General features: G+C 35.6%; 1 long non-coding RNA gene across 5 annotated transcripts; it reads right to left on the reverse strand.

Annotated features, from left to right (window-relative positions):
* Window positions 1-19730: 19730 nt before the first annotated feature.
* LOC127809681 (uncharacterized) lies at window positions 19731-95801 on the reverse strand. Of its 5 annotated transcripts, none has more exons than XR_008025195.1 (7): window positions 95339-95801; window positions 87246-87346; window positions 79704-84528; window positions 66342-79579; window positions 64610-65487; window positions 63890-64001; window positions 19731-20009 (listed from the first exon to the last, which is right to left on the reverse strand). It is a non-coding gene; the product is annotated as an uncharacterized LOC127809681 (long non-coding RNA). The 5 variants fall into 5 exon arrangements; XR_008025193.1 differs by having other exon boundaries at window positions 66342-72000; window positions 74185-84528; XR_008025194.1 differs by having other exon boundaries at window positions 74185-84528.
* Window positions 95802-144179: the final 48378 nt, after the last annotated feature.

Raw genomic sequence — 144179 nt, forward strand, 5'->3', positions numbered from 1 at the left:
CTTGTGGTTATTTCCGATTTCAAATCTAGTTGATGTTCCAGAAACTAGACTCATTAGGCTTTGATTTGGTATATCGTTTGTGGTATTTGACCAAATATTGAGCCCAGATTGGATTTTTGAAAATATGCTTGAAATCTGGAAATTTCTGAAATATGTTGTTATTCAACTCTTCCTATGTAGTCTATCCTTCCTACGTTTAAAATTATGATTTTTGTATAGTTCTTCCATTGTTTCTTTGAATTATTCTTGATAACCCTCATTGTTGGATAAAAGGGTTTTATTTTCCTTATTTCGTTAAAGCTTGCAATATTAATTCGTTTTCTTGTTGAACATTGCAAAAATCTAAATAGGGTTTGTGTCACCCTACATTTCTTAAGGAATGACATTTATTCATTAGGGTCTAGTGTCATGCAAGATTTAGTGTTTCTTGCATGTATAAATTTTGATTCCTTGCGATTATTATTGGGGTAAAAATATACCGTAAATATTGGTTTGGGCATTTCTATAAGTATGAGTCAATAAATGTATTAAAATTTACCCTGTGATCATAAGATAGTGCACACTTTAATTTATGTAATTGTGCATGTTAAGCATGATTTGAGATTTTTCTTAATCATTGAGGATTGACATGAAATGGGGATATGCATATGTGATGCATGATTATACTGATTTGCGCACATATTATTTTGCGCGACGGCTAAGTCCGTGGATGAGAAAGGATATCCTATGAGCGCTTGATGCGGGTGAGGTGGCCATCAACCCAGAAGGCGTGGCTCAAATTGTTATCATTTGTTGATGTATTTTCATGATGCATATATATTCATGAATGGATATATATATATATATAGGCCGTGAGAGCCTTGAGAATTATGCAGAAAAATTCCCTACTATTGGTGCATATGCATGAGCATGGGAACGAGTGCATAATATATGTAATAATCACGGCATGGGAAATTAATGTAAACCGAGAACTTATGAGTCGCGTTATACTAATATCTCCTCATAGAGTTGTTTATTCTATCTTGATTATCCCTGCCTTTGATTCTATATCTCCATGCTTTATAAATACACTTGCTGAGCCTTGTGGCTCACCTTGTTTACTCTCATGTCATTCCAGGTACAAGTAGAGCAGTGGTTGAGGGCGAGCCCAGTGGGGCTAAAGCCCAGGGTTAGAAGTGTACAGAGACCTTCCAAATTAGATGGTCTATGTTAGCATTTGTGATGAGGGCAAGTGTGAGGAAATTTTATGTTGTAAAATTTGTTAGTGCCCTTGTATTTCATTTTGTTTAGACTATGGTCTAAGATGTTGTAAACCTTTATGTTAGCTTCCGCTGAGTTTATCTAAGGATAGTATTATGGTGTTGTATGTTATTGTTCTATATCACACTTGTGATGACCTCCTTTCGGATATCCTATGCTAGCGGGACTATCCGATAGTGGGCCACTACAGTTTCAATGTATCATCTCGATCACACCACACTAGATCTTGGCATAGATACCAAGTTCTATGAGTTTAATCAATCCACGGCTCTCACTCGATTGGGATGTTAGTTAGTGAAATGATTATAATACACAGCAATTGAAAAGGCCAAATAAGTTTACAAGAAGTATCGACTTCATTGCCATTAGGATTGTCCTGAATCTATGCTAGAGGTTACTCAAGATCTTTCGGGGTGCTTTCGGGAAATGGAGAGATCCTCATAGTAGATTGAAGTGCTAGATCGACATCAAAGAGTTTGACGTGTCCTGATGCAAGAAACTGAAATTTGCAATAGAAGACATGAAAGACTTGATCGTTTCTTTCATGTAGTTAACCATTTTGCTTAAGTGGGCCAAAAAAGGTTTACCAGTTCCTGTAATGGTCAAAAACCTTGTGAGTGACATTTCACCCTCATGCTTCTTTCTTCTATCACTTTCGATAATAGAGCATTTTGTTGAGAATTTTGGAGTTTTGATTTAATGAGAAAGAAAATTAGTAAATTTGGTTCGATGACAATGACTAAAACAATTGGAAAAATTCTTAAGTTTGATAAAATTTAGTCAAGTAATCTAGTCAAGATAATTGAGTAATGAGCTTTGAAGAATCAAGTATGTAAATGATTTTATAGGCTTAAGAAATATTTCTATTAATCGAGTAACGCTCAATTTATTCTAAAAATAATCGATTACAAATGTAGGAATAATCGAATAAAGATAGGAAGTACTCGACTAACTTAACCCTTCTACTCAAGTATGTAATGCAATTCTCTATTAATGAAGTCATAAGTTTATCTTTTTATTTTCTTAACATTTAGTCTATTTAGCATGTTTTATGTCTTATAGTACTTGTTTGCAATAATATTTTATATATAAGACATTAGTGGCAAAGTTTAATAAATTAAGTTTAAAAAAATAAAAATAAATAAATTTCACACATTTTTATTTATTATTATTTTTCTATGTGCTTATATGAATTTTATATATTAATTTTGTAGGAAAGATAATGAAGAACTGGAGCAAAAGTGAAGGAGTGAGTCATGCCTAGAATTGGAATTGGAATTGAACTTGAAGACCAAATATAATATTTCAATCAAGGGCTTACATCTACAATTGAAGTTGGAATTGAAGCCCAAGAAGCTATGACATCCATAATTGCAAGTGTAATTGAAAGTGGCCCCCAGGGTACAGCTCAAGTGGTTAGGCCATGATAAGTTGGCATTCGCAACAGTAGGTCGTGGGTTCGATTCCTTACCCTGCGTAGTAAGACAAAGTCTCGACCTACGATTTATCTCATCTACCAAAATCGAGAGCACGAGCGAGGGGGGACTACGCAAGAGTAGTAATCCAAAGTGCAATTAGAAGTATGCATATTATAATATTATTTTTCAATTGGAGGCCCAATGGATATACATGGACACACTTATTTATTGGATAACCCATGGATATGAGGGATGGTCGTGCACTGCATATATATAATATATGAGATTGGATGGAGGAAAAAAAACATGAGGAGTAGAAGAAGCAGTGCACGCAGGACAAACATCTCTCTTCTCCTCTCTTTCTTAGGTGTTTTCTTTTGCTTTTGATGGATTGCTAAACTCTTATTCCAATACAAGGATAATTGAAGTTTTGATTCTGCAAGAATTGTGAGATCGGATTGATTTTCATTGTTCTTCTATTCTTTCTCTATTTATATATCTTCTATGTTTGTTGAAATTATTGTTTTGATTGATTAATACAAAGGGCCCATTGTATGATTGTCAGAACAATATATCGCCAATTAGAAATATAAATCCGTAATTGTTTAGAGGTTATAATATTAATGGCAAATAACATAATTGATTACAGATAGGTTTCAATTTTTGTTATGGAGATATATAATCTAACTTAAATGAATCGAGCTTGTGTGTTCATTGGTTAGAATTGGTCGTCTTTCTAGTAATTAACGTTGTTGATAAATTAAACCTTAAAAGCTTGTTTAGGGTTGTTTATTAACAAGGGAAATAATCAATGATTTTGTCTTGATTATCAACAAAGTAAGGAGAAATAGGTTATTAGAGTATGTTAATAACCATAACCAATTTAATGAAAAAATAGAGGGTTTTAGTTTTTGCATTGATAATCAATTTCCAGAATTAATTCTAAGATTATACCTTGGACTGGATACTTGCTTAAATTGATTCTCCGTTTATATATATTCTTGCAATTGCTTATTTCTAAATTGTTTAAATTCCAAAATTCAAAACCTTCCAATTGTTTCTTCTATTTATTTTAATTTTTGAAACGAATAGATTTAACCAATTCCTGTAGATATGATCTTGCTCATCACTATCACAATTTACATTTTTAGGAGCAAGAATTTACTATTTGTTGGATTCGACACCCATCAAATTTTTCTTAAAATTAATCAAGTGAGGCGTTTTTGTAATCAAGTGATAATCAATTGATACTGGAGTGAACCCTCTTTGTAATCGAATAAGCATCAATTAAAAATTTTGGCCATCTTTTTACTCGAGTGTATGATTCTTATAATCGACTAATGTTCTCTTTGTACTCTAGTAGATATCCTTTGTAATCGAGCAAACATAGGGAGAAAATAGGCCAAGTCTTCAGACTTAACGTTTAATTGAGTAATAATCTTTGTACTCGAGTAAAGATCATAATTAATCAAGTAAACATTACTTTGTAATCAAGTAGATAATGCATTTTTTTGTGGCTTAAAAATAATTGAGTAATGGTATCTCTGTACTCGAGTAAGCATAGAAAATAATCGATTACATAATTTAAATAGTTGAGTAAAGATCTTACTTAGTCAAGTAATGCTAGTTTATACTCGAGTAATGCGTGTTAGATTTTGAAAAATATAGTTGTTACATTGTATTCAATAAAACATGTCTTTACTTTTCATTGCATTAAATGCTTTTCAAACAACTTGTACATATTTTATGAATTATAAACAATTTATTTGAGTTTTGTAGAGATAAAAAGTGGTAATTGTGAGACAAACAAATATTAGTTTATTGACTTGTCAGCAGCATTCAATACAGAAAATCTATAAATAAGAGATGAAGCATGCTAAAGAAGGTTACCAATTTACAAGAGCTAGAACACAACTTGTAATATACAAGAGCTTTCTGATACTCCATTCTCAAGTCTATTCTTTGTGAGATTTTAAAAGAGATAGTGTATTAAATTTTTGTATTATCTCTCTTTCATTCAAGACAAAATTATGCAATTTAGTATTATTCTTGTTTTTCTCTTGATAAATCATTTTCATATTATTTGTGAAACTTGTAAAGATTAAGTCTAAACCTGTAAAAAACATTGGTTGTGACTAAGCCAAATGTTAAAAAGCCATCTTGTAAATGTTAGTAGTTGAGACTGCTAAAAAGCTACAAAGGTAAAATTGTGTTAGCTAAAATCCTTGGTGAGTAAACAAAGTAGTGGATTAGGCTTTTAAAGTTAAACCACTTTAAATCATTTGTGCTACGTTTTTACTTTACTTCTATTTTTTTTTAAGTTTTTAAAAAAGGGTGAAAAAAAGCTTAATTAACCCCTCTTAAGCTAACTATTTGAACACATTTAATGCTATGTTGCTTTTTTAATTATGCTTTTTGCAAAGCATTAAATGAGGTTAGATGGGTGTGAGATTAAAGTGGAAGAAAATAGAGGATTGTTCTCTCAAGCAAGTAATTGGCTGAAGCTTCTTCTTCTTCTTGCTCTAGAAGCCATCCATATTCTCTTCCCTGCTTCCTCATTCTTCTTGTTGGTCCTTGGTCGTTAGATGACCAGGTTCCATGTACAAGAATAAACCCACAGCCTTGGTCTACCTTCATTGAGATAGACTAGAACACATCCATCAAAGGGTTTTGATGCGGCTTAGGCATGGATTGACTTGGTCCCTTGCACTTGTGAAGGAGGACTAGTCATCCAAGCTAGCAAGTTTTGAGAGTTGTTCATGGAAGTTCATGGAATTGGTCTGTGGCTTAGGAGTGAACTGGCTTAGTCCCTTGCACATGAGGTTCCTTGTAAGACCCCCACCTAAGTCCCCAAAGAACCAGAGCAGGTGCCCTACTAAGATAAAGATAATCTGATCAAGAAAAATCTATCGTGCATGCCACAGATAAATACCAGGAGAAAATGGATAAAGGAAACTTGCCATACCGGCATGAATATAAAAATCTCAAATCACTATACATCAACTAATCTCTAGGCTCACATAACCCAGTCATGCACAACATACATCTTTGGCACACCGGCCACAAAATAAACATAAATCCATATAGACCCAAAGGAAACTAAGGATAGTACACGCTAGAAGCGACAAAATACAAAAGAACTCCCAGGCTGATGATACTAGGTTTGCATGGCCTTATACACCACCTACCCTAGATGTTGGGAACCGCTAGACTCGCCCATAATTGGATCCTTACTTTTACCTGGAATGAAGAGAAAAAAAGGTGAGTCTAAGTGATTCAGCAAGCCCATAATGAAAGAAAAGGACAGATAGAGGGGGCTCTAAGAGTAAACTTGCACCTTAAGTGCATAATAAAACGAACTCATGCATAACATGCCATGTAATCACATAAATCGCTACAGGTACCAACAACATAAATAACAATGCACATATACAGGATCTTGGGGCCCAAATAAGAGAATGCACTAGCACCCAAGTCCTTATAACAAACCTGTTACTGCCTTAAAGGCAGACTGTACCTGTACTACGAGCCGAACCTCGCCTAGGTGGGAGCGACCACACCCTCTAGCCTGCATAAGCGACCAAAATAAAAAGTTAGGCGCGCCGAGGCGTCCTTAAGTTACTCGATTCGAGAAAGCCCGACACCATACATCTATATCTCAACACTGGCGCCATAACTCGTGCAGATGCAACATATAAGGGTGGCGTAATAGACCAGACAATATACAAGGCCCCCATAAGCCAAGCATCCTGCCAAGGCCGGCCCAAGTAGTAAAACACACGCCAAATGCAAATGCTCGTGTCTACCAACTACAGATAAATATAACATGATCGTGTAACAAGCACTCAAGTGTAAATGAGCCACAGAAAATGCATAAACCCGACTTAGTGAACGTTTAGCACTTGGTTGTGTAGTATGAATTTAACTGGTTGGGACAGGGGAAACGGTATTATAAGACATACACCCCTTCCCTATGGACACTAGCTAACGTTAAACCCGAATATACCTATCTTCATTCCTTTTAGGAGGTAGAGAGTGAACAAGCTCTCTAAAAATGCAGTCAAGACACGCTGGGTACATTTACAACCTCTATGGTTTTATTAAATTATACATTTATTTTATAATAACTCAATGAGTTATTACATATAATATATAACTATTAAAAACATATTATAATATTTATATAATTTAATGAATTATGTCACACAATACTTATTATTTACTAACATTATTTCTATTATTATTTTTAAGAAAGAAAGATAATAATAAAAATAATCTTTACTAATATTGTTTATTACTATTACTATTTATTTAGTTACCTCAAATTGTATTTATAGTCTTTAAGCAACATTTACATAAATGTATATATATATATATATATACACTTACGCATGGTGATACACACACACACGGACACAGTAAGCTCCTCAACCAAAGGCCATTTCTTTAATTGGAGCGCGCACACACACACACACACACAATACTTTCTTTAGCTTTAATCACACACTCACAGCACTCAAAGCACTCACTGCCCCGATACATATATTCACTTACACGCAGCGATGAAGCTATACACACCCGCATAATGAGCTTCTCGGCCAACACAGCTCACCCATGCACACAACAACTCTTGGCCCAAATGCCCAATACACACACTCACAGACACTCACTGTGCTCAATATATATATATATATATATACGTATATGCGATAACAGAATTTACATGGAATGCACAGCTTGCAACTCGCACATTCACTGGAAAATAACAGTGACCCAAGGAGAAGAAAAAGAGGAGGGAAGCTTGCAAATACTCGGCCGACGCTGCTCACACACATTTATACATATATATCTGTTTGCAGCGAAACTACACGGTTGCACAGGGACACCCACACGGGCCACACACTACTAGATTGATTACGATGAATCAAGGAGAAGAGAGGGGAAGGGAGGCTTGCCTGATTCATGAAGAAGAAGATGTTGTAAACTTTGAATCTTTTGTGAAAACTATCACCCAAACCCAAGAGTAATCATGTCAAATCATCAAGAATAAATAAACAATAAAAATAGCGTACCTGAATCCATAACGATTATATCTCTTTTGATCCGTGCGACGAGCCTTCCAGATCAATATGAATTTTTGAGAGAATCCTTTAAGTTTCTCTCTACAACTTATTTATGATGATGGGATACAGAAATAGAAATAATTCGTTCGTATGACCTGGGGATCATAACCGCTGTATTTATAGAGATAACAGCTTGTTACCCTATTGATAATCATGTTTCAGCCCATCAAGAAAACATAATTATCCTTTAAGTATCTACACATTAAAGGCCCATACCTTATTAGATACATTAAACCCCAAAACTTAATAGGTCACTTTTAATTGGGCTTAGATTATTTGACAGCCCACAATGCATAATTATTCACATATGAGCCCAATGTTGGATTAAGGATCCAACAATCTCCCACTTGGGCCATATCTATAACCTCATAATTATGCTTTGCAAAACAAATAATCGAATGAGCTCAACTTTGCTGTCATTACTGAAATGTATCTATAACCAATCCTGTCCATCAATTATACCAACATAGGATCAAAGCGGCCTTTGTTACAACTATCGTAACTCAACCCATCAATGGTCACATATGCCGATACAATTAAATGACATGGAACATGATGTGGATGTGTAGCATGAAAATTTCATGTAATGTGATCTTAACATGCCTATTTCCAATTGGTCCACCCTTAAACCTTAGTGAGATCAAACCATAACAAAAACAGAGTGTAAATAAACTGAAATTTCATTTCTGCAGAAAATAACCTAACATATCCATTAACTGAAATAACTGAAAAATGTCTATTTCATAAAAGCATCTAAAATTACAAACTCCCATTAAATCTTAATATCCTCAATTCAAATGACACCCATATGAGCAGTGTGCTCATGAAACACTTTGGGTGGCAATCCCTTAGTAAGCGGATCCGCAACCATGGAGTTTGTTCTGATGTGCTCTATAGACAACTGTCCACTCTGAACTCTTTCTTTAACAACTAGGAACTTGATGTCTATATGCTTTGACTTCGTCGAGCTCCTATTGTTGTTGGAATACATAACTGCTGACTTATTGTCACAAAATAATTTGAGTGGTCTTTCAACGCCATCCACTATACGCAGCCTCATGATAAAATTCTGCAGCCATATTCCATGATTGGATGCCTCATAACATGCTATAAATTCTGCTGCCATAGTAGAAGAGGCTATAATTGACTGTTTAGCACTCTTCCAGGAGATAGCACCTCCAGCAAGCAGGTAAACATAGCCCGACGTAGATTTCATACTATCTTGGCATCCAGCAAAATCGGAGTTAGTATACCCAATGATCTCAAGCTAATCTGACCTCCGATACGTGAGCATGTAGTCTTTTGTTCTCTGTAAGTACCGCAGGACCCGTTTAGCTGCTTTCCATTGGTCTGCTCCTAGATTGCTTAAATATTTGCCCAGCATCCCAGTGACATACGCAATATCCGGACGCGTACAAACTTGAGCATACATTAGACTCCCTACTGCTGAGGCGTAGGGAATCTTCTACATTTCCTTTTCCTCAAAATCATTCTTAGGGCACTGATTGAAACTAAATTTGTCTCCCTTAGCCACAGGGGTATCACCTGGTTTGCAATTCTGCATGCCATACTTTTTGAGAACCTTTTCGATATAGCCCTTTTGTGACAATCCAAGAACACCTCGAGAGCAATCTCGGTATATCTGAATACCCAATACAAAAGAGGCGTCACCAAGATCTTTCATCTCAAAATTCTTAGATAGAAATCTCTTGGTTTCGTGTAATAAGCCTATATCGTTGCTGGCAAGCAAAATGTCATCGACATATAAAACCAGAAAAATATGTTTGCTCCCACAAAACTTATGGTATATATAATCATCGACCAAATTCATCTCAAAACCAAACGAGATGATCACTTGATGAAACTTGAAATACCATTGTCGAGATGCCTGTTTGAGTCCATAGATGGATTTCTTAAGTTTGCAAACCATATTCTTTGGGTCTCCTGACACAAAGTTTTCTGGTTGCACCATATAGATTGTTTCATCAATGTTACCATTGAGAAATGCTATCTTTACATCCATCTGTTGTAACTCAAGATTAAAATGCGCCACTAATGCCATTATAATCTTGAAAGAGTCTTTCGAAGATACTGGAGAGAAAGTCTCTTTATTGTCAATGCCTTCTTTCTGTGTAAAGCCTTTTGCAACAAGACGAGCCTTGTACCTTTCCACATTGCCTTTCGAATCCCTTTTGGTCTTAAATATCCATTTGCAACCAATAGGTTTCGCACCTTCTGGCAATGGGACAAGATCCCACACGTCATTGTCTTTAATGGACTTAATCTCCTCATTCATGGCATCAATCCACTTTTGAGAGTTAGAACTTTCCATGGCTTAATGAAAGTTGATCGGATCATCTTCCATCACTCCAATGTCCACCTCATGTTCTTGAAGAAATACAATGTAATCATCTGGCACTGCACGTCTCATTTCTCTAGTGGGTCTTCTTAATGGCATAGGTTCTTGAGGAGCTGGAGTTTGTTCTTTTGGAACAATTTCTAGAATGGGAGGTTCTCCGACATTGTTTTGATTTGATGTGTCTTGAATAAGGTCAGGAATGAAATCCTGATCAATACTCATAACACCTGTGGGAATATCAACATATTCCTCTTCAAAAACAATGTCCTTACCTGTATCTCCCCCCAAAACTCGGCATCCTCAAAGAATCGTGCATTTCCAGACTCGAAAATCGACTTAGTCGTGGGATCATAAAACTTGTACCCCCTGGATCTTTCAGAGTATCCAATAAAATAGCAACTCACCGTCCTTGAGCCCAGTTTCTTTTCATTCGGCCTATAAGGCCTAGCCTTAGCTGGACATCCCCAAATGTGCAAGTGGTTTAGACTAGACTTCTTGCCCGTCCAAAGCTCATAAGGGGTTTTGGCAGTCGCTTTAGTTGGAACTCTGTTAAGGATATATGCTGCAGTCTTAAGTGCTTCTCCCCAGAGTGATTCCGGTAAGGTAGAATGACTAATCATACTCCTTACCATGTCCTTAAGTGTCCTGTTTCGTCTTTCAGCAACACCATTCATAGTGGGCGAACCCGGCATGGTGTACTGTGGGACAATACCACATTCCTCTAGGAACTTAGCAAATGGCCCTGGACGTTGTTCACCTGAATCGTCATATCTGCCATAGTATTCACCACCACGATCAGATCTGATGGTTTTAATCCTTTTGTTGAGTTGGTTATCAACTTCAGCCTTATAATTTTTGAACACGTCCAGTGATTGTGACTTTTCATGAATGAGATATATGTAGCCATATCTAGAAAAATCGTCTATGAACGTTATAAAGTATTGTTGACCATTCCAAGCAACCATAAGGAAAGGCTTTCCCCACAAATATCCGTATGTATAAGTTCTAAGACGTCTATAGTCCTGTTGGCTTCAAATCTCCTTTTATTGGTTTGTTTTCCCTTTATACAGTTAACACAAAACTCAAAATTTGTGAAATCCAAGGGATCTAGAATTTCGTCTGACACAAGTCTCTCAATTCTCCGCCTGGAGATATGACCTAATCTCTTGTGCCATAACAAAGCTGAATTCTCAATGGTTAATTTTCTCTTTACACCTCGTGTATTTAACTGCAGGGATTCATTATATGAAGCAATTGTATCAATTGAATCAACCAATTTTGAATCATGAAACAAACTAAATTTTCCATTTCCAAACGAACAAGAATAACCAAATTTGTCCAAAGTACAAATAGAAATCAAATTCCGTCTAGAAGACGGTACAATAAATGTTTCATCAAGATCCAAATAAAATCCAGTCTTTAACAATAATCTAAATTTTCCTATTGCCTCAACTTGAACTGTCTTGCCATCGCCCACATAGATGTATCTTTCAGCATCATTTGGCTTTCGGCAACTCAGGCAACCCCGCATAGACACAATGATGTGAGTTGTTACACCAGAATCTATCCACCACGTGTGTCTAGGTACCGAAATTAAATTAACCTCAAAACAAACCAGATTAAGAAGCATATCTTTCTTAACATGCCATGCGTGATAGTTGGTGCACTGCTTCTTTTGATGCCCTTCATCCCCACAGAAGAAACAACCCTTAGCAACTGAGTCAGTCGGTTTCTTTTGTTGTTTCTTATGAGGTGCTGTACCTGCAACTTCCGTATCCTTCTTCCTTTTCCTTGCTTTGTCCTTAAAGGTTGAAGCCAAGTAAGCACTCTTTGTCTTATCTTGCTTCAGTCTTTCCTCTTCCTGAACACAGTGTGAGATAAGCTCATTCAGAGACCAAGTCTCTTTCTGACAGTTGTAGCTCACCTTAAACTGGTTAAACTGTGTCGGAAGTGAAATCAAAACCAGATGCACTAGCAATCCCTCCGAGAGTTCAAGCTTAAGTGCTTTTAACTTAGAAGCAAGATGAGACATTTCCATGATGTACTCCCTGATGTTGCCTTTACCCTTATACCTCATTAAAATTAGGCTTGCCAAGAGTGTACCAATTTCAGCCTTTTCATTCTTGGCAAACCTCTTTTCAATATCAGCAAGGAAATCCTTAGTCGTAGTAATCTTTTCAGATATTGTACCCCTGAATGCTTCCGGAATGGCTTTCTTCATGATCATCATGCACATGCGATTTGATCTCTCCCACTTTTCCATCTCCCTCCTTTGATCATAGGTACTCGAATCCGTAAGAGGTGCTGGAGAATTAACCCTTATCGCAAGGTCAAGATCCATGACTCCGAGAACTATCATGAGATTCTCTTGCCATGACTTGAAGTTAGAGCCATTTAACATAGGAATAGAATTGATAGTGGCAATAATATTAGTAGGAGCGAGTACTGAACAGAGAACAACAAACAAACAAACAAAGCTCATATAAGTCTTAAAACAAAATTAAATTCAAATAAAGGCAAATTCCATCTCAAGATACCGGACACTCCATTAATAGTTTCATCTTTGGACAAAATATTAACTTGTAAGTGATATCTTGGTGTAGTAATCAAATACTGATAATGATAACATAACAAACAATAAATCTTCCTTTGGGCCGATTTATTGGTCATATGTAAACCAAATAATTATCACGTAATTATTACCACAGGTGCACATGCAATTCTGTTAAAAATATTTACCTTCCTTTGGGCCGATATATATTCATACAAGTTACATGCACACAACCATTTATATTTCAAAACAAATTAATTTCCACAAGAGAGGTCACTTTGGCGACATGTTGTTTTAATGCAACGGCTATTTGGCCGCTGCCATTCCTGATGTCGCAGCCAGAAGGCCGCGGCTATTATCTTCATGCCGCAGCCAGAAGGCTACGGCTTTCTTAATGCCTTGGCCAAAAGGCCACGGCTTTTCCTTAATGCCGCGGCCATTGGCCACGGCTTTCTTTTCTTAATGCCGCGGCCAGTGGCCGCGGCTTTTCTTAATTGACGTGATCAGAAGCTTATGCTATTATTTAATCCATAAAATTTTGGTTTAAAAACACTGCTATATCCAAATAAATTACGGATCAAAGTAATATGATTCTCAATGACTTAACATGAAAAAGGCTCTGATACCACTTGTTGTAAACTTTGAATCTTTTGTGAAAACTATCACCCAAACCCAAGAGTAATCATGTCAAATCATCAAGAATAAATAAACAATAAACAGAAGCGTACTTGAATCCATAACGATTATATCTCTTTTGATCCGTGCGACGAGCCTTCCAAATCAATACGAATTTCTGAGAGAATCCTTTAAGTTTCTCTTTACAACTTATTTCTGATGATGGGATACAGAAATAAAACTAATTCGTTCGTATGACCTGGGGACCATAACCGCTATATTTATAGAGGTAACAGCCCGTTACCCTATTGATAATCATGTTTCAGCCTATCAAGAAAACATAATTATCTTTTAAGTATCTACACATTAAAGGCCCACACCCTATTAGATACATTAAAGCCCAAAACTTAACAGGTCACTTTTAATTGGGCTTAGATTATTTGACAGCCCACAATGCATAATTATTCACATATAAGCCCAATGTTGGATTAAGGATCCAACAGAAGACCCAAAAGCTGCCAAACTCATCTCCTTCTTCCTCCCAGCTCTCAACAACTCTCTGAAAATTCTCTGCCAATTCCTCACATTCTCTCTACTACTCTCTCTCAATATATATTGGCAAAGCAAGAGACAACGATTAATGGCCCAGACGCATGCCCTGACCACATCAAAATCAAGATAATGGTCTCTGAACTTGCTCCCAGAAATGCGTTCTATCGAATCTAAGTGATGTTCTACCCTTGTGTTTAGTTTTGATGATGAAAAATAATACCTTGTTTTATCCCTAAGTCATGAGTCAAGTATATGGTTTTTAACAAAAATCAATTTCAAATGCTTTGTTAAAATGAAAACCAAAAAGATTTATCATTTTCTATATTAGTTGGAGATTTGCAAAGTCAAGTATTTAGTCTTAAAAGAATATCCTAAAATGATTTTCAAATTAGTTTTGAAGTTGTTGGTCAACATAGGGCTAAAATTGTTCTAAGGCAAAATACCATGTTTAACATATATGTGTTTGATGAAAATCCAATCTTAAGTATGAAAAATCATTTATGTTAATCTCATACTTCAAAATAAGCTTTCATATTTTGAAACGTGCATAAAAGGTTTTGGCTTGAAACTTAATCATATGAAAAATCCTTTAGTTCATGCATCATATCTTGAAACTCATTTTGATAACGTTTCAATATTTTTTCTAAGTCTGGAAGACTGGCACCTTATAAGGAGACATATATGAAAATGTTTCCTTTTTAGAAAACTAACTCCTGGTAATTCAATAGCTAACATTCATTAGTGATAAAATGATTTTTAACGAATTTTTCAAGAAATAGAAAGTGTATATCTTGGAGGTGGTAAAATCGCAAAATCCTAAGTTCCTACTAAAATCCAAATTCTACTTTTTTTATTCTTATGGATTTTGATTTTTTTGATATTTTTATTGAATCCAAATGGGGGGTACTTTCTTATTTACATTTATGTATTAAAGTAAATGGAAGGTAAAATATAAATTAAACAAAATGAGGACATTTACTTTATGTATTAAAGTAAATGTAAATATATTGTAATATTTTCAAAATTCATTATGTTGAAAATCTTCCTCATCTGTCGACTGTGTGCTTCAATCTGTCGACTATGCATAAGGATAGTCGACTATGCTTATTCATTTTGTCGACTATTTTTGCGTCTGTCGACTATTGTGTAAGGATAGTCGACTATGCTATTTCATCTGTCGACTATACATTTGTATCTGTCGACTATGGGATTTTTGTGTTATAAGATAGTCGACTATGCTTTTCTATCTGTCGACTATGGCTAGTTTTATTTGATAAAATAGTCGATTAATCTATTTTCTCTGTCGACTATGTGTTTTGCAGAAAGCTTCCAACGGCTATTTTTTCAAATCCTAACCGCTCCAAACGACTATATTTCTCTTCAACTTTGTGGGACACTTATATATACATGTCATGGATGATCAAGAGAAGGAAAGTGGACAGAAACGAGATGATCTAAATATTACAAATCATTTTATTCGTGCTTACAGTGTTCTCTGTGCTTTCATTGTTATATTTTTCTATGCAAGGCTTTGTTCTATCATTGTATATCTATTCTTAAGCCTAGTTTTCATTGTGAGAGAACTTGTAACTAAGAGTGTTAACTCTTAGTTTCTCTCTTTCATTTGTATTGTTGTTATTTTCCTAACTTGTGTAGCTAGAGGGCCCATTTGAGTGGGAGGTTGTAATTCCTAGTCTCGGACTAGAGGACCTACTCGGGTTGAGTAGGGGGTTGATAGTGGATGGTTTGAAAAATCCTTGGTGAGGAGTTAAGGTAGTGGATTAGGCTTGGCTTATGCCGAACCACTATAAATCTTTGTGTTCTCTCTTGCTTATGTTTCTTTTTATTTGTTTATCACTGCTAGCATTTCATTATCCTCACGTGCATTGAGTTTTTTATTTTCAATCAAAAGGATTTCAAAGTTCTATCAATTAAGTTTTTTTAAAATAATCAATTCACCCCCCTCTTGGTGTGTGCCATAGAACCTACCTGTTCTAACAATAAGAAAATACCCGAATGGCCCAACCCAGATTCAGATTTGAGAGGGTTTAATGAAAAATGGATGTTTCTGGACAGATTCGACATGCTTTTGAATTTCGGGCATATCTCACTCATCCAAGATTCGATATTAAAAATGGTATGGAAAGACAAGATACAGATCTACAACTTTTATGATTTAAGTTTTGAGAGAATCGGGTTTAATCACAGTCAAAATTTAGATTGAATCAGGAGACAAAATGCTAGAACGCATGGCTTACGAAATTCTGGAGGACATATCATACTAATTTGGCCATAACTCTCTCATATGAGCTCCAATTTGAGTGATTCAAGATGATATGAAAATCTAAGAGAAATGGCTACAACTTTCATGCTTTACGTTTTAAGAGATTCGGGTTGAGTCAGGGTCAAGGTCGGGTTGCAATACAAACATTGCACACTGGAAAAATAGGCCATTCGAATCACACACTATCTTATTCAATTACCAATTAAATTCATTCTGATACTCCAAACATATACGCAACACTTAATTATCTAAATTTGGGTCATTACATTCCTTCTCAACCCATTCGGGATATCATTCCTAAGAAAAAATATGCTGGTGCTTGCCCAACCATAACCCAATAGATGGTTTGAATTGGTCGGTTTCTTCATCCTTTGCAAGGAACAAGGCGTAAAGTCGACAATGGAATTGTTTAATTGCTTCTTCCACTTTAGGGCCATGAAGGTGCAAAGAGGGTTCTTTGGGCTGCAAAAGGCGTGAAGTAATACTACCCTGTTCACTGAATCTTTGAAGAAGGTGAACCACTTCGAATCATGGTGGATAATGGTGAGCTATTCGTTCTTGGTACACCAAGGAGGCGAGAAAAGATGTGCCTAAGTCGCTAGAGGTCCAACTGGTGATGGAGGTCAACCAAGTTGATGTGGATTAGTTCCTGACTGGTAGACCGATTGTCCTCCTAGATCTCCTTACTGATGACCGCCTAAGGAACATCAATTGGTATATCATAGAGGAAGGCGGGTTGTCAAGGCTAATAGTACTCTGAGGCGTCCTTTCTCAAGAGGAGAGGAGAGAGGACGACGATGACGACAATGATGATGAAGCTTTCATTCTTGGACATTGACTAGAGAAATTGGAACAAAAATAGGGACAACAACAACCTCATATGTGACAGCAACAACAACAACAATAGCAGTAACAGTGGCAACCAGAGCAAGAGGTTGTTGATGCTAAAAGCCAATGAGAGGTTGAAGTCCCATTGATAAGAAGAAGCAAGAAGGTGCAGGACGATGCTTGAGACAATGTTGGCCCTTCGAATTGGCTACCACTCGTCAGCCTTCCTCCAAGAATCAATTCATAATCAAAACAAAACTTGGAATTATTGAAATTCGAAGCCTAAGTAAGAAATCAAGTGAACTAAAGGCTATGTAAGTAAGCTTAATATCTACTCAAGTTAAGCTAAAGAATACTTGAATATGGTCTTTAGCATGTGAAGTATAGGAATGATAATTAAATCGAGTAGAAGAAAAATGTAACTGAGTGTATAAAAAATCAATCAAATGAAAAAAATCAAATACTCGAGTACTGCAGGAAACAAGGAAAGTGTATAATTCAAATATTTTCCACTCGTCTGTTGCCATAAAATCACGCGAGTGAGTACGAACACCCACTCGACTATTAAAAGGTACCAATAGATTGAATATTTCAAAACCAAGAAGGGATAGAAAACCCTCTAAATATCACTCGATTATCATTCAGCCCATGCGAAAGGCTAGGGATTTAAATCGAGTGATTAGGGTTCTCATATAAATAGAATCCAATAGTTTTCAAAACATCACTTTGGCCATTTCTAGTTCTCTCAACTCTTTATCTACAAATCATCCCTCAAGCATCTAGGGTTTCAAATCCAAATCTTTCAAGGTAATCCTTACGTTTTCTACTTCTTTCAATTTCCCAAATCTAGTATATGAACTCATCATCATCTGATTACATTCTTGAGAAACAATTAGAATCCAGTGCACTTTGTATTTTTTCTAAAAATTCTAAAATGGCTTCAACAAGAAAGGAACCCTCTACTTCCTCCAAACATTCATAGTTGAAACCCTTAAAACAACACAAAGCTAGAACAAAACGAGCACAAAACCAAGCCTCACCATCTTTTCCACCTGAGTCGAGACATGAAAGATTTAGAAATGATAGGCAAAGGTTCTTATACTTTGAAGTTCTATCCAGGGATTCTTACCCATAAGAAACATCAATTGGTCAGAATTTCAAACCATTAATTTTGAACAAAATCTTAGAACATGGATAACCAACATTGGGTGGCTTACCTTCCCAAAGCTAAATTTTCCCTACTATCTAGAAGCCATAGAAGAATTCTATTCGTCATCTTGATTTGACATATTACATAGTCCTTGAATTGCACCAAACAAATGTCATGAAAATTAACCAATGTTAGACAGATACCCAAGAAATCCTAAATCTACACCAAACAAGAGGATCGAAGAGAATCAAAACACCACCTTGATCTCACGATTACTTAAAGAAACATCATCCAGGGACCACTCCTTCAAGTCCCATTACAGATTCTCAGTGGAAGTTGTGCTGACATAGTTAAAACATCTTCTTATTCCTATGATCCTTCCATGTCCACCCATAATGGGGTTTCCCTTGTTGAAGCCTTTCCATGTCCTCGCACCCCAATTATCCTATCGATGTGACTCCCATTCTTACTCTTCTTCCTCAACCTTGTGAAGAAGAGAAGTTGGTTCGTCTTATCCCCATCCTTGTCTTCTTCCTCTTTGAGTCATCTCGCTTCTGCAAACACCCCATTCAACGTCACCTCGTTGTAGATGTCACACTCTCTGATTAAACCATTAACCAACAATGGCTTTGTCACTCATTTTCCATAATAGATAATCCTCTATCATCATCTATTTAGTAGGGAGAAACTTGTGTCCATTAGAAAGCTTGAACAACTCCTTCTATTCATATCAATTTGTTTGGGATTAGAAGAATGAAAGATCAGAAACAAACGAGAAAAGAATTAATGAAATGGGCGGAAAGAAAATTGAATTTCAATCCAAACACACAAACAGAAGGGAGTGAGAAATATGGAAAATAAAAGCAATTACTATTCGAACAATAATATTTTCAAAAATTCTGCATATTTTAAAGATATATATATATATATATATTGGCATTAAGAACACTATCCTTAAACTATTGTTAGTGTCTTAGCCTCTCTTGAACAGATTTTGTTTTTGAGAGAATATGTTTAATTACACAATATATTTATTTCATGTCAAATATTACGTATAAAAGATTATTCTAGAGGAAATATTGCCCACTTTTGTTTAAAAGTTAATTTTTTTTTATCTTTTTGTTATCCATAACTATGAGTTTTAAAAGAGAATACAAACTATCCAAATCAACGAGTCCTATTCGTTTGATTTGATAATTGTCATATAATTCATTTGAAAATAATTCGAATTATATTCTTGGATTGCTATCTACAAGGAGGTGAGTTTTGATATCTTCTCTCTCACAATATATTTAGGTTTGGTATCTCATCTTTATCCAAATTTTTTATTATCTTAATCTTAATTCAAATTGTTTGTTATAACCTGAAAATATATTCTAGATCATAAATGCCAAAAACTTCCTAGCTAATTAATTATGAGAAAATAGCAAATGAATTTGCACGAAACCCGTGCAAGGCCAAAGCAAACATCTTCCTGGCGCCAACAACTTGTCCACGATTTTCAGGATATGTAACCATGTCTTAGTTAATAACCAATAACACTTGCATAAACTTCTAACAACACTGAACTCAACATCAAAGTAGAAGGAAAGTAAATATCCAAGGATTTCATTAAACAAAGAAGAACATTATTCAGTACTCTCGACATGAAACTAGAGGCAGAGTAGCCTACCCTAGAGTTCTTGACCACTTCCTTAAAAAGGAACACAAAATCTCTCATTTTTCTTTTTCTTCTTCGACTTGTCTCTAATCTCACTGAGAATTGGCAGCCCTAGTGTAGATCTGTTGGCTAGCATGTGCAGACACCATTCTCATCGAACCTCTTGCCATCAGATCCTTGATTGCCTTGCGAGCTAGTGATCCATTGATCTGGTCGTTGGGGCACAAAATACAAATAGTAGAAAACAATCAAACACTACTTTCATAGAATTCAATCATCATAGCAAAACTAATTTGACAATGCCTAAAGAAAACTAATGACAACTGGGCATAACAGAGATGAAGTTGTTTAAATAGATATGCAGCAATAAAAGAAAAGATAAAATGAAAAATAAAGTTACTTGTAATAAGGTTGATGCAACTCATACTAAAAATATGGTTTTGACAAGACTAATAAAGGCCCCTTTGAGTGGAGTGAATGGAAAGAAAAAATTATCCAGCAAAAAATGTAAAGAAGAACCAAGAAAAAACTTCGTAAGAGGCACAAAGGTATGATACGATGACTTATAAGAACCAAGGAAAACTTTTTGTCCCCCACAACAATGCTATATACTCAATTCAACTAATCACATGAATAATAGGCATACTTTACATGTGGAAAAATCAAGTAAACAAAAGAGGAGAATTAACTGACCAACAGTTAGCAAGGAAAGTACCAAAACAATTACCCACACTTGAGAATTAATTAACCTAACAATATTGCAGTCCCTCACTGCTTACATCTCTTGAACTATACCATTCTCGTGAATGATCTTTTGAATGATCAACACCTCCGTGCCCTCCAACACCATATCTTGGTTCTATTCAATCTCAAGAAACTAATCTAGCAGAATAATTCTGAAGATGCAAACCAACAACGATAAAGTGAGAAAAAATGTTATTAAAGGTGCGCTTAGGCGCAAGGCGCACCTTGGGCACCTAGAATGCTTCCAGGCAGACATGCACCAGCAGAGTGACCGCCTAGGTCCAAGGCGTCTTGGGCTTAGGCGTGCTTGGATGTCTGTAACTACTTTTTAGGATTTTATTTTTTTCTTTATTACTTTATTTATTTTTTATTATTTAGAGTTTATATTTATTGTTTAAACTACAAATTTGACAATGAATAAAAAACAATTATTTCAAATGCTCAAATTGAATTTGAACTTGATGAAGATGGAGAGTGAGATGATGTGGAAGAAGAGGATATTAGAGATGATGCTTTTAATATTGAAAATATGAAAAATTAGATCATAATGATGAGGATAATTTTTAGATTATTTAAAATGCATAATTAGTTGATCTTAATTAAGATTTAAGATGGTTGAGAAATTTGTATTTTGATTTATGGAGAAAATAATTATTAAAAAATATATTTTTAGTAAATTTAGTTTTTTGATGATTTCCAAAACATCTTATAATTCTCTTATGATTGATAAAACTTCATACTTAGAAATACTTTCAAAACAATTGAGTATGGTTTTGAATTAGTTGAGTATGATGTAAAGTTTGTGAGAAAATCTCATTGAAAATCAGCTAAGTATGAAAAAGCCTCTTGATAAAATCAATCAAGTATATTTTTGTATTAGTCGAGTATGATGTAAAGCTTGTGAGAAAAACCTTTATGAAAAATTGGCTAAGTATGAAAAAGCTTTTGATTTAATCAATCGAGTATTGAAGTAATTCAATCAACTATCATAAGCTCCTACTCAAGTATGTTATATCAAGTTTTGTTTCTTAAAACTAAATCAAGTATGGTGCTTTTATAATCGAGTGATGATCTTTCGTCACTCAAGTAAGCCTTTTTTGAAAATCAAGTATTTCTATAGCTATGAAATCTAAGCATATTTTCAATCGAGCAAAGTTTATTTTCAATCAACTAGTGTGCTTAGAAAATCGAGTAAATATATGTGTTAGTCGAGTGAAGTTTGGTTTGTCTTTGGCTAAGTCTCTGAACCTAAAAGCAGTTGAGTAACCAATGTTGGTATTCGAGTAAACACTGTATATTAGTTGAGTAATCTTAACCTAATAATCGAGTGAGTAATGCAAAGTTTCTATGGCTTCTGAGTTAATCGAGCAATGAATTAATCATACTCGAGTAAGCCCTCTTGATAATCAATTACTTGTAAAATACAATCGAGAAAGCACTATATTAGTCGAGCATCCTTTATCAGATTTTGAAAAATATAGACATTACTTAGAGAAGAAAAAAGGGATAGTTTTGACCATTAGAACTTTATTTCATTATTTTATGAAGTTTAACTATATTCTCTTATAAAAGAATAATAAATATGTTTATGCATTATGTGCAAAATATTTTATCTTTATAATATGCATATTTATCTTGACAAATTTGACTGTTATCAGTCAAATCAATAGAAGCTATAAGTATGCATAGGTAACAAGGCAAAATCTAAGTCTAAAAGCTTTTATAAAAGGTCAAGTGTTGTAAAGAGATTGTGTGGCTGCTATTAAGTAAGCCTGAACTATTGTCCGAGAGATGTCAAGCCATCCTAAACCTAGACACAGTCAACCTGAATTCGATTTTAGGCCAAAGTCATTGCTTGACTGATAAGTTCTTCAAACTCATATTCTTTCACTTCAAGCCATTATTTGATCGAGTTTCATGCAGATCCTCTTAAACCAGAAATTAGAGAGTTGAGTGTTCTATACATTCATATTTTTATAACTCTTTTGTTCAATAGAATGTTTGAAAACATTGTATTATTTTATATTTTTCTCTTGATAAATCCTTTACAAAAATTATGAAACTTTTAAAAGGTTAAGCTTGATCCCTCGAAAGGCTACGTATTGGTTATGGTTGAACCTAGTTTGAAAAACCCACATGTAAAGGTTACTACTAAATCTTACAATTGTACTCTCATTGTTTGTTATGACATGTTAGTTTTTAGGTGGTTGTATAGTTAGTTAGAGCAACGATTATCCCATGTATTTGTTTATGTATTTAAACTCTTGTTGCAAGGCAGCTTATTCATAATAAGCAAATATCCAGGTATTCTTTTTCCTCTCTCTCTTGATATGGTATCAGAGCTTAATAGCTCGCTTTCATTGTCTCCGATACATTGCGTCGCCTTCGTTTCTCTCTTGTTGTCTTTTCCCTGATAATCTCATCATTTGGACGGATCAGGTTTTTTGGTATTCGTCCAAACTTGTATTGTTTCTTGATTCTTTCTTATGGTGGCAATTGCTCCTGACTCATCTTCTTCATTGATGAGAAATTCCACGATTGATGACAGATCTTGTAATACCCGAGAAATTTTAAATGACTCAAGGGTAATTTATCTTGGGGGCAAAAATGTAATTTAAGGATAAATTGAGGGTATAACAATAATTTATTACCGTACGGATGATTGAATCGACTGCCGGGAGTGCCCTAGAGCCGAGATGCCAAAAGAAAATGATATGGCATTAACAAGCACACCGAGATAGGATTTATGGTACAGAAAGAAATAAGATCGGGAACAATTTTTGGTACAGCAAAATAACAGCTGCCAATTAGGCTGCAATACCGAATTGTTATAGACGACTTCTCAGAAGTCAACGGAAGCTTGAGGGAGCTTCGGTTTTTCATGAGGAACAACACTTCAGAAGTTTCAGGAAGAAACGAGAGGGTTTGTGGCCAAAACGAAGATTCAGGCCTAAGTGCAAATTTTAGAAATTGCTAGAGGGGGGCTGAAACTAGGTTGTTTTGAAATCTTCGGGGGTCAAAATGATGTTTTAGGACTTGAGGGTCCTAAATGCAATATTAGAAAGTGGAGGGGTTAAGTGAAATGGGCTAAAGTGATAAGAACCAAAACTTGGAGGGGCCAAAGTGCAAAAACGCAAAAATGGCAACATGGGAAAATATGACTAGCACATGGCTGATTTCAGCCACAGGGATGGCATAAGGGAAGGCTAGGGAGCATCTTTTGTTAAAGCATGGGCCGACAACGGCCATTGGGTAGGCCGAAAAAGCAAGAAAAGCGACTGAAAGTTCGATCGTTTTTATCAAAACCTGCAAATGGCTATTTTGGTCGGTTAAAGCCGCTTGAAGGTCGATCTAGGATAGGTAAACCCTCCTAAGATAATGGGCTAGCCGATCTCAAGCATTTGGAGCATCGATTTCGCCTATAAATAGGCATTCGAAGTGGCCGAAAATGGGAGAGAAAAAAGCTTCAAATCGGCCATTTTATCGAACGAATTGAGAGTCAAGACCATGGGGCTTTTGTTTCCCATGGCTTGAAGAAGAATTTTGGAAAATTTGGAGCATTTTGGTGCTCGTTTGATAGGCATTCAATGGTAGCAAAAAATAGTGAGATTTTGAGTTTCAAATTGGCCACGATTTTGAACGAATTGAGGCTCAAGTATAAGGGGCTTTTGAAGCTCATGAGAGGTAGAAGCTTTCTGGAGAATTAAAGCCATTTTCATGGCCATTTGAGGGCGATTCAAAGCACGCCGGAAAAATGAGGAGGGTGGTCTGGCCGAACATTCGAGGCCCCGATGGGAGGTCTTCCGGTGCTCTTTTGAGGCTCAAACTTGACCACGAGGATCGACTGGAAGAGGAGAAGAAGATGGCATCGGAAACCAGCATCGCCGGCATGGCTGGCGCCGGAGAAGATGACCGGCGTGTAGGCCACACGTGCTGGTCAACACACGCAGCCCACACGCCAGCGTGTGTGGGTGCGTGGGTGGCTGGAAAAATCTGGAAAAAATGCCTAAAAATCTAGAAAAATGTTTTATGAAGGTCCGTGCAAAAAGTTTTGAAGTTGGGATTCCCGATGTCTCGATTTTAGCATCAAAGAACCTAATTTTGCGTGAAAACGCAACATTCGGGTAAGTTCAATATTTTTCCCTTGAAGTTCATAGCCTATAATGAATTGTTGTGAAATTAGATTTGAGAAAATAGTCCTAAGGTATTTATTGGAGTTTTTGGAAAAAAAAATGAAAGAAAATAAAGAAAAAATGAAATAAATGGAATATTGAGGATATTTAGTAATTAAATATTATTTTATGATTGAGGTGATCGAGATGATGTGATTGGTGCAATTTTTTAGAGTTGGCACGAGAATCGAGGCAGGGTATGTTTATCGAGGTGATGCACGATTTTCGAAAAAATGCAAGTTTATCTCAAAAGTGAGTTATCCTATCTTATATGATATTTATGAGATGATTGTTTATATGCATGCTATTTATGAATGTAATATTAATTTTGTCATATTGTATGGAAAGTCGTGATATTTGTATGGCACGATATTATTGTCATATTGATATTTGTGCATGGGAATGGGATGTCGCCCCCAGAGTGTAGCCATAATTCCCCAAGGGCGTTGAGGAAATAACGTTAGGCTTATCCTGCAGAGGTTCGGGATTTGCCTAGGATTCCTAGCCAGGCGTGCGGGCCAAGGAAGTTACACTAAGGGCAAATGTTGTTCATATTATTACATCATGCATTCGTATATATGTTTTGGACTCTCACTAGAAGTTTCATCTTCTAATGGGTTATGCTACTGGAACATTCAATGTTCTAGTTTAGACTTGCAACTTAGGCAAGGAGCGAATTGAGATAAGACGACACGTGATGGCATGGCCAATGGATTTAGCGAGCTGACTTGGATATGTTTTAGCTGATGTTTTATTGATGATTAGCCTTGTTAAAATATTATGGAATTTCCATGTATTTATGTATTTCAATATTGAGGATATGATGTTAACTATGGTACGGATTCTTATGTTATAAATAAAGTGAATTGATTATGTACCATATTAGGTTTCGATTATCGCTTTTGCATTTTTAATGATTTGCTTGGGGTTTTGTTTGGGACTCGGTACTTAAGGTTTAAGTTATGTACCGAGAAAGAAAGAAAAAAAATAATTTACGTATATTTTGGGCCCCAGCATAGTGACACGCTTGGTAAGAGAAAAGCGGGGTGTTACAGATCTAGTCCTTATTTCCTTCATCATTCAGACAACCTTGAGCTTATTCTTGTCTCTCAATCATTAATTAGAGACAACTATGCGTCACAGAGCCGTACAATGGCGATCCCTTTGTCTGTGAAGAACAAGCTAGGGTTTATCAACGGCTCAATTTCGCGACCTACAGGTTGTATCTCTCTTATTAAAGCTTGGATCAGGAATAACAACATTATTATATCTTGGATCCTTAATTCTATCTCTAAGGATATTTCTGCAAGCATTATATACTCAGAATCTACATATGATATATGGATTGACCTTAAAGAAAGGTATCAACGAAGTAATGGACCTCGGATTTTTCAATTGAGGGGTGAACTAATGAACCTAAATCAGGGATAATTGTATATCAGTGCTTATTTTACAAATCTTAAGATTATTTGGGATGAATTAAGCAATTTTAGACTTGTATATACATGTGCATCATGTTCTTGTGGGGGTACCAAAGCACTTGTAGATCACTACCAAATGGAACATGTCATGTCACTTTTAATGGGATTAAATGATTCATTTTCTCAAGTTTGAGGTCAATTACTTCTTATAGATCCTATACCTCCAATAGATAAGGTTTTTGCACTAATTTCATAGGAGGAAAATCAAAAGAATGTGGTGAATTTTTCTAACATAAGTGATTCAATCTTATTTTAAATTAAGCATGATGTGAGTAGGGTTAGTCATGGAAAATCTCAAAGGAAAGATCGGTATATGTGTACTCATTGTGGTTATAGGGGGCATACTATTGAAAAATGTTATAAGCTTCATGGTTATCCTCCGAGATACAAGCCTAGGTAAATGATTAATCCTATTAATCAGGTCAATTCTACAATTGTTAATCAGGTGAATGATAGTAGCCGTAACCAACTCAAGAAACATGACATAAGAGATTTTATGCAATCTTTCAACCCCACACAATACCGACATCTCCTAACTTTGTTAGGCTCTCACTTATTTGTTGTTAAGAGCAGAGGTAGATACATCACCTGATCAAGCATCAAGTACATGCCATTCAATTTTAGTTAGTTTAAAATTAAGTTGTTCTAGATTTTGGATAGTAGACTTAGGGGCTACAAGTCATATACGCTATGATAAGTCATCTTTTATTCAGTTGAGACCTATTCAACATGCATATGTGACACTACCTGATCATAGTCAGATTTATGTGTCCTTGATTGGAACTATGAAGTTATCTCCTCATATAGTACTAGAGAATGTGCTCTATGTGCCTCAATTCAAATTTAATTTGCTATTTGTGAGTGCATTAGTAGAGAAATCCTCTTTATGCCTCAGTTTCTTATCTCATACTTGTGTTATACAGGATGTGTGTCATTCGAGGATGATTGGAAAGGGAGATCTCATTAACAGCTTGTATGTCATTGATGCTGGTTTATGTACATCTGGTACTCTAACCTGTTACTAGATTGTGTAATGGTACTACTACAGTAGCTAATGTAGTTAGTAGACATACCTGATACAGTAAACTAGGTCATCTTTCTTTTGAAAAATTGGATAAGTTGAACAATTTGTTGAAATTCCCTATCGTTAATAAAAATGCCACACATGTGCCATGTTCAGTGTGCCCTTTAGCTAAACAGAGGAGGTTTGTCTTTTTTGTCAAAATAATCCCTTGTCTCAACATGCATTTAACTTGATTCATTGTGATACTTGCTTTTGACCTTATTCATTATTATACCTGGGGACCATATCATGTTCCAACTCATGCTAGACATAGATACTTTCTTACTTTGGTTGATGATTGCACACGATTTACTTGAGTGTTTCTTATGAGGTAAAAATCTAAGGCTGAGGTTATCGTTCATAATTTTTTCACTATGATTGAAACTCAATTTAACACGGTGATCAAGAACTTTAGGTCAAATAATGCTCCTCGAGTTATTATTCACTGAATTCTTTGCATCTAAAAGGGTTCTTTGTAATGACTCGTTAAAGGGCCTAGGATTTTATCAAGATTTATTTAATTGTGTTTTGAAATTTTTGAGTTCAAAAGGATTTTTCCAAGTAAATATTTAATGTAAAAAATATATAACGATAGAATGGTTAATTCAAGAAGTAGAATAGGAAGGGCATGTAGGAAATAATAATTTGAGGATAATTAGAAAAACATAGGGGATTTGAAGATAATTGATTTTGCGTGAGGATTAGGTAAGGAGTTTGAAAATTTTCAAGTTATTAAAGGAGTAGGACTTGTGGACGTCTAAGGTTTCTCCTCTATATATACCTATATAACCCATATTTTTCCTCACGCCACAAGAAGAAGAGAGTTCAAGAAGTTGTAGTCACTATGAGGATCTCCACATGAGAGTTTGTGTTACATTTGTTGAGTCCAATCAAGAAATATTAGGCTAGTTTCTCTCCCTGTAATCCTCTTCTTTACAGGATTCATCTCTGTATACAACAAGTTCTTCGTTCTAAGATTTTTCAAGTTTTTCGTTCTCATATTTCAACACAGTCAGTATATATGTGTATATATGTCCAGTGAGATATCTTTCTCGTTTGATTGGGCAAGTCCTATATTTTTCCTTCAGTGATTTCTTTCAATGCGATCTATGTATCATTCCAGATATTAATTCATATCAGTTGGGTTTTGATTGCCCAAGTTTATTTCGGAATGGTGTAGTATTGGTAGGTTTGTATCAGAACATGAATACGGGTATCATATGTTTTATTTTCATATGTTGATTCAGGTATCCGGATGAAATCCCCCATATCCGAATGGTTTTGTTTGATGTTTGAGTTTGGTATCCGAATGACTAGTTGATATCCAAATAGCTTCCATATGTTATTGTGAGAGACATTTGGATGCCTTAATCATATCCAAATGTGTCGATTTTAGACATCCGAATGAGTACCCTATATCCGAATGCTCTCTCTTTCCATCCGAATGTAAATATGCATATATGCGAGTGATATCCGAATAGCCATTAGACACATGCGGATGAGTCCAAATGACATCCGAATGGGAAGGGCCCTCACATTCTTTAAGCCTTCACATCCGAATAGCTCCATTGACATCTGAATGCTTCACTATCATATCTGAATGTTTTTTATCTACATTTGAATATGTCATTGATGATATCCGAATATGGTTATGACATCCGAATAGCTCTCACATATATAGCATTCCCACATCTAAATAACCAGAATTATATCCAAATGTGTGAGGCATGCTTCTGAATGCTAGCATATGGTACTTGAGTACCCTTGTATCTAAAATCCTCATATCTGAATGCTCCACATGATATTCGAATGTGGTCCTAGGTATATTCGAATACAAGTTATTATTTGAATGCAAGGTTAAATATTCATGAATATTGAAATCTCATATAAGAATATGATAAAACTAACATGCTTATGCCATCAACTGAGAGTCCTATGAGCTACACAATTTAGTAACTTGATGAAAGTTATTTCCTGTGCCTAGTATCATTATGTATTATGTAACGATATTATGTGCATACATTCTGATATGAGCATGGAGCATAACTTTATGTGGAGCACTTCATATTGTGTGCGAGCATGTATATATGCATTGCACTACAGTATGCACGCGAGGTGGCTTAGTCCGCGAGGATCATGTATGTTTAGTTACAGTTCAGGGGCGCAAGACCCACAGTTCAGTCTCAGTTTCATTAGCTTGGTGATGACCAGAGAACTAGGGGCACAAGGCCCACAATATGTGCTTACAGTTTTTATGGTTGCAGGTTTCAGGTCAGGCAAGTATATTTTTCAGATTATGTGAGTTTAAGGGCCAAAGTTGCTTACCTGCATTATATAGTTTATGTGCATTGATACCTATCATATATGTGCAACCATAAAGTTGATTAACAATCCCTCAAATGTAAGAACATTTAATACTTCATGAGTATCGATGTTCCTTGACCTAACTACTATTTTGTTTCATGTTATTACTTGTAGAGCCTTGTGGCTCACCTTATATTCTCCACCATTCTAGATCCTAGCGAAGGAGTTCTGGGTGTTGGGCCTAGCAGTGTCAGGCAGTAGAGTGTGTACACAGAGCCGCTCAAAATCAAAAGATTTTTGGGAGTTTTTTTATGTCTTAAGACTTTTAGAGTATTATATTTTCATTTGAGGGATTTCCTTAGTAATATCTATTAGATGTATGTCTTTTAAGGACTAGTGATTATTGTTTCAATTTATGTTAAACCTTCTCACAGTTCAAAATTTTAATGTAGTACAGTTTGAAGTGTTTTTCAGTTATGATATGATCAGTTTAACAAATTTTTTATCACTATAGATTTTTCAGAATTGTTATGAGCATTTATTTTATCTCTTTTCCAGTAGCACCTCTTCCCTGACTACTCTAAGAGAGGGGGTGTTACATTCTTCAGCAATTCTCATGTTGAAAGGCCAGAACAAAACTCGATTATAGAGCGTAAACACTAGCATCTTCTTAATATGGATAGGGCCTTATTCTTTCAATCTCGAGTTCCCATTAAGTTCTGGGGAGAGTGTGTTCTTACTGCAACTTTTCTGATCAATAGAACTCCAGGTCCTATTCTACATTATCAATCTCCCTATCAGCTATTGTATAACACTCTTGTGGATTATACTTCTTTTAGGGTATTTGGTTGCTTGTCTTTTGCATCCACATTACCTTCTCACAAGAATAAATTTCATCCTTGAGCCACAACTAGTGTTTTAGTAGGTATCCTCCAAGTGTGAAAGGTTACAAACTATATGATATTGGGACTAAGAGTGTGGTCATTTCTCAGGATGTTTTTCACGAATATGTATTTTCTTTCCATTCTGTTACCACTTTTGATGAGTTGCTAGATCCATTTCTTGATTTGGTCTTACCTAGGCTAACATTTGATCTGCCATGTTCTTCTTTATAGCTTAGTGACCTGCTTGGTATGCATAACGTTCCATCTAACAATCCTGATTCTATGCCTCATTTTAATCTACTTGAAGGTCCATCTACACTTGACCCTTATCGCGTGCCTTCTAATCTTATCCGCTGGTCAACTAGAGTCCATAAAATTCCTTACCTTCAAGATTTTCATTGTAACCTTTTAGCTAGCATGCCATCACTTCCTGCTAGTACACCTTATCCTTTGGATCATTATCTTTCTTATAATAAAATTTCTGCCTCCCACAGTTCCTTTCTTCTCACAGTATCCTATACATTTGAACCCCAACACTATAATTAGGTTGTCCAATATTCTCATTAGAAGGTTGTTATGGATGTTGAACTAGAGGCCATGTAGCAAAATCAGACTTGGTTCGTCGCCACCCTTCCTCCTACCAAACATTCTATCAGTTGTAAGTGGGTATACAAGGTTAAATACAAAGCTGATGGGACTATAGAACATTACAAAGCTCGTTTAGTGGCTAAATGATACACTCAACAAGAGGGTTTGAATTTCTTTAATACTTTTTCCTCAGTTGCAAAGTTGGTTACAATAAAGGTCTTACTTTCCCTAGTTGCTATTCACAAATGGTCCTTTGTTCAACTAGATGTCAATAACACATTCCTTAACGGTGATCTATTTGAGAAGATGTACATGGATCTTCCACTTGGATATCAACCCCAAGGATGTGTTTTATCCAAGGGGAAGAGGTTAGTATGTAAATTGCACAAGTCAATCTATGGTTTAAAATAGGCTTCTAGGCAATGGTTCTCAAAATTTTTTAATGTTCTTGGCTGCACTCTCACCCTGTAATTAAACACACAAAAAAAAAATTATATTTTTTTCTTTATTTTGGTGAGAGGTTTATACTCATCAGTGTACGAGTGCAGTTGTAGTTCAAATTTAAATTTGTATTTTCTGGATGAGTTCAGGTCGTCCATTGAGAGATTTATTTATGGCAAAAGAAAAAAGATTGTCACACACGTACACGCATTTGGACGAATTGGCAACAAGATTTTTTATGGATTTTTAGATAATAGATACTAAGAAATAAAGCAAGACAAAAGTTGAAATAAACGCTGAATGTGAGAATATAAAATTGGATAGTACTTGGATTAAGACAATTTCAGCACCAACCCATTGATTCTCAAATTTTAGCAAAAAAGATTGGCAACATTAATTTAATTTTAGATATGAGGATTTGTTATTAAATGCAATTAGAGATGATGATAGTTCTAGTTTAAGCAATCCCCATACATGATATGCGGGATTCTAATTTAAGCAACTACCATAAATTCAATTGTAATTAATATACAAAACAACTAAATTAATCATCCGAGTTTGGGTATAATAGCGTTTCCAGTTCCAGTAACTCTCATGCGTGACATGAAAGCTCTAAGTTAGGCTTACGCTCCAATCCAAACCTAGTGATTTCTCAATAATTAATACACACTCATACTGAAATTTAAATTAATGTTATTCATTTAAAGCGCAGCTTTCTTTGGGAATCATTGGCGTTGGACACTGTCCTTGCCTTAAACCAAGATTGGATTTAGCTACTCATCTCCATTTGAAAGTTAATTGACATGAATTTAAATGCCCTAATTTAAATAACAGAATTTAAATGACAGAAATTAAAATAGCAGAGATTAACCGGCCATTTAGGCCGTGGATAATAAAGACGTGAATTAAAATTGCAGAAATTAACCAGCCATTTAGGCGGTGGATAATAAAGTAACAATAAATGATATAAGAATTCAAGAGAATAAAAAAAGAAAGTAAAATCACAAGAGAAAACAATAGAGAAAAGAATAGAGAACAAGAGCAATTCTCAAAGAGAAAATTCTAAGAAAACAACTAAATTTGATTCAAGAATTATAATCACCCTTACAAGTGTAACCAAGTGAGCTATTTATAGCTCACAAGATGTAATACAAATCACACAATTTTAATTATTCAACAAAACATAATTATATCTAATGGGCACTCAGACACTTAAAGTTAAATAGATTTTAGCTAAAATACACACCTAAAGTTAAATGAATTTTAGCTAAAGACACACCTAATAAAGTACTTATAAAACAAATATTAAAAAAAATAAAAATAGATTTTTACAATTGGGTTTTGGTCTTCATTAGGATTAAAAATACTTGGGCCTTCTCCAAATGATGTCTTCCATGGGTTGCTCAAGTTGGGCCTTAAACATGCGTTGGGCCTTGGGCCTTCAATTTAATGGGCATGCGCTAGGCCATTTCTTCATTCCAACTTGCAATTAAATGTGGGCCTTCCTTGAACTTTAATGATTTGGGCTTTTAATTTAATGGTTCATGCATGCCTGTAATTCAAATGTTATTATATATTATATATATATGTTATATGTTACATATATATGCTTCACGCATGGCATTCAATTTATATATTATACATTATATATTATAGATATATATTATATATATTGTAAATAACTATTCAATTAACCCAATTTAAAATCAAAACAGGGGTTATAATTATAACAAAATTTTACAAAATTAACCATTAATCAATTCTTGTTCAACATGGCTTTCATCAGTCTTGATCAAATTATTATCTTTTCACTAAAGGCACTGATAGTTCTTTTGTGGCCCTCCTTATCTATGTTGATTATATCATTATTGCCGGTCCTATTGTTGCAGCCATAAACAATCTTAAGGGGTTTCTTCATAATCAATTTAAATTGAAAGATCTTGGCCGATTGAAGTATTTTCTTAGATTGGAGATTGCTCAGTGTTCTAAAGGTATACTTCTATCTCAGAGGCATTATACTTTCAAACTTCTTGAGGATACAGGTTTTCTAGCTTGCAAACCAGCCTCTTTACCTATGATACCTAATTCCAAGTTGTGTTACTTTAATGGCGATATATTGGCAAATCATCTGTATATAGGTGACTCATTGGTAGGTTGCTCTATCTTACTGTATCTAGGCCTGATATTACGATTGTTGTACATAAGCTCAGCCTTATTAGCCTTATCTAGATGCTGCTCATCATATTTTATAGTATCTTAAGGTAGCTCTAGGTCAAGGTTTGGTTTTCTTAACTTCGTCTCTTTAGCTTTGAGCTTTTTCTAATGCTGACTAGGGGGTCACATGTTTAGACTCTATGAAGTCTACTATTGGTTTATGTATTTTCCTTAGTGATTCTTTGGTTTCTTGGAAAGTTAAGAAGCAAAACATTGTTTCTCGTTCCTCAACTGAAGTTGAATACCGGGCTCTTGCAACTACTGCTAGTGAACTTCCATGGCTCACTCAATTATTATTGGAGTTCTAGGTTATTTCTATAGGCATGCTCTACTATTCTGTGACAATCAAACACTAGTTCATATTACAACTAATATGGCGTTTCATAAGCGCACGAAGCACATTGAGTTGGACTGCGACTTTGATCGCGAGAAGATTGTTGCTAGTCTTATTGTAACGACCAGAAATAAATTCTTTTATTCTTTACATAATAGACTGATACCAGTCTCATTTCACAACAGTGGAAGCGTAAATAACCGTTAATACATATCTCGGGGTGGCACTATACTAAAACATATCGATAACCATAATAAAAGATGAAACCGGCATCCCTATCTCCGACACACCCTCGGGATTAAAAATACACCAACATAGGGCTCGTACATACATGCCATAGCATAAACTAAACAAACCTAACAAAACCTCTATCTGAGCCCCTGTTCACGCTCACCTGCAAGGATCTTTTAAGTCAGGAGAGCCCCGGACACACGACGATATCGAAAATGATCTGATACCACTAAACTTGATCTCGAACTTTGCCTTTCTTAACTTGGAATGATACAAAAAAATAACGTGAGCCACAAGGCTCAACAAGCATATCTAAACAAATGGGAATCATAGGAAATTGTATTCTAAAGGAATCATCGCGACTAGTATTAACAAGGCTTCCCTTATTCGATCTCACGTTATGTCACCAGTTATTTCATATATTCGTTATACTTTATGTCACAAGTTCTACAGGTTTGTATGACACATATTCATGATTATGGGAATGGCCAATCAGGCCCAGTTCATATTGTGTGTCGCGCACCGCTATGCTCCTCCATGTTCACATTGCCTTTTATATCATGCACATGCTTAATAAAATACAAATAACCCTTAGGCTCACACTTGCCAATATACTTAACAATATCATGTATAACATCAAAGCCTATAATATTCATCAACCATACGTCATCCTCTTTGGCATGGCATCACATGCCTAACATGCCCGGACGATACTGGTAGAGCGATAGCAGTGGCCTCGCTCAGAGACTAAGGAGACAAATACCTATCGTAAACTTCACTTGATAAACATATATAAAATATCATGCATGATCATACGCAACTCACACCACCATGTATATGCAAAGGTCTTTACACAGTGGTTATGGAAATATTTATTCTAGTAATTCCAGGCAAAAGCTCATATTTTCCACGTTATGAAAATTACGTCATTGAAACCATATTGATACGTTCCCAACCCATTTATAGCATAAGGTATTAGCCCCAATATTTGCAAACTGACATATTGATATCTCATACGATTCTAGGGTCAAGGTATGAACCTCTATACGACGCAAGTATTTGTACCACTTTACTTTTGAGATTACGGGTGACGCACTTCGTTACTCACAATTATTGGCTGATCTAACATCTTTGATAGTATTAAATATTAGACGGAGGCTGGTCAGTTGACCACCACAATCACATCAAGTCTTCCCGACTCTCTAAGAACCTAGCCCACAACAGTTCGGCATCATTCCCAAAGAAGTAAAGCCAATACAAACCCCATGGCAGTTAGAAATAAATATCTTCAGGGGTCACATATTTAGTTTAAACCCATCGTCTACAGATTCAACAACAACTCACATATTATACAATGGTTACCACGCATATTTACATAATTAATATGTGGAACCGAATCATGGTAAGGGAGAGAATAAATTATGAAAAACAATTGAGATTTGCATAGGTATTACAGAACATAAGAAAAGGGTAACGAGCATGCATATTAATAAGAAGACTGAGATCTTGCCTTTTAAATGAAACACAGAGGAAGAAGAACTTGCATAGTAAAGAACATAAGGAGATGATTAAGAACTTGCTTTCAAATGACCAATTCTTGTCCTCTTTGCCTTCCCACTACGAAGTAAAACTTTTCATAGCGATTAGTAAAATTGCGACTTAAATTAATTAAATCTAACCGTTTAAGATACGTATTTTAGCCAGGAAAAAACTTATAATCTAAACATACAATACTTATACTAATTTTATTCTCATACCTAACTATTCTAACCGCAAATTAACTCCAAAATCCCCTACCTTACCTTTTCTTCGAAGCTAGTCGTGCCCTCTTCTCCCTTAATTTCACTATGCTGGCTCATGCTTCACTCCAAATTGCCTTTAATTTACATATTCTAAATCCCTGCTTGCTGCCCAAGATTTCTCCCTTTTATAGCTAATTCAAGTGGCATTAAGATCACAAAAAGAAAGGGCCAAGAACCGGCCACGTCGCAGCAAAGCTGTTGCTTCCAATTTCCTCTATGTTTATATATAAATATAACTTGGGCACTAGCCCATTGTTTCCCACTTATCTCAAGTCACCATTTGCCCACAGATTCCTTAGTTCACACCCACATAATGCATACACACATATATATGTGTATTATATCTATATAAATTATATTATGTTTGCTTTCCACTCTCATTTTCATGTGTTTCAATGTGCTTGAAATTTCAATGTGCACCCACATACTTCACGCCCATGCCCACAACTTATATACACGTATATATATATATATTTAAACTTATAATTTATTATATAATTGGAATTATGAAAATTATATATATAAATTTATAAATTATATTCTTAATCTTACTTCATCCTTTCTACTTTACAATTACACTTTCAAATAAAAATTTTATTTGGATTAAACTATCAAAAACCCAAAATTAATAATCTAAAGTTACTCGATAAGGTCGATTTTGTCCCTGTAGCCTCGCGAGACCCTTGCTTCATCCCGAAACCATCTCAGGGTTGATCGTCACGAAAAACTGGAGCCTCCTCAAGGTTCTGTTGACTTCCCGAGAGTCCCTTACGATGATTCAATTTTTCGGCATAAGTCGAAACTATACCGAAAATTGTCTTGATTTCAATTTCTTTTAATATCATAAATTCTAACTCAGTACGCTCATCACTACTAAATCATTTTCCTTAGACATCTAGGCTCCAGAGCACTCCCTACAGTCGATTCAATACTAAAAACTATAAGGAAATTATATAACCTCAATTTATTAATTTCATAAATATTCCAAAGTAAGATAATTAATTACCTATTTCTCCAAAGCAAAATAACTTATTATTTTCATCTAAATTCTCAAATATAAATTAATCACCTCAAATACTAGAATTAATAATTGTTATTTATTCCAAAATTCTGAGATGTTACAATTCTCCCCCCCTTAATTGAATTTCGTTCTCGAAATTCGCACTTGGTCCATTTCCTTGAAATACATTCACAGCTCCTATGAAATTACCCAACATCTCCTTTAGGACACTCCATATCATCATTTTTTAGTATCTCACCCTACGTCTCGCGCCATAGGGTCACTCCCTAGGTTTTGCCTATACTACCAACTCAACCTTCTTACCTTACCCATGGCTTTACAACCGAAACTTGTCACCTGTCATTCCCCTTTGATTTTAGGGTCCTTAGCCCAACTAGCATCCAATCGCTAGACATACCTCAATCACTACCCGACACGTCTACGTGTACAGGAACTTATCCCAACCTCCGCTCTAATACCAACTTTGTAACAATCGAAAATAAATTCTTTTATTCCTTACACAATAGACTGATACCAGTCTCCTTTCAAAACATCAAAAGCATAAATCACCGTTAATACATAACTTGGGGTGACGCTATACTAAAACATATCGATAACCATAATAAAACATGAAACTGACACCCCTATCTCCAACACACCCTCGGGATTAAAAATACACCAACACAGGGCTCGTACATGGATTTATGCAAGGTATTGTAACATCTTGCAAATGGATTGGTTACAAGTCTGTTATCTTGCTCTATGTTTTCTGATCCTTGTACGAGTCTCATGCATATTATGTGTGATTATAATCTTATTTGTGGCATCATGCATGCTAAGCATAAGAGTTAGATGCATTGAGAATTGGGTTCATTGTGCATATGCACACTCAGGAAATGTTTTTTCAAAAGAATATGGTACTTGATGCACACAGCGGACAAATCCGCAAGATATATCTGCAGAGAAAGTTTCGGCTTAGAGATAGACTTCGGTCCCTGATTTATGATATAGACTTCGGTCCCAAGTTTATGACATGGACTTCAGTCCCAGAGTTTCAGACTTCGGTCCCAGAGTTTTGGACTTTAGTCCCATGATTATGGTTTTAAAAAGATTGCATATGAGCATGATTGCATTTTACACCACGTTATTCATGATCTTTATTGTTTCTCATTATCTACAAGTCTCACGCTTCCTTTATTTCAATTATACTTGTTGGGCCTTGTGGCTCATTTGCTTGCATCATTCCAGGTTAAGGAATGGAAAGTTCGAGTCAAGTTTAGTGATATCAAATCCTTGCCGATAGCGACGTGTACGGGGCTCTCCCGACCTTAAAGATCCTTGGAGGTGAGCGTGGATAGGGGCTCAGATGGAGTGTTTTGTTAGATTTGTTTAACTGATGCTATGGTATGTATGTACGAGCCCCTGTGTTGGTGTATTTTTAATCAGTTTGCTTCTACTGTTGTAGATAACGAGAAACAATAAAGATCATGAATAACGTGGTGTAAAATGCAATCATGCTCATATGCAATCTTTTTAAAACCATAATCATGGGACCAAAGTCCATATCGTAAACTTGGGACCAAAGTCTAACTCTTAGCCGAAACTCTCTCTGCGGATATATCTTGTGGACTCGTCCGCTGCACGCATCATAAGACCTTTACACATTTTAAAAATATATATATTTTCATGCACATACTTCATGCATTATCATAACATGCATATTCGTAATAACTTCTCATATATAACTGACATGCGATTAACGAAGCAATAAGCATAACAGAGCAACATTTATGCAAGACAACATCAAACCCTTAGATGTTCTCAATAAAACATCATTCCCAAAGAAAGATAGAGTGATACGAAACCCTATTTGAGACTCAAAAGGCATAACTAAGAACCATAAAATAGTTTACTAGAAAATGAGAGTAACTTGCAAAATGACTTGCTAAAATAGAAGCTTAAACTTGCAATAACAAGAATAAAAGTAGGGAACTGGCATAAAGAGGAATTGAGCTTGCAATTAAGGGATATGACTTGCAATCATAGGAATAGAACTTGACAAAATAGTAATAAGAACTTGCAAAATAGTAATAAGAACTTGCATAGGGTTTAAGGAACATAAAGAGAGGGTTAAGAACTTGTAATTTAAAATATAAACTTGAGAAAAGAGAAACTAAACTTGTAAAATAGGAGAAGAACTTGCCTTAAATATCTTCTTAATTCTTGTATCGTACCCGGGTTGCTTATGCCACAGCCCAAACTCACACGGCTAGAATTTCCCTTAATTCCTCCAAAGTTCCCCCCCCCCCCCCCCAAAGTCTCCCATTTCACTCAATGTCATGGCCTATTTATAGGCCAACAGAAGGCAATAACATAGGGTTAATGGGTATAAAAAATATGGAGGAAAAACCTTTTTTGTTTTTTTTAGACACTTGGCATGGGTTGGGCGCCACTTGGCAGTGGTTGGCACGCAGCAATGCCACGTAGGGCCCTACGTGGGGCGCATGGGCGCGCGTATGCCATCCGTGTGCCACTTAACGTTGCCTTATATTCAATTCCTTCTGAGCTTTTGAGGTTGGGCCAGTTGGGCATGCAACCGGGGCTTTGATACCAACTTGTAACGACCCAGATTTTCACTTCAATCTTTATTTACAACAATGGAAGTGTTATAGGTATTTCCCGTTTTACTCTTTACGAGTTGGGCTCAAAGCAGCAGGCCGACCCAATCGCATAAGGTCCAAAAGACCTTGAGCTGACTTCGCCCAAGCGAGCTCACACATTGTTGGAACCTGAGCTCGGATCACACGGCCAAGCGAGCTCCCAAGAATGCCTCTAGCTCGCCAGCTTATTAGAGCGAGCCCCCAACTGCACTTTGAGCAAGTTCCTAGCCAACTCTTGTAGTTCGCCGGCCTAGCCGATCAACTCGCATAACGAGAGGGTCATATGCACGAGGATATTTATGGGCTATGGGTCGTCCCTACTGGGCCATTCAGGCCTAACCTGGCCCTACCCTTTAAGCCCATTTGATCGGCCCGAGCTAGTCCCATCCTGGCCTCTTGCAACAAACATCATTACAACCGCATCTGAATTTCCGCGCGTTCATCTTGGATCCCATCCACATTAATGAGGATCCCGTCGGCACCTTGAGGCTACATGGGCATATCCACTGGCGCTAGATATTCTGTCCCACCACTTACAGACGTACAACATAGATTGAAGGACATCTCATCCCCTCCTATATATCAGCCAAATCTTTTCAAAGCTATGGCATGTTTTTCCTGCCAACTTGCTGAAACTCTGCATTCCCTTACTAGATTACTTACTTGGGTGTTAAGAGTATTATTGTAGGGATCGGACGACGAATAAAAAACCGAACCAGATAACCCATTTCTTCTCCCTTTCGGATTCATCGCACCAGTGCGGGCTAACGAATCACCGTCGATCAATTTCGAACGTCGACAGGAAGCAAACTGATTAAAAATACAACACAGGAGCTCTTACACACATGCCATAGTATCAGCTAAACAAATCTAATAAAACACCCCATTTGAGCCCCTACTCACACTCGCTTCCGAGGATCTTCTAAGTCGGGAGAGCCCCGTACACATGGCTATCGACAAGAATTTGATACCACTAAACTTGACCTCGAACTTTTTCTTCCTTAACCTAGAATGATGCATGTAAATGAGCCACAAGACCCACCAAGTATAACTTGAAATAAAGGGAGCATGAGACTTGTAGGCAATGAGAAACAATAAGGATCATGAATAACATTTATGGCACTCATACTCTAGGACTGAAGTCCATATCACAAACTTGGGACCGAAGTCCATATCATAAACTTGGGACTGAAGTTCGAAACTCTAGGACCAAAGTTCATATCATAAACCTAGGACTGAAGTTCGAAACTCTGGGACCAAAGTCCATATCATAAACTTGGGACCGAAGTTCGAAACTCTAAGACCAAAGTCCATATCATAAACTTGGGACCGAAGTCCAAAACCTAGACCAAAGTCCATATCATAAACTTGGGATCGAAGTCCATATCATAAACTTGGGACTGAAGTCCGAAACTCTTAGCTGAAACTCTCTCTACGGATATATCCTATGGACTCGTCTGCTGCGTGTATCATGAGGCCTTTGCATATTTTTAAAAACTATTTTTATGCACATGCTTCATGCATCCTCATAACATGCATATTTGTAATAATTTCACATATATAACTGACATGTAATTAACGAAGCAATATGCACAATAAAGCAACATTCATGCAAGACAACATTAAACCCTTGCATGTCCACAATAAAGCATCATTCTCCAAAAAAATAGGGGGATTCAAAGCCCTATTTGAGACTCAAAAGGCATAATTGAGAACCATAAAATAATTTACTAAAAAAGAAGAGTAATTTGCAAAGTGACCTGCTAAGATAGAAATTTAAACTTGCAATAACAGGAATAAGAGTATGGAACTAACATGAAGATGAATTGAACTTGCAATTTAAAAACATAAACTTCAGAAAAAATGAACTGAACTTGCCAAAATAAGAATAAGAACTTGCTTATCAATAAAAATATTGAGATCTTGCCTCTTAAATGAAACAAATAGGAAGAAAAACTTGTCTTAATTATTTTCCTTAATTCTCGAGCGTACAGGGTCGCTTTTACCAAGCCCAAACTCAAATGGCAGAATTTTTCCTAATTTCTCCAAAATTTTGCCTAATTTTTCCCCAAAACATTGCCCCCAAAATCTCCCATTTCACTCAATTCCATGGCCTATTTATAGGCCAAGAGAAGGCAATAATGTAGGGCTAATGGGTGTAAAAAATCTGGAGGAAAAACAATTTTTTTTTTTTGGACACTTGGCATGGGCTGGAAGCCACTTGGCAGTGGCTGGCGCACAACAGGGCCAACTTGTAACGGACATAAATTAAATGCTTGTACCTAATAAATTTCTTTTATTTTCCTACACAGGTATACAATAATCTGATATCGAACTCCTTTCACAACAGTAGAAGCGCAAATTACTGTTAATACATACCTTGGGATGGGTGGCACTATACTAAAACATATCGATAATCATAATAAAACATGAAACGAACACCCTTATCTCCAAGACACCCTCAGGATCTTTTTGGTTGGGAGAGCCTCATACACATGGCTATCGGCAAGGATCTGATACCACTAAACCTAATCTCGAACTTTCCCATCCTTAACCTCGAATTATGCAAGCAAATGAGCCACGAGCCCCAGCAAATATAATTTGAAATAAAGGGAACATGAGACTTATAGGCAACGAGAAACAATAAGGATCATGAATAATATTTATGCCACTCATACCACACCTCTTTACCACTCTTCCTGATAACATGATGTAAAATGCAATCTTTTTAAAACCATAATCATGGGACCAAAATCCAAAACTCTGGGATTGAAGTCCATATCATAAACTTCGGACCGAAATTCGAAATTATGGGACCAAAACATATATCATAAAGTTGGGATCGAAGTTCGTATCATAAACCTGGGACTGAAGTCCGAAACTTTGGGATCAAAGTTCATATCATAAACTTGGGACCGAAGTCCATATCATAAACCTGGGACCGAAGTCCATCTCTGAGCCGAAGCTTTCTCTGCAGATATATCTTGCGGACTCATCCGCTGCGCGCATTAAGTACCATATTCTTTTGAAAAACCATTTCATGAGTGTGCATATGCATAATGAACCCAATTCTCAATGCATCTAACTCTCATGCTTAGCATGCATCATGCCACAAATAAGATTATAACCACACATGATATGCATGGGACTCATACAAGGATCACAAAACATAGAGCAAGATGGCAGACTTGTAACCAATCCATTTGTAAGATGTTACAATACCTTGCATAATCTGACCCTAGACAATAAGCATCATTCCCAAGGAAGCGGAACAATACAAAGCCTTGTAACTGACGAAATCAACAACTTCAAGTGATCATTTACTTAACTTATTTCATCAGCAATAGACCCATCAATAGCACATAAATCATAGAATGGTTGCCACGCGAATTTGCATTATTAGTACGTGGAATCGAGTCATGGTAAGGGAAGGTATAAAATATGATAAACTATGAAGACTTGCATAGGGACTAAATAACATAAGGAGATGATTAGGAACTTGCCTTCAAATAACCGTTTCTTGTCTTTCCCACACTCCCGAAGGTCACCTGAAGCACCAAATAATCCCAAAATTCCTTCACTTTTCTCTTAATTCTTCCCTTTGCTGCTGACTGCATCTCCCTCTTCTTCCTCTTATTTTCCTCTGTTCCATACCCACCTATATATAATCACTGAGGCTTGGGCACAAAACTATTATATAATTCTTCTATGTGATCCCACATCCATGCCCACAAGCACACGCCCAAAGAGTGCATACAAGCATAAACATATTTACGCACATATATTATTTATTTCTTCTTCCACTTTTCACCCACAGATTCTCATCCCTTGATTACGCCCACTGATTTCATCCAATTTGGAGCTCATTATTTTGCTTTGTAATCATTACGTGCACAAACTTTTTCTTACTTTAACCCTTGCATTCCTTGATTTCTTTCCCCCATTTACTTAGCAAAAATTTCTTTCAAATTGGAGAGGCTTGTGCATGAAGTTTTACCTTTAATTGAATTAAAATTGAAATCCGCACCACTTTTAATCCACGTTGTTGCTTCCCATTTTTCCCATATAATAATATAATATTAACCCTTTTCAATATATATAATATAACCTATTTTCCCTTATTATATAATATATATTTATACACCATATTATATATATATATGTACGTGTAGCCCCTTGGTTTCCCAAATACCTTCACTTCACTTGGCTTATTATTTTATTTTATATATAAACATATTAATATTTTTAATAATCTAAGTTCTAAAAATTCCACAAACTTTCAACTACTTCCCCACTCGAGAATACAATAAATTTAATATCCTCCTTTAAATTTCTCTAGGTCACAAATATTCCATAAATACTACAAATAAAATAATTAATTACCTTAGTTTTCCATTTTCCTCAAAACACCATAAATAAATATTTTCTCTGAAATTTTCAACTATTCAATAACAAGCTCAAATACCAGAATTAATAATTGCTAATTATCTCAAAATTTTATAATGTTACAATTCTCTCTCCTTTAACTGAATTTCATCCTCGAAATTCGCACTTGATCCATTTCCTCGAAATACATTGACTGCTCCTTCAACATTACCTTCAATACATTCCATATCATCATTTTTCGGTATTCCACCGGGTGTTTTATACCACAGGGTCACTCCCTAGATCTTACCTATACCGGTTCATTTTACACTTACCAAGCTACTACCAAGCTCAATCTTCTTGTACCACTCATGGCTTACACCCGAAGCTTGTCACCTGATCAACATATTTTGCACTATTATTTAGTGGTTCAAGCTTAGCATTTAATTATTCAATGAACATGATTGCTACTCATTTTGGGCTTAATTTTGTCAATATAGGTAAACATTATATGCAAAGCGGACATGGAGCAAAAAAAGTGATTTTGGTGCATGAAGGGAGTGAAATAAAGCTTGGAGGCATGGTCGGGTATCGAATTAAAAGAAAGAAAAAGAGTATCGAGTGCAAGAAGTTGAAGATGATAAAACAAGAGGTTAAAGAAGAAGGCTAGCGGGCTTATAGCAGAATGCATACCGCTGTAGGACCGCTATAAGACTTAATTTCTAGAGCTCACAGTCTTACAACGGAATGCATACCGCTGTAGGACCGCTCTAGGAATTAGTTTTTGGAGCTCATGGGTCTACAGCAATAAGCATACCGCGGTAGGGTTCAAAGCTTCGCTTTAAGCCCGTTTCAATCCAAATAAAAGGGAGATAGACTCATTCAAGGTGGATGACTTTGATAACCTAAAGAGAACTATATAAAGTCTTATTTTTGGAAGATTAAGGGAGCTTTTTGGAGGAGGAGAAGACGGCAAGTCGAGGCAAAATGAGGAGATTTTCTTAAAGATCATCGGTTTTGGTTTTATTTTTCTGTTCTTTCTTCTCTACAATATCATGAACTCCGTTTTTATTACTCTTTCGTTAGTTGAAACTATGTTAGGCTAAGTACTTTGTGGCTAGGGTGATTGATGAAACCTAGTTCAATGATGGTTTAATTAAAAGCATTTGAGTTTTATTTTATTCTTGTCTTTTGAGTTAATCGTTTATTATGCATTAACTCCGTTTTGATGATTGGCCGCCATTAGAACGTGTTTGTGATTTATATTGCTTTTGAGATATTCAATATAGATTAGCACTTGATAATAAATGACATAAGGTTCGATAATAGGCAGAGATACTGTTATGCCTTATGAAATCTTATTTTGATGATCACTATGGATAAATGCATGTTTGTATATTTGTAAATTAATTACAGATAATTAATCTCATATGTAAGCATAGATTCGATTGACCATCGAGAGAGGCTTTTGATTAACTTAGGATCATCAATTTTCAGCTCAAAGCAAGAATTATAAAACTCAATCACTGAAAGATTAAACTAATTATAGAATTACGGTGGATTCATAAACCCTAATGCATTAGATTTCTATATTTAAAAGCTAAAGAATTGTTTTGTGTTTTCCTTTTGGTGAGTTAGTTTTAACTAATATAAAACTTCCATTGACTATTCTTTTAATTGTGTGTGGCTTATTAAAGTTAATAGTGGTTAAAATAGGGATCAAAAGCTAATCCTCGTGGGAACGATACTTTATTCATCATTATATTACTTGTTACGATTCCGTTCATTTGCGAGAAAAAATACGCGAACATCACCTATCGTTACCCCTTGACTATAGGATTCTTAGCCTAACTATCATCAAATTGCTAGACATTCCTGAGTCACTACCCGACACGTCTACGTGTACAAGAACTTGTCCCAACCTCCGCCCTGATACCAACTTGTAATGATCGAAAATTAAATGCTCGTACCAAATAAATTTCTTTTATTTTCCTACACAGGTATATACAATAATCTGATACCGAACTCCTTTCACAATAGCGAAAGCGAAAATTACTGTTAATACATACCTCAGGGTGGGTGGCACTATACTAAAACATATCGATAATCATAATAAAACATGAAACCAGCACCCCTATCTCTAACACACCCTCAAGATCTTTTCGGTTGAAAGAGCCCCGTACACATGGCTATCGGTAAAGATCTGATACCACTAAACCTGAATGCCATTTACTTAACTTGGGAGGATATTAAATTTATTTTATTCTCGAATGGGGAAGTAGTCGGAAGTTTGTGGAATTTTTAGAACTTAGATTATTAAAAATATTAATATGTTTATATATAAAATAAAATAATAAAATTATAAGCCAAGTGAAGTGAAGATATTTGGGAAACCAAGGGGCTGCACGTACATATATAATATGGTGTACAAATATATATTATACAATAAGCGAAAATATGTTATATTATATATATTGAAAAGGGTTAATATTATATTATTATATGGTAAAAATGAGAAGCAACAACGTGGATTAAAAGTGGTGCGGAATTCAGCTTTCAATTCAATTAAAGGTAAAATTTCATGCATGAGCCTATCCAATTTTAAAGAAATTTTTGCTAAGTAAATGGGGGAAAGAAATCAAGGAATGCGTGGGTTAAAATAAGAAAAGGTTGGTGCACGTAATGATTACAAAACAAAATAATGAGCTCTAAATTGGATGAAATCACTGGGCGTAATCAAGGGATGAGAATCTATGGGTGAAAAGTGGAAAAAGAATTAAATAATGTGTGTGTAAGTATGCTTATGCTTGTATGCACTATGTGGGCGTGTGCTTGTGGGCGTGGAGGTGGGATCACATAGAAGAATTATTTAATAGTTTTGTGCCCAAGCCACAGTAAGTATATATAGGTGGGTATGGAACAAAAGAAGATAAGAGGAAGAAGTGAGAGATGCGGTGTAATATCCCACATCGAGCGATAAGAAGGATCGGAACAACTTATTCTGATAGAGCTACACGAACTTCCCATGGGGTGACCCATCCCTAAGCTTCCCTAACTCAAGCACGCTTAACCCAAGAGTTCTTTGTCTACATTCAGCCCAAAAAGTATCCAGATGGTGTTGTTTCTTTCCTTACTTATCCTCAATATATATTATCATTTTCTAGGCTCTTGGGGTATTACATTCTTCCCCTCTTAAGTACATGACATCCTTGTCATGGGACCTTATAACTGGTCCCAGATCTTCTCCCCTTTGGGGGCTACCATCCTAGAAGCCTGCCAGAAATCGCTCCTTGTACAGGCCCTAGAGCCCCGGCGCCACTCCTTGCCCTCATCGGACCGCTTTCATTAAGGGTCGGCTCTGATACCACCTGTAACATCCTGCATAGAGCGATAGGAAGGACCGGAACAACTTACCCTGATGGGCCTATGCGAACTTCTCAGGGGGTCACCCATTCTTGAGCTTCCCCAGTTCAAGCACGCTTAACCCGGGAGTTCTTTGCCTATATTCAACCCAGAGAATAGTAGTATATATCAAACATAGTGTAAGGAAGGAAACAACACCAGCTGGATACCTTTTGGGCTAAATGTAGGCAAAGAACTCCCGGGTTAAGCGTGCTTGAGTTGGGGAAGCTCAAGGATGGGTGACCCCCTGGGAAGTTTGCGTAGGCTCATCGGGGTAAATTGTTCCAGTCCTTTCTATTGTTCGATGCAGGATGTTATAAATGGTATCAGAGCTGACCCCCAAGCCTCTAAGCGCAATGGTGGGGCAAATCTCAGCGAGGATGCTGAGTCCCTATGGGGGCGTGCATGTAGGCACCTTAGGCGAATCCCACATCGGCCATGCAAAGGGGGGAGATCTGGGACTGGTTGTAAGGTCGCATAACGAGAACGTCATGTGCTCAAGGGGGGAGAATGTAATACCCTAAGAACCCAAAGAAGTTAGTGTATATCAAGGATAGTGTAAGAAATGAAACAACACCAGCTAGATACCTTTTGGGTTGAATGTAGGCAAAGAACTCTTGGATTAAACGTGCTTGAACTGGGGAAGCTCAAGGATGGGTGACCTCCTGGGAAGTTCGCGTAGGCCCATCAGGGTAAGTTGTTTCAGTCCTTCCCATCACTCGATGCGGGATGTTACATGCAACCAACAACGAATGGGAAGAATTGAGAGAAAAGTGAATGAATTTTGGGATTATTTAGTCTTTCAGGTGACCTTCGAGAGTGTGGGAAAGACAAGAAATGATTATTTGAAGGCAAGTTCCTAATCCTCTCCTTATATTCTTTAGTCCCTATGCAAGTCTTCATAGTTTCTCATATTTTATATCTTCCCTTATCATGACTCGATTCCACACATTAATAATGTAAATTCGCATGGCAATCATTCTATGATTTATATGTTATTGATGGGTCTATTGCCGATAAAATAAGTTAAGTAAATGATCACTTGAAGTTGTTGATTTCGTCCGTTACGGGGCTTTGTATTGTTCCGCTTCCTTGGGAATGATGCTTATTGTCTAGGGTCAGATTATGCAAGGTATTGTAACATCTTACAAATGGATTGGTTACGAGTCTGTCATCTTGCTCTATGTTTTGTGATCCTTATACGAGTCTCGTGCATATCATGTGTGGTTATAATCTTATTTGTGGCATGATGCATGCTAAGCATGAAAGTTAGATGCATTGAGAATTGGGTTCATTATGGATATGCATACTCATGAAATGGTTTTTGAAAAGAATATGGTACTTGATGCGCACAGCGAACAAGCCCGTGGGATATATCTGTAGAGAAAGTTTCAGCTCAGAGATGGACTTCGGTCCCAGGTTTATGATATGGACTTCGATCCTAGAGTTTCGGACTTTAGTCCCAAGTTTATGATATGGACCTTGGTCTCATGATTATGGTTTTAAAAAGATTGTATATGAGCATGATTGCATTTTACATCATGTTATCATGAAGAGTGGTAAAGAGGTGTGGTATGAGTGCCATAAATGTTATTCACAATCCTTATTGTTTCTTGTTACCTACAAGTTTCATGCTCCCTTTATTTCAAGTTATACTTGCTGGACCTTAAGGCTTATTTGCTTGCATCATTCCAAGTTAAGGAAGGGAAAGTTCGAGGTTAGGTTTAGTGCAGATAGCTATGTGTACGGGGCTCTCCCGACCTAAAAGATCATTGGAGGTGAGTGTGGACAGGGGCTCAAATTGGGTGTTTTGTTAGATTTGTTTAACTGATGTTATGGCCTGTATGTACGAGCCCTGAAATGTGTAAGTTTTAATTAGTCTGCTTCCGCTGTTGTAAATAAAAAAAAAAATTGAGGTGAAAATTTTCAGGCACATGGGCCCTGCATGGCCCTGTTGCGCGGCCACGCAACTGGCCAGGCGAGGAGCGTGGGTTCGATTCTAGTGGGCTTGCGCGCGTGAGGGAGAAATTTGCTGGATTTTTCTAGCATAAGGAGCCCCAAAACAACGCCATTTTGGGGAGGCTAGCTGATGGCCATGCGCGGCCTAGCCGCGCCACATGGCGCGCACTGGTGCTTCCTTGCCACCCGTCCATTTTACCCTCCATTTGGCTTCGCAATTTTGTCAAATTTCAGCCACGTAGTTGAGAAATAAATTGAGGGATTCATTGGCTATAAATCAGTGGGTGAAACCATGGTTTCAGAATGCAATCAAGGGGCAATTGAGGCTATAAATAAGAGTAGACCAGAGGTGTGCTCGGCAGTAATTTGTGAAGGAAAATAGAGACTCATGAAGAAAGATTCAACACTAAGGTAAGGAGATTTAGGAGCTTTAATTTATTTAGCTTAATTAAGTTAAAGTTTATTTTAATTAGTTAATTAGTAAGTTAGTTAATTGAGTCAGAATTTATGCTATTAAAAGAAATTGGAATCAAGACAATTTTCGGTATAGCGTCGATTTAAGCTGAAAAACTGAATCATCGTAGGGGACTCTTGGGAAGTCAACGGAACCCTAAGAGGCTCCAATTTTTCGCGACGATCAACTCCGAGGTGGTTTCGGGATGAAACAAAGATCCCACGAGGGCACAGGGACAAAATCGACCTTATCAAGTTACTTAGAGTTATTAATTTTTAAGTATCACAATAATTATTAATTTGATGTTAAGGTGTAGTAGCAATTAAAGAAATACTTAAATGAGATTTTTAGTGAATAATTTTTATATTAATATTGTATATAGATATAATATATTATATATAAAAAATATATATACAACAGTGGGCGTAAGGGAAAGAATCTGTGGGTGCATTGAAATTGCAAGCACATTGAAACACATGAAAAAGAAAGTGGAAAACAAGCATAACATAATCTATATAGATGTAATACGCCTATATATACGTGTACGGATTCTGTGGGCGTGAACCAAGAAATCTATGGGCAAATGGTAACTTGAAACTAGTGGAAAATAAGGGTATCTAAACAAATCTAACAAAACACCCCATCTCAGCCCTTGTCCACGCTCACTTCCAAGGATTTTTTAGGTCGGGAGAGACCCATACACACGAAGATATCGACAAGGATCTGATACCACTAAACTTGATCTCGAACTTTCATTTTCTTAACTTGGAATGATGCAAAAAAATAACGTGAGCCACAAGACTCAGCAAGCATATCTGAACAAATGGGTATCATAGGAAATTGTATTTCGAAGGAATCATCGCGACTAGCATTAACAAAGCTTCCCTTATTCGATCTCACGTTATGTTATAAGTTATTGTATATATTCGTTATACTTTACGTCACATGCCCATGCCAAGTTCCATAGGTTTGTATGACACATATTTATGATTATGGGAATGGCCAATCAGGCCTAGTTCATATTGTGTGTCGCGCACCGCTATGCACCTTCATGTTCATATTGTCTTTTATATCATGCACATGCTTAATAAAATACAAATAGCTCTTAGATTCACACTTGTCAATATGCTCAACAATATCATATATAATATCAAAGCCTATAATACTCATCAACCATACGTCATTCTCTTTGGCATGGCAGCACACGCCCAACCTGCCCAGACGTCACCAGCACAGCGATAGCAGTGCCCTCGCTCAGAGGCTGAGGAGACAAATACCTATTGTAAACTTTACTTGATAAACATATATAAAATATCATGCATGATCATAGACAACTCACACCACCAAGTATATGCAAGGGTTTTTACACAATGGTTATGGAAATATTTATTCTGATAGTTCCAAACAAAAGCTCATATTTTCCACGTTATGCAAATTACGTCATTGAAACCATATTGGTACGTTTCCAACCCATTTACAGCATAAGGTAGTAGCCCCAATATTTGCAGGCCGACATATTGATATCTCATTATCGGGGTCAAGGTATGAACCCTTACACGACGTAAGTATTTGTACCACTTTATTTTTGGGATTACGGGTGACGCACTTCATTACACACAATTATTGGCTGATCCAACATCTTTGATAGTAGTAAATATTAGATGAATGCTAGTCAGTTGACCGCCACAATTACATCAAGTCTTCCCGACTCTCTAAGAACCTAGCTCACTATGGTTCAACATCATTCCCAAAGAAGTAGGGGCGATATAAAGCCCCATAGTAGTTAGAAATAAATATCTTCAGGGGTCACATATTTAGTTTAAATCCACCGTCCACAGATTCAACAACTCACATATTATACAATGGTTACCACGCGTATTTACATAATTAATACGTGGAACCAAATCATGGTAAGGGAGAGAATAAATTATGAAAAACAACGGAGATTTGCATAGATATTACAGAACATAAGAAGAGGGTAACGAGCTTGAATATTAATAAGAAGACTGAGATCTTGCCTTTTAAATGAAACAAAGAGGAAGAAGAACTTGCATAGAGACTAAAGAACATAAGGAGATGATTAAGAACTTGCCTTCAAATGACCAATTCTTGTCCTCTTTGCCTTCTCGCTACGAAGTAAAACGTTTCATAGCGATTAGTAAAATTGCGATTTAAATTAATTAAATCTAATCGTTTAAGATACGTATTTTAGCTGAGAAAAACTTATAATCTAAACATACAATGCTTATACTAATTTTATTCGCGTACCTGACTATTCTAACCGCAAATTAACTCCAAAATCCCCTACCTTACCTTTTCTCCAAACCTGGTCGCACCCTCTTCTCCCTTAATTTCACTCTGCTAGCTCATGCTTCACTCTAAATTGCCTTTAATTTACATCTTCTAAATCTGCTGCTTGCTGCCCAAGATTTCTCCCTTTTATAGCTAATTCAAGTGGCATTAACGTCACAAAAAGAAAGGGCCGCAAAGCGGCCACGTCACAGCAAAGCTGTTGTTTCCAATTTCCTCTATGTATATATATATATATAACTAGGGCACTAGCCCATTGTTTCCCACTTATCTCAAGTCACCATTTGCCCACAAATTCTTTGGTTCACGCCCACATAATGCATACACACATATACATGTGTATTATATCTATATAAATTATATTATGCTTGCTTTCCACTCTCATTTTCATGTGTTTCAATGTGCTTGAAATTTCAATGTGCACCTAAGACTTCACGCCCACAACTTATATACACATATATGTATATTTAAACTTATAATTTATTATATAATTAGAATTATAAAAATTATAAATATAAATTCATAAATTATATTCTTAATCTCACTTCAACCTTTCTACTTTGCAATTACACCTTTAAATAAAAATTTTATTTGGATTAAGCTATCAAAAACTCAAAATAAATAATCAAATGTTACTCGATAAGGTCGATTTTGTCCCTGTGCCCTCGCGAGACCCTTGCTTCATCCCGAAACCTCCTCAGGGTTGATCGTCACGAAAAACTAGAGCCCCCATCAGGGTTCCGTTGACTTCTCGAAAATTCCCTACAATGATTCAATTTTTCAGCCTAAATTGAAACTGTATCGAAAATTGTCTTGATTCTAATTTCTTTTAATTCCATAAATTCTGATTCGGTACGCTCGTCACTACCATATCATTTTCCTTAGACATTTAGGCTTTAGGGCACAACCTGCAGTCGATTCGATACTAAAAACTGTAAGAAAATTATATAACCCCAATTTAATAATTTCATAAATATTCTAAAATAAGATAATTAATTACCTCTTTCTCCAAAGCAAAATAACTTATTATTTTCATCTAAATTCTCAAACATTCATTAATTACCTCAAACACTAGAATTAATAATTGTTATTTGTCTCCAAATTTCTAGGATGTTACACTTATTAAGGTGCTTCCTATACGCACTAAACACCAACATGAATTAGCTTATGTGCTTACTAAGCCACTGCCAACAACTCAATTTTTTCCTTTGTTAGCCAAGATGGTCATTCTTAACATCCATAGTCTATCTTGAGGGGGAGTAATAAATCTTACAGGTGTACTCTCATTGTTTGTTATGATATTTTAGTTTTTCGTTGGTTATGCAGTTAGTTAAAGCAAGGGTTATCCCATGTATTTGCTTCTGCATTTAAACTCTTGCTGCAAGGCAGCTTATTCATAATAGATAGATATTGAGGTATTATTTTTCCTCTTTGTCTTGATAGTTATAGTTAATCATACAAAAGTTGGGATTACTACTAAACTTGTAAAAAATAGATGTTACAGTTACTCCTGTAAAAAGTGGAGGTTTTAGTTGAGCCTATAAAAACTATGTATGTGTTATAGTTTATCTCTAAAAACTAAAATCCTCTAGTAGATGTTTTTCAAAATTCTTAATGAAGAGATAAGGTAGTAAACTAAACTAGTTGGCTAAATCACTCAAAAATATTGTGTTCATGTGGTTTGTTTCTTATGTTCTTAATGGTTTTGTTTCTTCTCTTGCCATAAAATGTTTTCTCATTTGATTCAACTTCATTAGCACCATGCAAAATTGCTTCTTTTTTCACTACATTTATAAAAATCATTTTCTAGTATCATGTTTCAATTTTTTCTCCTAAAATATATATGTTTGTTCATAAGACTCATACATTAAGATTTAGAAAAGAAAGCAAGATGCCACCGCTACCATTTCAACTATTTTGTCATTCTCTTCTTGAGATCCTATCTCTCATATATATATATATATATTTAATGGTTGAAATCTGTTTAGATTATCCCTTCTTGAAAACTATTTTAATGCTATAAATTTATATTCAAATGCTGCAATCTTTTTATGTTATGAAAAGCATTTATGCATAATATTTTTAATATTGAAAAAATATTCAAAACACCCAATTCACCCTCTCTTGGGTGATCTTTCAAATATCTATAAATTGTTTAAGATTTAATTTTAGGTTGACTTAAAAATTTTAAATTGCATCTTTTGGCATTTTGCATATATTATATATATTGCATCTTTTAGCGATATTCTCTCATCTCTTCTCTTCTCTTCTCTCTGCTCTTTCTCCATCCCTTCCAACAATCACTTCTCACCATCGCCTCGTCGTTGCATTCCCTTTCCGAGGCGGTTGTTGGAGGGGAAAATGGTCATTCAACCCATATGTAAACCCCCTATACAAATAGCATTACTCTTAATATATTATACACTTGTATTAATTTGACATATAATTCAATATATCAATGTAAAAGTATTACATCAGATGGCATAGTGTGCGAGTAATATTTTCAAAATGAAATAAAAGCAAATGACAAACATCTCATAGATATGATTATGTTGCCGTACATAGTCAAGTAAGATTAGACACTATTCAACATTAATGATTAATCCAAAATCCAACAATACCAAAGAAGAAAGTTAATCATGCCAATATTATTACTCTCATATCCATGCACACCTATAAATAAATTCATACAAACTTGTAATCAACATTAGTGATGTATGCCTTATGTTGGATTTTGATGACATCTAATATGTAACAGAAATACATGTATAATATTCTTGCAATCAATAAAATGATCATTTCTTCATTTATTGCTCTCCAATTGTGTATGAATGAGTCCCTAAATTTTTTTATGGTCATATTCTTAAGTTGTTAAGAATATGTGTCAAAGATTTATAGCCCAAGAATGCTTAAAGGTATTCCTAGTAGTTAGATTTATCAAATGGCGAATATGATGAATCAATTGTGGACTAACACATGCCATATTACATGATATGCGACTATTAGACATTAGGATGGATGTTGGTAGAACATCTGTTAAATGTGACACATACGGCAGATCACATGGTTCAGAGAATTAATGATCTATTAATAATTTTTAATTGTGTATCTAATTCTCAGACTAGATGTGATAGAATTGTCTTATGCATTGGTGTCGGAGATTTGTCGTTGAGCAAAACCATCCGATGTAAGAGGTGGAAATGCTCTCTACGTAATTTCTATGCAGTGGTATATGGACGCAGATACTCACCGATGGAATCCATTTACCTCTGTCAAATGGGATAAACGTCCTGATGCAACTGCAGTTGGTTGTGGGTGATAAACCCCTGGCCAGATGTGCATGATCGGAAAGACTTTCCGATATCGAAAAAAGTTCCAATGTGTCATTTCAAAAGAAAAGATCGTGATAAAAATCTTCTCATTAGTCAGTTACAATATCCCTATCATCAAAAATCAAGTTTTCAGAATCCATAAAATATTTATCGAATCCTAGGTTTTTTATTTTTGGATCTTTCCATATGATCCTCGATTTATACCAAATCATTCTTACACTTGAACCTTAATGATTCATATCACCTATTCACAAACCTAACTTGATAGCTAGGGTAAGTCACATCAGACTAACCATCCATGACTCGATCATTTTCAATTTTCAATAATACCCCTAAATCTCCAATCGATGTTTTTGCTAGTTTGCTCTAATACCAATTGTAACACTCCACTTTTCCCAACTGCGCGTTAACTCGAGATTTTGGGAATATTTTTTTTTTTTCAACATACACTCATCATAAACCATTTCTAACAATCTCGTTCTACCTTCTTAACATATCAAACTTAATAATAAATAAGTTAAGACAGATAATGTCATCATAAATATGGAAAGCAAAATCGAAATCTCAAATGATACATAACCATAAATTCCTTATTTATAACCAAGAACTGTATCAATGTTCAACATGACATCACCAAAATAGTATACATAACAATTGAATATCTCAACATAGTCAAGAGACCTACTAAAGATCTAACATGTAAATAACAGTTACATCTCGAAGACCTTCTTTCCCTTGACGCCGCTGTTTTCATTTGAAACATTTGAATATTCCAAAAACATAGTTCAAATTAGATGCTAAATCATCTAAGTGAAAATTCAAAACATTTTTATGAATATATGTAAGACCATGAAGAATTGACATATCCCGACATGTCCTAGCTCAAGAAAATCCCATATAACGCTTAACTCATATCACGAAAAAAGAGCAATCTCTCTAAAGTTAACATCACTACATTGACACATTAGCATAACACAATCATGCTTAAGAAGGGCAACATCAATGCATGAACCCGGGTATCACCCTACTATCGTGTCAGGCATTACATTCTCACTCAAAAGCATTTTGGATCTCAACACATCATTGGCCACAAAAGAATCACATTAGCACTATCCCCAAAATCAAGATCCACCTTGGAAATAATGCTACCGCTCAAAGGAAACTAGGGTGGTTTCCATTCTCAGCCCCACCACTTGTGGACCCGCCAGAGTGGTGTCCACTTTCTGCCCCCGCCACAAGTGGGAATTATTCTTTGGCACGCATCCCTAGTGTTATCACTCAAGGGCTACATCCTAGGTTAACATCTCACATCTCACAGGAACAACACATAAACATGTTAAAACCGCAACACATAACATGCATTATATAAAATCAACATTCCAATGCATGTATTTTAACGCATGAAATTCAATGCACATGTATGAAATATTTTGGGACAAACCTCTCACATGAAACCAACCATTTAGAGGTTAAACCATTTACATGAAATCAAATCAAGTATTGGATCGAATCACTCAAAATAAACCAAGTTAAACTAGAAACTCTCACCTTGAATGTACTTAGAATACCCGATTCTTGTACCCAATCTCGATTTTCGTGTCGAGTCTCAAATAATCATACTTTTACTAAACCTCAAGCCCCAACGATCCCTAGACATTATATTCATTCAAAAGAACATCTATTTTTTTTTTCATAATTTCTCCTCAAAAAATTCCAAAATAAATACCTCCTCAAGGTTTTTCCCAAATTTTTTTCCACCATAATTCATAAAATATTTTTCTAAAAATATTAAAAAAAATCAAAAAATACCTCAACCCCAAGTGCCCTCACGCGCTAGCCACGTGTCTTGCGCGTGAAGTCCCGCACATGCATTGCATGTGCTGGTTGTTTTCTCAAGCGAGCCCTTCACCGTTGGTGATCAAAATTTTCCTCGATCACACCACCTTGTGGACCTTTGCAAGTCGGTCCAAGTGGTACCCTCCATTGCCCGAAAAACCCATCGAAAGGCTTCAATTGGTCGTTTAAAGCCTCAACTCCAACAACCGTTGCAACTTCCGACCAAGCTTCGAAATCCCTTCAAACTTGCACCATGCTCCAGAAATTTTCCCCATACACCAATGATCAAAAGCCCCTTACCCAAGACCTCTGAATCACTCTAAAACGTGAGCAATTTGAAGCTTAATTTTTGCATTTTCGGCCAAACCCTCTGAGCCCTATTTATACTCGATTTTGAGCCAAGACGAGCCATTCCTTGTCAAATCTGAGTCTCTATCATCATTACAACCATTTAACGGCCTCAAATCACCCTAATCTAGCCAAGATTTGCCTCGAAAATCCACCTCTAGTTTCCAGCAAACGTACGTGATAGAAATAGTGTGTTAGGGAAAACTTCCAAGTGGGGGGTGAATTGGAAGCTTTTAAAAACTTAATTTGAAACTTGTAAACTTCTAAAATAGAAGTCCAATGCAAGTGAAAATTGGTGAAATGATTATAACAAAATGGAACAACATGCACAACCACAAAAAGAACACAATAATTTATAGTGATTCGGCTTAATCTAAGCCTAGTCCACTATCTTGGCTCCTCACCAAGAATTTTGAATTAATCCACTAAAACAAAATGATCTCCTATCTTCAAGATAGGCCCTCTAACAATAAATGCTAGGCAATACAATCTTTCTACACAAAGTGTAGGTTTTCTAGCACAAATGATAGGTAATACAATGAAGTGAAGATGAAAATTTCTAAGGGCTTGCACCCTTAGTTATAATCTTTTTCAATAAGTAAATAAGGCTTGAAATAAAAGTAAAACAAGAACACACTCAAAGCCTTAATAGTGAGATTGAGAGAATTCAAAAATTCAGCACAATAAAGATTTTGGCACTAAGTAGATCAATAATTAATTCGTCTGAACCCCTTAAATGAGCCACCTACTTGGTATTTATAGTTGAAGACGAGAAATGCCAAGAATCAAACCGTTGGTGGTAATTGGGCGCATTAAATGCACTAAAAAACTAGTTGTTATGAACCCTGCAGAAAACAAGCTGTCGATAGTTTATATGATATTGTCGATAGTTTCAGTCGAATGATCAACAAAACAATGGCATACTATCGACAGTTTAGATACAGAGACTATCGATAGTTCTTTGAAAGATGTCGAGAGTTTGGGGTTTGAAAATTCAAAATAGTTTTTCTATTTAAGTGATTTCAAACACACATTTCTTTGAAATTTTAAGCCTTCAAGACTTGATTGATTTATCAATCTTTGTTTTGATTGAAAATATAAGGCCACTTGTCATGAGAAAATCTAGTTTAATTATCTATATTAATTGAATCGCGAATATACTTTGAAAAGCAAGGTGATGTTTGAAAATTGATTTAAAATACAAGCAACGTTGATGTTAAGGGTTGTCATTATCAAAAAAACAAAACTATTATTAGAATATCAATCTCCCCATTTTTGATATTGACAAAACCAAATTTAAGTCCAAAAATCAATTTTCAACATGTACCAACTTCTCCCCCTTTTCTGTCATAAATCAAAAGGGATTAAAAGTTTTGCAAAAACCAAGGGAGTGTCAAAGAAACAAGGATGGTGTGAAAAGCTAACTTCCCCTTAATCGAAAAAAAAAAATGGGACACAAGGTTGAGAGCATAACCATTGGAAGAACCCATTGCAGGAACAAAATGGTTAGACCATAACGATATGAAATTTTATCAATTATCATCCACAAGCAAGCATAATCATAAAGAACCATTCATCAAAAGGGATCATGTTCATTGAAATTTAGAAACATCAGAGCATAGAGTCAAAACACCAAAATATAACGGTTGAAAACAAAAAATACATTTAGATATCAAAATGTGTGAATTAATTTCATATCATCTATGATTCCAGAGAATGAGGAGGAAGACGAGACATAAAGGATTCCATCAGCTGAATCATATAAGCCTATTGGGTGGCTGCTTCATCTTGTCTGGCTCGAATCTCCCTTAGTTCACTCCTAAGAGCATCAACTTTAGTCTTTAGATAGGCAAGATCGTGAATGGCAGCGTCATCCAAAGGGTGTGATGATTCACCTATGTGAAACGAAGCGAGAGAAGGAAGATGCTCTTGAGATTCGAGAATAGATGATGAATGAGGATTATCCTCACTAGAAGAAGAAGATCGAGCCTTGCGCTTCTTGATCCAATGACCAAACTTATTCTGGGTGTAGCCAACTCTTTTCAAGAATGTTTCATTGAGAAATTTGGAAGAGTGAAGCTTAACTTGTCGAACATTACCAAGATTGTCAACTTTGGAATCAATGATGGCACTAAGGAGCACACCATAAGGAAGACAACGGTTTTTGGGTAGTGAAGGCTCCTATCATTTCTTTAACAATTATGGAACATAGATCAACTTTTGTCCTAGTCATGATCTTATACATGATCCAACAATCTTCCTTGGTGACTTCAAAAAAATTTCCACCTCTAGGAGAGATGAGATGGACAACAATTAGATGCAAGAGGCAACCCATCATTGATAGTTTCTTAAAATAGTTAATGAAACAAGGAAGGGAGTTATTTTCAAACACTGTTTTGGTGGCTAAGTCGCAGTTAAAGTTTGAAGAATCATAGACTTCACCACCAAGAGGAATACTAAAAAAGTTATTAATAAGATTGGTGTCAATGATAAAGGAGGTACCACAAACATTAGTAGTGAACTTGGTAAATGAGGGATAACGATTGAAAACATTTGAAGCATTGCAATAAAGAGCCCTAATTGCATCATCATAAACACCTCTATGAAGGGTTAAAAAAAATTTCCAGCTAAATGATTCTAGATTAGCAATATATGGAAACCTAATATCTTCAAGGAATTGGAATGTAAGAACTTAACCTAAGAGCACATCCCTAGATGAAAAACATTCTAGATTGCGAGGGATATGAACTAACCGTTGAAGATGTGATGGTTCACTTGTTTGAACGTTAGTCACGGATTGAGTACGCTTGGTTCTTGCCATTTAATGCAAAATCAAGTGTTGTAGGGCAAGGATTCAAAGAGAAGGGGTTAAGTCGAGATGGAGAGAGGGTAGAAGAAGTCGGGCGCGAGAGAGAGGAAAATTCCAAGTGAGGGGGAAACCGGATGGTCGTGCAATATTTAAAACCCTCGATCAAAATTGTCGATAGTCACCGGGCACACTATCGATAGTTACATTTATAATTTCACTATTTTAATTTAAGCCCACAGGATGTCGACAATTTCTATAAATATGTCGACAGTCTTAGAAGCTATTGACAGTACAATAAAGATTGTCGATAGTTTCTTCAAAGGCTTTTGAGAAATAAGCAAAAATATTTTTCATATCATTAACAATAGTATTTGACACCCCAAGAACACAATATCAAGATATAATCATGTCAAGTTCACTTCTAAAGTACTCAAACTTTTCTTTGGGAAGTGGCTTTGTAAATATGTCAACTATTTGGTGATTAGTGTCAATAAACTCTAAATTTATGTCTTCTTTTTGCACATGGTCTCTTATAAATTGATTCTTAACTTCTATATGCTTAGTTCTAGCATGGAATACCGGATTTTTAGTTAAGTCAATGGCACTTGTATTGTCACACTTAATTGGAATGTTATGAAGCTTTACGCCATAATCTTCAAGTTAATGCTTCATCAATAAAACTTGAGCACAACAACTTTCAACTGCTACATATTCGACCTTCGTGGAAAAGAGTGCAATGGTATTTTATTTCCTACTAGACCACGACACTAAAGAGCTTCCTAGGAATTGGCATGACCCACTAGTACTCTTCCTATCAATTTTGCATCCATCATAATCCGCATTAGTATATGCTACAAGTTTAAATTCTTTAGTCATTGGATAGAATAATTCTAAATTTGTTGAACCCTTCAAATATCGAAAAATTCTTTTTACTGCCTTTAGATGAGATTCTTCGGTGTTAGATTGAAACATACAACATAAACATACACTAAACATAATGTCAGGCCTACTGGCTGTTCAATATAATAGAGACCCAATCATACTCCTATACAACTTATTGTCTACTCCTTGACCTATCTCATCTTTGTCTAAAGATGATGAAGTTTCCATAGGAGTGGCCATAGGTTTGCAGTCTTGAATATTGAATTTCTTGAGGAGGTCTTTTATATACTTTTGTTGGGATATATAAATTTCTTCATCTTCTTGCCTTATTTGCAATCTGAGAAAGTATTTTAGCTCACCCATCATGCTCATTTCAAATTCTCCTTTTATTAGGTTTGCAAATTAGTCACATAGAGATTTGTTTGTAGATCCAAATATGATGTCGTCTACATAGATTTGAACTAATAGGATGTCTTTATTTTGAGTTTTAATGAACAATGTTGTATCTATTTGTCCTTTTTTGAAACCTTGTTCTAATAGAAACTTACTAAGTCTTTCATACCATGCCCTAGGGGCTTGTTTAAGACCATACAACGCCTTAGAAAGTTTGTATACGTGGTCTTCATACTTTGTATTTTCAAAACCAAGGGGTTGTTCTACATACACTTCTTCATTGATGTATCCATTTAAAAAGGCACTCTTAACATTCATTTGATATAATTTAAAATTTTCATAGCATGCAAATGTTAATAACATCCTAATGGCTTCTAGTCTAGCAACACGAACATATGTTTCATCATAGTCTATTCCTTCTTCTTGACTATATCCTTGGTCAACAAGTCTAGCCTTGTTTTTAGTTACAATCCCACTTTCATCCATTTTGTTTCTAAATACCCATTCTGTGCCTATGGTTGGATGATCTTTGGGTCTTGAGACTAATTTTCATACTTCATTTCTTTCAAATTGATTAAGTTTTTCTTGCATAGCAATAATCCAATTTTCATTTTTTAGAGCTTCCTTAATGTTTTTAGGTTCAATTTGAGATAAAAACGCTACATATTGACATTCATTCCTAATTGATGATCTTGTTCTAACACCTCTAGTTAGATCTCATATAATCTCATCTTCTTTGACATATCTCCTTTCTCTAGGGAATGAGGGTTCTTTCTCTTGATGAACTATATTTTCTTCAACTGGATCATCATCAATTTGGGGATCTAATTCATTTTGCTCTAGAGAAAGCTTTTTAAAATTATGCCCTAATTCATTATCACAATCTTCCTTAGATTTTGAATTTTCAATGATTGTATCATCAACTATAAGTTGAATAGATTCTTGAACTACAATAGTTATTTTATTGAATACCCTATATGCTTTATTTTGAGTTGAATATCCTAAGAAAATCCCTTCATCATTCTGAGCATCAAATTTTCCTAGAGATTCCTTACCATTATTCAAAATATAACATGTACTACCAATGACATGAAAATATGCAATATTTGGTTTTATATCCTTATACAACTCATAGGGAGTTTTCTTCAAGAATTGTCTTACGAACACTCCATTCATAATGTAACATGCGGTATTGACGGCTTCGGCTCAAAAATATTTCGGTAGGTTCTTATCACATAACATGGTTTTAGCTATTTCTTGCAAAGTCCTATTTTTCCTTTCAACTATCCCATTTTGTTAGGGTGTTCTAGCACTAGAGAAGTTATGTTCAATGCCATTTTCTTCATAATAAGATTTGAAACAATCATTTTCAAATTCTCCTCCATGATCACTTCTAATTTTTGAAATGCAAAAGCCTTTGTCTTTTTGAACCCTTTAATAAAATGTTTCAAATGTTTCACTTTTGGAAGCGAGGAAAATTACCCAAGTGAACCTAGAGTAATCATTTATAATAACTAGAACATATTGTTTTCCTCCTAGACTTAGTGTCCTCGTAGGGCCAAATAAATCTAAGTGAAGTAGGGCTAACGGCCTTAACATTGACACTTCATTTTTAGGTTTGAACGAAACACTAATTTGTTTCCTTTTCATACATGCACCACAAATTTGATCTTTTTCATATTTAATCTTAGGCAACCCTCTAACAAGATTATATTTACTTAATTTGCTAATGATGTTCATACTTGCATGACCTAGCCTATTATGCCATAACCAAAAACTTTGGGAAATAAAGGATACTACACAATTTTCCGGATATGATAAAGGTATGTCCAAGAATGTGAGATAAACATTTCCTATTCTATTTCCTTTTAATTTTACTTCATTTGATTTCATACAAATTACTTGGCATGAATTAGCATCAAAACATATTTTAAGATTCATGTCACAAAGTTGATTAATACTAATTAAATTGTATTTAAGACCATCTACTAAAAACACATTTTTTAAAACTAGATTTGGAAAACTAATTGAACCCATACCAAGAATTTTACCTTGAGAGTTATCACCATAGAATACCTTACCTCCTTCTTTGAGGATGACATTATTGAGAAGCCCTTGATCTCACGTCATGTGCCTTGAGCACCAACTATCAAGGAACCATTTGCTCCTTGAGTCAAGTGAAGCCAATGCAACCTATAAAAAGAACATTTCAAGTTACTCCCTTCTTGAGTCCATTAATGTTAGCACAAAGCTCATTCTTTGGAACCCATATTTGTTTGAATTTGAGTGGATTGTTTCTTATGAAGCAATTGTTTATGGAATAACCATCTTTACAACAATAATGACAAGTGATCCTTTTTCTTGTTATATTTGGCTTTTGACATGAATTTCTAAATATTTGTTTTTGATATAAGGCTTTCACAAACACTGTTTTGTTTGCATTTACATGAAATGGATCAAATCCAATTCTTTGTTTGTTTCCAAAAGTTCTTTAAGCACCTAAGATCATTTCTAACTTATTCTTACCTTCAACAAGTTTTTCCAAAGACTCTTTCATATTCTTATTTGCCTTAAGAAGCTTTTTATTTACCTCATTCAAAACCTTTTTTCTCATTGCACAATGATTATTTTTCTTCTTTTAAGGAATTTACTGCTTCTTCTAATGATTTTATTTTACTCTTAAGAGCATTATTTTTCAGATTTACTTGTTCATACTCATCCAGCAAGTCATTGAATGCATCATGCAACTCATCAAATGTAAAATTTTCAATTGCACTTATAGGTTGAGATGTAGAAGTTACCTTATCTTCAATTTTGGTCATGAGGCATAGATTTGCAACTTCATCACTTCCAGATTCGTTACTTGATGAAAGGTCATCTTCACTCCAAGCCATTAGAACTTTCTTCTTCTTCTTGTCTTTCTTCTCCTTCTTTTGAGCAAAGGACACTCGGTCTTTATATGACCTAATTTCTTACACTCAAAATATCGAATTTTGTTAGAAGTACTTGTTTCTTTTTTATCTTTATCTTTTCTAAAATTTCTTCTTTGATTAAATTTCCTTTCTTCATAAATTTGCTAAATTTTCTAGCAAAGCCATCCTCATCACTATCTTGTGATTCCTTGTCTTCATACTCAACCTTAAAGGAAACATTTTTGTTTTTCTTAGATTCATCTACATCATTTCTTTTTAACATAATTTCGTGAGTCATTAGAGAACCTAATAAGTTTTCAAAAGGAATGTTATCTAGGCCTTTAGCTTTAGTTATAGTGGTTACTTTGGGATCCCATGACCTAGGTAGACTTCTTAAAATTTTTCTAACTCTTTCTCCATTTGAATATGTTTTTCCTAGAGACTCTAGAGTAGAAACAATGTCATTAAACCTAGTATACACGTCTTTAATTGTCTCATTTTCTTTCATTGAAAACAATTCATAATCATGCACCAGTAAATTAATTTTGGTCTCTTTAACTTGATTTGTACCTTCATGAGTTACCTTAAGCTTGTCCTATATCTCCATGGTTTTTCTTACATATGGAGATGCAGTTGAATTCTTCATGGCACAACGCACAAATTAGCGTGTTCATGGCTTTAGCATTGATCTCCATGTCTCTGTGTTCTTCCGTTGTCCAAGATTCGATCTTCCCCATATCGGACAGCTTTATCTCCTTTTGAATGGCCTGCATTAAACTAGAATCTTGCATAAGAAAAATTTACATCCCAGTTTTCCAATAGTTATAATTTGTGCCATCAAAATAAGGTAGATGAGTGGTGCTTTGACCCCCGATTTGTAAAGTGCTAGCAAAGTGTGCCATAGTGGATCTTTTACCCTATGATGTTAATCCCTTTGAAAATAGTGGGTACCAATTCTCTGATACCAATTGATAAAAATAGTGTGTTAGGGCATACTTCCAAGAGAGGGGATGAATTGGAAGCTTTTAAAAACTTAATTTGAAACTTGTAAACTTCTAAAATAGAAGTCCAATGCAAGTGAAAATTGGTGAAATGATTAGAACAAAATGCATAACCACAAGAAGAACACAATATCGGTCGAAGGATCAACAAAACAATGGCATACTATCGATAGTTTAGATACAAAGACTGTCGACAATTGGATCTAGAGACCTTGATTTAAAACTCTCGACAGTTTTAAACCATATTATTGACAATTCTTCTCTTTTAACAAATAAAACTATCGATAGTTCTTTGAAAGATGTCGATAGTTTGGGGTTTGAAAATTCAAAATAGTTTTTCTATTTAAGTGATTTCAAACACACATTTCTTTGAAATTTTAAGACTTCAAGACTTGATTGATTTATCAATCTTTGTTTTGATTGAAAATATAAGGCCGTTTGTCATGAAAAAAATTAGTTTAATTATCTATATTAATTGAATCGCGGATATACTTTGAAAAGCAAGGTGATATTTGAAAATTGATTTGAAACTGATATAAAATACAAACAACATTGATGTTAAAGTTTGTCATTATCAAAACACCGAAACCATTATTAGAATATCAGTACAGTCACCATACCTCGTCATACCCCGTCAAATCATGGCCGATACCCGTCTCCAATCAATCCACCATGCCCTGGGGCCCCCTTTGGACCCTAGAACGTCCTTCCTGGCAATGGCAAGTGGCTGGCCGGCGGTGGTAGTGGCTGGTCTTTTGAGAAATTTCACTTTGACCCCCCGTTATTTTTCAAATTTCATGTTGGCCCCTATTTGAAGCCCCTGAGCTTTCCAACCATTCCATTAAAATCCATGAGTTCTAAACTTTTCATTTCACCCTCGAAGATTCAGAAAAATCATCTTTTCAACCTTTCTCGATGCAAGATTAAGAAATTACACTTAAGCCTGAATGTATATTTTGATCGCAAACCCTTTTTGTTTCATCCCAAAACCACTTAAGGGTTATTCCTTATGCAAAATATAGACATTCTCAAGGTTTCGTTGACTCCCTAGAAGTCCTTTACCGTTATTCGATCTTTTAGGCTATAACTTAGTTGTATCGAGAACTGTCTCTGTTCCGATTTCTTTCAATGGCATAAATCTTGTTTCAAGAAGCTCATCGACCACATAACATTTTCCTTAGATATCTAAGCTCTAGGGTACTCCCTATAGTTGATTCGGTCACTTATTAAGAGTATTTTGATATCAATTTTCCATGAAATTTCATATTTCCACAAAATACTTAGTTACAAAATTTCCAACATAAAATTCAGGAATGATCTCACCCCTTCTTCACATACACCTATTATCAATCCACCAACAATGCAACGAGACTTCTATTTTCAATTCAAAATTGTATAATGAACATGTGCTAATTCCCCACAAGTATATAACTGAATGACTATATAACATAAAAACTAACCAAATTATATTTCATGACTCTAGACTATCATAAGCAACTGATAAATATGAGCAATAAATAAATATAATAATAGATAATTTATTATTCTCTTAAATTTTATTTATTTAATGTGCATATTTATCAATAGATAAATACAACATTGAGATAAATTTTGATCTTTTTAAAATACTATATATTTATAAATCAAATTAAATTTTATAAATAGGCTTGTCTGAACTAAATATTCAAAATATTTTCTGTACTACTTAGTTCAACATATTTGAATTGAATTTTTCTTAAATACTTATTTAAATTTTTATTTCTTTTAATACTTAAACACTTATTAATATTTTTATTTTTTTATATTTTTTATTTTATTTTGATTGAGTTATTAAGAACATTACGATTAAGAACATTACACTTATTTTGACTGAGTTATTAAGACAATAATTTTTTCATGCAATGTTACCAATTGGATGTCAGTTTTGGATAAGATTGACAGCAACACAGTCATCCACGATACCATTTATTATATTGCCACTCTTCTTTTCTTTTTTAGTCAGTACTACAATTTGGACAATTTATATCTTTTCCCTTGATGCAAGAGACAGAACTACTTGAAAATGTATAAGAGGAAAAAGAGTTTTTGAAAATGTATAAAATGTATCAAAGACACATTTCAATGACTTACATTAATGGATGTTCCCGCCCAAGCATCACAAATGATTTGCCTACCCTCTGTCTCCCTACCTTCCCTCTCTATGTCTCTCTCCTTATCCTTGCTTTTGTCTCTCATCTCTCTATCCCTCTCTATCTCTTTCTTCCTCTTTATACACACAGGCACATATATATAAATATATACACTCACATATATATACACACTCTTGCTTTCAATGCGGTCAACGGTCACCATCACCCCCAAATACACACAGGCACATATATATATATAAATACACTCACGCGATTGGTTGGCCGCCAGTAGCGGTCGACCCATCGCCCCCGATCGACGATAATGGCCCCGTTTGTTGCAGCTTAATTAAAGAAATTATAACTTCAAGCTTCTTAGATTATAGCTTCTAAAACTTAGAATAAGTTGTGAATCTGTTTGCTGCACCTTTTTAGAAGTTGTAGTGTTTGATACTATAAGCTGTAAAATAACTTATTTTTGTATAATTGTCCATAATACTCTTAATAGTTATAGAATGATAATTTAAAAATTAATTAGTGTATATGTATAAGTTTCAAGTGTTATAAAAAAATTAATTAAAGTATAGAGAGAGAGGAAGAAGACGAGAGAGAGGAAGAGATCTGAAAATGGAGATGGCGGTGGAGAAGAAAAATCCATGATTGCGTAGACAAGAGGGTAATTCTTTGTTAAAAATAAGGACAAAATTGTCATAAAAATGTAATTATTTAAGCAAAAGTTGTAAAAGATAGGGTACCCCAACTTTGAAAAAGCCAGCTTCTACCCATTCTAAAAGCTAGTAAAAGCTATAAGTTAGAATTCTATAAGCTAAAACAAACACTACATCCCAACTTTTTTAAAGCTAGAAACTAAAAGTTACAGCTTTTAAGCTGCAACAAACAAGCCCAATGAGGGGTTCGGGGTTCGACGAACCCCCAACCCACGATGTTCAAGGGCTCCATGAGTCCCTGATCGGTCGCTGTCAGGGGTCCATGAAGCCCCTGACCAACGACGATCCGACTCTCCAAAATTTAAAAAAAAAATTTAAAAAAATAATACTTAATTTTTAAGTATTCTAAAATCAATACTTAAAAAACAACAACAGTGTAAGTTTTAATTTTTTTAAATATTTATAATTTAAGAATTTGACATTTAGAATTTTTTTTTTTTAAATCCAAAAGAAATAAAAATTTCATTTTTAAATCATGGATGATCAAATGTTGTTTTTAGTGTAAAACTTTATTCAAAAATTTTAATATTTTTATCAAATGCTAGTGAATCTTTGATACTTAAAGATGCAAATATTCAAAAAGAATTCATTTATTTATTTTTTATTTTATTACAATAAAATCTATTTTTATTTTAATATAAAAATCAAAGAGTTCCCAACCACGCATGACCAGAGAACCCAAGGTTCGGAAACACAAGGACTCCCAATGGTCGAGAACCCAATATCAACTCTATTATGCAACCATACTAACCCATTGTACATGAAGTTTATACAAGTAAAATTGTTACAAGTTCTTCACAAATTTTAACATAATAAGTATAAATTATAATTACATTTTAATCTTAGTATTATTTACACCGTACCGACATAAGCAAGGTTTTAGGGTATGGATGTGGCATGTGTAGAAAGTTCTAATCTTTCGATTTGTTGTTTGTGGTAAAATTGGGATTTTCTTGGAACTTGTCTGCCCACATTGTGTTGTTGTTTATTTCGGTTGTTTCATGGCGATGGATGTGAAATTGGGAAATTGGGGGATTTTTTCTTTCTTGGTTTTTGTGAAATTCTTATGTTTTTTTATTGGATTTTGCTTCAATGGGACTTTACATGTTCTTTTATTGCATTTGTGGTTCCCTTGGTGCTAAATCAATACTTGGATTTCTAAAGGTGAGGAACTCAATTGAAATTGGTGTTGCCTTGTCTAGGGGGTAAGGAAAAGGTAAATGGGATAGATGTTTTTTAAAAGAAACTTCTTTTTTAAAAAATACCAACAGTGTAAGTTTTAATTCAATTCTAAATAATGGATGATCAAATTCTGTTTTTAGTATAAAACTTTATTCAAATAATAATGATATCAAAGTTGTAATACCCCATATGATCGTATAAAACTGCCACGTAATTTCGATAAGTTTAGAATACTGAAAAATTGACTTAATAGCAGTTATAAGTATCAAATTGACTGCAAGGAGTGTCTCGAAGTGAAATTATCTAAGAAAACTGATATGGTCTCGATGAGCGTTCCGAGATAAGATTTATAGTATCGAAAGAAATCGAATCGGAAACAATTTTCGATACAGCTAAAATACAGCTGTTATTTAGGCTGTAAAATCGAATCATTGTAGAAGACTCCCGAAAAATCAACAGAACCTTAGGGAAGCTCTGGTTTTGCGTAATAAGCAACACTTCAGTGGTTTCAAGATGAAATAAAGGTCCCGAGAGGACACAAAGACGAAATCATCTATATCAAGTAAAATTTAAGTTATTAATTGTGAATTTTCGATATTATAATGCAAATTAATTTGAAGTTTAAGGTCGTAGTTGCAATTAGGGATTTATACTAGTGTAATAGGGATAAAATTTGGGGTTTAATGTATAATTTTTAAATTAATTATGCAATTTTTATATATATTAAAGTAGTATATAATTATATATATATGCGTAGCAAGCACCCTGCAAATCAACCCATGCCCTGTAAATCAGCCATGCTTTTTGCATCTGTGATTTGCGCAAATCCCACGCCTCTGCAAATCCATGACAGCCAGTTGAGTGTGTCGGACGCAAGAAGGAATGGCTCAGTGAGGTGAGGGAGCAACCGAGCGCCCATAAATAGAGATGAGAGTTGAGAAGTAAAGGCAAGCCATGGCCGAGTTGCAGAGAGCAAGCGCGGAGCTGCAACCAGGGAGGCAACAACGAAGCGGCGAGCGAAGGCCGAGAAGCGGCTTGAATCGGCCGTTGATGGCAGCAAAGAATGTTGAAGTCGGCCATGGTAGCTCGTCAGTGAGCTTCTAACAGGCCGACGCCAAGCAGGGGCAGTGCGAGGAGGCTGCCATAAAGCCGATAATTAGTCGCGGTGATGGCAGGAATGGCCGTAATCGGCCAGGGTAGCAACACCAAGGCTGCTGTGCGACAGCCATGGGAGCTTCCGCAAGCTCGGCAAACAGGGCAGCACGGTGGCATCGGCCATGATGGCTGCTGTAGTGTGCGGTGGAGCCAGTGGCGACCGGCGACGGCGATGCCGGCCGTAGAGGCGACGGGAGGTGGCTGAGCAAGGCGGCGACGTGGCTGGTTTGCGCATGGAGCAGTGCGCGGTGCAGAGGAAGAAGAAATGGAGCTTGAAGATGAAGTGAAGAAGAAATAAAAGGAAAGGCAAAAAGAAAAAAAAAAGAAAAATTCTCAAAAAAATCCTGAAAAATAGAAAATTATATTTCAATAATATTCTGGAGATTTAGGGCAAGAAAAATTGTCCAAGCACACTTTTCAGGAATATGATACACATACCGAGAAAGCTGGGAAGGCTAAGTCAAGATAAGTAAAATTCTCTAAAAAATTTCAGAAATTCAAGAATATTATTTTATGAATTGTCGTAGTGAAATATTTGAGAAAATATTTTAAAAATATTTAGTTTGGATTTATTGAGAAAAAATAAGAAGAAATAGAGAGAAAATTAAAAGAAAATGTCAGAAATTATGAAAAAAATAGATTTTAATGTTTATTTAAATGATTATGGTGCTTTGAGGCTTAAGTTGAAGAGACTTGTGCAAATTTTGAAGTTAACACACAAATCGAGGTAATGCACGAATTTCGAGGTAGAGCACGAATATCAAGGCAGCCCAATAAGCTTGAGAAGGTAAGTGGTATTCCCTAATTAAAGTTAATTTTATGAAAAATGCTTAGTTTGCAAGTGGTTTATGTTCCTAGAAAATGTTTTCATCATATTGACATACTCTGATATGTATCTATCACGTAGACTGAATACATGACATGACTATGAAATGCATAAATACACGTTGATATCATTGATCACTCGCATTGAGGCCGTAAGGAGTACGAACTGGCACCACTGCTTTACCAAGGGTGCACCCATACACCTCGGCATCGAAAGAGATGGCCGCAAAAATGGTAGGCAGCATGAGCGGTGCAGTTGACACCTACAAGGAAAGACATTGCATATACACATGACATAGCATTATGTACATTTACTTAGATGATTCATCATCTAACTTGAGTTTTACCCTTGGAATATTCAAACGTTCCAGATGTAGATTGTAGCAGATTCAAGGATAAATGATGCATAAAATGGCACTTAGCAGAGTACATGAAAAATTAAATGTATGTTACGTAACCCCTATATTTAAGTTCTGTTACTTTAGATTCTGAACGTTTTATGGAATGTTGAAGATGTAAAAATTTATGATTAATGTTAAGATATCAGGTTTCGATCTTTGTTTCCGCATTTGATGTGTATAGTGATTCTCTTTCAAAATTAATGTATGGGAATTCTGGGACGGATTAGAGAAATGATGTGATTTAGTTTTAGTGTTTGAAATAAAAAAAAAAATTTATTGTCCCGAAATTGTACCAGATTATAACACACCCGAGAAAACGGGGCGTTACAAAAGTAATAACCTTAATTTGAAATTTAAGACTGCATTCTCTTTAATTTTCAATTTTCAATTTTGAATTTTGAATTCATTTTCAATTTTATGTTTTGATAGTCTGTTTTTAGAAAATTAAAAACACGTTCTCTTTGTTATTTTAAAAAACTCTCTCAAAACAGAAAATTAGAAAACGCATTCTTTTTGAAATTTTGAAAATATTTTTTTAATGATATTTTTTTCAATAAATTTGATTATTCAGTAAATTATAAATATTTAATGATAATATATTATTAAAAATATATATACATTTTAAAGTTAATGATTTTTTTATATTTTTTTATTACAATAATAAAATATAAATAAATAAATAAATAAATATATATGTTTTAAATTTAGAGTTTGTTTTGAATGAAAACACTCAAAACAACTTTTTGTTGTTTTGAATTTTCTTTATAATTTTTTTTTTGTTTTCAAAAATATATTTTTAAAAACAGTAAAAAGAACGCATTTTTATTATTTTAGAAAATTAAAAATTAAAAATGACTTGAAAACAGTAAAGAGAACGCAACCTAATATTTTTATCCTTAGGTGTTGAATCTTTGATACTTAAATCTATCATATTACAGATATTCAAAAATAATTCATTTATTTGTATTGTTTTTTTAATTCTATTTTTATTTTATTAATTCTACTTTTTTAATTAAGATAATATAAAAATCAAAAAATTCTCCACCACTCACAGTCAGAAACCCAAGGTTCTCCAACCCTAAACTGAGGTTCCCCCCGTTGATTGTCGCAGCCATGGTGGTCGGCGGCAGCTGCCATGGCCGCAGCCATGTGTGTTTGTGTTCGGGTGTATATATATATTCAATGTGTTTGTGTGTGTATATATATATGTGTATGTGTGTGCGTGTGTGTGAAGTTTTAACCTACTCTTTTGGTATATGACAATATAATATTTATTTTTCTTATATAGTTATAATTTGATATCAGTAGCACTAACTCATGTGTATTTTAATTTTAATTTCTTTTAGATTGCAAAATATTGGCTATTGTGCATTATTTATTATTTAATATTTTTTATATTTAATTTATTTGAAATTATAGAATACATGCTGGTATTTAATTATAGAATATAGACCGATATGCAAAATACTGGTACAACACTTACTGATGTGCTTTATTATATAGATTAAGTAATTTTTTTTCTTTATATTATAAAACGTTAACAAGTATATAATAATTTTAATTTCTATTTTTTGTTTAGTATTTATAATTTTTTTTTTTACTTGCTCTTATATATAAATTTGCAATATTGGTGAATATTATAAAACTGATATGTTTGTTTCTTATTTGAGTTTTGTAGAACGTTTAATACAAGTAAAATTATTACAAGTTATTTACAAATTTTAACATAATACGTATAAATTATAACTATATTTTAATCTTAATATTATTTATATCGTGCATTTAGGCACGGGCACACGCTAGTACAATTACATAACAAAATTTGATGTACATTTATATGATGATTACTAAATAACAATCAATAAAGTTCACATTTTAATTTCTAAACATACTGTAACAAATAATATAAACAATTGAACTTAAACTAAACTAATTAACATAAAATAACCATTAAATTAAACTAACACAAAATAACTAACTTTAAAAGCTTTAAACTAAAACTAAACAACACAAAATAACTAAAACTAAACAACACAAAATAATTACCTTAGTGACTGAAAGAGTGGCAGCAATGGCACCGGAGGCAGTAACAACACTGGTGGGGGGCAACAGCCGCAAAGAACGAGAGAACCAAGGGAAATAAAGAAATGGCGTGAGAACATGGGGAGGGGGGAGAAATGGCGTGAGAACTAAGGGGAAGAGGGAGAAAATGCGTTTGAGAAGGGGAAGAAGGGGAAAGGGGTGGGAGATTTTAAACACAAATCAGCGACGAGACTGGCCATCCCCATCTTTGATTTGTGACGAGACGAGATTGCCAATCCCGTCACTAATTAGAGACAGAAATTCCATCACTAAAATTCTGTGACAGGCAAGCCGTCGCTAAAACATTTTAGTGACAGATTTGCGTCACTAAATCTATCACAAAATTCGTCATTAAATTATGATTTTCTTGTAGTGTATGTAACCCTCCACTTTAAGTTCCCCCATAAGTAAGAATTAAATCCTTAGTCATTCTCAAATACTTAAGAATGTTCTTAACAGCAATACAATGTTGTTCACCTGGATTAGACTAATATCCATTTGTAATGCTTACAGCATGAACATCCTAGTACATAATATCGCATCCATTAGGCTTTCTATTATTGAAACATAAGAGATCTTAGACATGCGATCTCTCTTCTTGTGTCTCAAGGCACATATCCAAAGAAAGGTGGATTCCATGTCTAAAGGGCAGCAGGTCTCTCTTAGAATCCTTTATTTTGAATCTCTTCAACACTCTTTCTATGTACTTGGTTTGGGAGAGCCCTATCAATCTCTTGATTCTATCCCTATAGATCCGAATACCGAGAATATAGGTTGCCTCTCCCAAATCTTTCACGGAGAACGTACTTGACAACCACACTTTTATCTTTGACAACAAAGCTACATCATTCCCAATGAGTAGAATTTCATCAACATATAAGACCAAAAACGCAATCGCGCTCCCACTAGCATTTTTATATACACATGGTTCATCGATGTTTTGAATAAAACCAAACGATTTCACTTCATTGTCAAAACAGATGTTCCAACTTCTAGATACTTGCTCAAGACCATAAATGGATCTCTTAAACTTGTATACCTTCCATGCTTGATCCTTGGATGTGAAGCCTTCTAATTGTTCCATATAGATGTCCTGACCTATATAGCCATTCAGGAAGGCTATCTTTATATCCAATTGTCAAATCTCATAATCATAATGAGTGGCAATGGCTAGAAGAATTCTGATGGATTTAAGCAAGAAGATTGGGAAGAAGGTTTTCTCATAGTCAACACCTTGCCTTTGACAGTAATATTTCACCACAAGTCTTGCTTTGTAGGTCTCTACATTTCCATCTAAACTTATCTTCTTCTCAAAAACCCATTTGCATCCAATAGGTATTATACATTTTGGTGAATCGACAAGAGTCCAGACCTAGTTCGTGTACATCGAATCCATTTCAAATTTCATAGCCTCTAGCCATCTATTTGAGTCGATATCTGATATCACCTCCCGGTAAGTGATGTGATCATCTGAATGATCACTATCTCCTATAGTAAACAACTCTTACTCACTTAGGAAACCATATCTCTTGGGTTGTCGTGATATCCTCTCAATTCTTCTAATGGGAGGTGCAACACTCGACTCTAGCTCCTCAATAGGTGCTTGGACGTCTCGCCGCATAGCTTCAAGTTTGGCAAACCCTTCGCCAAGTTCTATTTTCCTTTCCATCTTCTTGAAAGAAAAAAAATAGTGTTCCTACTAACAACTACTTGTTACAATTCAGGAAGATAGAACTTCTATCCTAAGGTATCCTTAGGATAACTTACGAAACTACCCTTCAAAGACCGTGTCTTAAGTTTTTTTGGTTTAAACTTTTTCACAAAAATTGTACATCCCCAAATCTTAACATATTTAAGACTGGATTTTCTTTCAAACCATATCTCATGTGGTGTTGTAAGAACTGACTTAGAAGGAACTCTGTTTAGGATATATATTGCAGTAAGAATGGCACGACCCCACAGGAACATTGGTAAGTCAGAATAACTTAACATGCTTCAAACCATATCTAATAGAGTTTTGTTCCTCTGTTCTAAAACTCCATTCAGTTGAGGTGTTCCTGGTGGGATACGTTGTGAAATAATACCTGAGACCCTAAGAAAATCTCCAAACTCATTATTAAGATATTCGCCTCCACGATCTGATCGTAAGACCTTTATCTTTTTATCGGTTTAATTTTCTACTTCAGCTTTAAAGTTTTTGAATATTTCAAAAGATTCAAATTTATGTCTCATGAGATAAACATATTCATATCTAAATATATCATCTGTAGAAGTTATGAAGTATTGATAACATCTTCAGGTCATTACATTAATAGGCCAACATACATCAGAATGTATGAGTTCTAATAATTCTGTAACCCTAACCCCTTATCCAGCGAATGGTGACTTGATTATTTTGTCAAGGATACAAGATTCATACGTTAGATATGGGTCAAAACCTAATGAACCTAGAAGCTCATCTTTCTGCAACTTAGTGATTCTGTCATCCCCTATATGACCCAATCTATGATGCCATATAATTTTAGAATTTTAGTTATCTCGTGGTCTCTTATTATTATTTGATACACACATATGTTTACTATCATCAACAGTCACATTCAAAATGTAAAGACCATTGACAAAATTACCGACAGCAATCAATTTATTTTTAAAATAAATTTTACAAACATTATTCTTAAAAAAAATTCATAATTTTTTTTCACCAAGACATGAATAAAAATAATGTTCTTAAATGCTCCAAGTACACATAAACAATCATTTAAAACTAAACTATGTCCATGCAATAAAATTAAAGAAACAGTGCCGATAGTCGTGGCTGAAACTCTGGCCTCGTTTACCACTTTTTGTAGCCCCTCCATCTCGACGACCATCTCCCCCCTCGACCACTCAACCGCCTCCTCGCAGGCATGGCTGACCCTCTTCAATTGAGCCCCCGATACTCTAGCTCCAGTGTCCAACAGGCGTTGGTGAGTCGAAAATGACTGCATCTTGGCCTAACGGCACAGCCCCCCAATCTCGAGGTCCAAGATAGGAAGGAGAGACGCTCATTGACAAAAGCGCCGAATCGAAAATCCTTGCTCCAGAGGCTCCTTGAGTCAACCTCGGCATCATAGCCCCATAAGACAGGCCTCAACAAGAGCGGCCCTACGCCCGACGACTAGTCAATGACTGAGCTCAAGACCATGGATGGCCCAGACTCCTCTTCCCAAGCAACTCTCGGTCGCTTCCACTATAACGGAGTCTCCTTGGCTTATCAGGGGACCAAGCTTTCAAAGAAGCAGGTTGCAAAGCCGACCAAGGAGTCAATGCGAGACCTTTAGTTAACGTAAAGACCTTAGACGATCAAGCACCCCCTCTCCAAGGCATGAGCCTTCTAGGAGACCTTGCAGGCCGACCCAGAGCTCTACTCAACACTTCTCCTCTAGACAGCGTGCTACCTCACCTCCTCGACAGTCATCTTAAGGGCTATCTTGCTTGAAAAAGAAGACAAGTAGTATAAGTAACAGCAAACGATAACCAAGAAAGAAAGGCAAGACAAAAACCAACCCATATAAACAGCAAGACCCTCTTGGTTGTTCCCATACTTGACAAGGACCAAGCTCTCTAATATTTGGCGATCCTCGAGAAAATCCACCATCAGTTGGTCCCGAGCTTAAGCTCTAGTATTCCACCCCCGTAATAAAGAATGGCTCCTTGCTCCAGCACAAAAAAGGAATTTGGCAATCGCGTTCTCATCCAAGAAGAAGGCAAGCTTGTCTTGCCGAGAAGCCACCTAGAAGTAGCCGGCCTTGAAGTTCTTGTAAGAGTTGTCAAATGCCTTCAGCAATTTCCTCCTTGGAAGCCCACTCAAAGAGACCCAGCTACCTTTGCTAACCCCATTCAATTGGAAGAAAGAAAAGAAAACCCCCGTGCTCATTTCCCGACCAAAAAAGCTCAACAAAACCTCAAAGGCCCTCACGAAGGCCCAACTGTTTGGGTGTAGCTGGGTCGGGGCAATGTTAAACATCGCCAACACCAAGCACTAGAATTCAGTAAACGGGAGTCAAAGACAAAGACGCGTGCAAAACGTCTCGTGCACAAAAATCCACCCCGAGTCCGCAGCCGAGAAGACTCATTCCTTTTCCCCACAAGGTCGACACTCAAACAAACCCTTGTCCCCAACCACTGACAAAAAGATTCACGACCTCAGCACAACGACATTGCTCGGTGAGTCATATATCGAAGCGACCTTGGCTACGTCCTCACTCACCTAGCTATAATTGCCACTCGCACCAGACAACGCACTTGAAGGTGACCTAACCATGGATATAGCACCTATACTATCCCCGAGGGACCTAGGGAAAAAAGAATTGTCAAAACTCGATACCTCGTGCCTACTTCAAACTACGTTTCGAATACCCCGATCTATATGTTGAATCACTCATCTAAGCTCAACTAGCAAAGCCCGACGGCTAGCCCTATGCATAGGCATCGGATTCCTTGTCATGAGCTCTCCCACGACAATCACGGAATCACTCCCCTCCCTGGATTCATTCCCCAAATTCGCCAGAACACTCGATAACCAGCAAAAAATAACAAAAAGAGCAAAAAGGAAAAGAGTCAAAAGAATCAGGATTGTGGAATTACCTATGGAGCAAACGAAATCTATAGAAGAAAGGTAAAAGGAAAACTTGGCCTAAGCCGAAAGCACACGAGTAATTGAAGGCAAGAAGAACGCAAAAGTTCTCAGAGAACCAGGGTTTGAAAATCAGATGCAAACGCAAAAGTAAGAAGCAAGAAAACGGCCTACAGGCATCCTTATATAGATATCACTCAACGGTTGCGATCTAGGCCCATTCCTAATGACAAATCACCATCGCATGATGCATCCAACGAATAGAGATCAAGCGTCGCCAAACACCCATAAAGAAGATCCCCCCACTTGTCACACTACGGTGGAACAACTCCATGTCCGCCCACGATGTCCCATCTTCCAAAGCAAACGCCTTGAGTTTCGAGACCACATGCGCTACTTACCAGTACCTCGAAAATAACCCCTAGCAAGCTCGACCACGTCAAGCTCAGCCCTAGCAAGCATTGCTCGAGGTCAAGGCAAGCCAGAACGATTAGAACACCTCAGCTACATCCTGAGCTTGAATGCTCACCCTTGCAAACATCTAACCTGGGAGGCTGTGGATCGTACTAATTCCATTGGGCCAGGCCTAACAAACAAGCTCATTGCTAAGTATTAGGGCCAGTCCCCATAACCCAACCCATCCAAGTTAGTTCAGCAGCATCCCCCATCCTCTCATCGCCATGCCAAGATCCTAGCACTCGGAACAAACCTTAACTGCCCCAAGATCCCTGGCTCCCAACTCACCTGCAACAACCGACAACATGCAAGAGACTCTCACCTTCTTTCCTATATAAGCTAACCGACCATCAACCAAGATATGTTCATTTTCAACCTTACAGAATCTCTATTACCTTAAACTTTTACTTACTTAAACGTCGGAGTGCTTGCAAATGCTAACCACCCCTCGCCGTATAGGTCATCGTTGCCTCAAGCCCTCCATCCGATTATCCCCTTTTGTAGCCAAAAGGAATATAAGGTATTACTATAGCTCTAGTCCTTTTCTTCGCAATTGTTGATTAATTAATTCACTCCATTTTTGTTTACTAATGTTTTCTCCATGTATATTATAGTTATTATCTATATGATTAATTGAATTGAGCATACAACATTGTTGGACTTTCAGCATGAGGTTAAAATTCTTCTAATAAATTTCCTTTTGATATGGAAAAATCATATTTTTATTTAAAAAATCATTAAAGAATATAATAATATTGATATTTTTTGTAATAACTAACAATTCCATTGGGTATATTCATTTTGAATGTGTATCAATGATTAATAATATCATTTTGTATTTATACATCCTAGTTAGTGAATTCTTGATTTTTCACATTGTACGTAATAGAATATGTAATTATTCATTATGTTTGTTATAATTGTAACTCGAAATTTAAATGACTATAATTAAAATATCAAATTTGCCTACGATTAGGGTGCATCTACATTTGAAGATTTATTCTCTTCTTGGCTTATCTTCTTATTAGAATATAGATTTATTTAAATCATTTTTATATACATCTATAAATGAGTGGTAAATCTATTAATAGCTACCCAATACTCTAAAATTATTGCAATTATGTCACTTGTATTGTAGCAATATCATCTTACTAATATTTTTTTATGGTACCAATATCACTATTGTAGCACCAATATCATCATAGTGATATTTTATTTTTTATGTTCGTGTTTTATTTTTTCGATTTTAAGTTTTTCACATTAAATTTTATGTTAACTTTTATAGTTAATAATGTGATAATGGTTTGTTTTCAATCGAAAATCATAACACTATGTTAAATTAAACAACTCAAAAAATCAAATAATTTCAACTTTACTACTGGTAGTTATATCTGACCAAGGGCGAAATGTCATGAACATTGTTGTGGGGACCAAAAATTTAATAAATAATTATAATTATATGCTTCCATATACATTAACATAAAAGCTCAATCAAAATATAATACTTAAAAAAATAAAATTAAAAATATATTTATCTCTTTCTTTTACAAAATTACACATGATTTTTTCTCAATATAAGATATTTTGGGGGAAAGGGTCACCTTTAGAAAAATTATGAATCAATTCTAAATGTCACGTGAAAAGTTGTATATGAAATTATCTTTGGAGGTATAAATGGGTAAATAAAAAAAAGTTAAAGAGGGGTAAATCCTAAATAAATCTTTTAAAGTAATCTTAATTTGAAAGCATGACAAAATATATAATACTGCTCTCTTAACATTATAAATATGAAAATTTGACATGTAAAAGGCTATTATCTATAATCTGTTATAAGAGTTAAATATATAATCCTTAATTTGTAGGTGCTAATATCGAAACTCTTATCTTCTCTAACCTAGTTGTATAATTTATTTGTAACAACTTAACTCTTTCTCTCAAGTTTGTTATGACTCTAAAAACCTTATCAAAAGCTATTATATTTGATCTATTCTAGAGGAAAAAATATTAGTGCATTATCTTTTCTTATCTGGTTGCAAGATTTGAATACAAACAAATTAAGTTTTCTCTCAAGTTTATTAACCAAAATCTATTATTTTTTATCGATTTTGGGGCAAAAGATATCACATTAACTTCTCTTATTTGGGTGCACGTTTTGATTGGAAAACTTAACTTACCTCTCAAGTTTGGTTCTCCATAAATAGGCAAGCTTACATGAGTAAAAACACACTTTTTGTTGATATTTCCCTGCTGGCATGATTGTTTTTTCTTTTTGGTCGTCTCTTTCTTAATCAAATCTCGTACTGAATTTTCCTCTATTTTGCAAAAACTTTATTTTCAAAGAGAATTACCTTGATCAATCGCCATCTTGGAGAATCATCATCAACTGGTTCAAAGGAATGGCTACCAGTGTGGTATTTCTATTTGTTACTATTGAATGATTAATTCTATCCACTTTGGTATGCTAGAGTTCTCACATGTATATTATATGTATTATCTATGTGATTAGTTAAATCGAGTATAAAACAACATTAATTAAGTGACGTGTGAGCAAGAACTCAAAATTCTTCTGAAAGAATTCCTTTTGATATGAAAGAATCATCATATTTTTATAAAAACAATCATCAAAATGTATCATGATATCGATATTTTTACAATTACTAACAATTAAAATGAACAGAGTACTTTTTTTATAAACATGTAATAATCATTAATGAATAATGTAATTTTTTATTTGTTGATCCTAGTTATCGAATTCTTTGTTTTTTTACGTATGTACCTACTAAAATACATAATGGTTCTTTTTAATCATCAATTTGTATAAATGTATAACTACAATGGTGGCGCTAATAATTTTGAAGAGGCCACCTTAGCCATCCTGAAAAAGAGGACCAATGAATATAATTTGTGCCTTTTAGCTTGAGGAAATGTGCATTTGCCATTCATGCATGATCTCGCATGCCTTACTATTAGAATCAGCGCTTACAGTAATTTTGACATCCAAGTAAAAATAATTCCAAGATTGCAAATCATCATGAACTTAAAACAAGAGTTCGAAGGACGAAAAAAGTAATGGTGCCAAAATTAATTCATTTGTCAAGCTTAAACGTCATCGCCTCAAAAGGGTTGGAAAAAAAAATGAACTTTACCAAGCTTGGCTTTTTGAAAATTGCATACATGAAGATCAAGACTACCTGTACTTGGACGCTTGATTTTATGGCCGTGATCGTCAAATTTGAGATTTCATAGGGAATCTTTCATAATTAAAAAAAATATGAGAATTGGCAAGAGAAAATAAACAAGAGAATTAGAGAGAGATCAATAAAAGAATATGAGAAAAAAGATCACTAGAATAATGCTCACATGATCCCCGACCTAATAATCTTATTTAGAAGAGTGTTACACTCTAAAGAATTCTCAATAACAAACTCTTGCAATTAGGCCCCAAGTAGCCATGTGCTTGGGGCTCTAATTACCCCAATACCACTACTAATTACAACCATAATCCGCCCTTAATTATGGTAGCGCCCTCGAGCTGTGACAGTGGCTTCTCATTACTTGCAAAACTTAATGAACATAGCAATGTTGTTATGGGCATCGCACTTCCTTCAAGCTCTAACAAGCTGTACTCCGGAAGCAGGGACAAAACAGTGCCGCTTTGGGACTGCCACACAAGCAAGGCAATGAACCCCGTTTACACAAGCTTATTTTGATAAATTTTCAAATTATGCTTGAGCATGTACTTTTTTATACTTGTTTTCACTTTAAATGATGCTAATTGGGAACCGCCCATTTACATCTCTGCATGTAGTTTAGTGTCTTGATGCAATATACATATCAAGTGAGGTTTGTTGTTTGAAGAACGAAGACTTGTAACTATTCATAAGCCTGAATAATGTAATTAAGGCGTGAAACACTCGAAAATCATCTGAAGCGCTGATCATTCCTAGTATGGTCAACGCTTTAGATGATTACTAGGATTGGTCAACACTTCAGATGATTTTTGAGTATTCCACGCCTTAACTGTATTATTTAGGCCCATGAATAACCACAGGCCTTCGTTCATCAAACAATAAACCTCACTCAACATGTACATCGCATCAAGACACTGCCCTATATAAACAGGTGGTTTCCAATTAGCATCATTTAAAGTACAAAAAAATACATGTACAAGCATCATATGAAAATTTATCAAAACAAACTTATGTGAACAGAGTTCATTGCCCTCATTGCCCTACTTGTGTGGCAATCCCACAATGGCATTATCTTGTCCTTATTTTTGAAGTACAGCTTGTTAGAGCCCGAAGGAAGTGCGATGCCCATAACAATGTTGTGTCCATTAAGTTTGCAAGCAGTGAAAAGCCACCGCCATAAAATCAAGCGTGCAAATACTAGTAGTTTTGATCACCACACATACAATTTCCAAAACACCAAGCTTGGCAAAGTTCATTTTTCTCTTCAACCCTTTTAATGCGATGATATTTAGACTCAACAGATAAATTAATCTTGTCACCACTACTCTTTCCTCTTTTAGGTTCTTGATAATTTCCAACCTTGGAGCTGCTTCTACTTGGAAGTCAAAGCTATTGCAAGCGTTGATTCTAATGGTAGAGCGTGCAAGAACATACATGGATGGCAAGTGCACCTCCCTTCAAGCCAAAAAACACAAACTATGTTCATTAATCCTCTTCTTCGAGAAGGTCAAGGTGGCCTCTTCGAGATTCTTGGTGCCACCACTATAGCCATACTTTCATACAAGTTGATGATTAAAAAGAATCATTACGTATTCTAGGAGGCACATGTGTAAAAAATAAAGAATTCTCTAGATAGAATCAACGAATAGAAAATTACATTATTCATCAACGATTATTACATGTTCATAAAGAAAATACTCCGTCCATTTCAATTGTTAGTAATTGCAAAAGTATCGATATTATGATACCCTCTAATGATTGTTTTTATAAAAATATGATTCTTTCATATCAAAAATAGCTCTTTTAGAAGAATTTTGAGCTCATGCTCACACGTCACTTAATTAGTATTACTATATACTCAATTCAACTAATCGCATAGATAATAGATATAATATACATGAGAGAGAACCCAATCATATCAAAGTGGATAGAATTAATCAATCAACGGTCACAAAGAGAAATACCACACTCATACCTCCATACTAATTGATGATGATTCTCTAAGATGGCGATCGATCAAGATAATTCCCTCTTAAACCAAAGTTGCTGCAAAATAGAGAAAATTCAATTGGAGATCAAACCAAGAAAGAGACGAGCAAAAAGAAAGAACAATCATGCCAAGTGAAGCAAGGAAATATCAACAAAAACAAGTGTTTTTCCTCTTACAAACTTGCCTATTTATAGAGAACTAGATTTGACAGGCAAATTAAGTTTTCCAATCAAAATGTGCACTTAAATAAAAGAAGATAATGCAGTGATATCTTTTGCCCCAAAACCAATCAAAGATAATAGATTCTAGTTAAGGCTTTCAAATTCATAACAAACTTGAGAGAGAACTTAATTTGTTTGCATACAAATCATGCAACCACATAAGAAAAGATAATGCACCAATATCTTTTCCCCTAAAACAAATCAAAGATAATAGCTTCTAATAAGGTTTTAGAGTCATAGCAACCTTAAGAGATGAGTTAAGTTGTTGCAAACAAATTATACAACTAGGTAAAAAAAGATAGAGCACCGATATTAGCGCCTACAAATTAAGGATAATATATTTTATTCCTGTAACAGATTACAAATAATAGCCTTTTAACACATCAAACTTTCAAATTCATGATGTTAAGAGAGCTAGTATGATATATTTTGTCAAGCTTTTAGATTAAAATTATTTTACAAGATTTATTCAGGATTTACCCTGCTTAAATTACAAGATTTCTTCATTTACCCCCTTATACCTTCAAAGATAATTTCATATACATTACGACTTTTCATGTGACATTTAAAATTAATTCATAATTTTTGTAAAGTTGACCCCACCTAATATCTTATACTGAGTAATTTTGTAAAAGAATGAGGTAATTTTGTAATTTTGTGTAATTTAGAAAAAATCATGTGTAATTTTGTAAAAGAAAGAAGTAAATATATTTTTTATTTTATTTTTCTAAGCATTATATTTTGCAGTATTCTAAAATACGTTAGGTGCTAGTCAGGCGTCAAGCAAAGGCCTAGCGCCTAGGCAAGGCCTAGGCCATGCATAAAAAAATTATTTAAATAATATTTATATTATCCCAAATACATATATATATTCATATATATATATATATATAAACAAACCATATATATAGAGACTATATATATAAATTCATCTCTATTTATATATATATATTATAAGCAAATCACATATATGATATACCTATATATTATTATATTATATATCTCATATTGTGCATATATAACAAAGGCAACAGCACATTAACACATTAAATCAAGTTAAATAATAAATATTAAATAATAAATGTTGAGACTCAAAGAAAGCAAATCTTCCTACATGCGGCAATGGCAACGTTGATGGCAGATACAACGAGAGAGCAAGCGACGACAATGGTGAGTTCATTATCCACAAGAGGCAATGGCGGCGGCAGCGTGCGACAAGAAGTTGAGACAGAAAAAAAAAAAGTGACAAGAGACGATTGGCAGTGACGACAACAAAGAGAACAAGCGGCAAGGGCAAGACAAGAGAGAGAATAGGTAAGAGAGAAAAAATCTTAAATCAAGTTACACTAAATTTAATGTGTGGCCGAGTCAGTTCATTGGGCTAGGTGGCCCATTCGACTAGGCGGCCGTCGTGGCCAATTAGGCGTTGTTCAGCACTGATTAGCCGGGTCGACTAATTAGGCCAAAATCGCGACGGCTAAAGGCCACCTAGGCCGATTTTTAGATTACTAATATTTTGATTAAACCTATATGTTAATATATATGGAAGCATATGACTATTTATTTATTGAATTTTTGGTCCCCACAATAATGTTTGTGACACTCCGCCCCTGGTCGAGTTATAACTACCAACAGTAAAGCATAAATTATTTGAATTTGTGAGTTGTTTAATTCAGCACATTGGTTATGATTTTGAATCGAAAACAAACTACTATCAAATCATCAACCACAAAAATGAACATAAAATTTAACGTAAAAAACCCAAGTCGAGAAAAAACACGAACAAAAAAAATAAAATATCACTATAATAATATTGGTACTACAATAGTGATATTGCTACAATAGTAGTGATATAATTAAAATAATTCCAGGATATTGAATACATATTCATAGATTTACCACTTATCTATAGATGTATTATCTATAGATGTATATAAAAAATAATTTAAACAAATCTATATTCTAATCAAAATATGAGCCACGAAAAAGATAAATCTCCGATTATAAATGTACTCCAATCGTAGTCAAATTTGATATTCTAATCACAATCAAATTTAAATTCCGAATCACAATTATAAAACAAAACAAAAAAATCTTTTTACCACAATGTTGTTGATAAATTGATAAAAAGATAGTAGTATAAAAAGAATTCAACTTGTGTATTAAAAAGAATAATTACATATTCCATTACGTGTAATGTGAAAAATAAATAATTCACTAACTAGGATGTATAAATACAAAATGATATTATTAATCAATGATACACATTCAAAATGAACATATCCAATGGAATTGTTAGTTATTGCAAAAAATATCAATATTATTATATTCTTTAACGATTTTTTAGCTAAAATTATGATTTTTCCATTTCAAAAGAAAATTTATTAGAAGAATTTTACCTCATGCTAATACCCAAACAATGTTGTATGCTCAATTCAACTAATCATATAGATAATAAATATAATATACATGGAGAAAACGCAAGTAAACAAAAATGGAGAGAATTAATTAATCAACAGTTGCAAAGAAAAGTACCAGAGCTGTAGCAATACCTTCATACCAGTTGATGATGATTCTCCAAGATGGGTACCAAAGCTGTAGCAATACCCATCTTGGAGATCGATTGAGGGAATACCCTTTGAAACCAATGTTGCTGCGAAACATAGGAAATTCAACAAGAGATCAGACCAAGAAAAAGGAAGAAACAACAATGCCAAGAGAAGCAAGGAAATATCAATAAAAACAATTGTTCTTTCTAAGGCAAGCTTTTCTATTTATAGAGAACCAAACTTGAGGGGCAAGTTAAGTTTTTCAATCAAAACATGCGGGTACCCAGATAAGAGAAAATAATGCATCAATATCTTTTTCCCAATAATAAATGACAGATAATAGCTTCTGATAAAGTTTTCATTCATAACAAACTTGGAGATAAGTTGTTGAAAACAAATCATGCAGGTGGATCAAAGAAGATAATGCGCTAATCTATTTTACCCTATAATAGATCACAGATAATAGCTTTTGATAAGGTTTTTAGATTCATAACAAACTTGAGAGATAAGGCAAGTTGTTGCAAACAAATCATGTAGCCGAATAAGATAAGGATAGCGCACCAATATCAGCCCAAACAAATTATGGATAATAACTTTGGCCAAGAACAAATCACAAATAACAGCTTCTTTCATGTCAGGCTTTCAGATTCATAAAGTTAAGAGAATTAGAAATCTTTGCCTTTGTAAATATTAGGAAAATTATCTTATATCTGTACAAAGATTAGTTTCCTAATATATACAAAGACAAAGTTTTGAAATTCTCTTACTACAAAACAAACTTGAAAGACTAGTTACGTTGTTGCAAACAGAACATGCCCCTAGATAAGATAAGATTAGAGATGGCAAAATGGGCCCGGCCCGACGGGCTGGCCCGTTGGGGCCCGGCCCGGGACCGGGCTAGGGCCAGCAGTTTGCTGGCCCATTTAAGGCCGGGCTGATTTGGCCCGGCCCGCTTGGCCCGGCGGGCCAAATGGTGGCGGGCCGGGCTGGCCCGCTTGGCCCGCCGGCCCGTTAATCGCCCGCGGCCCACAAAACCCCCCCCACCCTCAGCCTCGCCTCTCTCTCGCCCTCGCCCTAACCCTAACCCTAACCCTTGCCCTCCCCCTCGCCTTCACCCTCGTCTCGCCCTCTGTCATTCTCGCCCTCGCCCTTGGCTCTCGCCCTCGCTCGCCCTCGTCTCGCCCTCTGTCTCGCTCGCCCTCGCCCTCGCCCTCGCCCTCGCCCTCTGTCTCGCTCTCGCCCTCGCTCGCCCTCTATCTCGCCCTCGCCCTAGTCATCGCCCTCGCCCTCGCCTGCGCCCCTGTCTCGCCCTAGCCCTCGCTCTCGCTCTCGCCCGCGCCCTCGCCCTCGCCCGCGCCCGCGCCCTCACCCGCGCTCGCCCTCTGTCTCGTCCTCGCCCGCGCTCGCCCTAGCCCTCGCTCTCGCCCGCGCCCGCGCTCGCCCTCTGTCTCGCCCTCGCCCTCGCCCGTGCCCGAGCCCTAGCCCCTGGCCCGCGCCTCTTGCTCTCGCCCTCGCTCCTCAGTCGCCCGCGCCCCTCGCCATCTCTCGCTTACTGCCTCGCTCACGCTGCCTGTCTCTGACTTTCAAAAATTTGGCGGGCCCGTTTGGCCCGCAGGCCCGTGGCAGGCCGAGCTAGGGCCAGCAATCTGCTGGCCCGTTTTTAAGCGATCCGATTTGGCCCGGCCCGCGGGCCACTTGGTGGCGGCCCGGCCCAGCCCGGCCCTGCCCGTTTGCCATTTCTAGATAAGATAATGCAGTAATATCAGCCCTTACAAATTAAGGGTAATATCTTTAGGTCTAGAATAGGTAGAAAATACCGTTAAGGTAAGAGCTGTTTTAGCAAGGAAAGAAGCATAGGAGAGCTGTTTCACACACCCCAAGCATCTTGCTAGTAAGTTCATAGTCAGATTCTTAGACAGAGGCAGATACTCATTGGGGAGGGCGGGCGCCATTCCCCCCCCCCCCCCCCCAAACTTTCAATGTAATTAATTTACCAGCCTTAACTTTCAAGATTCTTTCATTTACCCTTATAACTCCCCTTAACTGTCAAGATTTTTTCATTTATCCCCTATACCTGTTATAAATTGGGAGCACTGGCAGCCTTTAATCCTCTCAAGAAACCGATCACACACCCCTCACAATCACTCACAAATCATTGGCCAACACACCACAACAATAACAGTCAATAAAAGAACAAAAATCAAAGCATAAACAAAACAAGAAATGAAACATTCAAAGTTTCAAACCACATGAGGAAACAGAATTTTATCCTAATTCATGCCATGTGAATGGCACTACATCCAGCCTTGAAACCATCACGGAGCAACCCTCTTTATTGATGGATAACAACAGGTTTTTCCCTTTTTCTCTCTCCCACGATACAAGCCTTCCCAAAAATGAACAAGACTATTCTAACTCACAACTTTCTCACTCTCTACGCTCTCGTAAAAATAGAAAGAGTATATGCGATTCTCTCTCTCTCAGCCCCCTTGCCCTATTTATAGAAAATAGGGAGATATTTCCTAGGGCCGGCTATGACATTACCGGATTTTCCCTCCACTAATATCTAATATTACAAGAGAGCCACCCACTTATCAACTAACCCATAACCGCATACAAAACACTACATATTAACCCATCACTAACTTGAGACAATTTTCAACAATACCTCTCGAGATTTTTTCATTTACCCCTTATGCCTTCCAAATAATTTCATATATATTATGATTTTTCATGTGACATTTAGAATTTACTCATAATTTTTGCAAAGATGACCCACACCCCTCCCTTCCCCCCAAAAAAAATATCTTATACTAAGAAAAAATTATGTGTAATATTTTAAAAATAAAGAGGTACATATATTTTTATTTTTATTCATAATTTAGAATTTATGGTTTTTCATGTGACATTTAGAATTTTTTAGAATTTATTAATAATTTTTTGTAAGGATTAACCCCCACCCCCAACCCCCAAAATATCTTATACTAAGAAAAAAACATGTGTAATTTTGTAAAAACAAAGAGGTACATGTATTTTCAATTTTATTTTTATTTTTAAGCATTTGTTAGGATTTGCATTAGTTAAGCATTCTAATCTCGGGAGAGGGCTTTAGAATGTAGTTGGGAATAATTTTGTATGTTTATATTTTATGTGTTTAAAATGTAACGGAAACTAACTTCAAAAAGTTAGTACCGATAGTCCCTTGTTGTTTCTTTAACTGCATTTTAGTCCTTGTTTGTAACTACCTTTATTTCTTATAAATAGAGACAAATAGGTTCTCGGGATTCATTCATTTAGTCAGTCATTCTTTTTGATTTTTTGGCATGGTCTCTAAAGAGAATTAAGAGAGAGTTTTGCTCGGTCCTTGTATTCTCGGGTGGGGAGGCTATTGTTCATAGCCAAGTGTGTCGAGAGGGAGTGTTGTATTCTTGATTGCTTTCTAGTGGATTCTGTCAAGCTTCGGCAATCTGGATGTAGGGCATTTTATGCCTGAATCAGGATAAGTTATTGCCTCTTTTACTTTTAGTTATTGGTTTGATTTCCTCTAATATTTGTTAATCTGTTTCTTTCTTATTGATTGTAAATTGGCTATGAGAGAGTGAGGTTTCTTGTGTGTATAATCGGTCCTAGAATCAATAGCATTAAATTTTGATTGCGCCTATATAAATTATATTTATATCTTAACATTTTGACCCCCACAACTATGTTTTTCACACTCCGCCCTAGGTCAGAGCTATAACTATCAGTAGTAAAGTAAAGATTATTTAAATTTGTGCATTGTCTAATTTGTCTAATTTAACACAGAGAGAAAGAAAGAAAGAAAAAATATTTTACCACAAGGTTGTCGATAAATTGATATTAAAATACTGGTACAAAAAGAATTGATATTAAAATACTAGTACAAAAGAATTAAACTTATGTATCAAAGATAATCGATGTATATTTCATTATGTACAACGCAAAAAGCAAAGAATATCCCAAGTAGCATATAGAAATAGAAATAATATTATTCATCAATGACTACAAATTAAAAGACATACAGATTACAATCATTAGTTTTTGCAAACCTATCAATATTATTATATTCTTTAGTGATTCTTTCAATAATAAAATATGAAATTTCCATATCAAAATGATATTTGTTAGAAGAATTTTGACCTCATGCTCAAATGCCACTTGAACAATGCTATATACTCAATTCAACTAATCACACAGATAATAGGTATACTCTACATGCAGAACACCCTAGTAAACAAAAAAGAAGAGAATTAATCGATCAACAATTAGAAAGGAAAGTATCAAAACAATTACCCCCATTTGAGTATCAGTTAACCTAACAATATTACATTCCCTCACTGCTTGCATCTCTTGAAATACAGCATTCTCGTGAATGATTTCTGCATAATCAGCACCTCCATACCCTCCATCACCATATCATGGTTTTATTCAATTCAAGAAGCTGATTGAGCAGGATTTGGAAGATGTCAACCAACAATGATAAAGTGAGAAATGGAGATAAAGTTTGACAAGACAAAGTGCTCCAAGAGGCCAGGACAGCCCATCAGTGTCCAAAAACAAAGAAGAAATAAAACAAAGGTAGGCGGGAATATTGCAACACCACATGCATTTCGCAATGTGGGAATAGTCAACCTAGTGCCAACAGGCTGAATCTAAAGCTACAAATATGCGAAGTTATCAAAAGTTACAATGCTGTTGAAAAGGGAGCAGTTTCACACCAATATGTTAACCATGAACAAGAAAGCTGACTCTCTGTATTCTACATTACAGAAGGATGACTGCGATTAACTTTCTGTAAAATTGATTTTGTAGTTCAGTAAAACCCACTTAACATGAAGAAAGGTGGTAAATGATCATATTCTTCAATAAAAATTTGACAACTTTTATCATTTTGTTTTTATACAATTATCATTTTCATATACGATTTTTGGAACCCTGGAAAGAAAATTATTATTAGAAAATTTCAGAAACTATCTTTAAAAAATTTGACATAATAAAATTCAGGAAAAAAAATCAGATTTTGTATTGAAAACTGTACAGATGAATGGTTTCTACGAACAAGCAATTTCAGCTTTGCTTTTTAAAATAACACTATTGGTTTTGTATTTTATCTTGCCACCTTAATTCTTTTATGAATGAGGAAGTGATCTAGGTTTTATTTTGTCAAAATAAGTTCAAATTTTAAAAAAGAAAAACTTAATTTACTATGTCCACTCCTAAAAGTAGGGTATTTTAAGATTAGCGAAATTATTAATCAAAAACCAGCTTAGCATATGTGTTTTCCAAAATTGGCCTTGTTTTACAATCATAAAACAAATTTTGAAAACATAACTAGACTGCAGACTGACCTAGTCCACATGGAGTATATAATTCTACCTCAAGCTAATCACACATCTACAATGTCAAAGAGAAACAATTAATCCATCACCACCCCTTGCAAACCCGAAACCAATATTATAATTTCAACATAAACTCAATGGCTACAAATGATCAATTCAAGACAACAGAAAGCCAATACTAATAAAAGAGTTGTTTTGACACAATCCTAAGCACCACAACTAGGTTTCCAGAATCACATTCCATCACAAAATTGCATGTGTATCATTCAGTTTACAAATGCTTAAAACAAATTTGCATTCTCATCAATCATAGTCGCAAAAACCCAACAAAAGACCAAACCAAAATCAGGCACTAAGTCAAGATCCTTGAAGTCATAAGCCTTAAATCACCAGAAAAGCTACCAACCACAACCAAAGCCTTCAAATCAACAATGCACACAGGCCACGGCCAATATGAACATCAAACTAAGCCAATGGAAATCATAACCACCCTGGTTTAGTAGTCAAGAGCAGTCCAAATATTCAACAATACAAATACAGATCCAAAAAGGAAGAAAAGCGATACTAGCCATTTGAAATATTAACATAGGTGCGGGACACATCTCATACCCTACCCAGTGGACACAGATACACGAGTAGATCAGAAGAGTAAATGTAAAACTAGTTATATTGCATACATGAGCAGCTTTTGGAGTTGAGATTGACAAGGACACTGCTGTGGCAGACCATATGAGGTTTCCTGACCATGGTCCTCATTGATTCAAATCCTGAAGAGAAATTGGTCCTGAACATGATTCCTTATTTCTAGTTAGTCTATTTATGGTTCATGGAGGGGGAAGTTTGCCTTATTGAAGCTATCCATAAAATGAGAGGGGCTCTAAAGGTTGATGATGCCGCTTGTTTCCACATGAAGGGTAATGGTGAGCGTAGTTGCCAGTCAAGGTTGTAATTTCTGTTTGGTATGCAGGATTTGAAAGCTAAATTCAAAACTACTGCCTAATTGGCATTTATCCTGCCACATCTCTTATCTTATTGATGCCTCCATTAGCTTTAGATGAGCTGAGCGAGTTGGAATAGAGTTTCACAGCAGGATAACCAGTCAGGTGTGCTATAATCACTGTTTTTAGAATCTTACGATTCACGATTCGAATTGTACGATTCGACTCGATTCATATAGAAATCAATTCGAATCTATAGGATGAATTTAAAATCCCTTAGAATCATACGATTCACGATTCGAATCGTACGATTCATATAGAAATCGAGTCGAATTTATAGAGTGAATCGAAAATTCCTTAGAATCAACTATGAATTGGACGAATCAACTGTGAATCGCATGAATAGCATGATTCGTCTGATTCATCCAATGTGTGCAACTTCGTCTGCATGTGCGCTTCAAATATTCTTTCGATTTGGCTATCTTTGAAAACAAAGAAGATGATGAAAATGATGAAGATGCTACTGCTTTTGAACTTGAAGATGAAGATGATTGATAACTAGTGAAGATTATAAACAATGGAGTTTATTAATAACCTTACAATTGTAGGTTTTTTTTTTTTTCCTAGCTTGTTATTTTGAAAGTGGTTTGATTTGGTACAATTTGAATTTAAAGGCAACATGAATATACGTTTGCCTTTTGGTATAATTTTAAACTTAGCAAATATATTTAGAAATTTATTTATCTATTTATATTTAAAAGAATTGATCATGGTGGGCACATTATTTATTTTTTATGGATATATATTATGTATAGTTGAAATTGAGAATGTGTACCGAATCTTACGATTCCAATCGATTCTCGATTTACGACTCATAAAATAAGAATTTCAATTCTCGATTCGAATCTCGATTTAACAACTATGGCTATAATAGGAAACGGTTTGGTGCAAAATTTCCTCTCCCTGTGTAAAAAAACATAATTCTTCCCTCTCGCTTCTTAACTACGATGGAAATTTCTTACCCTTGGAGTTCTTTCATAGTTTTCTCATGCTGCTTTGGTTAATGAAAATTATCTGGCCATCCCTGCTACCTTTGTTTAATGCAAAGTAAAATGAAATTGCACAAACCCGTATAATTTTTAGTTTTTACGGCTAATGAAACCAAGAAAATGGTCTCTTTGGCAATTATCCACTCATTTGCTTCTTGTTTCCTAACCCAACCAAAAAGGTAAATTTGCTTCAATTACTTTATTTTCGACTCCTATATTTTCGTTTGCTTTATTTTACTTCAAAGGCATGATTGCAAATATACATCAGGAATTACAATAAATAACCAAAGCCATGAAATGCATAATATTTCATTGAATTCCCAGAGGTTTGGATCCATATTCCAAATTCCGGCTTCATTTTCGTTGGTGCCGGAACGGACAAAATTTAGAAATCACATATATGCCATGATTTCCTTATGAGGAAAATGGTTCTCAGAAACTCTTGGAAGAATTTTTCTGAGTTCCTAGGTTTCCGGAAGCATATCCAGAAGCCAAATCACAGAAGAAAAGGAAAAGGCTGGGAACGGCAACCACATCAAATTAACCTAAAGCAAAAGGAATAGCCTAGTTCAGAACCTAAGAAACAATGATTCCCACGAGAAATCCATGCTCAATTTCGCGTATACCAGAAAGTCAGGAACTCTTAATTTAAAGATTTCAATCTCTCCTATAAACAAACGATGGCAAGAATTTGCAAAAGATGAGCTCAAATACAAAGCAGAGGAGAGACGGATGGGGAATCGGATTCGAACCTGCATAGTTGAGGGTGTAGGATAGCCGTTGCAGACGCGGGCCTAAACGCCGAGCTTGAGGAACGGACGTTTCCGGTGCCATATTCTCTCCGTCGCCGTGTCCGTCAAGGTCAGGGCATGCCGCCACCATTCTTGAAGATACAATCGAGCCGAGCTCGGCTCGGCAAATCTGACCTCAGGCTCGAGCTCGAGCTCGAACACGGCTGGGGCTTGCCACCATGATCGAGCGGTGAGGCAGCGAAACGGGTCGGCGGCGAGAGCAGCGGACACTCCGGCGAGCGGCGGCGGTGGCGAGAGGCGAGGTGACGGGCTTCAGCAGCGGGTCTCTTCTTCTTTGAAGCCGGCAGCGAGAGGCTTCAGCGGCAAGAGGCGGCGGCGACGGGCTTCAGCGGTGAGAGGCGGCGGCGGCGAGAGGATGCGGGTCTCTGTTCTTTGTTTTTCCCTCTTCAATATGCAGCCAATTGGAAACAGAAATGAATGAATTAGGGTTTCTAGAACAATAACTATTTATATGGTGTATTTTGTAATTTATAATATATAAAATATGAAAGATTTTATTATGCTCCATATTACAAATTTTTAGATATCTTTTAAATAATTACTATATTTTAATTATACCATTATTTATAAATATATTGATATAATATTACATAAATATTTTATTTAAAATTAATAATAATTTTAATCCCTATTATGAATTATTATTAATTTTTGATATAATTATTATGAATGATGATTGATTTTAAATAAATTATTATAAATTTTATAGTGTCATATTAATTTATAAATTTGTTTGTAAATAAAATACTTTAAATGTACATTTAATATTGTATGTAATGATTAATTTTTTGAAATTTAATGCAATGTTAGTCTTTTTGATACTCGAATAAAATATATTTTACTTGATTACAACTTTTATTTAGTCAATTAATAATTTAAGTACAAAAATTTACACTATATCTATTAATTTTTACTTACTTGATTAATAATATTTTTTTAGTTGACTAAATGTTCAAACACATATACTTGACATTTAATCAATGAACTATTTGGTTATTCGAGTAATATTTTTTCATCATATATTCGAATAAAATAAATATATAATCAATTAATTTCTTAAATGTTTAGGTTTTACTTAATTAATAGAAAAAATTAGTCAAGTATAACACTTATTAATAATTACTCTATTAAACTTTAATAATTTTATTTTAAATAATTTTTTTATAAAATCATGAATAAATTTATTAATATATTTATAAACAAGTCTATTAATTAGGCAACAATCGAGCATGTTCGCGAGTTTCTAAACAATATAGCTCATGAGCTTATAATCAAACTTGCTCACGAACCTCTAATCAAGCATGCTCACGAGTTTATAATCGAGTCAACTCGTGAACTATCGATTCAAGTTTTATTGAGTTCAAATTTGACTCGTTTACAAATTAAATTTTAAAGTTAAGCTCAATCTCGGCTTACTTATCTTAACAAACGAATTCAAGTGAGTTTTTAACAAATCAAGCACTAAACTTCTTGTAAGCGAGTAAGCTTATTTGCGACCCTATTTAAAGATGAAGCTATCGTCTCTATCTCTCTCTTTTGTAATATAATTCTTTTTTTTTCTTTACCTTGGCCTCGCATCAAGTATTTTATTATTTTTCTATTTATTTAAAAAAGAAAAGAAATAAAAATAAATATATATATATTCTCAATATTTAAAAATCATAAATAACACTAATTTTAGTGTGACATTTCTATCTATATCAATAATATTAATTACACATATAATGAAATATATTAATGCAAAAGTATTACATCAAATGTCACAATATTCAATTAAAATTTCTTCTAATAAAATATCTTTTTACTTACTTTATCAAAAGGAATAAGAATCTATTATAATCCAACACCATGCCATATTTTTGTGTTATATGAAACCTATGAATAAAGTATTTTTTTTAAATATCTTTTATGCATTTTTCACTTAAAAAAATAAAAATTAATTACGTTAATAAAATTTGACCGAATGACTTTTAAATAAATTAATTTCTTAAACAATTTTATTACTTCGCCAATACTTAATTTGGAAGGCCGCTGACTTAAATTTAAAAAAAAATTATAGCCCGCTCTGGAAGGTCGCATGTGCTGCCTTACAGCGTCACGTGGCGTCGCCTTGAGCTGCCACGTGGCGCCCTGGGATAATTTCTCAGTGCACTCATTTCTTCCAATTCTCAGTTTCGATCCCTTGTCGTCTGTGCGCGCGCACAACCGACCAAGCTGCGAGTTTCCTTATCAAATACACTGCACATATTAACTATATACTATACTTATCTGTTAGCCATTTTAATTTTATTTTAAATTAAATTTTTAAATTTTAAATCTTTTAAATTCATAAATTAATACTTAAAAAAATAAATATTGTAAATTTCAACTCAACTAATATACCACTTAAATGTTGTAATTAATTTATCTCTTAAATATTTAATTTTTATTTGATTAAAAATTAGTTTAATACATATTTGTTATTATAAATTTTACAATACCATATCAATTTACATATATTTGGTTTGTAAATAAAATACATAAAATATGTATTTAATACATTTTAATATTTATTTAATACATAATTAATAAATTTTATTTTTTTCATTTATTTTTTTCATTGTAACTATTGGCTAAATTTTTTAATTATTAATTTAATTTTTTTTAATTATTTAGCAATTTTATATTTAATTTAAATTTAAGTTTTTATTATTTATTTAATTTTTTTATTAATTAGCGACGAAATATTCTGTCGCTAAATATATTTAATTTAATTAAATAAAAAATATAAAATTTAGCGACAGGATTAGTCCTATGGCAAAAAAATAAAAATAAATTAAATAAAAAAAAATTAGCGATGAGATAGACCCCGTCATTAAAATATAAAAATTAAATAATTAAAAAATACCAAATTTAGCGACTGGCAACCCCATTGCTAAAAAATAAAAAATAAATAATATAAAAATCCAAAATTTAGCGACGGGCAACCCCGTCGCTAAAAAATAAAATAAAATAAATAAAAAATACAAAATTTAGCGACGGGGTCACACCCGTCGCTAAAAAATAAAAAATAAAAATCCAAAATTCAGCGACGGGGCAACCCCCTTCGAGAAAAAATAAAAATAAATTAATTAAAAAATACCAAAATTAGCGACAGGGCAACCCCTGTCGTTAAAAAATAAAAATAAAAAAAATAAAAATACAAAATTTAGCGACGAGGCAAACTTTGTCGCTAAAAAATAAAAATAAATTAATTAAAAAATACCAAATTTAGTGACGGGTCCACACCCGTCGCTAAAAAGTAAAAAATAAAATAAATAAAAAATACAAAATTTAGTGACGGAGTCACACCTGTTGCTAAAAAATAAAAAATAAAAAAAATAAAAATAAAAAATTTAGCAACGGGACAACACCTGTCGCTAAAAAATAAAAAATAAATTAAATAAAAATATAAAATTTAGTGACGAGTGACCCTATCGCTAAAAGATAAAAAATAAATTAAATTTTTTTAATTATTTAGCGACAGAAGATTCGGTCGCTAAATTTAAAAAAAATAAAAAATTTGGCGACGGAATATTTCGTCGCAAATCCAAATTTCCGTCTCTAATTAGTGACAGAAAATTTACATCGCAAAATCTATCACTAAATTACAGATTTTTTGTAGTGATTTTCTCATCAAAAAAACTTATTTTGTAATCAAAGCCATGTTTTAAAATCTAAGGCCAAGGAGTCAACCATTTTTTAAAAATGAGTCAATCGTTTTTAAAAAATAATTGACCATTTTTGAAAAACAATCAATCATTTTTCCAAACATATCAACCGTTTTTATGCATAGTCTTGGCCAAGCTTGGTCGATCGTTACTACATCATTTTTGCTCGATTGTTTCTCTCTTGTCAATCGTTTCTTTCAAATCTTTTTTCATTGAAAATTCTTTATTAGAAGCAAATAAATATTCATTCTTTGATTTTAAAACTTTCATGTCAAATATTACTAATAAAAGATTATTTTAAAGGAAAGATTACTTTTCCTGTTATTTATATAATGTTTTTAATTTTAATTTCCAGATAGAAAATAAGTTATTAACATTTCAGTGCCAAATACTTTTGTTTAAAAGTTATTTTCCTTATCTTTTTGTTATCCAAAAATATGAATTTTGTAACATCCCAAAATTAGGGAATTAAATAAATGATTACTAATTTGCTTGGGAACAATTAATAATTGTTAAATATTTTTGGGTTTAAGAGAAATATTAATTATTGTGTTTGTGGAGATTATTGAATATTCGTGGGTTTAAAGGAAATATTAATTTATTTGGGTATTTGGAGATTTAAGAAAAATGTTTATTTATGTAATTTTGAGAAAATAATTGTTTATTTGGGAGTATTTAAGAAAATAAGAAAATAAATTAATTTAGTGATTTTTTTTTGAGAAGTTATAGGGTGAAAGTGTAATAAGAGAAAATGAAAGTTTGGGTGTATATGCAATAAATGAAAGTTCTGGGTACTGAAACGTGATTTGCGGAAGTGGCCGCAAATCATCTTAAATATAATTGAAGGCATATATAGGTTGAATGAGGCATGTGGCGCGAGCGGTCACGCGCGAGGGCAGCCAGAGGCTGGACTCCGGATTGATCTGCAGGGGCGTGCGTGCACTGGGGGTTTTTTTGTTGATTTTTCCAAGCCAAGGACGCCCAAAACGACATCGTTTCGCCTAAGGCGGTGATGCCTTCAGGCTAATTTTGCGTGTAGAACAGAGGAGAAAATTGAGGAAAGAAAATGGAAAAGAAAGAGGCGCACACAGTGAAGAAGTGGAGGAAATTGGGAGAAAAGGTAAGATTAAACTTGGTTTAATTATGTTTTAATTAGCTATGTGAGCAAATAAATTGGTAATAAACATTTTGTACAGTTGAAATTTCGTTTAAAGCCCAATTTTATTAATTTTGGCAAATTATTACGGTGTTACAGTTTGTATAATTTTTATCGCTTTGGGACAGAACAAGCCTAAGGATATCTTCGTTAAGGCAAGTTCTTTATTCCCTCTACGATGTTCCTTTCGTTGTCAATTTATTTACCCTCCCTTTGTCTGCAGTCCGTTTATTAATTATGGAGTTTTGAGTTGTTTGATTTAAATTTAAATTATTAAGCTGGCTTCGAGGATTTCATTGACGGGATTTAATTTAAATTAAATATAAGATTTGTTGGGATTTTATTTACGATGTGCCTACGTGGGATTTTAGATGGCTAAATTAATTATATTACATGGTTAGATTTAATTAATGTGAGCCACGATTTTATGAATCGCTATTAAACGTTTTACTTCATAGCGGGAGTGCAAGAAAAGCAAGAAACAACCGTGTAAAGGCAAGCTCCTAACCCTCTCCTCGTGTTCTTTAATTCTCGTGAGAAACTCCGTGATTTCTCGTATTTTATACCCTTCCTTACTCTAATTCGGCGCCTAGCATTATTTCTTGAGTTGTTATTCATTTGTTTTGATTTAAAATTAAATCCGAGACTACTAAAACTTATTTCTTGTGAGCCTACGGGGGTTTGTATCGCCCCCACTCCTTTTGGGAATGATGTTGAACCAGCTTCGAGACTAGGTTCCTAAACGTGCAGGTTTATTTATGATTTTTCCTTGGGTTTATTTATGGTTCGGTTGAGCTATCGAGCGGTGGGGCAGGGGTCAGCTATTTGATGACATTGGGGTAGACTATTGTACGGCCCTGATGTGGACCGTCGGGTGGACACTCATAGTCACTGGCCATTGACCGGTGCTGGGCACTACTGACTAGCTCTACCATTATGTGATTTACTGCACGTTTAGATTTCGTATATTACTGTTCATGATTTGATATGCACATGGGTATGGGTTGCATGTTGGGATATTCATTTATTGAGTATGCTTAGACACGAACATTATAGCTTGGTTAGGTTGCATTCGGCACGGGCATATGCATCGCGTGTGGTTTACTATGTGGGCGGAGCATGGCCTGATGCCTAGATGTATGGGCGCCAGTGTATCACGTTGATGCTCACTACGCCAATGCATTGTTATGTGCATTACATGGTTATTGGTAGTATTTAGTTCTCAGACGGGAGTACCGTTCCGAGGGAGCCTATGGCTCGGGTATCGGGAGTACCGACATGGACGGGTGACGGGAGTACTGACCCGGGACAGCGTGCGCAGGTTTGTTGGAGATATTTGTTGCCTTTTAGGACAGCGGCAGGTTGGTATGGGACTTGGGTGCCGTGTGTCTAGTATGGGCCCCAAGGACCGGTATGTGGTTTTATTATGTTATACTATTGTGTTGTAACGTCTCATGGCTTGTGTGTACCTGAGGGTTTATTTTGGAGAGAGATTTCTGATTTTGTGTGACCTTTAGCCTTTCCTTCCTTACGCTTGCTAAGTCTCTCGACTCACTTTGCTTTCCATCATTCGAGGTAGTGGCAGCGTGGGCAACGGCAAGGGAGTTAGCTTTTGGCGACAGAGTCGGTATGGTGTACAGGCAGTGCCGTCAATCCCTGTCAACTCTAATGTCTAAATATGATTTACTCTATTATTTTGTACTGTGCCAGGTCTTTCCTCGATTCTCGTGTATGTCGGCACAGGAGTCGGTGTTTATTTATTTATCATGTGATCATTGTGCTAGCGGGGTACCCGCAGTGCATGCATGTGTTTAGCTTCGTTTCCGCTGTTCTTATTTTTTGTGAATGCATGCCAGGGTGGTTCCTGTCTGATGTTTTATTCTTTCTTCTTTCATAAGCGCTCACGTTTGGGTAGTCCGGGTGGTTGGGATATCCGGGCGGGGGTGCTTACATTGTTGGTATCAGAGCGTAGTTTGAGTCAGTTTTGTGGGACGAGTTCCTGTACACCAAGGTTGTCGGGTAAAGTTAAGGGAGTTTAGGTGAATCGAATAGGGTCAGGCTGCGTTAAGTTGAGTTTTGTTAATTCGTGTAAGAGACTGTGTCATATTTTATATTCGTGCAATGGTGATAAGTGCACGTTAGGACAGGACCATGAGGTGGCATGAATGAGATTTATTTAGGACTTGTGCCTGCTCTTAGGTGTTTGGGTAAGAGGTTAGTTTAGCCGTAATTTATTTGCCTGATATTTGGTGCTGTATGTAAATTTTGAGTATTCCCAATGGAACCCGAAAGCCTAGATCCCGGTGTACCCCTACCTAATCCGAATGATCTCCTAGCATTGGATCATTTATGATGTTAGTGGGAACATGAGTTTGCTTCTGGATGGGGATGCGGACAAGACAAAGAGGAATATCTAGTGATTTATATGTATTGACTTGACGATTTGTTTCAAGAGACGATCCACGAGATCTTTTGGGGATTGTCGGAGAGACAAGTCATGTTCGCCCGTGAGCACATGAATGACGTGTGAAGGCTGTTGGCTAAAGTAATGATGGATGATGTGAGTCTTCATTACCATTATGATGTTTTTGCCCAGGGCTGTGAGGCAACAGGTTGCCATTTGAGAGCTCTGCCAGGGATCGGTATAGGATGTGCCCAGGGTTGGAGCACTACCTGACACCCAGTCAGTCCAAGCTATCGTGAGGGTACCGTTACAGCTACCAGAGGGACCTATTGGACCCAGCCCCAGCGCAGTTAGCAATGAGGACTTAACTTATCTGGCAAATGAAGCTACCTCGGTTGTCAGAGGTGATAAGAGAAGTTCTAGTTAGTGAGATTATTAAGGGCTGTAATGCTAATGTGTGGTTGTAAATTACCAGTTTTGTAAGGATGGGAATTGTGTGGGAAACACCAGGTACAATGTTTGAATGTATTATGTAATGAGATGTATTAGGTAAACTTGTGAGCCTTGGGATCCTTAGGAATCAAGTAGTTATTGCTATTAGCAAAAAGTATCTTAGTGACTTGATGTGATGAATAGTATGACCTGGAAAGTCACAGGTTTGACTTGCGATAGACATTTGGTTGTGGACCATTTTCGTTGAGACCGAGTGGACTGGACATCTGATTTGTAGTGGATTTGTTGGGTCCCTAACCATTGTCTAATAGTGAGGCGAATTAGAGATGACATGTACCTCGTTTAAGGGAAGTGATTAAGGAAACTTTTAAAGCTATATTTAGGGTGCACGTTGTTTATGATAAGGGCGTGTATGGCTGGATTCCTTCCCCGGTTATGAGTGAGCGAGGGATACTCTGGACTTTCTTGGAGATTTATCAAAGAGGTTGCCTTAGTGAGGGATTGACCTTGCAATTGAGCCGGGCAGCCTTGAAGCATAAAAGTCCTTTCTCCCGAGCAGATGATTCATCGAGCTAACTCCGAGGTGTTTTCTGACGATTGCTTGTCGTACTCGTACGACCGCTATCAGTTCGTGGCCATTTCATTTGGGCTGACCGACACCTTTGCAGTATTTATGGTTTGGTCAAGACCATCGACAGAGATAGAGGTCTAGGTCTGGAGCTCCCTTGGTCTCGCCAGGCGTTGCTGATGCCCTACAAAAGGCTTGCGTCAATCTCATGAGAGATGAAGTCGTGGTAGAACATGAGTTGGAGGTTCATGATTGGATTTTGCCAGGAGTGGCACGGAGAGGTCCCACATGGTGGGAATGTGCTATAGGAGTCCAATGGTAAATGGTGGATACATGGGTATCGAGATGTGTATATGGTGTACTGAGACGGAAAACTGAAAGTTGGGTAATGTGGTAGCTTGTGGTAGTTGACAGTTTAAACTGTCTGTACATATTCGGACTGGAGATATGTAATGTAAGGAGGTATGAAGGTAAATTGAAGTTCTAGGGGGTTTGCATTTCCTTGGAGGTTTAGGGCAGCAACCCTAAGTTTAATCGAATCTGGATGGATAACTCGAAACACCAATACAAGTCCTAAGAGAGATCTGTGATGGGAATTCACTGAAGGACTATTACGGGATTATGGATTGGGAGCTTACAGTGGTTATGCTGCTTGGAGATTTAACATCACTACCTAGATAGGGTATAGGTGTTTAGTTCTCACAGGTGGAGCGGAGTTCAGGCGACGCCGCGGTTGGCGTGATGAAGGACTAAGGCTATGAGGTTCTATAATAAATAAGGTAAGGCAAAGGTGATAATAGACATTTCAGGTCCCCGTGGAGCATCCGAGATAAAATGAATTAGAAATAAGAAAACCCTCTAAGATTTTTGTTGCGGGAGATACCCGGGTGTATAGCAAGGATTGAAGTTGGTTGTATGTCTAAGTAGCTGTTGGGTTATGTTGTAAGGGTAGTGGACGCTATGAGTACGCTTGGTACTAATTGTGGACCACTCGCCATAGGGTCGGTTATTGACCGATTGAGGGGATGAGACTTCTTTGGGTGTTGGTCAAGTGGTACATCGGCTGAAACATGAGATAGCTTGTTATGCCAACCAGAAGAACGCTTAACCTACATCTTTAAGTTGCTTTTCATTTTTGAGGAGACCTATGAGATGCTTTGGGGATTTGAACAGTTACTAATATGGTGAGGTGCTTTCAGTCTGGCAAGCTATAGAGCAAATAACACCGGTTCTAAAAATCGTGTTTCAGCTAACTTATAGAGCCTTTGAGGAAGTCAGGGTTAGTATTTAGGGATCGAGATGAGGTATGGTTAATTAGCTATTTGGAGTTAAGATCAGCAACATGACAAGACTGAGGGTTGGTGGTCATCGAATAAGTCACAATTGGATGTGCCGATTCCTTTAGGAGGGGAGATCTGGTGACATTTTAAATCTCGAGATGTATTGAGTGGAGAACGTTTATTTCTTGATAGTCTTGATTAAACGACTACCCATATTTATTGACGGTACCTCGAGTATACGCGACAAATTGTGAGAGGAAGTACTGCTGAGAAAATGCTGTGTATCTGGTTAAAAATCAGTTGAAAAAAAAAAAAGAGTCAAACTAGAGAATATTGATGTTGAATTCGTGATTGAGTATGTCATATCGCTTCCATGTCCCTATGCCTCGTAGGTACGTGACAGGTTCCAGTCATGTTACCGAGTATTAATTTCTCGTCATGCAAGAGGATGACCCTATTCTTATCGTTACTGGTTGTATTTGAAGTTAGCTGCATTTGCATTGAGCTTTGTGTTGTGGATTCGTTCATCATTGAGATTGAATATCTCTGAATTTTGAGCTCTCCTTTAGGTTGATATGTAGTTGTGATAGTATCAAACGGAAGTGCGATGAGAACGCGAGATAGCTTTGAGGAACGTTTGGATTATGATATTGTAATAGACAAACCTTGTTGTTGTATGTAATATGATTGGTGACGTTCCTTAAGCTGGTTAAGATATTAGTGGTCATAATGTGGTCTAATTGAGGTGATGGATTTGAGAGATGTGTTAGTGTGTTAAATCAAGTAAGATGCGTAGTAGAGTCAGACTTGTGGGGATATTGAAAAATGATGATATGGAATGTCCCATAAGTGTTGTTGAGTAATATCATGAGAGTTGCGAGTTTGTCTTGAGGAGATGGATTGAGCACGAATTTCGAGGACGAAATTCCATTAAGGAGGGGAGAATTGTAACATCCCAAAATTAGGGAATTAAATAAATGATTACTAATTTGGTTGGGAACAATTAATAATTGTTAAATATTTTTGGGTTTAAGAGAAATATTAATTATTGTGTTTGTGGAGATTATTGAATATTTGTGGGTTTAAAGGAAATATTAATTTATTTGGGTATTTGGAGATTTAAGAAAAATGTTTATTTATGTAATTTTGAGAAAATAATTGTTTATTTGGGAGTTTTTAAGAAAATAAGAAAATAAATTAATTTAGTGTTTTTTTTGGGAAGTTATAGGGTGAAAGTGTAATAAGAGGAAATAGAAGTTTGGGTGTATGTGCAATAAATGAAAGTTCTGGGTGCTGAAACGTGATTTGTGGAAGTGGTCGCAAATCACCTTAAATATAATTGAAGGCATATATAGGTTGAATGAGGCGTGTGGCCCGAGCGGTTGTGCGCGAGGGTGGCCAGAGGTTGGACGCGGGATCGATCTGCGGGGGTGTGCGCGCGCTGGGGGGGTTTATGCCGATTTTTCCAAGCCAAGGATGCCCAAAACGGCGTCATTTCGCCTAAGGCGGTGATGCCTTCAGCGGATGCCCCAGCGGCCGCTGTAACGCCCCGCTTTCCCGGGCGCGTTATAACTTAGGACAATTCTGGGATAATAATTTTTTTTTTCTTTCAAACTTAATTATAAATCACATCATACCTCGAATCCGTCCCAGAATTCCCATCTCTTTATATCGAAAGAGAATCACTATACACATCAAATGCAGAAGCAATGATCGAAACTTGATATCTTAACATTAATTATAAATAAATTCTTACATCTTCAACATTCCTCAAAACGTTTCGAATCTAAAGTAGTAGAACTTAAATACAGGGGCTACGTAACATACATTCCATTCTTTATGCACTCTGATAAGTGTCATTTCATGCCTCATTTATTCTTGAATCTGCTACAATCTCCACCTAGAACGTTTGAATATTACAGGGGCAAAACCCAAGTTAGATGATGAATCATCTAAGTAAGGGTACATAATGCTATGTCATGTGTGTATGCAATGTCTTACCTCGTAGGTGTCAACTGCACCTCTTACGCTACCTACCATTTTTGCGGCCCCCTCTTTCGAAGCCGAGGTGTATGGGTGCACCCTTGGTAAAATAGTGGTGCCAGTTCGTACTCCCTACGGCCTCAAATGCGAGTGATCAATTATATCAACGTGTATTTATGCATTTCATAGTTATGTCATATATGCAGTCTATGTGCTGGATAGATATCAACGCATGTCAATATGATGAAAATATTTTCGAGGAACATAAACTACTTACAAACCAAGTATTTTTCATAAAACTAACTTCAATTGAGTAGTACCACTTACCTTCTCAAGCTTATCGGGCTACCTCGATATTCGTGCCTTATCTCGAAATACGTGTATCACCTCGATTTGCGTGCCAACCTCAAAACTTGCACAAGTCACTTCAACTTAAGCCTCAAAACATCATAATTATCATAATTATTTAAATAAACATTAAAACCTATTTCTCCATAATTTCTAGCATTTTCTATAATTTTCTCTCTATTTCTTCTTATTTTTTCTCAATAAATCCAGATTAAATATTTCTAAAATACTTTCTCAAATATTTCACTACGAAAATTCATAAAGTAATATTCTGGAATTTTTGAAATTTTCTAAGAAATTTTACTTACCTTGACTTAGCCTCTCCGGCTTTCTCGGTATGCGTGCCCTATCATTGAAACGTGTGCTTGAACTGATTTCTCTCCCAAAATCTTCGAAATATTAATAAATATCTAAATCCTATTTTTCGGGATTTTCTTGGGATTTTTTCTAATTTTTCCTATTTTCTTCTTTTTCTTTTCTTTTTTTTTTCTTCTCCTCCTCTTCTTCTTCTCTCCCCTCCTTCCCGCGCGAACACCTGCAACGCTCAGCTTTAGCTCACCGTCGCCTCGAGCCACTGCCAGCGCCGCCGCTGCCGCCTGCGCCATGCCCTCCGTGGCGAGCCGCCGCCGCAGCCTCCTCCGCGCGCTGTAGCGCTTGCGAGCCACCCCTGCCGCTGCTGCTTGCAGCGGCTGCCATGGCCGCCGCTGTCATGCGGCTGGCTTGGCCGCCTTTGGCCACTTTGGCTGATGCTTCAGCCTCCAACGAACTCTCCCGACCTCGCTGACATCGCCTGAGCTTGCCCCAGCTGCTGGTCGACCTTCGCATGAGCTGCCATGGCCGCGGCTTGCGGCCATGGTGGCTATCCGCTTGCTGCAGCTGCTTTATTGCGGTTTCCCTCGCGGCTGCCTCCGGTCGCCGTTGCGAGCTCCCAGCTCCCTCTCGATCTCCCTCCTTTTCCTTCTCTCTCTCGGCCAAGCCCGAGTCCCCTGCCCCTTCACTCTCATTCTTCCCCCTCTATTTATAGGCATTCCGCCCCACTTCTCACCGCCTTGCCCATACCCCTTGGCGTGGGAAACACTCAAAATCTTGCAGAGGCATGGCTGGTTGCAGAGCACGTGGTGAAGGTTGCAAGAGATGGTTGAAGTTGCAGAGACATGGGCGGCCATTGCACACACAGCACGCCATTTTTATACATATATAATACATATTTATATATATACATATATATTTTACACTAATATAATTATAAAAAAATACACATTAAACCATAATTTTTACTTCTATTTCATCTATGCAACTTCCCAAATTGCAAGTATACCCTCAAACGCCAAATTAAATTGCATTACCATACCGAAAATCCAAAATTAATAACTCAAAACTTAGTCAAAATGGACGATTCGCCCCACTGACCTTTTCGGGCTGTCGTTTCATCCTAAAACCACTGAAGGGTTGTTTATTACGCAAAACCGAATCCCCCCTAGGGTTCTGTTGATTTTTCGGGAGCCTCCTGCAATGATTCGGTTTTATAGCCTAAATGGCGGCTGTATTTTAGCTGTACCGAAAACTGTTCCTGATCCGATTTCTTTCGATACCATAAATCTTATCTCTATACGTTTGTAGAGACCATATAATTTTTCTTAGGCAATTTCACTCCGAGGTACTCCCTGCAGACGATTCGATACCTGAAATTGCTATAAAATTACTTTTTCGGTATTCTAAACTCATCGAAATTACGTGGCATCCTCACATGAACATGGGGTATTACATTCTCCCCGCTTTACAAAATTTTGTCCTCAAAATTTGCCACATATTCTAAATCTCAAAATTAGAACTCTTAAACTGACCACACTTATCAATCCTTAGACAATCCACTTGTCAACCACACATTCCTTTCAAATTTCTCTTTCAAAGCCACTAACCACATAACTCGGTCCTTGGGCCACGAGTCTCCACTCGAGCTTCTATCGGTACTCATATCATCATAGTGAGCTTGCATCATATCCACATAATTGATTTTTAATTTATTTTTCATTAAGTTATTCAATCGATATCCGTAATCACGACACTTTTCTAATTCCGATTCCCTACGATGTCATTTATTTTGAACTAATCAATCATGCTTTGATAATCTTCCAACCTTAGCACAAAAGTCCTTGATCTCGATACATCTTGACTTTTATCAAACTGATCCTTGAAGAAATATTTTTATGTCATCATGCATCCTTAAATCATCACATATCTTGTCCTCACGAGATTGTTTCATAGGCTTCCAGACTGCCATAACAAGTCGGTGGTCCTACCATATCATCTCGTTTATTACATGTCCTCGAAACTAACTATGTCTTACCTTAAGTCATCATAAACTTTAATCACTGCTTGATCTTCACTCGAGCCAACCTATTCGAGATTTCTTATAAACTGTTGTTTCCTCATTCTCGTAGGTATTCATGACCTGATATGATCTCAAGTTTCTTACAATTGACCACAATCATCTTTTAATCGTGTCGTATAACTTTAAGAAATCTTTATTAATAGATTTTATCTATCTCCAAAACTTCTTTCTATAACTTAACTTTTAATATCAACCGACATCAAACAATGTCTTCCAAATCTAGCAATATTAATATCCTTGCATTGCTTGCTCATTTGTTACTTAGTCGCCAACTAATACCCATTCATCCATATACCCATAACTTAAATAACTCATCGCATTTTTCAAAGTGATCCTCAGATAACATTTTATATCATCAGATTAATCATTTGATCCTCAAATTTGCTTGAACTAATCCTCGAGTAATAACATCTCATATCAACTAACTCTAGTCCTGCTCGATCCTTAAGATACCATCTCATGTTAATATAGAAATCACCTAGCATTTGACCATCGATTTTTTTTTTTTTTTTTTACTTCTAGTCAATCGTAGCACAGGTTCACTTACCAACTTGCAATCATTAAACTTGCTCATCGACTCCATTGTCTATCAATCTGTGACATCATTATCATCCAATCAAAATCTCGGAACCATTTACCCTCAAGCGTCACAATGAAAAGCGTCACACGTAACCTTAATATTACAAGGGTTTACTTTACTCCTCGATTGTGCATCAATCATAGAAAATACCATAGCCTCTTGCAGTTGTTTTATAATTCACCAAATTCGAGGTAAATATATCTACTCTTAATTATCACATCTTTGATAATTTACGTCCTCAATCAATCCACTTATAACTAAGCATCCAATAACCTCAAGCTATTATTGGCAATTAAGAAATAATCCCGATAAATCTTCCGAGAGCACATTCTGATATTTCTCTCACTTCCTCAACTTTCTCACGGCTTTTCATTAACCACAAGTGCCCGTACCACATATGGACAGGCTCCTTATTTTCATCACTTTAGTAATCGTCTAGCTATACGTCTCCCGATTTGCCCATCAAGGTTATCTAGACTAACCGTTTAGCCCAACAGGAGTTCCATTCTCCCAAAATCGAAAATTCTAGATCTCCAATAGATTTCGATCTATTACTAACATCCTGACACATCTGTCATTACCTGTCTCTCACAAACACGCCAAACATTTTCAAAGACATCAATTCGTAACCATCCCACTAACTGGAGTGGGTAGGTACTTACGTCTCCCATGGTACTCCAATCTTTAGGGAAATTCCTCGAAAATCCCAAGTCACGTTACCTGGTTCCAATTATTTCCTAAAAACAATCGAACCTCAAACTCGCAAAGACTCTTTACCGAATGATACTTTAAACCTCAAATAACGATTCAGGTCCACATACCGATGCACAAGGCATAACTTATTTACAAATTTTCGAATCCTCAAGTCCACTTGGCATACTGAACCGTAGTCACAACCTCTATTGACTAGGTCTCTCATCATTCATTTAGGGTTGATACGACCTATTAAGCAACCCTTTTTTTTGGGGTACTCGAACTCTACTTTGAACCGAGGCTACCATCTCATGATCCCATTATCATACTAAATGTCGTGGTATTCTATTCCTCGAGCTTCGTACTGTTCGTCATGTCACCTACTCCCAAGATAACCACGAACCCTGGTACAATTCTTTTAAATATGACACTCAGTCCATACTCAATCCATTTCATTTCGAGTTAATTCTCCGACCTCAATCAATCACAACTAGTGGCACACCTCGCCTCCTAGACCATTGGGACTTAGACCCATATAAGGTACAGACCCTACTGGGCTGTTCTAGATCTTTATCATCTGATCGTCTCCTAGGTAGTCTGCTATGATGCTTCGATCGACGGGCTTCCCGTACCTTATCGCAAGCCATCCATCAACCATCTGCATGTGGATCCCTAGATCCAGATTTGTTACTGCGAACACCGAACTAGTAGTGTCGTTATGCTGCTAAGGTTCCTTATCCCCTCTCTGCGAGCCACATTAGTTGCACCACTGTCGCCTGATCAATTGACGCAACTCTTACGCCATCATTTGGCCATCTTCGGCCTCCTGCTTGACCCAGTCTATTAGATCCCTGATCTTTACATCTCATTACCGAGACACTAGATGATCCTCGAAAAATATTTATCATTTGATCCTAACTCTTTAGCTAAGCCATGTCACATCAGACTAATCATCCCTGATTCAATCATCCTTGATAACCACAGTTATCCTATCATTTCTTGTAATGATTTCGACTAATGACCTCAAATCAACAGTCTCTAAATCTCTCAGATCCATAATCACAATTATCGATTCAACCTTATACCCGAATCATATCATCGGTTTCTAACTTCAATAGCTAGATCATTGCATTAGCTTCCACTTGGCTTTTACTATTCACCGAGAATAGTAATCGTATACTGGAATAGTGTCTGTACGTGAATAGTACACCAGGTAAGTTCCCAAGAAAGAAAGGTGGGTCACAAATGGACACACTTAAATACCAAGTCTTTCCTTAGCCAGAACTTGCCTAGACATGCACTTCCACTACTCAACACTGAAATCCAGTAACCTCTAAGCCTTCAACCGACAATCCCTGAATCTTCAAATAGGGATTTCGTTCTTTACGAACCATCAATCTCTTTCCCCTAAGTCTCAACTTGGGGTTCCTACTAACTGGTTCTATCAACATCAGACCCTCTTGAGTCTCCCAATTGCTATTCCCTAATCTCCAAATAGGGTTTAACTTTGATATTAACTTCATCAGAGTCACTTAAAGCTTCCAATAAACTTAAGCTCTGATACCAACTGTAACGCCCCGCTTTCCCGGGAGCGTTATAACTTAGGACAATTCCGGGACAATAATTTTTTTTTTCTTTCAAACTTAATTCTAAATCACATCATACCTCGAATCCGTCCCAGAATTCCCATCTCTTTATATCGAAAGAGAATCACTATACACATCAAATGCGGAAGCAATGATCGAAACCTGATATCTTAACATTAATTATAAATAAATTCTTACATCTTCAACATTCCTCAAAACGTTCAGAATCTAAAGTAGCAGAACTTAAATACAGGGGCTACGTAACATACATTCCATTTTCCATGCACTCTGATAAGTGTCATTTCATGCCTCATTTATCCTTGAATCTGCTACAATCTCCACCTGGAACGTTTGAATATTACAGGGGCAAAACCCAAGTTAGATGATGAATCATCTAAGTAAGGGTACATAATGCTATGTCATGTGTGTATGCAATGTCTTATCTCGTAGGTGTCAACTGCACCCCTCATGCTATCTACCATTTTTGCGGCCCCCTCTTTCAAAGCCGAGGTGTATGGATGCACCCTTGGTAAAATAGTGGTGCCAGTTCGTACTCCCTACGGCCTCAAATGTGAGTGATCAATTATATCAACGTGTATTTATGCATTTCATAGTCATGTCATGTATGCAGTCTACGTGCTAGATACATATCAACGAATGTCAATATGATGAAAATATTTTCAAGGAACATAAACTACTTACAAACCAAGCATTTTTCATAAAACTAACTTCAATTGGGTAGTACCACTTACCTTCTCAAGCTTATCGGGCTACCTCGATATTAGTGCCTTGTCTCGAAATACGTGTATCATCTCGATTTGCGTGCCAACCTCAAAACTTGCACAAGTCACTTCAACTTAAGTCTCAAAGCATCATAATCCCCATAATTATTTAAATAAACATTAAAACCTATTTTTCCATAATTTCTAGCATTTTCTATAATTTTCTCTCTATTTCTTCTTTTTTTTCCTCAATAAATCCAAATTAAATATTTCTAAAATATTTTCTCAAATATTTTACTACGAAAATTCATAAAGTAATATTCTGGAATTTCTGAAATTTTCTAAGAAATTTTACTTACCTTGACTTAGCCTCTCCGACTTCCTCGGTATGTGTGCCCTATCCTTGAAACGCGTGCTTGAACTGATTTCTCGCCCAAAATCTTCGAAATATTAATAAATATCCAAATCCTATTTTTCGGGATTTTTCTTGGATTGTTTTCTAATTTTTCCTATTTTCTTCTTTTTCTTCCTTTTCTTTTCTTTTCTTTTTTTTTTCTTTTCTTTTTTTTCTTCTCCTCCTCTTCTTCTTCTCTCCCTTGCTTCCCGCGCGAACACCTGCAACGCTCAACTTTAGCTCGCCGTCGTCGCCACCGCGAGCCACTGCCAGCGCCACTGCCACCGCTTGTGCCATGCCCTGCGCCGCGAGTCGCCGCCGCCTCCTCCGCGCGCTGCAGCGCCTGCGCGCTGCTCCTGCCGTTGCTGCTTGAGCGGCTGCCATGGCCGCCGCTGCCATACGGCTGGCTTGGCCACCTTTGGCCACTTCGGCCGATGCTCCAGCCTCCAACGAACTCTCCTGACCTCGCCTGAGCTTGCTGGACCTTGCCCCAACTGTTGGTCGACCTTCGCATGAGCTGCCATGGCCGCGGCTTGCGACCATGGTGGCTGTCCGCTTGCTGCAGCTGCTCCGTTGCGGTTTCCCTCCCGGCTGCCTCCAGTCGCCGTTGCGAGCTCCCAGCTCCCTCTCGATCTCCCTCCTTTTCCTTCTCTCTCTCGGCCAAGCCCGAGTCCCTTGCCCGGGCTGCCCCTTCACTCTCATTCTTCCCCCTCTATTTATAGGCATTCCGCCCCACTTCTCACCGCCTTGCCCATACCCCTTGGCGTGGGAAACACTCAAAATCTTGCAGAGGCATGGCTGGTTGCAGAGCACGTGGTGAAGGTTGCAAGAGATGGTTGAAGTTGCAGAGACATGGGCCCATTGCACACACAGCACGCCATTTTTATACATATATAATACATATTTATATATATACATATATATTTTACACTAATATAATTATAAAAAAATACACATTAAACCATAATTTTTACTTCTATTTCATCTATGCAACTTCCCAAATTGCAAGTATACCCTCAAACGCCAAATTAAATTGCATTACCATACCGAAAATCCAAAATTAATAACTCAAAACTTAGTCAAAATGGACGATTCGCCCCACTGACCTTTTCGGGCTGTCGTTTCATCCCAAAACTACTGAAGGGTTGCTTATTACGCAAAACCGAAACCCCCATAGGGTTCTGTTGATTTTTCGGGAGCCTCCTGCAATGATTCGGTTTTATAGCCTAAATGGCAGCTGTATTTTAGCTGTACCGAAAACTGTTCCTGATCCGCTTTCTTTCGATATCATAAATCTTGTCTCGATACACTTGTAGAGACCATATAATTTTTCTTAGGCAATTTCACTCCGAGGTACTCCCTACAGTCGATTGGGTACCTGAAATTGCTATAAAATTACTTTTTTAGTATTCTAAACTCATCGAAATTACGTGGCATCCTCACACGAACATGGGGTATTACAGCTGCCACGTGGCCTCCCTCCATCCGCTGGTTTTGCTCCCGTTTTAAGCCCATTTCGGGCTAATTTTGCACGCAAAATAGAGGAGAAAATGGAGAAAAGAAAATGGAGAAGAAAGAGGCGCACGCAGTGAAGAAGTGGAGGAAATTGGGAGAAAATGTAAGATTAAACTTGGTTTAATTATGTTTTAATTAGCCATGTGAGCAAATAAATTGGTAATAAACATTTTGTACGGTTGAAATTTCGTTTAGAGGCCAATTTTATTAATTTTGGAAAATTATTGCGGTGTTACAGTTTGTATACTTTTTACCATTTTGGGACAGAACAAGTCTAAAGATATCTTCGTTAAGGCAAGTTCTTTATTCCCTCTAATATGCTCCTTTCGTTGTCAATTTATTTACCCTCCTTTCGTCTGTTTCGGCCCATTTATTAATTATTGAGTTTTAAGTTTTTTGATTTAAATTTAAATTATTAAGTTGGCTTCGAGGATTTTATTAACGGGAGTTAATTTAAATTAAATATAAGATTTGTTGAGATTTTATTTACGGTGTGCCTACATGGGATTTTAGATGGCTAAATTAATTATATTACACGATTAGATTTAATTAATGTGAGCCATAATTTTATTAATCGCTATTAAACGTTTTACTTTGCAGCGGGAGTGCAAGAAAAGCAAGAAACAACCGTGTAAAGGCAAGCTCCTAACCCTCTCGTGTTCTTTAATTCTCGTGAGAAACTCCGTGATTTCTCGTATTTTATACCCTCCCTTACTCTAATTCGGTGCCTAGCATTATTTCTTGAGTTGTTATTCATTTGTTTTGATTTAAAATTAAATCCGAGACTACTAGAACTTATTTCTTGTGAGCCTACAGGGGTTTGTACCGCCCCCACTCCTTTTGAGAATGATGTTGAACCAGCTTGGGGACTAGGTTCCTAGACGTGCAGGTTTATTTATGATTTTTTCTCGGGTTTATTTATGGTTCGGTTGAGCTATCGAGCGGTGGGGCAGGGGTCAGCTGTTTGGTGACGTTGGGGTAGACTATTGTACGGCCCTGATGTGGACCGTCGGGTGAACACTCATAGTCATTGGCCGTTGATCGGTACCGGGCACTACTGAGTAGCTCTACCATCATGTGATTTACTGCACTTTTAGATTTCGTATATTACTGTTCATGATTTGATATGCACATGGGTATGGGTTGCATGCTGGGATATTCATTTATTGAGTATGCTTGGACACGGACATTCTAGCCTGGTTAGGTTGCATTCGGCACGGGCATATGCATCGCGTGTGGTTTACTATGTGGGCGGAGCATGGCCTGATGCCTGGATGTATGGGCGCCAGTGTATCACGTTGATGCTCACTACGCCATTGCATTGTTATGTGCATTACATGGTTACTGGTAGTATTTAGTTCTCGGACGGGAGTACCGTTCCGAGGGAGCCTATGGCTCGGGTGTCGGGAGTACCGACATGGACGGGTGACGAGAGTACTGACCCGGGACAGCTCACGCAGGTTTGTTGGAGATATTTGTTGCCTTTCAGGGCAGCGACAGGTTGGTATGGGACTTGGGTGCCATGTGTCTTGTGTGGGCCCCAATGACCAGTATATGCTTTTATTATGCTATACTATTGTGTTGTAGCATCTCATGGTTTGTGTGTACCTGGGGGTTTATTCTGGGGAGAGATTTTTGGTTTTGTGTAACCTTCAGCCTTTCTTTCCTTACGCTTGTTGAGTCTCTCGACTCACTTTGCTTTCCATCATTCGAGGTAGTGGCAGCGTGGGCCACGGCAAGGGAGTTAGCTTTTGGCGGCAGAGTCGGTATGGTGTACAGGCAGTGCCGTCAATCCCTGTCAACTCTGATGTCTGAGTATGATTTACTCTATTATTTTGTACTATGCCAGGTCTTTCCTCGATTCTTGTGTATGTCAGCACATGAGTGTGTGTTTATTTATTTATCATGTGACCGCTGTGCTAGCGAGGTACCCGCAGTGCATGCATGTGTTTAGCTTCGCTTCCACTGTTCTTATTTTTTGTGAATGCATGTCAGGGTGGTTCATGTCTAATGTTTTATTCTTTCTCCTTCCGTAAGCGCTCCCGTTCGAGTAGTCCGGGTGGTTGGGATATCCGGGCGGGGGTGCTTACAAATCTTAAAAGAGAATACAAATTATGGAGAATAATATTTGAGAGGCAAGTTAAGTTTTCCAATTAAAATGTGCACCCAAATAAGAGAAGATAGTGCACAAATATCTTTTGACTTATCATAAATGACAGAAAATAACTTTTAGTAAGGTTTTCATATTCATAACGAACTTGAGAGATGAGTTAAGTTGTTGGAAACAAATTATGCAACCAGATAAGAGAAGATAATTGCTCCAATGTCATTTATCCTAAAGTAGATCACAAATAGCTTCTGATAGGTTTCATATTCATAACAAACTTGAGAGGTAGTCGAGTTGTTGCAAACAAATCATGTAGCCAAATAAGATAAGATAGTTCACTAATATCAACACTTGCAAATTAAAGATAATATCTTTGGTCAAGAATAGATCACAAGTAACAGCTTCTTGCATGCATGGCTTTGAGATTTATAATGTCAAGAGAATTAGGAATCTTTGCCTTTGTATATAGTAGTAAGGAAATTAATCTTATATGTAAAAAGATTAGTTTCCAAATCTACACAAAGACAAAGTTTCCTAATTCTTTAACACACAACAAACTTGAAAGACAAGGAAAAAGGCATACAAGACTTGTTTCAAACGCCCGAGGTATCTTGTTGATAGGATCATAATCAGATTCTTAATAATCCCCATCTCCGATGAATAAACTAAGGTAACCTTTCTACTAAGTTTCAAGATTAATACTAATGGCATGTTGATCCCTAACATAAGTCAGAGCTATAATTATCAGTAGCAACTAGAAATAGAAAAAATATCTTTCACAATGAAGTAGTTTTTTTTTTTAATTTAAAGATATTAGTACATAAAGAATTTAATTTGTATATTAAATAGAATCATTACATATTCTACTATCTAAAAAGTAAAAAAAAAAAAAAGAATACCCTAACTAGGATGTATAAATAGAAAATGATATTATTACTCAATGACAATACATTCAAAAAGAAAATAAGACACCCATTATAATTTTTAGTAATTTCAAAAATATCAATATTACGATATTATTTAAAGATTATTTTTATTAAAATATGATTTTTCCATATCAAAAGAAAATTTTTTAGAAGAATTTTGACCTCATGCTAACATGCCACTCAATCAATGCTATACAACAAATCATATAGATAATAGATACAATATACATGGAGAAAATCCAAGTAAACCAAAATGGAGAGAATTAATCAATTAAAAGTTAAAAAAAAAAGTACCATAGCTGTAGCCATACATTTGTACCAGTTGATGATGATTCTTGAATATGGCAATCGTGGATCGATCAAGGTAATTCCTTCTAAAACCAAAGTTGATAAGGAAAAAAAAGAAATTCAACAACTGATTAGGCCAAGAAAAAGACGAGTAAAAGGAAGAAACAAGATGCAAAGAGAAGCGGGCAGGGAAATATCAACAAAAACATGTGCTTTTTCTTATGTGAGCTTACCTATTTACAAAGAACCAAACTTGAGAGGCAAGTCACTACAAGAATTTTAGCATATTGTGACAAAATAATTGTGATGAATTAAATTTTATCATGAAAAGTATCTTTTTGTGACAAAATATAATTTTCTCATGCAAAATTCAAAAAGTGAGTAAAATTGTGACAAACAATATTTTGATATAATATTTTGTCATAATATAATGAAGTAGATAATTTATAATGACAATAATTTTTGTTACAAAATTTTGTCACATCAAGTTGACATCAAATTTTTGGCGCCAATTCCACTTAACATAATATGACAAATTAATTGTCACCAAAAATTTTGTCACAATATTTAATCATATAAGATGTAATTACAAAATTTTTTAGTCACAATAAGTAATAATTTTTATTACAAAAATACTTTGTCACAACATAGTATTATAAAAAAAAATATGACAAAAATATTTTTCCTTGATGAAATGTCTAAGGTATATATTCGCATGCATTTATCTTAACAGTAGATTTTTAATTTTACTTTTTAAACTTGTAACACACTTCATATTTATGAAGGCTATGGAAAAATATTACACTCTTTTGTATCTTAACTAAAAGGTTTGCATGAGTTCTAGGCCAACCATAGGTTTGGAGAAGCATGGACTCACTTGACAAGTACACCTCCTTATTTCAAATCTGGTCTAGGGAATAGTTTTTGTTACTCATGTCAAAAAATCAAAGGAAAGCCAAATAAAAATTTGACTCCGCGATACCTTTACAGAGTGCAGAGCCAAATAAAAACGTGACTCTACATTTGGTCTTTTATTTTTCTTTAGCGATTGAGTGGAACTTGCTCTGATATTATACAAACCAATTGCAGGGGTAAGGAATGAAGTTTATCAGAGATGTTCGAAGACAGTTATCTCAAATAATGCAGAAGATAGCTAAAGGTTGGAATTCAATCATTGATGAACCTTTGAGGAACACTTTGTCCTGAAGTCCTACCCTTATCATGCCACCATGAGAATTACTAACCATAGTTCAACTACAGGTTTTTACCTTGTCCTATAACTTATTTTCTTGGATGAATTTTTTTATTGTTAAGTAATCTTTTTGATTTCTAACTGGAAACAATTTAATATCTTTGTCTCTGGTACTGTATTAATAACTTGGTTGTTGCAAGTTAATTACAATGGTATTTACACCTTGCAAGTGCATTTGCTGTTTGCTGCAAGCTTACTGTTATTGCCCTATTGGGTGCCTTGAACTTGCTAAGTGTAGAACAACTTTCACGTTGATGTTCACCAAAGCTTCTCCTTGGCCAACTTTTTTGTGGTAGAGACAGTTCTACCTATTACTAAACAATAAAACGCAACAGGGCTTTCTATTATACCCCCATTTTCTGGTCTCTGGTTTTCCTACTAATGTTGGCTCATTAGCTCATGATTAGTAATTATGCTTAGTAGTTTTATGATTGATCCATATATATTTTTAGATGATCTAGCACACTAGACAACATCGGTACTTAAACTTCAATTTTTGTTGTACAGATGCATTTACTATTAGGAGAAGTTAGCTCAAAAGCCAAAACCTATATTGTTCCATGTTGATGCCACAATTAATGATAGAGCCAATGGGTGAATGGTGATTTTGTGTTCCTGAATGTTTTCTGTTTGGATGATTTGGCTCTACTCACTACAGGAAAAAAGGGTATTGGCGGCGAAGTTTTCCCGACGGTTTTAATAATCGTCGGGAAACACCACAATTGTTGGCGATTTGTAGAACTGCCGGTAATGGGATACATATCTCCGGCGGTTTTAAAAAATCGTCAATGATTTTTGAAGCATAACCAGCGGTTTAATAAAATCGCCGATTGTGTTTACCCATCCTCGGCGATTTTAAAACCGCAGGGGATAGGATTATATAAGGCCCGGTGCGCACCTGGCCCAATTCTTCCCCTCACCCCCTTCGATCTCTTCCAAAATCCCCCCTGCAAACCCTAACATTATCTAGCTCGCGCCTTACTGCCTCCCTCGATCGCCCTCGCTGCCTCACCTCGCCTCGCCTCGCCCTTCCTCGCTCACTCTCAGTCGCTCTCGCCCTCCCTCGCTCACTCTCAGTTGTTCTCGCCCTCGACCTCGCCCTCCCTCACTCTCTCTCAGTCGCTCTCGCCCTCCCTCGTTCACTCTCAATCGCTCTCGCCATCGGCCTCGCCCTCATTCGCTCATTGATCAATCGCACATGCAACCAGAGAAGTGTTGATTGGAATTGGGGTAAATTACAGTTCGATTGCTCCGCGATAGTTGTTCTTCTTTGATCAGGTTTGTCTCCAGCTTGTGTATAATGTATCTCTATCGTTTATTTATCTGTCTATACGTATGAATCTTGCGTGTTATCCCAGATCCTCTGTTTATCGGTTGAGATTTAGATGATAATTCATTCTATTAGATCATAATTATTGATCAACATTGTTGTTTTTAGAGTTAGTGTTGATTGGAGTAAAATTGATTTGATCATTTCAATGATTTTTAATTTTTGTTCTTATGTTCTAACGTTGAGTTTCTTATAAAATTTCCTCCACTGATTCTTCAGCATTACATATAGTTCAAAATATTGGAAAAAAAAAATCATGGATATTGATTATTGAGAAACTAGAACTGTGATGCTTAGAATCACTTCCACTAGAAAACTTATGAAAAATGTTACACAGTATTGACTGGAAATTCTTCTTACCAATGGGTAGACCAAATTAAAAGGATTGTATAAGGATATGGTGTGAGAGTGAATCTTTAGAGTTTGTTTGGCGAAAACTTGAGAGCATGAGATGACGTGTTTGATTAACTAATTATAGTAGATGTTTCTAGGGAGTGTCTCAGAACTCACCAGAAAGTTGTTTTTGTTAGATTCAAAGTTGTAGTTGTATGAAAGTGAAAATTATATGAAAAAATCAGAACCTAGCTTACTTCTTTGATTCCAAAAATAACTAAAACCAGAACAACAAATTCCATGCACAGAAAAGTCCCAGGTTTTAGGAGGTGGCATAAGGGTTCCTAATCATTGTTATTGGATTACTTAACATGGTAAAAAATAGTTTATAGATACAGGTAAATGATATATTGATTTTCATGCTCTGTACTGCAGGTTGGGAGTGGTGGGATTATTGGTGTATGAGAAAATTTAGGCTTTAGTATGCCTCTTGGCACTCTGATCTATTATGTTTTTTACTTTCTTCTTCACCATAGGGGCCTTCTTAATTCACATTAGATGGCTTTGCTATGTTATCTTGAGAGCCTTAATATTTATCAAATTACCATTGCTGAACAAGCAAAATTATATGACAGGAGTTGCCCTAAACATTTTATTTGTTTTGAAGATGTGGTGTTGCATTTCTTTGTGTTTATGTTTATAACCAACATTTGAGTGTAGGTTGTAGGGAATGCGTGTGCTGAAGGAGCTTGTTTTAATGCATTCCCAAGACATGAGTTCTGTAGCTTCACAAACACGGTTGAGTTTCTTGTTTTTTGGGTTTTCCAGTTTGGTCAATGATTTTGTTAGATTAGCAAATCCATGTTGCATACATCCAAATACTCTCTTTGGTAGCACAATTAATGATTAATGGTTTAATTAACCATTCTGTTTAGTGCCTCATCGTGTTACTAATTATGGATTATGTTCAAAATATTATGAAGGTCCTTGCTGGTTTTGAATCAGTCTCAAAAAGTTTTTCGCTCTTGGCTTGCTTACAGTTACGGCTTACTTGGCCTTTTGGCTCTCCTTCCCTGATCTCCTATTTGATGGCTGGTTCGTGTTATGGTATTTAGGTTGGCTTTTCTTGTTTCCTTGACTGCGGCCCATCCAGGTCATTTTTCTACCATCCATTTGTAGCTTAAAAGCTAATTTCATTTACCTAATTAGCTTCTTTGCTATGAGCATGGATCTTGCTTCTTTTTGCCTGCCTAGATCCATCTAATTCTTGGAGATTGGCGTTTGGTCTTTTGATTGGCTGGAAACTCAGCAATGTCGCTTTAATTCTGTTTTGGGACATTTGCCCCATGTTTGTGTTCTATTTTGGGGCTGGTCTTGTTCCCTGTTTCTTGTTGGCTCCAAAATTGCTCCATCTCTCTCTCTATCTCTCTCTCTCTCGGAACTGGTGTCTCTCATGCTAATATTGTAATTGTTTGAACATTATTAAAGCCATTACCGACGATTTTAAACTGCCGGCAAAGTCAAAAATTTGCTGGCGGATTTCAGTAACCGTCGGGAATTATTATTTTTACCGGCGGTTCAACAAAACTGCCGGTAAATTTTTTGTCGAGTTCTTTGAGTGAATTCTCTAGTCTAGTGGTTGCATAACTCTCGTCAAGAGACTTATTGTCGAGTTCATCTGTTAAATAAAATAATTTTTTTCATTTTAAATTTTATTTTAGCTCATTTTGTTTATGTGAATTAGTTTTAGCTTATGCAAGGAGAAACAAGGTATTTGTTTTTGTTTATGTTTAGATTGTTTAATATCATTAACTTATTGAAAATAATTATCAATTATTGAGTAATATTAGTTCTAATATTTGTCATACATTATGTTGCTCCTATTTGAACTGTTTGTTGTTAATTGTTATAGGTGCACAATTCTTAAAAATATTAGGTAATATTAGATTATTAAAAAATATTTTAATTTTGACAAAAATATTTGTCACTTTTTATGATTTTGTGAAAAAATAATTTCATCATTGTTAATATTTTCTTACTAAAAAAAACCTGTCACCTTTATGAATTATTGATACAAATATTTTTGTCATTATTGGGGCATTGACAAAAATATTTTATCACTATTGAATAATTTTAAAATTTTATTTTGTCACTATTTTTCTATTGTCAAAAAAATATTTGTTGCAAAATTAAATGATTGACAAAATTATTTGTCATTATAAAATGTGTAACAAAAATTTATTCTCAAATTAGTTAATAAGTGACAAAATTTATTTTATCACATTAAAAATTATGCTAAATAAGTTTTGTCATTATTTAAATTGTGACAAAATATTTTTTCTCATAAGATAAATTTTGTCACAATAAAACATATGATTTGTATCTAAAATTTAGATTTATTCTGACAAAAATATTTTATTTTACAACAAAATAATTTGTCATAATAACCTAATTTAAGTGACAAAATACTCTTTGTCACAATAAAACCGATGATATTGTGACAAAGCTCGATTTTGTCTCAATAAGTATATTGTGACAATTTTTATAGTTATTGTGACAAATTAATTTATCACAAGAAGCAAAAATTCTTGTAGTGTTAAGTTTTCCAATCAAAACATGCACCAAGATAAGAAAAGATAATGTAGCGATATCTTTTGCCCGAGAACAGATCACATATAATTGATTCTAGTACCAAATAAGATAAGATAATACACCAATATACTTCTGTTGGATATGAGCTCTCAAGACCAATTCTAGTGACACAAAGGGACTCAATCTTATAATTTTTTTAAATATTATTTAAATTAAACTATATCCATTAGTATTATAAGGAGTTGATACCATTCTTAAAAATTAAGAATATGAGTAATGGATAATTCATAGTTCGTTATGCTATAAACAAGTTCCTAACCTGAATAGTAGCAACTCATAAAGGCTAACACATTGTCTTCCTCCTTATTCAGTATCCTCCTTATTCAGTATGAGATACTGAAAGTTAAGGTTGGTGACTCTCGTGCCATTTTATATGAGATATGGAAGAAAGATGAGCGGATGCTCATTATAAGAACAAATTCACTAAACATGATTGTTAACATTGAATCACATAGGTTCCATCTCACGGTTCAATGATTCGATGTTAGCTACAAATGTGCAACTAGTCATTCGACTTGAGATGACATAGATATTTGTGATTTAGTGAATTAGGATATTAACGATACTATATAGTTGTTTTAATCATGAATGATCATATGTATCTATATGCCTATTTAGTGGTGCATGAGGTATGTGTGCATCAAACATGGAATCTATCACCTCAAGATTTATGATAAATATATTCTATGTGATTCGATAATCACTTGATGATAAATGCTTGACTGAGGTAATATAACAATAGAATGTGTGTTTCATATGTCGTGTCACATTAATCAAGATTGATTTCAAATTTGATCATATGATTAGATTAAGAGATTTGACTTGCTATCCATAATCTCGTATCTTATCAGAATATATGATGATAGAATGACCGTATTACAAGGTATCGTAGTAAAGATTCACTATACCCGCTTCACATTAAATTAGGTAATCATGGCACATGGCATATTGCTAGATGTCACTCATGATTTATAAAATTTAATTTTTGATTATTTTCGTTATCAATTTAATTGTAAACCCAAAAAGTTTCACCCAATAAGAAATCACTTTTAAAGAGAAAAAGGATTTTGGTGTATTTATTTATTAAATAAATAAGAATAATTAAATAATTATATTATGAATAAAGTTATTTAATTATTAATAATTAAATTGGGCTTAATCCTAGCACATTAAGCTCGACCCAAGAGCACCTAGGGTTTCATATGGTCTTTTATAAATAGAACCATAAACCCTAAATCAATATGTGAATTCATGTTAAGTTAAAAATTTTCAAAAAAATTATGCTTCTTCTCTCGAGACGCTCTTAGATCAAAAGTGATTTCAGGTGGACTAACTCAGTATCTTACACTTGAAAGCTTTAATGACAAGTGACCCAAGATAGAAATCGAATTTCATCAATATGTATTCTTCCGTTTGTTCTTCGTTTGTAAATTGTAAATTCTGAAAAATATGATACCTCAAAAATTAATTTTTATTCCACTGTGTATGTTCATATCTAAGTTTTCTAACACTTTTAACTAGAACATATCAAAGATAATAGCTTATGATAAGGTTTTTTGAGTTATAACAACCTTGAGAGATAAGTTAAGTTGTTGCAAATAAATTATGTAGCCAAGTAAGTGTAAGCACGCTTGCCGGGATATCCCAACCACCCGGTCTATCCGAACGAAAGCGCTTACATAAGGGAAGAGAAATAGACATAAGACAAAAATACCCCGGCATGCATACATAAGAAATACAACAGCGGAAGCAAAAACAGTAAACATGCATGCCCACAAGTATCCCGCTGGAACAGCGGTCACGGAGTATATAAATATATACAAACCCTGTGCCAACAAATAGGAGATACAAGGGACAACCTGGCACAGTAAAAAACGAGAGACAGAAGTTCTAACAAAATATTAGAGATGACGGGGGCAGCTAACTGTACACCCTACCAACACGGCTGGCTGCTAGGTGGCCCGGTCCTTGCCCTTGGCCTTCGCTTTACCCTTACCTAGAATGATGGAAAGCAAGCTGAGTCGCAAGACTCAGCAAGTTTAAATGAAAATGAAGGCTGAACAGTAAATAGAGGAGATCACCCCAACACAGTCTCGCACGTACACACAAGCCATGTGACGCAACAATACAATAGTGCAGCATAATAAAAGCACATACCGGTCCTTAGGGCCCACATAAGACATCTGGCACCCAAGTCCCATACCAACCTATCGCTGCCCTGAAAGGCAACATAAATCTCCACAAACTTGTGTGCACTGTTTCGGGTCGGTACTCCCGTCACCCGTATCCATGTTGGTACTCCCGACACCCGAACCATAGGCTCCATCGGAACGGTACTCCCGTCCGAGAACTAAATACTACCAGTAACCATGCAATGCACATAATAATGCAATGGCGTAGTGAGCATCAACGTGATACATGGCGCCCATACATCCAGGCATTAGGCCATGCTCTGCCCATATAGTAAATCACACACAATGCATATGCCCGTGCTGGATGCATCATAACCAAACTAGGATGTCTGTGACCAAGCATAACCAGATCATGAAAACCCCAATATGCAGCCCGTACCCATGTGCACACCAAAACATGCAACATGAATAAAATGATACCAGTCATGCTATAATCACGTAACGGCAGAGCTAGTCAACAGTGCTTGACACCGGTCAACGGTCAGTAGATAGGAGAGACCAGTCGACGGCCTAAGATAGATCGTACGACAGTCACTCCGTCACCAAACAGCCGATCCTTAACCCCACTATACAACCGCTCTAGCCTATAAACAACCAAAAATCCAATAATAATACCCGAACAGCTAAGACCTAGCCCCGGGTGAGTACGACATCATTCCCATAGGCTTGGGGGTGGTACAAATCCCCACAAGCAACTAACGAATAAAACCCTCGAGACTAGTTAAATAAATTAAATTCTTAAAACAAACCGTTTAAAATTTCATAATTTATTAATGGCCGAAACAAACGAAGGGAGGTCAAATAAATTGACAATGAAAGAAACGACAAGGAGGGTATAAAGAACTTGCATTTACGAAGATATCCTTAGGCTTGATTCAACCCAACACGGTAAAAATTATACAAACTGCAATATCCAAATTATTTGCCAAAATTAACAAAATTGGGCTCTAAAAGAAATTCTGACTATACAGAATATTAATTACTAGTTTGTCTACATACCTGGTAAATTAACTCTTGAATTAAACTGGATTTAATCTGAAATTTCCACCCAAATTTCCCAAATTTCGAGCTCGCGCACGCTGGTTTTTCTCCCAAAATTTGCTGCTATTCATATGCAAAAAGAACGCCCGAATTGGGCTTTAAATTCGGCCAAAATCGAGCGGAGGAGACGAGGCCACATGGCAGCGCGCGGGCTAGCCGCTGGAGGCCACTGCCATTGATGAAATGACGTCGTTTCGGACGCCTTTGGCTGATTAAAATTAGCCAAAATTCAGCCCTCGCGCGCGCATTCCTGCGGATTCAAACCCACGCCTCGCCCACAGTTGCCATCGCGCGCAACCTCTCGTGCCCGCACCAATTTTCAACCTATATACAACTTATGTTATATTTGAAGTGATTTTCGGCCCTTTCTGAAATTTGCACCAGCCACCCCCAACTTCCATTATTTACACTCCACCCCTATATTAATTACACTAACACCCGAAATTTCTAAAAATCACACAATTTGATTTATTTCAATTTTTTTATTATTCCATAAATTTTCTAAAATAACATAATTAATTATCCTAATTTCTCATTTCCTTAAAATCTCATAATTTATTTTTATTTAATAACAACAAGTTATTTTAATATTTCTTTTAATTAATTTACCCCGATAATGCGTAATTAAATTAAATCGCACTTTACGGGGCGTTATAGTAAGAGAAGATAACACGATGATATTAGGGATTGCAAATTAAAGATAATACCTTTTGCCCTATAACAAATTGCAAATAATAGCCTTTTTGATAAAATATCTTTGTGTAATGGATCATCTGACTAAGTCTTCAATAATATTAATTTATTTTATTGAGTCTTTGAGTTTGTTATATTGTCTTAGTTTATAAGAGGTTGTTTAGTGGGTCTTTTTATTATCTCCTAGTTCTTTGATTATAATGGCAACAGTTAGTAGGCAAGGGAGTTCATAATCCTATTTTTATGTGATTGTTGTTATAGCTTTAGTTAAGCCAACTCCTTGTATTGCCTATATATAAGCTATCTCAATACGAATAAATCAATTAAAAATTACTTCTATGTTTTGTTTAATTTTTGCTCAGTTTCTTTTATCAGTGGTATAATAGCCCCATTAGGCTTGAGGTAAAGAAAATAACAACCACTTACATGCAGCAACAAGGATAAATGATGTCAGAGAACAATAACTATATGCAACCTGCGATTCCCAGATTTTATGGTCATTATGACCATTGGAGCATGTTGATGGAGAATTTTTTTAGGTCCAAGGAGTATTGGGCACTTGTGGAAACTGGTTATGTGGCTGCACTCTCACTCTGCAATTAAAACACAATAAAAACACATTAAAACTTTTATATTTTTTTCTTTATTTTGGTGAGAGGTTTATACTCGTCAGTGTATGAATACAATTGTAGTCCAAATTTAAATTTATATTTTCTAGATGAGTCCAAGTCATCCACTGAGAGATTTATTCATGGCAAATGAAAAAGAATGTCACACACACGCACACGCATTTGGATGAATTGGCAATAAGATTTTTTTATGGATTTTTAGATAATAGATACTAGAAAATAAAGTAAGGCAGAAGTTGAAATAAACGCTGAATGTAAGAATATGAAATTGGATCGCACTTGAGTTAAGACAATTTCAACACCAACTCGTTGATTTCCAATTTTTAGCAGACAAAATTAGCAACATTAATTTAATTTCAGATATGAGGGTTTGTTATTAAATGCAATTAGAGATGATGATAGTTCTAGTTTAAGCAATCCCCATACATGATATGCGGGATTCTAATTTAAGCAACTGCCATAAATTCAATTACAATTAATACACAAAATAACTAAATTAATCATCCAGGTTTGGGTATGATAGCATTTTCAGTTCTAGTAACTCTCATACATGGCATGAAAGCTCTAAGTTAGGCTTATGCTTCAATCCAAACCTAGTGATTTCTCAATAATTACTACACACCCATACTGAAATTTAAATTAATGTCACTCATTTTAAGCGCAACTTTCTTTGGGAATCATTGGCGTTCGACACTGTCCTTACTTTAATCCAAGATTGGATTTAGCTACTCATCTCTATTTAAAATTTAATTAACAGGAATTTAAATGGCGTAATTTAAATAACAGAATTTAAATGACAGGAATTAAAATAGAATAAATTAACCGGCCATTTAGGCGTGGATAATAAAATGACAAGAATTAAAATTGTAGAAATTTAAAGACAGAAATTAATCGGCCATTTAGGTGGTAGATAATAAGTAATAATAAATGTCATAAGAATTCAAGAAAAGAAAGAAAGAAAGTAAGATCACAAGAGAAAATAATAGAGAAAATAAGAGAGAACAAAAGCAATCCTCAAAGAGAAAATTTAAGAAAACAACTAAATTTTGATTAAAGAATAATAATCACCCTTACAAATGTAATCAAGTGAGCTATTTATAGCCCACAAGATACAATACAAACCACATAATTTCAATTATTCAACTAGACACAATTATATCTAATGGGCACTCACACACTTAAAGTTAAATGGATTTTAGTTATAATATACACCTAAAGTTAAATGGATTTTAGCTAAAAAAACACACCTAATAAAGCACTCATAAAATAAATATTTAAAAATAAAAAAAAATAAATTTCTACAATTGGGTTTTTTATCTTCATTAGGATAAAAAAAAAATGCTTGGGTCTTCTCCAAATGATGTCTTCCATGGGTTGCTCAAGTTGGGCCTTAAACATGCATTGGGCTTTAATTATTCATGGGTTGGGTTTGAATTCTGTTAGAACAGTAGGTTATATGGCACACACCAAGAGGGGGGGTGAATTGGTTATTTTAAAAACTTGATTGATAGAACTTTGAAATCCTTTTGATTGAAAATAAAAAACTCAATGCACGTGAGGATAATGAAATGCTAGCAGTGATAAACAAATAAAAAGAAACATAAGCAAGAGAGAACACACAGATTTATAGTGGTTCGACTTAATCCAAGCCTAATCCACTACCTTAACTCCTCACTAAGGATTTTTCAAACCATCCACTATCAACCCCCTACTCAACCCGAGTAGGTCCTCTAGTCCGAGACTAGGAATTATAACCTCCCACTCAAATGGGTCATTTAGCTACACAAGCTAGGAAAATAACAACGATACAAATGAAAGAGAGAAGCTAAGAGTTAAAACTCTTAGTTACAAGTTCTCTCACAATGAAAACTAGGCTTAAGAATAGATTTACAATGATAGAACAAAGCCTTGCATAGAAAAATATAACAATGAAAGCACAGAGAACGCTGTAAGCACGAATCAAATGATTTGTAATATTTAGATCATCTCGTTTCCGTCCATTGGCCTCTCCTTGATCATCCATGAGTTGTATATATAAGCATCCATAAAGATTGAAGAAGAAACTAGCCATTTTTGTGACCGTTGGAGTTGAAAAACTAGCCGTTATAAAATTCTGTGAAACACAATAGTCGACAGAGAAAAGGATTAGTTGACTATTTTTACATGTAAAGCAAGAAATAGTCGACAGACAAAACGAATAGTTGACTATCTTATAACACAAATTTTCAATAGTCGACAGACACATTCCAATAGTCGAAAGATGCAAAAATGTGAAGAAAATTTTGAAACTTATGAACAAAAATAGTCGACAGACAAAAAGGCATAGTCGACTATCCTTACTCGATAGTCGACAGATGCTAAAATAGTCGACAGATGCCTTGAATAGTCGACAGATCAAACAGAATAGTCGACTATTTTCAGGCATAGTCAACAGAATGAAAAACATAGTCGATTATCCTTTTGAAACACATTGAAAATTTATCAAATCCTCATTTGATTCTTTATTTGATTATTTTGAAAGCTCATTTTGATTATTTTGAAAGCAAGTTGAGATTATCAAAAGTATATTTTGAAACAAATCTCCCTCAACAAGCCATACTCAATATTTCCTCTATAGGATTTCATATCTTGCTTTAAGACTTATATACTAAAAATTCATTTTCTCATTCATATAATCCACATAGATTGATTTTCATATATTGATTTTCATATAGTTATTATCAAAACCATTTTATTACTCAAGAGTAAAATATCAAATTCTTCATTCTTTAATCCAATTTGAGTCTCTAAGCCCACCTTCTTCATGCCTTCAAACAAGCAATTGAGTGTTATTAATAGATTATATATTATATATATATGTATTGCGCATGGCACATATATATTAGATTATATTATATATATATATATTACATGCATGCATGTATTGATGTATATGTATTATATATATTTATATATATATTATTATTATTATTATTATTATTATTATTATTATTATATTTTACTTTAGAATTTCATTTTATTCATTTTTCAATTTAAACTTGCATATAACCATAAAATATGTATTAATATCTAATTTAAGCCAATTTTAAGATCAAAAGAAGGGTGTAATTATAACATAATTTTTACAAAATTTTACCTCTAATCATTATGCTAAACTAGTAAAATAACCTCTGATAGAAGCACAACAAAAAAGACTTGATGAGCAAAACCTAAAAGATTTAAAGGTGAAAAACTATTTATTCTATGCAATTGATCGTACCATTTTGGAGACCATTCTTCAGAAGAACACTTCCAAAGAGATTTGGGATTTAGTGAAGAAGAAATACAAAGTCTCAGTGAAGGTTAATCGCTCTCAACTTCAAGCACTCTGCAATGATTTTGAAACCCTTCAAATGAAGTAGAGAGAGTCCGTGAATGACTATTTCTTAAGATCGATGACTATTCCAAACAAGATGAGGTTGTATGGTGATAAAATGTCTGACATCACCATAGTTGAGAAGATTCTCTGCTTAATGACACCAAAGTTTAACTATGTCATTTGTTCCATCGAAGAATTAAATGACATAAATGAACTTTCAATTGATGAGCTGTAGAGTTCCATGTTAGTTCATGAGTAGAAGTTGAACCAGAGCAAAAACACTACTACTGAAGAACGAGCATTAAAAGTTTCAACCTTAGCTGAATCCTCAAGTTTAGGAGGAAGAGGCCTAGGTAAAGATAGAGGAGGAGGAAGAGGAGGTCGAGGAAATAGAGATGGAAACAGGCAATAGCTTAATTTCAAATATGAAGATCACTCTCAAGATCAGGAAGAGGTTGTGATCAGTACTTTGACAAATCCAAGATTGAGTGCTACAGATGTCATGGTTTTGGTCATTTTCGTTCGAAATGTTATGCAAAGCTTCATAAAAAAAAAAAAAGGTGGTGAAGGCCAACTATGTAGAAAAAAAGGAGGAACAAGAAACACTCTTAATGGCATTCCATGTCGAGGAAAATGAGCATGAACCAGACATGTGGTGCTTGGACATAGGGTGCACAGCAATCACATGTGTGGTAATAAGTCCTTTTTTTTTTTCTCTTTAATTGAAGATTTTCACACTACTATGAGCTTTGGTGATCATTCTATAATAAATGTTATGGGAAAGGAAGATGTTTAAATTAGGACTAAAGAACACAATATCGAAACCATCTCAAATGTCTTTTATATTCCTGACCTTAAAAGCAATTTGTTGAGTGTGGGACAACTGTAAGAGAAGGGATATGTGGCTACAATCAAAGAATGAGCCTTTGATATCTATGATCCTAAAAGAGGTTTAATTGCTCATGTGAAGATGACATCAAACAAATTGTTTCCTTTGTTCAATCAAGAATGTCCACACTTGCCTTATGGTAAAGACGAATGATCCAACATGGCTTTGGCATTACCGCTATGGCCATCTGAACTTCAATGGATTGAAAACTCTCACAGAAAAATATGGAGATAGGTCTACCTCATATTATTCATCTCTCCAAAGTATGTGAAGAATGTGTGATTGGCAAACAACATCGGGAACAATTTCCCAAAGGAAAGGCATGGAGAGCCCATAGACCATTAGAGTTGATCCATTCCGATATATGTGGTCCCATTTACCTGGTATCCAATGGCAAAAAGAAATATTTTATTTCCTTTATTGATGACTATTGTCAGAAAACTTGGGTTTATTTCTTATAGGAGAAATTTGAAACTTTTACAACATTCAAAAGTTTTAAAGCTTTGGTAGAGAATGAAGTTGGGAGATGTATCCAAACTTTTCATATTGATTGTGGGGGAGAATAGATGTCACTTGAATCAACATTCTGTAATGAGCATGGTATAAAAAGGCAGTTGATAGCAGCCTACACACCCCTAGCAAAATGGTGTATCAAAAGGGAAAAAATGAACTATTATGAGCATGGTAAGAAGTATGTTAACAAAAGGAAGAATTTCCAAGAGTTTTCGGCCTGAAATAGTGAATTGGAGCATCCATATTCTTAATCGGAGTCCCGCACATGTTGTTAAAAACATGACACCACAAGAAGCTTGGAGTGGATGAAAGCCAGCCATTGATCACTTCAAAATTTTTGGGTGCATTACATATGCACACACTCCAAATGAGAAGAGGAAGAAATTAGATGACAAAGGAGAAAAATGTATATTTCTTAGGCTCAATGAACAATCAAAAGCCTACAAATTGTTCAATCCTATCACAAAGAAGATTGTCACTAGCCAAGATGTTGTCTTTGATGAGGAGAACATATGGAATTGGTCTAAAAAAAGAATTGGGAAACAATAAATACCTGTGAGTTTTGAAGAAGAAGAAGCAACATTAATGTAGCCAAGTCTTTCTATTGATACTATATGTGACTCCAATGAAGTCCAAGCAACAGTAGCAAGCTCAAGACCTCAACACACAACAAGGACACCATCTTGGATGGTGGACTATGTAAGTGGAGATGAACTTCCTAATAAAGATACACTTGTCCATTTTGCACTATTTTCATATTGTGATCTTGTAGCTTTCGAAGAAGCAATCAAAGAAGTAAAGTGGCAAAGAGCCATGGATGAAGAAATCAAGGCTATTGAGAAAAATGACACATAAGAATTGACAAATCTTCCTGTAAATTAAGGATAATATCTTTAGGTCTAGAATAAGGAGAAGATACTATCTAATAAGGTAAGACTTTCTGGTTCACAATAACTTGAGAGCCAATTTAGTAAGGAAAAAAGCATTGGAAAGCTGTTTCACACACCCTATGTATCTTGCTGGTAAGATCATAATCAGATTCTTAATGATTCCCAATTCCTCTGCATAATCTGAGGCATATTCTTCTAAATTTAGTATCAGCATTGAGACTATAGTCAATTAATGGCATATCCGAATGAATGCTAGAGATAGAGGCAGATAATTATGATGAATCACATAATCGATCTATGTTCAAACATGAGATATTTAGTTTTGATGATGAAAAACGTCATTTGTTTTTCTCAAATCTATTATCGAAAACTGTTTGTCATTAAGATAAACAAAACATTTTTTCAAAATATTATACATATAATTATGAAAATCTATATTCAAAAGATTGTATGAGTTGTTAGTCAAAATTGATTCAAAATGAAGCAAAATCTTAAAAAATAATGAGGTCATCTGTCAACTGGTCAAAGTGACCTGTCGACTAATTTTCAAATTTTGGCCTAGCTATCGACCGATGTTTATGCATCTATCGACTGGAAAAATGGTATTGACCTTTATCTATCGACTGATGTTTACGCATATGTCGATTAACAGTATGCATGTTATAAAATATGGCTTCATCTGTTGACCGACCTTATGTTTTCTTATGAATCTGTCGACCGATGCTCTTGCATCTATCGACCAGCAAAATACCAATCCTTGGTGCTTCAATAATGGACAAGCCATCTGTCGATCAATGCTTATGCATCTGCCGATCGACATAATGTTTGCACAAGTAACTGTCGACAATCTCAAATGAATTGTCAATCGACTTTTGAATTTCTACTAATCTATCGATCGATATCTTGCATCTGTCGACCGTTTATTATGTAAAAACACATAATGGCTAGTTCATCCACTACTCTCAAGTGCTCTCTCCACTTACAACGGCTTGATTCGAGCATAGGCTTTCAAGAGACTACAAATTCAAAGTCAAAGAGAGATTTCAAACCCCCAAGTGATCTATCTACAAGCTCCCAAATGCTAAATCCATTATTGTGCTTCATTGGTAAATTTGTTCTTTTTTTAAGGCTTTATATTCATTTTGTGTAATTCATTTTCAAGCATTGTCTTTATTCTTGAGAGAACTTGTAACTGAGAATATCATTTCTCAGATCCGCTCTTATCTTATAACGATTTGTAATTACCTAGCCTGTTTTGCTAGATGGCCTACATTGCTTGTAAGAGATTTTGAAATACCTAGCTTTCTTAGAGGGCTTGCTTGTTAAAGTAAGAGGATTGTATTTTCCTGGCTTGGTGCTAGAGGACCTATCCGGAGTGATAGGAGGGTTATAGTGATTTGTTTGAAAATCCTTAGTGAGGAGTCAAGATAATGGATTAGACTTGTTTAAACTAAATCACTATATATCGCTTGCGTCTCGCTATTGTGCTTACTTTTCATATCTTAAATTGTGTTTTGTAATTGTCTCAATCATCTTTTAACGTGCATCAAAATTTTCATACTTATCAAGTAAGAAAATTTTCAATTTTATATCAAATTTTTAAATAACCCAATTCACCCCCCTCTTGGGTATTGTTGCCATAACTATTCAATTCTATCAAATTATTGGGCCGGGCGAGCTGGTGGGCGTCACCCTCCTAACTTTTAATTTATTTCATTTACTACCCTTAACTTTCAAGATTCTTTCATTTACCCTTATAACTTTTCAAGATTTTTTCATGATTTACTCCCCTTAACTATCAAGATTATTTCATTTACCCCCTTATAACTTTTAAGATAATTTCATATAAGATATGGTTTTTCATATGGCATTTAAAATTTATTTATAATTTTGTAAAGATGACCACCCCCTCAAAAAAAATAAAATAAAATAAAATCTAGTATTAAGAAAAAATCATGTGTAATTTTTTAAAAATGAAAGGGTACTTATATTTTTAATTTTATTTTTATTCATAATTTAGAATTTATTCGTAATTTTTGTAAAGATGACCATCACCCTTCCCCTGAAAATATCTTATACTAATAAAACATTATGTATAATTCTGTAAAAATAAAGAGGTACATCTATTTTCAATTTCATTTTATTGTTAAGCATTTTGTTTTGATTCAACCCTTAGTGGTTCCTTATAAGAGGTACATCAGATTGTTGTAGAGGAGGAAATTTCATCGAGACCTGATACAATAGCTCCGGAGATATATCATAGCCAACATTGGGCTATGTGTAGCTATCTTTTTTTCACAATCGCTCGCGCATTCTAAGAGAATGATGTTGAACTCTGAGGTAGCTGCTTAGCGACCGATTTTCCAAAAACTCCTCCCAGTGCATAAAGGCGAGATTATAGTATAAAGGGATCACCACTCAAAGGGAAAGAGTTTCAGTGTATACCCCGAGCTACTAGAGATTAAGAGCATGGTAGACTTAGGGTTAGGGGAAAAACTCATTTACACAAGAATCCTTTCTCATGATGAGGAAAAGTTCTTTCAGTGCTTGCTTGAGGATGTGGACTGGGCTAAAAGATTAATAATTGAGGTAAGGGTTTTATTTTTTTGCCGAAGTCTCTCCTTTTGGTTTCTTGTATTGACGTTGACTTGTATTTATAAAGCATTCAGGTGATGATGGTTGCCATGCCAATATTTGAGCGTGCTCCGCATAGGCTGAAGCTGATTTTCAAAGGAGGTTTTATATTAGTGTTGTATACCATAATACTAGATTTAGATAACATTTAGTATGTAATAGAGATATTTAATTGATAATATTGTATATGAAACTATCTCCATATATTCTAATGATCTTATTTTTATGTTGTTAAGAATGCGTAACAAAAATCTATGACAGAGAAATATTCTAATCATAACATAACTAAATAGTAAAATAAAGGCTTTGAGAATAAAAATAGCAAATAATGTAAATAATACTTGAAATTATCGTCCTTGCGCGGTCCCCGATAATGTAAATAATACTTGCATTATAGATCTATTGGTGTACCTTGCTTTGAAATTATTAGTGGAAACAGAGATCAAATGCACAATTATATAAACCCCGTATAACAAATAAAGAAATTAAAAATTAATGCAGAGTTTTAAAATCAGGATTAGTAATGTAGCCCTATTTTTCTAGAATGATGCTCTTTTATTATGGAGAAATATAGGGTTTAAGAATAAATATTCATGGCATTCAAAATAGATAAGATTTGGACTTCCTATGAATAAAACTTATCTGTTACGAGTTTTTTTGATAATTTTTTTACATCATATTTGTACATTAGTTGGAACTTTTTTGTGAAAAGGAAGTCTTTTGGAGACCTTTCGATCTCCTAGAACCTTGCTTGTTAGCCTTCTTCACGAAATTGTCATAAATTTTTTGATAGAATCTAATCTATCAAAGCTCTTGACAGTCTCGAGACATTGTCAACAATTTCCAAAAATTAATAGTAATTAAAATTATATATAATCAATTATTTAAAATTCAAGAGCTGCCGTAAACAAAAACGATGCCCAAACTATAGATATAGATATAGAAGTATAGATATATATGTAGACATTTGTTTATATATTAGTATAGATTTTTTAAATATTTATTAATATATATTTTAAAGATTATCTATAAATATTTAATGCTATATATTTTAAAAAGAAATTGAATAAAACTGGGAACCAACAATAATTAAAATTATAAATTACCAATTGTTTGAAATTAATTAGAGGTATAGATATAGATGTTTGATTATATTTATATTTTAAATATTTAATATTTATTAATTATATAGCGTTTTCTATATTTAAAAATATTTTAATATGGGATTTTGAATAGGGAGTCTGTTGACTGAATATTTATCTACTCATATAATGTTAATGTTAATTAGGGGTGTGCAAATAATCGGTTTGTTTACTGAACCGATCAAAATTGATAAACTGAATAAATTAAATTGGAGGACTAAACCGAATCGAACTGACCGATTAAACTCAATAAATCAAACTAACTAATAATTAAAAAAATTAAATATAAATCGTATAAACCGAATAAACCAAATAAACACAAAACAAATCGATCAAAATTGAACTAATCGATAGACAAAAAAAGCTAAAAAATAGAATAATTTGGAAAACCTTGTGGCGGGCCAAAAACAACATTTTATAACCATAAAAATGTTGTCGTTTTAAAATTTAGTTTGTTCAATTATTTTTAACCAAAAAATTAAATTGAAACTAAAAAATCATTTTTTTAAAAAAATTAACCAAACCAAACCAAATTAAAAAAAGAAAAAATGTTAGTTTCAATTAGGGTGTGTTTGATTGCAAGCATGGAAAGAAAATAAGTTTTTGGCAATTTAATTACCTGGAAATTATTTACATAGAAATGATCAATTAAGGGTGTTTGACTACATTTTATTTTCTATAGAATTCTCTCCTCAAAAGCCACTGGTCTCCTCCCTCCTCCCCTCATATGTCTCTCTCTCTCTCCCAAACCCATTTTTCTTCCCTGCCTTCCCTCATCAATGTTGCAGCGACCATCGCTACCACCATCAAAGGTTGCAACGACCATTGCCGTCGCCATAGCAGGTTGCACTGGCCATCGCCCCCTCACCGCGATTGCCCATCTCTCTCTCTCTCCCTCTCCTTCCCTCCCAAACCCACTTCTCCTCCTTGCCTCCCCTCATCGTCGTTGCAGCGACCATCGCCGTCGCCATCAAAGGTTGCAGCAGCCGCTGTTATCGTAGGTTATAGCGACCATCGCTGTAACAGCCCACCTTCTCAGGCGTGTTATGCCTTAGGAAATTTGGTCTATATTTTTTTTTTTATTTACTTATCCCAAGATTCCCTAAGACCATATCTAGTGCTAGATGAGATATCTATACTAGAAAATAATTACAAAGCGGAAGCTGAATCGAACCTGCTCATGGCAACGCATATAATAATAACTGGACATGGCGTTTATTACAAGTTAATACATAAGCGTCTGATGAAAAATACAATGTACACAATTCTTAAACTATCCATATTACAATATATCATGGTACATATACTCGCATCTCGATGTCTCATGCCCCTACTCATCACCAATCTCAGAATCATCTCTGCAAGTTCCGATTGGAACGTTGAATGTTCCAGGGGCAAACCCATGTTAGATGATGAACCATCTAAGTAAGGGAACCAAATGCAATGTCATGAGTGTATGCAATGTCTTTCATCGTAGGTGTCAACTGCACCCCTTATGCTGCCTATCATTTTAGCGGCCACCTCTTTCGAAGCCAGGGTGTATGGGTGCACCCTTGATAAGGCAGCAGTGCCAGTTCGTACTCTCTACGGCCTCATATGCGTGTGATCAATAGTATCAATGTGTATCTATGCATTTCATGATCATGTCATTGATGCAGTCTACGTGTTGATTTCACATCATAGCATGCCAATATGATAAAAGCATTTTCGAAATTAACATTTATAATTGTATTAAGTTCAAGCGGTATACTTACAGTTACGTCACCTCAAAAGACGTGTCACTCTCGAAATTCGTGTCGAGTGGCTACTTCTTGCCCTCAAAGACTCCTAGACATCAAACTTATTTTTAGAATATCAATTTACTATTTTTCATAATTTTCATAATTTCTCTTTAATTCTAAATCTTATTTCTTCAAGAATTGCATAAAATTATCTAGCATTTCAAAAAATATAATTTATCTTTACTAATCTTCCTTATAAAATATTTCCATCATTCTAGAATTTTCCAACTTAAATTCCTATTTTTCCCTTATTTCCTAATGGTTAAATATATAATTATCACATAATAATCATCTAATCTTTTATTTTATTCAATTTCTCTTCACTAATATTTCTTAAATAATACTTCTACTATCCTGAAATTTTCTTGGAATTTTTTAGAATTAAAATCTCAATTTTCTTTATTTCTAAAATAGAAAATCTACTTAAATAATTAATAAATCTAGCATTTTCAAGAAAATTTCTTCACCAATAAATCATAAACAACATTTCAGATTTAATAAAAAAATTTCAAAATTTTATTTCTTTCATTTACATTTTTCTTTTTATTTCTTTTCTTTTCTATTTTTATTTTTTTTTCTTATTTTCTGACGGGCGCGTGGGCTGCACGCGCCTTCTTCCTACTCGCGGGCGCGTGCAGCCACGCGCCCGTGTTGGTCTGTCTTCTCCGGCGGCCTTCTCGCCGCCGACGACGCTGCCCGAGCCCGAAGCTTCAAACGAAGCTTCTTCTCCCCCCATATCCAACCCTCTGATTCCAAAAATAGCCTTAAAAACTGGAAAAAAGCATTAAAAATACCTCAAATCGTCGATTGAAGGCGCGGCTCCGGCGAGTTGTGATTTTCCGACAAAGCTTCGATTCTCCCTCCTTGCTGCTCCGTTGGCCACCAAAGTTTCCAGAAACGATGCCCAAGACTCAAGGATCAAAACTCCGCTCTCAAATCTCTCAAACTCTCTCCCAATCGACCGATCTAAGCCTCGCAATTTTCGGATGAATGGGCTTGTGCGAACTTGGCTATTAATTTATAGCCCGATTTCTACGTGCCTTGCCTCACCATCGATGGCCACGCTTCCTAGAGGCCATTCCGGGGTCACTTCGGCATTAAAAGCCGCCCTTGCCCTGAACGCTGCTTGCAGGCGTGGCCATGCTCTGGCCGCGCACTGCTTCTGCAAAATCCGAATTTTTTGAATTTTTTTTATATACATATATATACCATATATACACACGACATACATACATACATGCATATATACTTATATATACTTATATTTACATACTTATATATAATTTTTGTCATAAATTATATTAATCTTAAATCATATTATTTTCATTTACATATTTATATTTATTTATATTTTACATATTGACATACTTACACATACTTATATAATAAGCACACTTTAATTACATATCATATTAAGCTAATTAAATATATCATATAAGCATCATCTAAATAAAAGTATAACAAAGTGTAGTCTTAATTTTATTCGTAATAACTTAGGGTATTACATTCTTCCCTCCTTACAAAATTTCGTCCTCGAAATTTGATCATTCGCTCATACTAACTATGGGGTCTTTGAATAGGTATGAAAAATTGAGCTTCATGTCTTCTTCTCGTTCCCAAGTTATCTCTTCGCTCACTGGGTTTCTCCACATACTTGCACCAGGGGAATTGACTTATTCCTTAGGACTTGATCCCTACGATCTAGAATGCTGACTGGTTTCTCCACGTACGAGAGATTTTCTTGAATCTCAATAGCTTCAGCTGGCATTACCTGAGAGGGATCTGGCTCATGTTTACGAAGTTGCGATACATGAAACACGTCGTGGAGGTTTGACAGAGCCAAGGGTGGAGCTAGTCGATAAGCAACTGGTCCAATTCTTTCCACTATATCGTATGGTCCTATATACCGGGGGCTTAACTTACCATTTTTCTTGTTGCTTCTAGTCACCATTCTTAGTGGAGATATCTTCAGGTATACTTTGTCGCCTACTTGGAATTCCAATTTCCTTCTTCTTGTATCTGCGTAGGATTTCTGACGATTCTGAGCTTCCTTAATTCTTTCTTGAATGATTCTTATCTTTTCTGTCATTTTCTGAACTATCTCGGGTTCCAAAATTTGACGTTCACCTACCTCAGTCCAACATATCGGGGACCTACATTTTCGTCCATATAAGGCTTCATAGGGAGCCATTCCAATGCTGCTGTGGTAGCTGTTATTGTAAGCAAATTCCACTAATGGTAAATGCTCATCCCAGCTACCTGGAAAATCAATAGCACAAGCTCGCAGCATGTCTTATAGGGTTTGGATAGTTCTTTCCGATTGGCCATCAGTCTGGGGATGATAAGCTGTACTTAGCCTAAGCTGAGTACCTAAATTCTCTTGCAGACTTCCCCAAAATCTAGAAGTGAATCTCGGGTCGCGATCTGACACAATGCTTACAGGTACTCCATGTAACCTGACAATCTCGTTTACATACTGTTGAGCTAATTTACTGATTGGTTGGCTTACCTTCATGGTCAAGAAATGAGCAGACTTAGATAGTCTGTCAACTATCACCCAGATAGCATCGTTTCCCTTAGGACTTCTTGGCAACCCTGACACGAAATCCATCATAATGTGTTCCCATTTCCACTCCGGAATTTCTAACGGTTGCAAACTTCCACCCGGCTTCTGATGCTCGATCTTGATTCTCTGACACGTGTCACATTGACTTACATATCTTGCCACACTTTTCTTCATTCTTGGCCACCAATATACAGCCTTTAAGTCTTGGTACATCTTGGTGGCGCCAGGGTGTATCGAGTATCTGGATCGATGGGCTTTTCCCAAAATTACTTGTCACAATTCCCTCACACGAGGTACATCTATTCTACCTTGAAAATGAAGGATGTTTTCTCTTACCTCAAATTCTGATCTCTTTACTCGCCCATGCTCGTCAACCCACATTTTTATTCGAGAGTCTTCAGAGTAGGCTTGCTGTATCTGATCCATTAATTTTGGTTGCAGCGTGAGGCTGGCTGCGTAGGCTGAGTTTCCTCGGGAAACTACTCCTACCGTCATCAAGCTGAAAGCTTCAACTAGCTTCCATTCTGCCATCATCATTCTGGCCATACAGGGGGTTTCTTTTCTGCTTAGGGCATCTGTTACGACATTAGCTTTACCGGGATGGTATTGAATAGTGCAGTCGTAATCTTTTAACAGCTCCATCCATCTCCGTTGCCTCATGTTTAATTCTTTTTACGAGAAGACATATTATAGACTTTTGTGATCAGTAAAAATTTCAAAATTCTCGCCATATAGATAATGCCTCCAAATCTTTAAGGCAAACGCCACTGCAGCCAACTCCAAATCGTGAGTCGGGTAGTTCCGCTCGTGGTTCTTGAGCTGTCAAGATTCGTAGGCAATGACCCTACCGTGCTGCATCAGCACACACCCTAAACCATTTCTCGAGGCGTCAGTGTAGACCATGAATCCTCCTGATCCATTTGGCATAGCTAGTACTGGAGCGGTTGTCAACTTATCCTTTAGTGTCTGAAAACTTTCTTCGCACTGCTTACTCTAGTCAAACTTCACCCCCTTCTAAGTTAACTTGGTGAGGGGTGTTGCAATCTTGGTCGCTATAATTTATAAGGTGATTCCCCCTCTTGTTAAGATAAGACCTCTCCTTTTGAATTAGAGATATCCTCAATACGTCGAAAGAAATCTTGCCAGACTTTTCTTTGTTGGCGAACTGGAAAACTGTCTTTTAAACTTTCGAGATAATGATTTCGTCCGTTGTGAAGCCATGGTCTTTAGTGGAATGGATATGGTGATCGATTTTCAAGAAGCTCGGGATAATCCCCACCCCCATGGACTTCAGAGTGATGGTTGAAGCCGAAGATGTCGGAAAGTCCTCATTGAGCAAAGATTAGGATTTTCAATCGTTTTATCAAACAAACATAAATACAAATTGATTTTATCTCTGGTGTGATTGTCGTGATAGTGAAAACAAAATTGCTTTTGTCTCTTAATATGGTCATGGAATAAAAATGTGTTTATAAATGAGACAGGTATTTTTAATATTACAAAATAGTTTTCAAATGTTTATAAAATTACAAAAATAATTCAAAAATATTTTTTTGGTTGTTTTTTAGCATTCTGAGATATAAAATGTTTTGAAAATGTCGAAACCACATCAATTCGATGTTTCTATACATAAGAGAGAATGGATATTAATTTAGCTTTAAACATAATTTTCATGTGAAAAAGGGAAAATATAAAATAACAATTTAGCTGTCACATTTTGCTCTGAATTAGTTAGAAATTATTTTAAAAATATTATCACTAAATGTTTAATTTTTTTAAATATAAGAATGATTATCTATTTA

Source organism: Diospyros lotus, chromosome 9 (assembly GCF_014633365.1).
Source record: "Diospyros lotus cultivar Yz01 chromosome 9, ASM1463336v1, whole genome shotgun sequence".
NCBI classification, from domain to species: Eukaryota; Viridiplantae; Streptophyta; class Magnoliopsida; order Ericales; family Ebenaceae; genus Diospyros; species Diospyros lotus.